Below are 120,119 nucleotides of genomic sequence, written 5' to 3' on the forward strand. Positions count from 1 at the left end.
AAAAAAAGAAAGAGAGGGCAAGAGATAAGGACAGAAGGGAAACACCTGGGAGCAGATGATGTCAGCAGAGTGAGCTGGAGGGGAAGAACTTAGGTTTCAAAATAACTTAGAAGAAAATATAGTAGAACCATAAAGGAACCAAGAACCGTAGAGGTTTGTCTAGGACATGGACGAGCCCATGAATCTATGGGTCTGAACCCTTAGGGCCACTCCTGCTTTTTCTGTGCCAGACCAAAATCTGGCCATTCTCAAGATGAGCAGGTGGGAGAAGATTGGTGGGCTGAGGGGCCCCGATAGTCAACACCAATCAACAGTCTGTACCGTTGCGGGTGCTGTCTTTGGAGTAGTGGGGAAGGTGGAGGGAGAAGATGCAATCCTTGAAATTCACCTAAGTAGCAGACAGAGACAGCCTTCATGGACAGGGTGTGATGGGCTGCAGGGAGGGACGCTTCTGTGCTGGGGACGGAGGGTGTGGGTGGGTGGGTGGTGGGCATTCCTTTAGGGGCCCCTAATAACGGCAGAGAAACAGACATCGACACTTACAGCCCTGTGCCAGGATCTTGGAATGCCAGTCAGAAGTCAGTTCTTGGTGGGGGAGGGCATAGCTCACTGGTAAAGTGCATGCACTAGGTCCTGGGTTCAATCCCAGTACTTTCATTAAAATAAATAAGTACATAAATGAAAAACCTAATTACCTCCCCTTCCAAACAGTAAAAATAAATTTAAAAAAAATTTTAAGTCAGTTCTTGGCCCCTTTATTACAAGTCTAGCAGCGATGGGAGTGGTGACTAGAATAGGGGCTGTAGGAGAGTTAACTGCTGCTCACTTGGTGCCATGACCTGCATCAAAGCTTTGTATAGTCTCTTAATCCTGCCCCAAGGCCTTGATTCTCGGTGGTCCCTCTGCCAGGAACACTTCTCCCTAGTTATTCACATGCCTGGCTTCCTCACTTCATACAGATGTCTCCTTAAGCATTTCCTCCTCCCAAAGGCTCACACAGACCACACCAAATAAAACAGCACTTCTGGCAGCTCTTTGCCCATTCTCTGTGTTTTTATTCATAAACACTAACTACCTCAAATATGGATGGATAGGTAGATATAAGTAATATATAAAATATATACATAGGATTCAGAGATATATATTATATATAGAGAGAAAAAGAGTTGTTTGTTTATATTCTTTTTTGTTTGCCCGACTTCTTCTCCAGAATAAGTTCCACATACACGGGAATTTTTTTCTTCACCACCTTTATTTAACACCTGAAACAAAGCCTGCCACGTATTAGGCGATTAATAAACATTATTTGGACGCCTGAAATAATCCTCTTAATCCAGTAAAATGGGAACTATTGTTATCTTTCATTTACAGATAAGAAGACCAGGGCTTGGAAAGGCTAAATTGTGTGTTTGGTTTCAAAGATTTACCATCAGAATCAGGATTCAAGGGGAGATCAGTCTGGCTTCGGGGCCAGCCCTCTCCATCACCTTTGCCATACTCTGCAGGCACAGTGAGGAGGCGGGGTGGGGGGAGCCTGATTAGGGCAATGGTTTAGCGACCTGGGGAGGCTGCTAACGGAGCCAGGAATTTGTGGACAATGAACATCTGAGCAGTAGGGTCTGGGCGGACCCAAGTGATTAGAAGCAGAAAAAAGGTAAGGCCATGATGATCTTATAGATGCGATGAGGGGTTAATATTCAACCACCTGCCAGAAGATCTTAGTGAAAAGGTGAGAGAAGCTCACTGTGGACTATAGTGTTAGGAGCTAAGCCAGCCTCTGACCCCAGGCAGATGTACTTTCCATGCCATTTCCTTTTTATCCACAGAATAGGAAATGTAATGATTCATTAGAGACACATAACAAGCTGAATATTCCTAATGCTAAGAATGCAGCACAAAATAGGAAAGCATGATTAGATCAATATTCAAGGAAGACATTTAAAACGAGTCTTTCAAAGACATCCTCAGCTCCAGTGAGTTCAGTGGAGAATGTTTTCCAAATACCTTGAAGAACATTGTTATATTATTTCAACTGGACTAGAACGTAGAAAAGAATTTCGTGTTGCCCAGCCTATTTTATGAGACAGATACAGTTGTGATAGAACTTAATAAAACAATGACAAATATATATGTGTGTACAGCAACTTGACTATCACCAAATAGTGGGATGCAAAGACAGTATATTATATGGAAAACTAATCACTAACATTTACGAGAAAAATGACTAAATAATTTCGGAAGATGTTAAGAAAGTTATCAGGAAAATTTAACATCTATTCTTGATTAAAATGTTGGAGGGAAAACCTTACAGGAAAGTGTAATCATGTTCAGAGAAGAGAGGAAGGGATGGACGAGTCTAGAAAATGATAATAACAGCAACTATAACAAAAGCAATAGCAACAACATTTGAAATCCTGCAGAAGGGGTTTGCATTTAAATCGTCTGAGTAGCGGGGGAGGGTATAGCTCAGTGGTAGCGTGTGTGCTTGGCATGCACGAGGTCCCAGGTTCAATCCCCAGTGCCTCCATTAAAAAGAAATAAATAAATAAGCCTAATTACCTCCCCTTCCAAAAAATAAACAAAGGAATTATTAAATAAATAAATGGTCTGAATAAAGAGACAAGCTGGAAGAAATAAAAACATTTTTTGGGGGTGAATGATGTGATTAAATAGCTGAAAAATCCAAAGAAGTCAACCAAAACAAAGCAACAGCAGCAGCAACAACAAAAATCCTAGCAGCAATGAGTTCAAAGTTACAAGGCACAGGATACCAATTTTTCAAAAAATTAAATGTATCCCTAAATATTAGTGAGATGGAAAAGACAAAGAGCGTCTATATACAACAGAACCCAAACGAATTACATTCAAGAGTTAGCATGTGAGGCATATGGTACTTATTAAAGGAAATTTAGAAGCACATGAGAGTAATAAAGAAAAATATGAATATATGGAGAGCTAAACTTGATTGCCGTTTGGGAAGACAGAATGCAGTAAAGATAAAAATATATTACTCTGAAGAGCCAATCCAGTATCAATGAAAATCCTTACTGTATTTTTGTAAAACATGACATTTTGGTTGTGACATTCACCTGCAGGAGTGATCAGGCAGGAATATCAGAATTTTTTTATAAGTAATTATGAAGCAAATGAGTAAGCAGCTGCGATGCTAGCATATTTACTCTGTCAGATTTTGGAACATAGCAGACCAAAGTGATGGGTATCAGAACCTTATAACATTAAGCTAAAACCTGAAGATTCATAGTTCAACTTATTTTGAAGAACTATTTGTGGACCAACCTCTTTGTGCTATTCCTGGGGCTGGGTATACAGCCGTGAATAGGCCAGGAAAGGTCTCACCGTCATGGAGAAACAGACAACTTAACGAGTCAACAGATGAATGGGCAGGATAATTCAGAGGGAAAAAGGGCAGTGAAGACCACAGTGATGGATAGAGGTCTGCGTGTGAGAGGCTATTTTGGGTTTGGCAGTTACAGAAGGCCCTTCTGAAGAGGTAGACTTTTGAGCTAAGGTCTGTGAAACAGAATGGGGTTTCCAAAAATAATTTCAATGGATTGTATGTCAATAAAATTGCCTTGAGGGACTTCCTCTGTGCAAGGCAGGGCTGAATGCTGTTGTCACATAGATGATGCATAGATGAACTTGGCAATTTTAACTTTAACCTTGCTCTTAGGGATTTTATGATTTACATTAAACACAAAGACTGGGAGAAAATATTTGTGATGTATATGATAGGGAGTTGGAGCCCCTTGGACCACATCAATAAGGAAAAGAAAACAATGGAAAACTGGGTAAATGATAAGAACAACAATTCACAAAAAGGAAAATGAAGCCCAGAAAGCCAATAAATATAAGGGAAAAAATGCTAACTAACCTAGACAATAAAGAAATGCAAATTAAAACTGTAAGATACTAAATTTCACCAATTATAATGATAAAAATGAAAACGATGATGGTCGTCCAGTGTAATCAAAGTTGTGATGCAAAAGTCCAAGATCTGACCTGTTCTGCCATTTGACCTCCAACGACCAAAAGCGCCAAGTCCGTGTTGGTGGGAAGTGCACCTTAGCAGAAGCCACTGGCACACAGAGGGCCCGCTTTGCTTTTTTGAGTCAGCCATCCAGGGTACCTCTGAGTCTTGGAAGTCAAGTCGGTGGACCAGGCTGGGGCTCTGTCCGGGTCTTGCCTCAGACTGCAATTCTCTCTGTGGCAAAACCTGCTCCAGTCGTCCTCAAACCCAGAGATGGAGGCTTCTGGATTCTTGGTTAGAACTTTCATGAGGCCTTTGTGACGACAGGCCTGGGCGTTGCCTTGGTGCCCATGGGGCCTGGGGCTGGGGGGCGCCCAGCACATCCTGAAGCCCAAGCGGGGCTCCTCACTCCGCCCTGTGCAGCCCACCTGCTCGGGGCCCTGTGACATCTGCATCACTTAGGCACATAGTATCCTTCACTCTTCCACTCCCTCTCCTTACCCTTCCTCCTTCCTGAAATTCAGGCCCCAAGCTCCTCTCAACCCTCCTCCATGAGACTCCCTCCTCCCACCTCTAGGGTTTCTCCGCTTCCCTCCCCTCAGCCTCCTTCTCTGCCTCGGTCCTCCCCTCCGTCAGCCATCCTTCCATCTGCCCCTCGCCCCTTCCTTCCTCCTGGTCCCCTCACTCTTTTTGCTTTCTTCCCACCAGCTGATCTGGGGCAGCCGTATCCGGAGATAACCATGGGGCTTGGAGGGAAGAAGAGGACCGTGACTCCTCACCAGCTGAATCCAAGCCCAAGAACTAAAAGGGATCCTAAACCAAGTGGAAGAAAGCTGAATAGGAAAAAAAAGAAGAAAGATATAGAGGAGCTGAAGAAAGAAGTAGTCATGGTGAGAACCCCCAAATGGGTACCAACAAATTGCCCTCCAAAAACACTTATCAACCCTCAGCCTTCTAACGTCTCACCTTGAGAATTAATCACACAGGCCAGAGCCACCCTTCTTTCCCCGAATGTTTTCCCTGGAAATGATGTGTCACTACCTGTTCCTCACTGACTCTCTTATCCCTTCAGGATGATCACAGATTAACCTTGGAGGAGCTGAGCGCCAAGTATTCCGTGGATCTGACAAAGGTGAGTGAAGGAACTCCCTGAGGGGCAGAGGGTCTCCATCCCCAGCCTTGAGGCCACAGGACAAAAGTGGAGCTGGAAACCTAGCCCACTAACTTCAAGATCCGTGTTCTTACCCTCAACCTGTGCCCAGCCAAGTTCCACAGGATGCACACTCGGGAGAAGGGGGTAACGGTGACCACCCCAGAGAGAGTCCAGGATTACAGGAGACAGTGAGACGGGGTGGGGGCAGCACTTCTCAAACCTTTGTCCTCGGGACCCATTTACACCCTTATAAATTCTCAAGGACTCCTAGGAGATTTTGCTTATGTGGGTTACATCTATCTATAGTTAACATACTAGAAATTAAAACTGAGAAAATTAAAAAGTATGCCCTAATTCATTTATATACAAGAGTAAAGCCATTATATAGTAGTAAAAATAATATAAATAATGTGTTTATGGCAAATAACTATGTGCTTCAAAACACAGATTTTAGTGGCAATTTACATTTTGCAAATCTCTTTTAATGTCTAGCTTTTTAATAGATGACAGCTGGATTCCTACGTATTTTCAGTAGTAAATCTATTGCGCTACCACATGCCCTGTAGCCTTTGGGAAATTCTACCATATATTCAAGAGAATGAGCATGAAAAAGACAATGATTTAGTATAATAAATGAACACTGTTTGACCTTGTGGCCCCCTGAAATGGCCTCAGGACCCCAAAGGTCCCCAGACCACACTTTGAAAGCTGCTGGTTGTACAGCGAAATCATGTACTACTGCTCTTATCTCCATTGCTGCTGCTGTTGCTGCTGCTATAACCACTCGTACAATAACCGCAAATAAACTTAAATCAAAGCCCTCAACTTGTTAAGTTCCTCTTAGCTCTAGAATTTCTTCATTGGAGGGGCTTGGGTAACCAGGAAGGAGCACAGGAGACTGGTCTTTTTTCTATTAAGACTGCATAGTGGGGAGGGTATAGCTCAAGTGGTAGAGAACACGCATAGCATTCACAAGGTTCTGGGTTCAATCCCCAGTACCTCCACTGAAAAACTAAATAAGTAAGGAAAAAAAGACTGCATGCTTTTCTGGGGTCGGTTGGGGAGTGGCTAGTGGGGATTAAGGAGAGACTGCTTTATGACCCTCTGGCAGGTTCTACATCATTTTCACTTAGAGGAAAAAGCCCTTAAGCTCCTGCACAAGATTAGCATGAGAATGTATATATTAATGTATTTAGGTGGGTTTTTTTTTTCCTTTTTTATTTTTTGAGGGGGAGGTAATTACGTTTACTTATTTATTTATATTTAGAGGAGGTGCTGGGGATTGAACCCAGGACGTCGTGTGTGCTTAGCATGCGCTCTACCACTTGAACTATACCCTCCACCCCTTTATCTCCTGTTTCTAAGTTAAAGAGCAAAAGTGTGAATGTCCACACTTCATCAACACTACGTCTGGCACGTCATCATTACGTCGGCCTTGCGCGCTGTATTATAAATTGTTTATATGTGTCTCCTCACTAGAGTTAAGAGCTGTGTACGGGTATGGACCATCCTCACTCATTTTGGTACCTACCACAGTACCAGGCCCAAAACAGGTGTTCAAAAGATTTGTGAATCAATCCATAAGCTAAAAATTCTTCCTATGTAAGCAGGCTGAATGATTTCCTTCTATGATGCAAATTTTGGAATCCCACTTACTTAGCAGGACCGTCCAGGCCGACCTTCAGAGAGCTTCAGCGATCCCTAGGCTTACCCAGGGGCTATAAATGGCAGACCTGGGTTTTGAAGCCAGGTTCCCTTTGCTACAGCTGCTTCTCTTTTCCTGGTTTTCCATTCATCCCTATTTCTTCTCCACACAGGGCCACAGCCCCGAAAAGGCACAGGAAATCCTGGCTCGAGATGGACCCAATATACTTACCCCGCCCCCCACCACTCCAGAATGGGTCAAATTCTGTAAACAACTGTTTGGCGGCTTCTCCATCTTACTGTGGATCGGCTCCATTCTCTGCTTCGTGGCCTACAGCATCCAGTTGTATTTCCATGAGGAGCCTACCAAAGACAACGTGAGTCTGTCCAATGACTGCTGCCCAGCCCCGGCTCTGCTCAGCCCCTGATACTGTTCTGCCCGGCAGCCCAGCACTCCTGAAGTCCTTGGGCCCAAATCCCTAACACCCCCAGGGCTTTCTAAGGGAGCTTTGGTCCCTCCTGGCTTCTCTATCTTTTTATCTAGAAAGCTCCTGATTCAGCTCCCTAAGATGCATAGTTTTCCCCTACAAGAAACTTGCTCTCCTTTGGTTATCTTCCCAGCTGGTCCTCGAAGCACTTTGCTGTCCATCCTCTTTCCCAGAATTTTAATCTCTTTCTTGCCACCTCCCTCACTGGCCACCCACCACCTCATGAATAGCCTTCCTGGAGAGGAAGACGTAAGCCTTCTCACACCCGAGATTTTGCTGGCCCCTCGTTGTAGCTCAGGGTCCTTCACCAGGAAGCTGAGTGAACCAGACTCCTTTCAGTCCCTGTGCACTCCCACTGAGTCCCGAGTCCCATAGTTTCTTCCATCTGGAGAAATGGCTATTACCCTTGTAAGCTGATTTTCTAAGGATGAAGAGAAAGAAAAGGCCCTACTGATGAGCCCTGTGGTTCTCTACCCGCAGCTGTACCTGGGCATTGTACTGGCTGTCGTGGTCGTGATCACTGGCTGCTTCTCTTATTACCAGGAGGCCAAGAGTTCCAAGATCATGGAGTCTTTTAAGAACCTGGTACCTCAGGTAGGATTGGTGTGGAAGGATCTACTGAGAGGATGTGTAGAATGTGGCCAAATCCACAATTTTTCTGTCCTCCGCTGGAGAATTGTATCCTATGGTGAGTGAAGGAGGGTGACGTTCACTTGGGTTGTACCCTGAGAAGTCACAGCATCACCTATGAAGTAATCTGGTCTGGAATGCATAATCTGACTCTAATGAGCAGAATCCGAAACCCCAGATCTATTGGGGTTCTATTCCAAAAAAGGGGGGATGGAGACAAAGGAGGTTAGGGAGACTGGATTCTTCAAATGTCTATGACCTTAAAGATAAAGAACAGCTGTGAAAGTGTCCCAGATTAAAGCAGGCGAAAGAGACATAACAGCTAAATGTAACATCTGACCCTAGACAAGATCCTGTGCTGGAGCAGAAAATAATACTGTGAAGGATGTATTGGGTCAATTAACAAAACCGGAATACAGGCAGCAGATTAAAGTATTGTGTCAATGTGAGATTTTCTGAATTTGATGACTGCATTAGGGTTTTTCCGTAACCTAATTCTTGGGAAATGCACGCTGAAGTATGTGTGATGAAAGATCATGATGTATGTAACTTGCTCTCAAATAGTGCAGCAGGAAAATATTCACATACACATATACGCAGAGACAGAGAACAAATGACAAGCAGATGGGGTGCAATGTTAACAGATGAATCTAGGTTACATAGGTGTTCTTGGTACAGTTTTTATTCTTGCAACTTTTCTGAAAATTTAGATTATTTTCAAGTAAAACTTTTATAAGTAACCCGGAAATAATACGACAGTAGAAGGAGGTTCCTAGCCACAGGGCTGGAAACTTGGAAAAGGACAGGCTCCCACTTTCCCAAAGACACAGCTATGCTCGAGCGCTGTAGCCCAGGCCCATTCTCTCCCTTTGGCGTCAACATGACTTAATGCCTTCCGTGGGTAAGACTTCAGGGGAAAATGTTTTGGTAGAATGATGTAGGAGTTTGGAGACTATCAGTTTTTGCTGCCTAGCAAGCCGCTCCCAAACTCAGAAGCTCAGAGCAACAAACAAAGCATTTCTCACAATTCTACGGCTGAGCTGTTCTGATCTGGGCTGACCTTAGCTTGTGCTGAATGGTCTTAAATGACCTCATTCACACGTCTGGGCCCTCAGTGGAGATGTTGTGGACAGCTGGTGCCTTTCTCCTTACGACCTCTCTTCCTCCAGGAGGCTAGCTTGGGCCCGTTCAATATGGTGGCAGAGGCCCAGCCCCGGTGTGCAAGCACTTTTTAAGCCTCTGCTTGCATGACATTTGCTAATGTCTTATGGGCCAAAGTCAGCCATGTAGCCCAGCCTAAGTGTAGGAATGGAGAGATAGACCCCATCTTTTAGTGAGAGGAGCATCAAAGGGCCCTGCCGACAACAATGATAAGAATTCACAACCTACCAAAGAGACCTTCAAGAATGATGTGTTGAGTGACAGTGTAAGAAAGTGGGGTGAGAGGGAAGGAGACCAAGAACTGGAAGGGGGAAGTAAAAAGCTTTGGAAATGACCCTAAATTATCTTTCCACAGCAAGCGCTGGTAATTCGAGGCGGAGAGAAGATGCAGATCCATGTACAAGATGTGGTGGTGGGAGATCTGGTAGAAGTGAAGGGTGGAGACCGCATCCCTGCTGACATCCGGCTTATCTCTTCACAAGGATGTAAGGTGAGGGGTTGGGAAACGCTATGGAAGGAACACCGAGCACTGTCTTCAGGTACTGTGGTAACCCGGGCTCAGTCGAAGAAAGTATGATCTTATCGTGCAGAACCTTGAGAAGCTACAAGCGCAGATTTGAGGTTAGAGATAATAAGGTGCTGGTGTGTAAGTTTATGTTTCTGTCAGCATGATCATATGATGTTGGTGGCAGGTAAAGGTGTGTCAACATTATAAATCTTTTTTCCATGCTCACTATATGACCCATCCTTCCTCCCCTCCCAGGTGGACAACTCATCCTTGACGGGAGAGTCAGAGCCCCAATCCCGCTCCCCTGATTTCACCAATGAGAACCCTCTGGAGACCCAAAATATCTGCTTCTTCTCCACCAACTGTGTGGAAGGTGAATATCGCATCATAAATAGCCTACATTCAAAAGCAAAGACTGAAACAAACATCCCTGGAACTCTCTATCTTTTAAAGGTGGCAGAAAAGGTAACCAGTGGTAAATAGTCTAAATTCTCCATCACTCATGAACTGTATGACCTTTGATGAAAGGTCAAAGCCATCATTTCCACACTTGTACCATGATGATACTAAAATTCACTATCCCGTAGATTTTTATGTGGGTTACAAGAGACAGTACATATAAAATGCTTAGTACAACACACTGTAAGTGCCCTATAATTGTAGCTATTTTAGAAATTCGAGTTATTAGAGGAGTCACTCACACCTTTGGCTTTGCTCCTAAAATCTAGGCCATCCTTGAACTGAGAGGGAGCTCTGGCCAAAGCGGTAGCAATGAGCTCAGTATCATTATGTCAACCTCTCCTTCATCCTTTCTGCTTAAGAAGGCCTGCAAGACTCTCTGGAACACACGTGAAAACCATTATTCATGCTTAAGAATAAATATTTGGGTATCTGGGAAATAGCTATTCTTTCATTGAATGCCTAGTGTGTGCCAAGCGCTAAGATATCACTGATTTTAATAACACTATGCAGCAGATATTATTCCTATTTTACACATGAAAGACTAAGATTCAAAGAAATTAAATGCAACACCCAAGAGCACAACTCAACAGAAAAGAGAAAGATCAAGGATTCCGACGCCGGTCTGTCTCCAAAGCCCATGCTCTTTCCACAGAATCTCCTCTGGACTAAAGCTTGCTCATGACCTCTCTGGTAATAAAATTACTTAATTTGGAAACAGCTTAAAGGAGAAGAGTACCATTAAGACTGAAGAAGGATCCAGCTAGAAAATAAAATGTATGTTAAAATAAATTTTTTAAAAACGTGATTGAACGGAAAGACGCAAGTTAGCAAGCTTCCTTGAAAACATTAGATTCCTATTGTTACGTTTTAGGAAGAAATCTGCTCAGATTTGTCCTTCCAAAGTAGGCTTTTCATCAGCAAATTATATGCTTCAGGTAAGAGGTGGCATTCCATGTGAGAAACAGGGATCTGGCTAGAATAGAGGAGGCTTTAATAGGAAACTGGAGGGATCCAAGATGTGGCTCAGAGGGTGAAGCTAGGTTGAAGGAGTGCTTGGCTGTTAAACTGAGGAATTGCTGAGCCACCTGCAAACAGGTAGCATCACTTTAACCTTTATCCTAGACCCTTGCCTCTCTGCTTTCATCACTGTGGACCTTGACAAGGCTGCTAGTACAAATATCTCTCCTTGGGTTCTCATGCATCTTCCTGGGGAGCAGGGAGGGATAGTAAGCTACTTCTCTGGCATCATATAGAAGGTGTAGAAAGGAGTCAGTGTGGCCTGGAATATGGGCGATTTGGTCTTCTTAACCTAACCCAAACTTGACATTAACTTACCCCATCTCTAGACACATTGAGATTAGTTATTAAATCCTGTCTCTCCAAGAATGAGGAAACCATAGCAGAAGGAACAAAAATGAAGAACTAGATTAAACCATGATACAAAATAAATATGTGACACCATACTCTCACCTTTCCCCCCAAAATAAACCCTCTCCACACCTCTCAATTATCTTAGCATCTTCCTTCCACAAGGTTCAGTGAATGCCCCCGAAAGCCATCCGCAGAGTGCCTCCTACTGTGAAGCTTTACAGAACCACTCTTCACATAGTGCTGACCTGACCCCTCTGCTGTTGGAGCAGGACCCTGCTCTCAGACTCATACAGCTGAAGGTGACCTTGAAAATGGACCCGCAGCTCCACAGAATGACGTTTGTGGGAGCTGCCAGATTAGAGCCACCCTACAAGGCACATGTGTGGTTTTATATCCATCCTCCTGGAGACCCAAAAGTCATCTAAGTGAAGAAAAGAAAGTGTGCCTACAATGGGCCCAACACTGTTCTAGGCTCCTTTAAAAACATTTAATCCTCATAGCTTTGTAGGTGCTTTCACCTACAAAGGAAGAAAAAAAAAGATGAGGAAACCTGATTCTCAGAGAGTTTAAGTAACTTGCCCCACAACGAACAGCTAGCACGCTGGAAAGTTGAACTTCCAGCTCCATGTCTTTCTGATTCTAAAATAAGTGCTATTTGTACCATATGTTGCTTTTCTGGGTGATTCTAACTGTAACTTTAATGGTAGGAATTTCAGCCATTATGGTAAAGCAGGAAGAATTATTTTGAGCAAAGAACCTCTTGGGGCCCCTCATTTCAAGCCATGTAAGCGAGTGTCCTGCATCCTGTGTGCATGAATTTCCCCTTCCAACTCAGGGGTGGTGCAGATGGCTAGTACAGAAGCCCAGCTGTTATGGCCCGTACTGCCCAGCAGGGGTCAGACTGGCTCCAGCCAGCACAGCCGGGAGGGGGCTCCTGTCAGAGCCCAGTTTCTCAACCTGGACATTACTGACATTTGGGCAGGGTTATTCCTCGTTGCAGGGGCAAAGGAGGGCTGTCCTGTGAGCTGCAGGACGTTTGGCAGCACCCCTGCTCTCTGCCTGCTAGATGCCAATAGCAACCCCCACCCCCACCTCAGTTGCAACAACCAAAAGTGCCCCCAGACATTGCCAAGTATCTCCTGGAGGGCAAACTGCACCCGATGGAGAACCATGGGGTTAGAGGATGAAGAGATGTTGGAACATAGGATTCTAGCAGGAGGGTAGCCACTGTTCTTGGGGATGGAGAAACTACGCAGCTGCTGAGGACAAAATAAGAAACATACGGGCAACAGGAGAGATTTAGATTAAGTGTAACAAAGACCTTCTTGACAGTGAAGGCAATTAGGAAATAAAATTGGGTATCTCTGGAGAACTGTGAAATCCCGTCAGAGATTTTTCACTTGTATAAACGAACTAAAGAGAATAGAACATAATAACCTCTCAGAAGACCTTGAGTCTCCACCTTGTTTTTGACCCTTGACAGTTTCCTCTTTGTAGGAACCAAACCCAACAACCTTCCGCACTGAGACTTCTCCCTTCATCCACAGGAACTGCCCGGGGCATTGTGATCGCCACAGGAGACTCCACCGTGATGGGCCGCATTGCCTCGCTGACATCAGGCTTGGCGGTGGGCCAGACCCCCATTGCTGTTGAGATTGAACACTTCATCCATCTGATCACAGCAGTGGCCATCTTCCTTGGTGTCATTTTCTTTGGGCTCTCGCTCATCTTGGGCTACACCTGGCTGGAGGCTGTTATTTTTCTTACTGGCATCATTGTGGCCAATGTGCCTGAGGGGCTGCTGGCCACAGTCACTGTGAGTAGCCGGGGTTCAGGGGGGCCCCAGGGAAGATAAACCACCGCAAGGAAATGAAATCACTAGTATCTCTTGCGGTTGAACCTCGCAAGTGCCGAGTACTCCCGATACGTATTCAGACCGCTCAGCTCGCAAATTACATTGACTTCTTCCACTCAGATCTGCTGGTGCCTCCCCTTCCTTCTCAGTGGGAAAGGAAGTGAGTTTCAACTCAGAAAACATTGGATTATAAATCAGCGAGAGGGAGTTCCAGTCCTGGCTGGTGAACTTGGCCAACTCGCTTTACTCCAGGCTCTAATTTATTCATCAGTTTATAGAGGAAGATTAATTTAGAATTATAAACTCTTATTGGAAAAGACTTCAAGGTCCATATAAATTCAACCTTTCAACCAGTGCCAAATATCCTGAATAAAATCCCTGGGAGGTGATGATGATGCCTAGCAACGGGAAGCCCACCTCTTTTTTTAACCTCACCTCATTGCGTTGTTGGATTTGCTCCAGTTAGATTTCACTGTGTTGAGCGAAATCTAATCTCAGTTTTCCCATCTGAAGATACACAAAATATGTCAGTTCTCTCTTCTACAAACTACCCTTTAGATTTTTTTTTAACAGTAGCCATCATGTCCCCTCAAACTTTTAATGTGGGAGGTCAAACAATCGCTTTGCCCTTAGCCCTTCTTCCTATGACATGGTCTTCAGACCCCTCGTCTTGTTGATCATCTGTTTGGGTTATGCTCTCCTTTATCGATATCCTTCTTAAAATGGAAATGAGAATGACACTCAGGGTGTGGCCAGACTAGAAAAAAACACCAGGACTCATTATGTAAATAAATAATAACCCCACAAATAGAATTCTATACATAACCTCAGCCTTCATTCAGTCACTTTTAAAACAACCTTGCCACACACCTGACTTTTACTGAATTTATGGCCAACAAAAATCTTCTGGTTTAAATGATTTCTCATATCCTTTTCAGTGCTGCAACAGCCCTTCTGAATTTCCTCATTCTCTCCTCTCCATTCTTTTTTAAAAGAACTTCGATGTGTTTATTTATTTTGATGATGGTACTGGGGATTGAACCCAGGACCTTGTGCATGCTAAACACACGCTCTACCACTGACCTGTACCCACACCCCTCTCCATTTCTTTTTAAAACTATTGGTACAACCCTCCACCACACACAGCATTTTATACCACAATAAAAGGTTAGCTATCAGTGTGGTCCATGGGAAGACTGGATCTGAGAAAAAGGTGTGGCCTGAACTTGAATGAAGAAGAGGCTGCTGAAAAGAAAAGAGGAAAAGATGACAGGAATGGAATATCCCAAGAGGGACCAGAGATCTGTCTCTAGGATACCCTGGTAAAGGAAGGCACTCTTTTCTTTTTTTTTTTTGAAACTCTGCCATAAAACACAAACCAAAATCATTTTCCTAATTTCCTCTGCTGTAGCCACAGATGCGATTTCTAAAGACTAGGTGGTAACAAAAGGGAAGTCAGTACCAACAATTAAAAGAGCAATCAAAATGATCAGATTTCCAAAACACAAAGGGCTGTGAGCAGCCAAGCTCTTCTCTCCATTCACTCTCTCCCTTCTTCACGGCCTCAGGTGTGTCTGACCCTGACAGCCAAGAGCATGGCTCGGAAGAACTGCCTGGTGAAGAACCTGGAGGCGGTGGAGACGCTGGGCTCCACCTCCACCATCTGCTCTGACAAGACGGGCACCCTCACCCAGAACCGCATGACCGTCGCCCACTTGTGGTTCGATAAGACCATATATGAGGCCGACACCAGCGAGGAACAGACTGGTGACTGGCGGTGTTGGTGGGCGGGGAGTGGGAGGATCTGAGGGAAGTGATGAGTGAGCTGAGAGGGCGCGGTGAGTCCAGAAGGCGAGAAGAGAGCTGGAAAGTGAGAGGAGAGCTGGGAGGCGTGGAGGAAAGGAAATGTCGTCTCTGTGAAGTATTTGGGTGCAGAACAGGCTGTGAAAAACACCCTGCTTTAAATGCTCCTCTCCCCTGCTCACAGTTCTCTTCTTTCTCCCTAGGGAATACATTTGGCAAGGACTCTGATACCTGGTTGATCCTGGCCCGAATCGCTGGCCTCTGCAACCGGGCTGAATTTAAGGCTTATCAGGAGACCCTTCCCATAGCTAAGGTCAGGCCTAAGAGAGTAAAGGGTACCTCCATGTCCAGGGTACAACCTACCCTCTCCCCTCAAAGTCTCTTTCCTGGCCTTCAGTGATGCCCCCCCCCCATTCTACCCCACTCCTGGTCACCATGGGAAGCTCAGGTTCCATGCCCTCGGGCTCCTGATACAACCCCCATTCTGGCAGCGGGCAACAGCAGGGGATGCTTCCGAGTCAGCCCTCCTCAAGTTCATCGAGCAGTCTTACAGCTCTGTGAAGGAGATGAGAAAGAAAAGCCCCAAGGTGGCAGAGATCCCCTTTAATTCTACCAACAAGTACCAGGTACCGAACCCACAAAGGTAGGAGAATAGCGGTGGGGGATGGGCTTGTCTTTTAGAGAAACGGGAGCTTTGCCTTTGCCTTGACATTGAACGTCTGAGCTGTAGAACAGGTAAGGGCAGATAACCAGCCCCAGTTAAGAGGAAGGCTCACTTCAAGGGAAAGTGCTGAATGGCTTGGTGGGGGCGGTCTAGGGGGGGAGACAGGTGTAGATGACAGAGTAAGAGGCATTGGGTCCTAAGCAGGCTACACCACAGGTGCAGAGAACAGTCATAAAGTGCCCTCTGAAAGGTCCACAGGCGGCAAAGGCTGGCTGGGGAAGGTCACGTCACAGTCTTGGGCAGCTGTTAGGAGGCTTCTCCGTGGCTCCTGTGAGATTTGCCACAGCAGAATATGTTGAATTGGCAAGTCACGTCCCAGAAGCGCCTTATCTCACTAGTCATCAATTATGTCTTTTCGCTCCATGCCTCCAACTGTGGCAGCTGCCATCAGGTAGGGGGTGGGGGTCTCCAGCTGTCTATGAAGTTGGTTTCCCAGGGGCAATTCGTCCATGATCCAGAGAGAAGTGACAAGGGAAGGAGGACTGCTGAGGGAGGGAAGTGGTGGCCCTAACCATAAAGTCCATGAGGGGACAGGAGACACGGTACTTCTCTCCCACGTGAGGATCCCGCGCTCCTGGAGGGAGGGTTCTGGTGGCGTTACCACAACTGGAGGAGTTCTACGGGACGATGGAGATTTGCCCAGGGGGATGGAATTCTCCACGTCCATGTGCTACTGACATTTCAGGTGTGGGCAACAGGGAAGAAATGAGACTCCCAAAAGTCAGTTTTGTTTTTGTGTCTTAAAAAACACATCCTAGTGCTCATTTTGGCAGCACATCTATTAAAACTGGAACAATACAGAGAAAAATAGCATGGCCCCCCGACTGACAGGCAAATTTGTGAAGTGGTCCATATTTTTTTATTTGTTAGTTGCTTCAGAGCATAGATCTTGAGGGGAGGGTATAGTGCAGCGGTAATGTGGTTAGTTAGCATCCACAAGGTCCTCAGTTCAATCCCCAGTACCTCCATTAAAAAAAAAAAAACTAGTAATAAATAAATAAATAGACCTAATTACCTCCCCCCAAACAAACTTAAAAAAAAAGAGAGACAGAATAGATCTTAAAAGTTTTCACCACAAGAAAACATTTTTTGTAACTAAAAACAACAACAATAATAAGATAACAAAAGCTATGTAGATTTTTTTAAACCAAATTACCTATGTTTTCACACTGAATACTGAACAAGAAAAAGCTAAAGAAACAGATCCATCAGTTTTTTGTCTCAACTGGCTTTTTGTCACTGTAATAAGATAGGTCCCCTCGGCCCAAACTGCAAACTGATTTCCACTTTTTTTCTGACGTTTAGTGGCCTCACTAACCAGACAGGAATTCTGTGCTTGGCAGGGCCCGATGAAAGCCTTCAACTGGAAAGAATTAGGTACTTCTCCCTCCACAAGATTCAAAATAAAAGCAAAACGTAGCCACAACATCTGTTGGGATGTCCAACAAAATAGCAACTTTCCCCCAAATGACTACCTTAGAGCCTGTTCTGAGCTATTGAATATCAAGTTCAAACAGCAAACAGCAAAGTCCTCCTCTACACCAAGTGTGCCGGGCCAGCCTGCAAGCCACCCGGCTCTTGGCGGGGCTTGCCTGGGGTGGAGCCAAGAAAACCCTTCTGCTCCTTTCACTCCTTACAGATGAACCACCTGCCTCAGTCCGCTTGCTCCTGGGGCCACAGGGGGTCTGATCTGCAAGGGACATGTTAGCCCACCAGGCCATTTGCAAGAAATATCTCTGTTCTGATATTTCCAGATTTCTCCCATCTTTGTTATCTATAATTTGTATCAAGATGTGATTTTCCTGTGACCAAGTTTTCGGCTTAAGCAGGTCTTGTGGTCATCTCCAATAATCTCCAATAAATAGTCAACAAATATGTTTTAAAAGCACTCAGAAAATTAAGCTTTTGAAACTTTTTCCAGCTTTCTGCTTAAATGAGTTAAGGTTTTCCACTGCTTAAGTGCATTAGGAATATAACAGTTTGGGGAAGGTTTCCAAAGGAGCAGTTTTTACCACATTTCACACCCAGGTTTCCCAGTTGGTTTCTTGGGCCAGTGCAGTCGGGCCTCCGGGCACCGCAGGCTCACTTCCTCTCAATGCTGATTCTGTGACTGACAGGCAGCGTAGCAGGAACTCCCTGACAGTCATAAGAGGAACCCCATAGGTAGTTCCTTTTCCCAGACCAGAGATCACAGGAGAATGGAAACCAAAATTGATCTTATTTCTTGGTCCTCAAGTTGTCTCATCCTGTTCCCTTCATGACTACCTACGCCCTGCCCTCCCCTCCCCGCGGAGCCACACGGATGCTGACCCCCAGCCCGTACTGTTCAGCCCCTCTCTGGCGACTTCTCTCTCTTCTAGGAGACAAGTCAGCAAGGGGACTAGAATGGCTAACCTATTTTTGCATCGTGCTTCTCGGTTTGCAATGCATTCTTTTTTTCCCCCCCTCCCCTTTACAAATACTCTCTCCCTTTTATAAAAACCCAATGAAGTGGGCAACACAGAACCTTTTACCTTTTATCGAAGGAACTAAGGATTTGGGAGGTTACGTGGACAGACCTGAGGTCATAAAGCTACTGAAGCACTCCTGCCGGCCCTAGAGCACAGGTGTTTGGCTCTACGCTTTCTCTCCTGTCCACTCTCTCCACCAGCCCCTCTACTGCTCTCCAGACTCCCAGGCAGAGAGGAAGCAGGGCGGGTGAGAGGGCCTGGCCTGCCCTCAGCTTCCAGCCTGGCTGAGAAGTAACAGAGATGCACGTGCAAATACTACCAGACTGAGGATTCCTGGAAAGGAAGAGGGGTGGGCTCCACCAACAGTCCCACTGGGCTGGGGAAAGGGGGCTGCGTTGGCTTAGGGACCGAGGAGATGGAGGTATACACAGCGTGCCTGTCAATTTTACCCTCAGAAACCTTTCCCTTGCTTTATTGCCCCAACCCTCGCTCTCTCCTCCTGTCCCATCGGAGCTTCCTCCCCTCTCTCTAGATGTCCATCCACCTTCAGGAGGACAACTCCCAGACCCACGTACTGATGATGAAGGGGGCTCCAGAGAGGATCTTGGAGCTTTGCTCTTCTTACCTTCTGAGGGGGCAGGAGTACCCAATGGACGATGAGATGAAGGAAGCCTTCCAAAATGCCTACCTGGACCTGGGAGGTCTGGGGGAACGCGTGCTAGGTGAGGGGCTGTGGGAGAAGCCTTGGAGGGAGGGGCATCAAAATAGTTACTACTTGTGGGGTGAAAACTCTAAGATGTGGGGCGTCCGGGTAGGGACATAGATGGTGGAATGAATACTGGTCCCTTCTTCTGTCCCTCTCCAGGGTTCTGCTTCTTGAATCTGCCTAACACTTACTCCAAGGGATTTAAGTTTAACACAAATGAGCTCAATTTTCCCATGGATAATCTTTGTTTTGTGGGGCTCATATCCATGATCGACCCTCCCCGAGCTGCAGTGCCTGACGCTGTGGGCAAGTGTCGGAGTGCCGGGATCAAGGTAAACCCTTAACCGTCCCAGCAGCACCCCCACCCATCAGAAACTGGAGCAACAGTAGAAAACCTGGGGCAGAGGAGGCTCTTGGTCTAATTGAACTGATTTCTGCTTCCTTGAGCTTATGATTTTTAGTCTTAAGAGATAACTTAATAGTAAGTTTCTGCTGCAGTTAGAATCCTATCTTGCATGGAACATAAGAATCACCAGGGAAGCTTTACAAATCTGATGTCTTGGTCTCACCCCAGATCCATTATATCAGAAATGCTTAGGGTGGGACCTAGGCATCTGTATTTTTTTAAACTTTCCTAGAGATTCCAATGTGCAGACAAGTTTGGGAACCAGTCCCCTCGCACAACGCTTCTCAAACATGTGAACCACCTGGAGGTTTTGTCAGAATGCAAGTCCTAACTCCGTAGGTCCAGGACATCTCGAGACTGCATTTCTGACCAGCTCCCTGGTGATGTCATTGCTGCTGGTCTGCCAGCCACACTGGGGGCAGTGACGTGCTGGAAGACGTCGTGTAAATGTACTGCTGGGTGGGTTGTGAGCAGAGGGAGGCCGAGTGGGCTGGGGCCTGGAACAGGTGGGGTGCTGGCCTTGAGGGACAACGCTGCGGATGTGGTCAAAACGCATGTTGTCTGGGAACTGATGGATCCCTCTAGCTAGAAGAAGAGAGTTACAATTGTGCCTACAGGCAGGGAGGCCCAGCCAGGAGAATAAGAGGTGATTTTAGTCAGGATGCCTGCCAGAGCAGGACTCAGTCACAGCCTGAGGCAGGGTGAGCTGTGACAGGTGACAATCAGAAGAGGACGTGGGCTGGCCTGCAGCTGCCCCAGAAGCAGGAGGCCTCAGTGCTTTCTGGGCCAGTCCTGGTTCTGGGCACAGGTTTAAATTTTTAAATTTCTTACCTATTCTGGACTCGAAGCTGACAGAAATTCAGCAGACTTGGTGAGAAATTTGAATCATCCCATGTTCCCTCTAGGGAGGTATAAGACGGACATGTGATGCCATCCCTCAAGGAGGACAAAATGTAATGGCTATGCAGGGGGTTGCCCCACAGGGCAGACCCTTCCAAGGTCAACTCCAAAATGGTGCTGATGCAGAGGTAATGGGTGTTACAAAGTTACTGAAAGAGGTCAGGTTAACAGCTGCACGGCTGCAAAGTTTTTACCGTTGATTGTGGGACTGGTATTTCTCAGACAGAGCCATGTGTTCAGGCCTTTGGAATAAATGCAATTTAAAAAAAAACTGAAATAAAATTACCCCATTATATCTGCCACCACCGGAGGCTCTTAGGAGTTGGAAGACAGTTGGCCCTTGCTATGGCCCTGGCTGCCTCTAAGAACTGCAGCCAAGCAGTGAGGGCCCACGGTAGCCCTGGAACCAGCGCTGGAACGGTTCTCTCAGATGGGTCTGATCTGGGGAAGACGGTCCAAGGGAACAGGAGGGCAGCTTGCAAGACGGTGTGGGAACACCAGAGGTCTAGTCAGCACCAAGAAGTTGGAAATGAAATTCCTTTAGTACTTAACAAGTTACAGAAACTACCAGATGTTCTTGACCTGAAGGGCATCTCTGGAGCCATTCACTGGACAACTGTACTTCTATTGTATGTGTGCGTCTCAGGCTGTGAAATTGTGTCCTAGGAACTCACTCTTGGGGTGTTTGACTTTGTTTTTAATTCCTCCAGCCTGGCATGGAGGTGGTACTTCTAGAAACTACTGTAGAACAGTCCATTTGAATGGGCAAGCTGGGCTAGGTACCACACCTGCCCTACAGGTCATTACTGGTGGGCCACTGGGAAACTTTCAGGGCACTGTAAGCCTGAAAGGCAGCACTGAGGGCTCAGTCTGAACCACATCTGGAATCTTCTAATCTTCCGTGCAGTTCCCTCCCAGATCCTCACCAGTTACCCTGTGCCCCACAGGCCAGGCTTGGTGAGGATCCAATGCCCCACAACTGAGCCAGGGTACTTGAAATGAGTGCTGTGGGTAACTGCTCACATTGCAACTTTCCTGAGTGTCTGGTAGCCACAGCTTAGTTAGCACGTCGCTGCCTTCTTCCAGTAAGCCTGGGGTGCCAGTGTGGAATGAGGAAGGCTCCTGGGAAAACTCCTTCCAGGCCTATTTCCATGCTCTGAAAGTACACAGACTGACCTTTCCCGGACCTCTGCTCTAGGTTCAGTCACAGACAGTTCCCTTCTTCCTCCCACCAGAGCTTGAGAAATTATGTGCTTGGGGGGCACTTGGGAACCATGGGCAGTGGTTCCCAGGAAGCAATCATTCCTTCATTCTATAATTGTTTGTTGATGGATTATAATGGCTAGGAATTATGCTAGGGCAGGAAACTTAACAAGGAATCACAGGCATGCCTCCACTCACAGACTTCCCAGTCCAAGACGGGAGAGAGACAGGCAATCCATCACACACAGAGATGTGAGGAGCGCTGAAGGAACAGAAGGCTAGAAAAGCTGGAGCACGGGCACCTGATCTTTGGTGAGGAATGGGACAGGACCAGGGCTGGCCCCAGGAATCCAGAAAAGGGCTGGAACCCAGGGGCATGAGGAGGCAGTGGGAAGAAGGGAGGTAGGACGAGGATTGGAACGCACTTGGGTCCAGATGAAGTTTTGCTAAGCAGATGGATTATTCCCGGCGTCCCTTCGTTACCACTGTTCTATGGGTAGGTGTTTCTGTCTTTGAGCTTAAAGAGGCAGAATAGCTTCTGAAGCAATTAAATGAAACTCTGAATATAGTAATACACCCCCATCCCTGATTAATTCCTGGGAAAATAGAACCCAAATTGTCCTATGTTTTATGGTATGATGGTCCTGACCCACTCCCAAGGGTTAAAACCACAGTAGCAAGACTTTTGATTGACAGCACAAGTTCTTGGGGATGAGCTGCTTAAACCCCTGTAGAATGAAAGCAGTAATCTGTCAGTTCTCAGAGAGAAAGGTGAAGGACCCAGGATCTCCCTGAAGATGATTCCACTCCTTTTCCCTCCCCTCCCAACACAGGTGATTATGGTAACAGGGGATCATCCCATTACAGCCAAGGCCATTGCCAAGGGTGTGGGCATCATCTCTGAAGGCACTGAGACGGCAGAGGACATTGCTGCCCGGCTCAAGATCCCTGTCAGCCAGGTCAATGCCGGGTGAGATTCCAAAAGAACTCAGATCTGTCATTTTCCCCCTTCATCCTCAGCCTGCCCCATCCGCTAAAGTTTTCGGAGATTCTTTCGGTAGGTAGGATGTGCAGAGTTTACTTTACTGCAAAGTAAAATATAACAGGAAAATGACCGAGCAAAATGTCAGTGGATTTTCAGAGGAAATGGGACAAAGAAAGAAGTACAGGAGAAGGGGGAGGGGGTGCAATGTGTCTATCTGGGGACAGTGTGTGGCTGGGGACAAGTGAGGAGATGGGGTTGAAAGGAGAAACCAGGAGGTGAGAGCAAAGATGGGTTAGAGGGCACCAGCCCCCCTGGTGAATTATCAACACTCTGAACCAGGCTTTTGAGATTCTTCTCCATCAGGGACGTCAAAGCCATTGTGGTGCATGGCTCAGAACTAAAGAATATGAACTCAGAACAGCTTGATGAGATCCTCCAAAACCACACGGAGATCGTGTTTGCTCGGACTTCACCCCAGCAGAAGCTCATCATTGTGGAGGGATGTCAGAGGCTGGTAAGGGAGGCAAAGTTGCCTTGGGGAATCTGGCGGGAACCACGTGGCATAGCCCAGCCCCAAACCAAGCACAGGAACGTGTGGGCTGGGCTGGAGGAGACTCCCGAAAGCATCCCATTGTGAACCTGGGAGATAGGCATCTGTTTGTTGAGTGTTTTGATATCTCAGGAGGAGGCAGAGCCGGAAGGGCAAGGACTACATGATTACATCAATAAACAAGGGCTGATGGAATCAAACCGATCTTTGGGACTGGTCCCGAATCTGACACAGTAACTGTTTCACTCCCTCTGTGCTTCACCCAGGGAGCCATCGTGGCGGTGACGGGTGACGGGGTGAACGACTCCCCTGCGCTGAAGAAGGCGGACATCGGCATTGCCATGGGCATCGCTGGCTCTGACGTCTCTAAGCAGGCAGCCGACATGATCCTGCTGGATGACAACTTTGCCTCCATCGTCACGGGCGTGGAGGAGGGTGAGGAAGCAAGGTGCCCAGGGTTGGGACTTGGCTCTTGGGCTCAGGTGAGAGTTGGTAACATTTTTCTCGCTCTCACTCCCTTTGCCCATCATCCAGCCTCCTAGACAGACTGGGAAAAATCACTGTAGGTCAAAATTTTGCAAATTAGATTCAGTTGGTACTCAGAGCATCAGTATGAGGAGCCCAGACTTTCTAGGAAGAGCAAGGTGCTGGTGTGGCATGGTATTGTTTTACTTCTCACACAGGGTTCAAGTGGGTCTACAGTAAGCCCCAGGATGTAGCCAAACCCATGAGACTGCTCCGTACTCCACAGTCTCTGGAGGACTGTCTAGCAGCCTATTGTCTGAATGATGCTGACGTATCAAGACCAGTTGGAGTTTGATCTATGAACTGAATGCATGAGCCAAATCAAGCGCCCCCATTCCCAGAAACTGTACCCATTGGTGAAGAGGAGAACCCCAGAAGCCTGCCTCCCAGGCTCCCTGATTTCTGCCTGGAGTGATATTAAAACCTATGACAGTCCACATAATAGCAATAGTTAACATTTTATTGAGATCCTAGTATGATCCTGACACTTTGCTCGGTATTTTACATCCACTCAATTCAGTAAACTTTTTGAGCATCAACTATGTATCAGGTACTATTCTAGATGTTGAGGATACAGCAATGGGGAATAAAACCACACATCCTTGCCCTCATGTAACTTAATTTCTAGTGGAGACAGACAGACAGTAAAGTAAACTGAACAGTGTAATAAAAGAAGACAAGTGCAATGGGAAAAAAATAAGTAAAGCAGGGAGTGCAGGGAGGGATGAGGTTTTAAAAGGGTTGTCAAGGGAGGACTCAAGGCATCTTCCAAGGCAGGAGGAATGAAGCTCAGAGAGGTGAGGGGTGCCCAAGATCAAGAGCTAGTTATGGAAGAAAATGGAATTGGAACCCAAGCCCAGGCTACTTCCACTTCAGCCTTAATCTTTTTTTTTTTATTGAAGTATAATTGATTTACAATATTATATTAGTTTCCGGTGTACAGCAAAGTGATTCAGTCATATATATATATATTTTTTCTTTTTTATATTCTTTTCCATTATAGTTATTACAAAACATTGAATATAGTCCCCTGTGCTCTGCAGTAGGACCTTGTTGTTTATTTTATATATAGTAGTGCATAGCTGCTAATCCCAAACTCCTAATTTATCCCTCCCTACTCCATTTCCCCTTTGGTAATCATAAGTTTGTTTTCTGTGTCTGTGAGTCTGCTTCTGTTTTGTAAATAAGTTCATTTGTATCAAATTTTAGATTCCACATATTAAGTGATATCACATGATATTTGCCTTTCTCTCTATGACTTACTTCACTTCGTATGATAATCTCTAGGTCTGCCCATGTTGCTGCAAGTCAGCCTTCATCTTCTAATGGTTTTTGTATTGGCCTTGTCAGACATCTTTAAGTATTAACCTGGCCGCACCCTGCTTAAATTTCAGAGGTCAGATGATAGTAGCCAAATTGAACCCAAGAACAAAGAGTGCACAGACATGGCATGCTAATAAATCATGGCTCTAATTAGTAGTCACACAATTTAGAAACAAAACTGGGGCAGCTGAGGTCTGGGACCTTCAGGTCCTTTCACGGACTGTGATATTGCTTTGTAGTGGTCTCTCGGTCCAGGAGCTGGTTTGTGGGAGGTGTGAATTCTCTGTGCTTCTCACAGAAGGTTGACCATCCTCCCCAGGCCGCCTGATCTTTGACAACCTGAAGAAATCCATCGCCTACACCCTGACCAGCAACATCCCCGAGATCACGCCCTTCCTGCTCTTCATCATCCTCGGCATCCCCCTGCCTCTGGGCACTATTACCATCCTCTGCATTGACCTGGGCACTGACATGGTGAGGACCAAGCTGGGACCTGGCTTGTGGAACTCTCGTGAAACAGACTGAGGAGTAGGAAACACCTGTGTCCAGGGAGAGGGACAGAGCTCAAGTTACCTCTGGGTTTCCTTCTGAACTTTGTGTCCCCTGTCACCTCCTCCCTCCCCCCTCCAGGTCCCTGCTATCTCCTTGGCTTATGAGTCAGCTGAAACCGACATCATGAAGAGGGCTCCACGGAGCCCAAAGACTGACAAGCTGGTGAACAGCCGTCTCATTGGCATGGCCTATGGACAGATTGGTGCGGCCAGAGGAATGAAGGGTGAAGGGAGTGGGGAGTGGCTGCACCTGCCTGGCCGCTGGACCAATCTCGGTTTGGAAGTCAGGGAGATATTTTCTTAACAACAGACTGTGCTAAGCCCTGGGACATAATGAGCCATTGATCTCTGATCTGCCCTTTAGAGTCCAGTCAAACTGGAGCAAACGTACATAAAACGATGGTGTTTTCACAAGTGCCAAATAATGAGTATAGATAGTACACACTACAGGAGTCCAAAGCAATCATGAGGACAGTCAGAGAGGGCCTTATGGAGGAAACAGAACTTAAACTTGGTGTTGGAAGATAGGGCTTAGACTAGTAAATGGATGGTCATGTGTGGGGGACCAGAGGAGACCTGGGTGTTGAAGAGTGAATAAACCAGTTTGGTAGAGCACTTATTCCTGATAAAGTAGTAGTGGAAAATGAGGCTGTAGACACAGGTAGCAATTTACACTGGAGCCAGCCTCTAAAGACATTTGCGAGCCATTAGAGGTCTTTGTTCTTGAGCTGCCAGGTACAGTGGGGGTACAGAAAAGAGACAGGGGCAGAGGAGACCATCCCAATATATAGAGATGGAGACACACAGAAGAAGCAGAGATTTAAGAGCCATACCTATGTTTGAATCCCAATTTCATGACTTACTACCTATATGACTCTGGAAAATGACTGAATCTTTCTTGTGCTTTAGTTTTTCCACTTATGAAATGTAAATGATTGTTCAGAATTGTTGTGAGAATCAGTGTCCATGAGGACCTAACAGTGCACAGCTCTGTAGCAGTTAGTAGGCAAACATTAACATCAGCAATGGCCATGGTCCAGGCATGGAGGATGGAGGTTCTGACCAAGGTAGAGGCAAGGGGCCAATGGGAGAGACTTGATGGGAGGAGAGGACTTGATAAGTGTCCTAGTTTCAGAGGAAATGGAGAGGGAGGAGTCCAGCACTCACTCAATGGAGAGAGGGAATAAATCTCCTCTAAGGTCCTTTCCAGTTTTAAAGTTATATGATTCAAAGATGACTCTGGCTTATAGCTTAGAAACACAAATGTCTGAGTTGGGAGGCAAGTCCTACAGAGATGGCGAGAGCAGACCATTCGTGGCATGAATCTTCAGCATTACAGCTCAGACACACATCAAACCTGCTAGAAGCAAGTCCCAGGCACCATCCCTTCCATGGTCTACCTTTTGAGATCCTTCTCTGAGCCAGGTTCCCCTGACCTATGACTCTATCCCTGTGACTCACAGGGATGATCCAGGCTCTGGCAGGATTCTTCACCTACTTTGTGATCCTGGCTGAGAATGGTTTTAAGCCTATTGATCTGCTGGGCATCCGCGTCAACTGGGAAAATCGACACCTTAATGACCTGGAGGACAGCTATGGACAGCAGTGGGTGAGTAGAAGAGGTAGTGCAGTAGTTACCAGTAAGAGTGAAGAAGTAACAAGGAAAAGTGGCTTTAGCAAATTTTTGAAGAGTAGGAGAATGGAGGAGCCAGGCAGACGGAGTTGATACCTCATATCCAGTCCTACAAGAACATTCTAACGTTTGTCCTCAACCTCCAGTCACATCAACAGACATTCTCTTTGTTTACAATGACTTCATTTCTGTTAATACCTACTGTCTATTGTTTGTCCTTATTTTCCTGGGTCTTTTTGGCTTTCTTGGACCTGGAAGCCTTCTTTGTCAATCAACTTCTTGGGGCTGATTTCTGTTTTTCCAGATTCTAATCATCATTGCCCCAGAAATGAGTGCTGGGTCCTCTCTTTCCTACTATGCTCCTTTTCCATGGGAGTTCAAAGAATATGATTTTAAATCTGAAAACCTATTTTCTTTGTGTATTTCTTCTCGTTGTTCTAAACTTTTTAAAGTTAGAGGATGCCTCTCTGTATTAGTCATTCCTAACACTCAAGATGAACAAGAACCAAACTGAAGCCCTCCAACCAACAATATGTATTAAGAATTTTAGTAAGTATACTTGTTTGTATCTATGAACACTCCAGTCCCGATTTCTAAGGCAGTAGGAGACGTGATGATTTTTGCTAGAATCATTGGACTGTAGAGTTCACATAGTCTATAGAGGACACATAGTCCATTATTATCATTGTACAAATGAAGAATCTGAGTCTGGAAAGATTTAGTGACTTGCTGAAAGTCCCACAGTGAATCCTTACAAGAGCTGGACTAGAATTCTGGACTTCCCGGCACTTTCCCACTTCACCATGGTGCCTCCAAACCAAGCTAATTGTAAGTTTCTCAAAAGTATGTCAAAATGAGGGTTGTTGGAAAGTTGCCCCTCATACACAGTAGGCTTCCACTATCTGAACCTCATAAGGCCAACAGATGTCAGTGTTCCCAGCTACCAACACTGCTCCAGGGGCCAAAGATGCCCAGAGTCCTCTTCGTTGTGTACCTTGTCAAAATTTCCTCAATCCTCAAGTCAGGCCTCATGTTAATTTTATATCTTGATACTATCTCCTTCCTACCAAGTTGAAGCTTAACATGTTTATTTATAATAAATTAAATATAATTAAAGTTAATTTGAATTAACATCAAATTGCATCAATGACATCTTGAGGTATTGCAAAACGGGTTGAGAACAATTGCCCTGAGAAATAAACACTATGAAGGCAGGGTCTGTGTCTCTTCCACTGCTGTAATCTTCAGATAAATGAGTATAGAGTTGCCTATCCAGGAAGTACCCTACAAAACTGCTAGATAGCTCCTCATCTTCTAAATTCCTCCAGCAGTAATTCCATTGATCACCATTCATTCATTCATTCATTCAGCTCAAATATTTGTCAAGCATCTTCTGTGCACCAGGTACTGTTTTTGCCTTGGGGATATGGTAGTGAACAAAAATGGCCAAGTTACTGCTCTCATGGAGCTTACATTCTAGTTAGGGGCACAGGGTGGGAGGCAAGAAAGATAATAGCCAAATACATAACATATTGGGTCAATGGATTATAAGTCTAAATGGATTCCAAGAGGTGTTGGAATTGGGGTACTAGAGCAGGTGAGACAGAAAGATAAAGATGGTGATCAGAGAGAAAAGACGTGCTTGAAATTAAAATTCAGACAAATTGTGACTACTGGAAAAGACAATGTCTGGAGTTTAACCATGGGAGCAAGCAGCCCGGGTTGGGAGAGGAGGACACCTCCCCCCACCCCACTGGAGGAGAAGGAGATCAAGATACTGTGAAACCAAGGCATGGAAAGGATAATCAACATGGATATTTAAATCTCCAAAAATGAGAACAGGAGCATTTAGAGTGACAGTGAGTCAGGAGCTAAAATTTTCAAGCGGTGATGGGAGAGACTTGGCATTGGTAGCTGGCTGCAGGGGAGGATAGTGGTGGTATGATCTGATGCACAGAAATGTGCTGATTTGTCTCATTCTAAGTCCAGCGCTTGGCTCATCAATTTCCAGCCTTTGTTCTTCTAATCACTTAGGGCTCTATATTTCCCTCCAAATACAACTTTGACCACATGCCATGAGGTTCTTTCTGTAGTATCTCATTATTGGTCAGTTCTACATGTTTTCAAATTCTTTATTCCATCAGTTATTTATAAACATGCTGTTCTATTTTTTTAAACATGGGCTTTTCCTCCAGTCTGACTTAGGCACACCGCTCTTGTGTTCCCATAGCCCCCGGTGATCTCTCTCTTATAACCTACCTACTGTCAATCAGCTTTTTGACAGCTACTTACTGTGCTGACATAATGAGCATATTTATCTTCCCCACTAGACTCTAAGTTCCTTTTGTGTAAAATGTGAATGAAAGAATGAATGAATGGATGAGAGAATGCCTCTCCTCTGGTACCACCCTTTGGGCATCCCTTTCTCCTCTACACGTGGATTTCCCTCTGGCCCCATCTTCCTTATCAGTTTACTCTGACCCCGCTTCCCTCTTGAAGTCCATCTTCTTTTATACCACCCTTCTTAATAAGTTAGTAAATATTTATTGAGCCCTACTACCTGCCAGTCACTGAACTAACCATGGGGAATGGGGCACAGAGATAAGTAAGACAAGGTCTCAGTCAGGTACGGAAAACATATAAACAGCTCATAATCCAACAGGAAACATGGTAAGATAGAGATGTGTGAAGGGCGGGAGAAATCTAAAGATGAGACGTAACTCAGCCATGGGGTCCGGGAGATGGAAGGCAGGAGAAGGAGGAAGCCTTGGAGGCATATCTGAATCCCTTCTGACACTGACGGCTCCCCTCTGCCTGTCCTCCCCGAGACCTATGAGCAGCGGAAGGTGGTGGAGTTCACGTGCCAGACGGCCTTCTTTGTGAGCATCGTGATCGTGCAGTGGGCTGACCTCATCATCTGCAAGACCTGCCGCAACTCAGTCTTCCAGCAGGGCATGAAGTGAGCGCCTGCCCGCCCGGCACACTCGCCTGCCCACGCTGCACGCCCACCTCTCCCTCCCGATTTCCAACACACCTTTAAACATTGCTTCCCAGAAACAAGATCCTAATATTTGGGCTCCTGGAGGAGACATTTCTGGCTGTTTTCCTGTCCTACACTCCAGGCATGGATGTGGCCCTGCGAATGTATCCACTCAAGTGAGTAAGGGAAGGGATGCAAGGTGGGACGTCCTTGGGCACCGGGAGAGTGCATGGGAGGAGGTGTGGGCAGGGACGTCAAGGAGGGGCGGGCTGCACTCATGTGAATGTAAAGAGAACCGCCTGTGCTCCCACAAATGCATCTTATTTGGGGAGGGACTAGGGACTGTGCCAAGTGATTGCAACACACCAGACATGCAAATTTAGGAGACTTACCAGTGCTTAACAGAGTGGCATCTTTTTTATGATAATGTGTGATATAGCTGTTGCGGTCTACATTGCTTGGAACTGATGCAGTCATAAAAATAGCCTAATCTATGCACGGCTAATTCTGCTGTACTTATGCAAATATGTTTTAACGTGCATATATGTGCGTGGGCATACTGAAATTCTTATTGTCTGGTACCTTGTTTGGTTCAAGTCCCACGGTTTTGCTTTTTTATTTGTTTGTTTTTTATATTAGTATATGCTTGTTAACTTTTTCTGTTTAACATTTTTAAAGAGAAAAAAGCAAAACTCCCATTTCACTCCCACCCCTCCCCCACCCCAGTTGGTAGCCTTTGTTAATGATTTAGTGTGTATTCTTCCAACTGGTTTTCTACATGTTTACACACTTCGCTCGCCTTTCTGTCTCTGGCAGTGGTTTACACAATGCTCTGTATTCTGTAGCTGCTCGATTAATGCTTAATAAAACACATTGGCACTGCTCTTAGATACTGACAATCCCAGGTTTGAATTTCAACTCTACTGTGTATTATTCTATGACCTTGGACAAGTCGGTAACCTTTCCAAGCCTCAGCTTCACCTACAGAGTCTCGGTGACACATACCTGGCATATTGTTCTGAGAATTACATGCAGAAATGCATATAAGCCACAGAGCACAGCACTTGGTCCTGGTGGGTGTTTGCTCATAGTGCAGTGTTGTTGCTGCTGTTAATGTCAACATATAAGTGATAGTAAATGTGGTTGAGCATTAACTGTGCTCCCAAGCACTCTGTAGTATATATATCTTGACCATAAAACTCATCACCTAATATTATAATTATTTATTTTGTGTGTTTATCTAGTAACCTGTTTTCCCTGATCACTTGAGCTCCTAAAGATCAAAGACTATCATGCCATCATTTTTATTTCCCCAGGACCTAACATAGACACAGAGTAGACATACGATCATCACTGCTGAATGAATGGGTGACTGCATGTATGTAACTGTTTATATTGGTTGAGGGCTGTGTGTGTATGTGTGTGTGTGGTGAACCATGGCCTGGGCCTGTGCTGTCCAATATGGTAGCCACCATCCTTATGCAATTAATGAGCTCTTGAAATATGGCTAGTGACACTGAGAGACTGAATTTATAATTTTTAGTTAACTGAAAGTTAAAAACTAAAACAGTGTCAAATATTTTTCTGTTAAATACAACTTCATTGTCTTGGTTGGACCACATTTTCTTTTAACCGTTGAACATTTAGTGTCTGACTTGAGATACAGTCAGTGTAAAATACTGACTGGATTTCCAGGACTCAGCATAAAAGGGTGTAAAATAACTATGTTTATCTTGATTGCATGTTGAAAGGGTAATATTTCAGATATTTGGGGTTAAATAAAATATACCATTAAAATTAATCGCACCTGTTTCTTTTTATTTCTCTTCGTGTGGCTACTAGAAAATATTAAATTTCACCGTTATATTTCTGTTGGACAGTGCTGGTCCAGGCCATCCCTCTACCATCCAAGGGACAGGTGTGGTCCTGATTCATCCCCTCCCCAGAGTCCATTTTCCCGATCTATAGACAAGGTTCAGGAAGAAAAAGATTTCCCCATCTTTGCCGTACAGAAGAGTATCTATATTCCCTGGCAAGATAACCCCACATGTCTAGTCTCAGACAGACCCATCCTGCTTGGACTTTGTGGGTGCAAGGCCCGGACGATCTGGAACGCAAAGGGAGTCACCCTCAGTGACTCCACAAAAGCCGGTAGATAGACTCCATGAACACTGCATGCACCTCTAATCTGGCATCTATCACGTTCTGTTCTCATTGGCTTTTTATGTTCCTGTCTTGGGCCCCTCTGCCCTCACTCCCCAGGCTCTGACCTCCTCAGACGGAGGGATCAACCTCCCACACAACAAAGGAAACAATCCCTGTGCGCTGTTCTCTCTGGCCTGCTGACCCGCCTTGCTCTGGCCCCTCTGTCTCCTCTCCCACTGACCGGCGTTTGCTCTCTCCAGGATAGCCTGGTGGCTCTGTGCTACTCCCTACAGCATCCTTATCTTCATCTATGATGAAGTCAGAAAATTCATCATTCGTCATCATCCTGGCGGTGAGGCTCCCCTGCACCCTGCTCTGAGAGGTCACCAGCCTCCTGACCAGCTCTCACATCCCACCTGGCTCCTCCAGGCCCATGGCCATTCTCCCCGGCTGGCTGCCTGGCTTGTGCTATGCCCGGACCCCACCCCCTAGTCTTTGAGCCCAGCATGGGGGCCCTGTGGTCCACCCTCAGGCCCCCCACCTCATCCTCGCTTACCCTTCTGCCTTCTCCCTTGATGCCTTCTCCAGTTCACTCTGGTCTCTTCTCTCCCACAGGCTGGCTGGAGAGGGAGACCTACTACTAAACTCAGCAGAGGAAGCGCTTCCCATGACACGGGGTGTCCTGAGGGCTGGGTGCTGGCGGGGGCTGGGGGTAATGAGTTTGGCAAAACATCAGGGAAAGCGTATTAGCTGAGGCAGAGAGATGCCAGGAGGAAGTGCCCTGGATGAGAGAGTGAGGCAATCCTAGGGCTGGACTGAAGGCACCACAGGTAGGAGAGGGGAAGCCCAGCCTGTGTCTGACTGGAGTCCAGTGGGGAGGTTCAGTACCCCGTCAAGACAGTAAATGTTTGCAACAGCCCTCAGCTGTCAGATGTGTCGCTTCTGATTTTTGGAAAACGGGGATCACTGGGACACCTCTCTTCTTAGATCTTCACGGTAGCCAGGCAGGAGAAGTCTTTCAGGGACCACAGTCGAGGCTGGGAGGGGAGCAGAATCAAGCATCTTTGCCCCTTGAAGGCTGTCCCTCAAAGTCACTGTCCAACCCACTAGAGAGCCAGGACAGGACAAGCCAAGCTGGGATCAGAGAAACCCAGGAGGTGAGAGAGGAGAGGGGAGCCAAACCTTACAGAGGGATCACAGAGCCCACTCAGTTCCTCAGATCAACTTACAGAATCAGAGAGTTTTCGTGCTAGGAGAGGCCTTATTTCATGGATAAAGAGCTTCAGGTCCAGAGTGGTTAATGACTTGGGAGGGGTCACGTGGTGGGTGGTGGATGTGGGGCTGCAGCCCCTCCTCTGCGGGAGGGAATGGTGCTCCCTGACCTCTCCTCCAAGTCATTAAGGCATCTCGATCACATCCCATCCCTGGGCTGTTTTCTCTGGTGTAGCCTTGAAATAGAGGCTGGTGGGGGAGTGGGGGCTGGAGTATCACTCAGTGGTAGAGTGCGTGCTAAGGATACGCGGGGTCCTGGGTTCTATCCCCAGTACTGACCACCATTGAAAAAAAAAGAAAGAAAGAAATAGAGGCTGAAACAATGCAGTCTGGATCCCTTTAGCCTTCACTTCGGGCAAAGCTCCCACCCCCTCGTGCCCCAGCTCCCCACGGGGTGACGGACGTGCCCAAAGCCTGGTCTCCGAGCCTGGGCCCAGCCCTGGCCGCGTCTCGGGGAGGCGAGCAGCCCCGGCAGCGCTTCTCTCCTGCCCGCTTTCGGCGGCAGCTCTCCCTTCCTCTTCTCCCACTCACTGGCTCTTGCTTCATGAGCTAGTCCGCTGTGCCCGGTGGCTCAGCTCACTGTCAGGCTTCCTCATGAGGAGAGGGTTGGCTGTGCTGAAAAGCATACAGAGTAAGAGGGGAAAGCCAAGAAAAGCTGGGGGAAACCGTAGACTGTCACCAGAAACAGAGCACATATGTCAAGCGACTGCACACCGCGTCTGGCGGTGGACAAAGGCCGTACACCATCCATGAGTCCATACAACCAATTCGTTCTGACCGCCCCACCCCGTTTCACAGATGAGGAAACCAAGCTGTCTGATTCCAGAACCTGCACCCTTAACTACTTTCCAGGCTAGTCTTACAGTGAGGGCTGGGCCAAAAATACACGGGCAGCAAAGAGAAGGCCTTCGTGAGGTAGACCAACCGCTACTCCCCTGCACCAGGCCCTCCTCAGAGGTCTGTGTCCCACCTGTTCCCCTCCCTTCTCCAACACGGGTCTCCTAGGGACAGGACTATATCAGTCTGGGGTCCTTCTCCGGCTGCTGACGCAGCTGAACCAGACCCTGGAAGATGGAGGGGCCAGGGTGTGTGTGAGTGAGGTGGGGAGGGGGAGCATGGAGGGGCCAGCTCCTCAGGTTTCAGTAGCAGGAGCTTCGGGTGTCTGGTGGGTTAAAAATACAGAGGCTCCAACTTAAGGTCATTTGATACCAGTAGCTGAGGCCCGTAAAGTCTGAGAGCCTGAAGGCAGGGGTCTAGAGGGAAGGGACTGAGTAGAAAGTAGGGAGCATCAGAGAGGTGCATAGGGAGGAGGGGAGGGGCTGCAGCTGCTGCAAGGGATGTGGGAGGCTCTGGAAAGCCAGGGGCAAGGAGAGGGAGCAAGACGGGATGAAGGGTCTGGTAGCTGCAGCAGAGGGGGAGGAAATGGAGCAGGACTGGGCCCCCATTTCATCCCATCTCACACCCTGGGGGGTACGAAAGGTCAGATTCACAATGGAATGAGTCCAATGCCCCGATGCCTCTGTCCCTGTGTTTCCCCTTCCCCAAAAGCGCAGCCAAAGTGAGAAGTCGGGGCTGGATGTCATCTGGGTCATGTACATCTGGGCGAGTCTGCCTGTCTCTCTTGCTGTCTTTGCTCTGGTCGTGGGGCTGTGGGCATGTTAGTCACTCTCCTGTGAGACCAGGAGATGGGCTGAGGTCTTCTCAGCTCCAACATGCCTCGCTTAGGCTAGCTCTGGCCTCTCCTGCTCCAGTGACAGCTGTCTCTCTTGGACCCACTCCTGCCACGTTCTTGAGATTTTCCCTGGCCTTCCTTGCCGAGCCGTGTAAGGTCTGCCCCCCTGGAGTGTGGACAAGTTATTCCTCTAACGTAACTTCATGGCACAAAATACACACTTGTCCCTTCGGCATCGGAGACACCTCAGGGTGAGGATGGGGGCTTCTGACTTTGATCTAGGTCTCCCTCGTGCCTGTGCTTATGGGTGCATGGTAGGAGCCCTGGAGGACCATGAAGAGGGTCCTTCCTTCAAGGTACCCAGAGCTGAACTCAAGCACTCCACCCTCAGCCCCAAGCTGGGATCCTGGAAGTTAGAACCCCCCCCCCCCCGCAACCTTGTATTGGTTCTCAGTGCACAGAATTAATCGACACCCTTGGCTCAGGGCACAGGGCCCACCTCTTCATGTTTTCCAAATGTTAATTTTTTTCCCCTACTGTTTATACCTGGTCCTTTTGGTCTTGTCGGAGATTCAGGAATGAATAGTCGTTCTTCGCTCTCCTTGGAGTCATTCAGTCTGAGGAATCCTCCCTTCCCACTGTGCCCTAGAGAACCAGCCCCGTGGGATCAGAGGAGAGAGGACAGCAGGACATGGTAGCCGAATAACTTTCTCCCTCCCGTCTGGGGCTTGTGGGCAGAGACGCCCCAGATCCGCATCTCTAAGGATGGATGTGGGCCAGCGCTCCACGCCCCACGCCCCGTCCTTCCCCTGCATTCTCCAGTTAGGAGTGTTAAGTGAAGCAAAGGAAACAGGCTGGAGCTGAGCCAGGGCACCAGTCCTGGACGCGGCTCCATCTTTTATTCAGAGAATGACCTCATCCTTGGTCCTGGTTCTTTAAAGCCAAGTGCAGGGGGTCTCCTTCCTGCAGCCTGGATTGCATTTGTACTGCCCCCCTTCCTCCCCAGGATCAAAGAAACAAACAGGCCTGACCCAGGGGAGAGTCCCAGGTTTTAGAACTTAGAGTCAGTACTGCATTTGTCCCCCTTTTGCCCTTTATTACGAATGTAACCCCTGACCCAGAATGCCTCCTCCTCTCCAGCCCCATTTCCCTCTTTCTGAGTACCATTGGCCCCCTTCAGCTATCCCCAATTACTCCAAACTTCCCCTCCCCCAGCCAGCTTCATTTACCTCCGACTCATCTGGTCTTATTTTTAGCTCCAGCTTTTTCCTTTCTTAATATGGCGATGAGCTCTTAGGCCGGCGTGGGGACAGGGGCTGAGGAGCCCTGGACATTGGGGAAGGGGGAGGGGAAGGAGGCTCTGGGAGCCTGGATGAGCGGTATTGGAGGTAGGAGGTCCCGGCCCTCATGGAGCCGGCCTGGCCTCAGAAGGTTATCCATCTCTCCTGCCAAACCCGGAGACATATTTAGACAGGACCAGGTGGGGGCAGAGGGGTGCCAACCTCAGGGGCAGCTCCGATTCCCTCCCCGCCCCCTGCTCCTATTCCTCCTCCTGACCCTTTTTCTCTTGGCTCTGTCGGCAGTTTCTCCAGGACCCAGCAGTGTCCTCTGTCCACTGCTCTGGGCCGTTCCCCACCCCACCCCCACTGTGAGCCCCTAACTCAGGACTCGGGACCCAGGGGCCCCTCCCTACCCCAGCTAACCTCTTCTGGACCAGGAGAGCCGACCCAGATCCCACTACCTCCACGCGCGCTGCAGACAGGATGGGGGCCAGAGCTGTGCCGGGCCTGCGGCTGGCACTGCTGTTACTGCTGGTGCTAGGGACCCCCAAGCCAGGGGTGCAGGGGGAGGAAGGGCTGGACTTCCCCGAGTATGATGGTGTGGACCGTGTGGTCAATGTCAACGCAAAGAACTACAAGAATGTGTTCAAGAAGTATGAGGTGCTGGCGCTGCTCTACCACGAGCCCCCCGAGGACGACAAGGCCTCGCAGAGACAATTTGAGTTGGAGGAGCTGATCCTGGAGGTGAGTGGTGGGGTCTGCAGGCCTGCAGAGCACACCAAGCCCCTCTCTGAGCCCCCCATCCCACAACTCCAAGTAGATCTTCGAGGGTGGGATCGGGGGGCGAGGGGCAGTGCAGCAGGACTCTGTCCTGACCAACAGGACGAAAGTGGCATGTGATCTTAGCCGAAAGAGAAACATAGATTCAGGAAACCAAAAGTACCACCTAAGTCAGGCAGTTTTAGGAGGGAAGGGGCACTGCAGGGGGAATTCTCCTCCGTGCTGTAGGAGCCTAGTCGTGTGAGGTTTGGCTAAGACCAGGGTGACCTTGGGAGGAGGGCAAAAAGCTTCGGGGGAAGGGGAAGACTGCAGTGCACCCTCAAATCTACTTTCCTAGCCAGAAAGTGCCATCTCGCTATACACCTCAGGGGCTCCCCAAAGAGATCCAAACAGTATAAATTTAAATGTTGCTGAAATTTTATTTGTGTGTCATTTATTTAACGGCTGAAGGTTTACTAGAGACCACCGTGCTACCCATTGGCTTCTCAGTCCCCTCTCTCCTCCCACTCACGTCCCCATTTGCCCCTATTGGATCAAGCTGGGGGCCCTGATTGGAAGATTCTTGTGTTTGGAGGAGGCTTCACAATGCTGTCCCTAACTTGTCTTTGTGGGAAGATTCTCCTCAGCCCCAAGCTGACCTCGGGTGCGGAGAAGAGAGAGCCTATTGTTACAAGAGAAAAAGCCTGTGTTTTGCGATGACTGGGAGACATGGCCACACACCCCTCCAGGAGCCGGGCTATGTTGGAGTTTCCTTATCCACGTTTCTGCAGCCCCTTCACTAGCTTGGCAGTACAGATAGGCCCCGGCTTGCCCAGAGCTTGGAATATTTCAGGGCAAGACACCAGGGCTGCAGGCTCTCGTTACTGTGTGCCCCTGTGGGTGCTGGAACCTGCCGTCTGATTAATGAGCTGAGTATTTTTATCCTGAGTGCTCAGCATCCCTGGCCATCCACCTGCCAACTGCCTCCCAGCCCTGTCCTCCTGAGAATCCGGGCACCCGAGTCTGTGTTTGGTGGGGTAAAGCTGCAGACGGTGCCCAAGGCAGAGTGCATCAGGGTGCAGAGCTCGGTGGATGGGGCAGGGATCTAGGGTGGGACTATCCATATTCTGAGGACAGGCTGAAGTAGACAGTACAAGGGACAGTCCTGCCTGATTGAGGAGAGCCCAGCCTATTTCACCTCTAGTCTCTCTTGTCAGTCTCTCTGCCTCTGAGAGTGACCAGTGGAGGCCATGGTGACCTCTACTTTCTGCTGTCTGGCTTTCCCCACACCTCAGCCACATGACCAGACCCCACCGCCACCCTCCTGCCCTGGCAAAATTCTTCGCACTAGGAGTCACTCAGAAGAATCTCAGGGTTGGCTAACATCACCCCCACACTGAGTGTGGTCTTTGATCAGCATAGACAACAGGGCTCAGCTCTGAAGGAGGGAAGGGCCGCAGTCATTCTGCAGCCAGATCCCACCACATCGCTAAGGAACTCTGAAGTACATACATGCCATCTTAAAGTTCAACATAATAAGCACACTGTAAATGAATTATACAGGTTCAGGGACTAAAACTGAACCAAAGACCAAAAGGGTGGGGTTGTAGGAAAAGTGGAGCTATCCTGGGTCCTAGCGCAGTGTCAATGTCAGCTCATATTCCCTGCATCCCAATGACCCAGCTGGAAAGCATGAGATGAGGAACAGTGGTTACTAAGAATTCCAGGGCCTGATTTTAACCCTAACTCTCCTTTCAGTTAGCAGCTCAAGTCCTAGAAGACAAAGGTGTTGGCTTCGGGATGGTGGACTCTGAGAAGGACGCGGCTGTAGCCAAGAAACTAGGTAAGGGAGGGGTGAGAGGAGCAGGGAGGTGAAGGTGGCTGGTGAGAAAACATTGACATTTGAAGGGTTATGACTGAACCCTATTGAAGGAAAGGGGTCCCAGCCTCTCCTTTTTCCTTATAGAGACCCACGCTCAAATCCAAGAAAGAGCTGGAGGTGGACTTCTTTATACCTGCCTACGAAACAGGGCTAGGTGCTGGAGGAAAGGGGGAATCAGGGAGCACAGGTGGGGCTGGAGAGGCCTCTGCAAACTCCTCTTCCAACCCCTCCCCCTCCAGAGCTGTGGCCAGGTGTTACAGCACTAGCCACCAGGGGGCAGCACAGACCTGAGACTGGACTCGGATGTGGGTGGGGGAGGGGTGGTCAGTAATGAAGTCATCTGGCCAGTAATAGCAGAAGGTTAGAGGGCTGGACTGGAAATCAGTAACTAGAGTCCTCAGAGGAAGTAATAGGGGTAGCGGTTTCTAGTTATGGCAGACAGAGAAAGGGAGAAAGCTTGCTAGTCTGTATCTCCCTATGTCCTCCCCTAGAACCCCACCCAATCTGAGCTTCTCCTTGGAGAGCTCCTGGCGCCAGCCACCTGGGCTAAATCCAGGGGTATAGATACCTGGGACATAGGGGCTAAGAGGCAGTGGAGGTGAGCAGGGCCGGGGCCAGGGAGGTGAAGGAGGTGGGGTCCAGTGGGATTATGGAATGGGCTGCCGCCCTGGATTTGGACCCTTGGATCTGTGGGGAGGTTGGAATCATGGCATGCCTTTGGCTCACTCCCTAGGACTAACTGAAGAGGACAGCATTTATGTATTCAAGGGAGATGAAGTCATTGAGTATGATGGCGAGTTTTCTGCTGACACCCTGGTGGAGTTTATGCTTGATGTGAGGATTCCCCTGGACCTAATGGCCTTGCTTTAAGACCTCATGTCCATCTGACCAACTCCAACCTCACACACATACACACACACAGGCAACAGAGAGTCCATCCCTCCCATTCCTCAGCCCTCTTCCCTGATCCCTCTCCCTGCCTCTACCACTGAGGACAGAAACTCACTCCCTTCCTTCAATGTCCTTGCTCTTCCAGGTCCTAGAGGACCCTGTGGAACTGATTGATGGGGAACGAGAGCTGCAGGCATTTGAGAATATCGAAGATGAGATCAAACTCATTGGCTACTTCAAGAGCAAAGACTCAGAGCGTGGGTGACCCCCAGACTCCACTCTTCCCCTCCCTGGGTCCCCCAGTCTACCTGTCTTCCTAGCTCCCCCCTTTGCCCACTGGCTCCGCACTCCTGCTCCACGACCCTCTTGCCATGGTCGCTCCATCAACTGCCCTGATCTCCCTGCACTCTGTGGGTTTCCCAGACAGGCACCTTCAGGATTCTCCCTTCCCCTCACCTTATTTAACCACACTCAGAGGACTAGAAGGGGTGGTCTTAGAGTGAACCCCACCTGCCAAAGAATTGGGGAGAGACTGTTGAGGAGCTGGTTCCCTGGCAGACCCTGCCTTCCCTGGAGACTGACTCTGCCTTCCCCCCTCAGATTACAAAGCCTACGAGGATGCAGCGGAGGAGTTTCATCCCTACATCCCCTTCTTCGCCACCTTCGACAGCAAGGTTCTCCTCCCTGCAGCTGTACTGGGTCTCCCTCACTCCCATCAGCTGCCCTACAAACCCCTCTCCCAGAATCGATGGGGAAACCCATCCCTCCCTACACACCAACACTCCCCACCCCTACCCCACCCCACAGATTTTAGATTATATAACTTACCCCTCGCATGTTCTACCAAAGCCCAGAGAAGTTAAGACACTTGTCCAGTGTCACAATGGCAGTGACAAGGACCCAGGCTGTCTAACTCCCTGCCTGATATCTGCTCCCCCATAATACTGCTTCTTGCCATGACCCCATGTCCCCTGCTCCACTTTGCCTCCCCAAAAAGGTGGCAAAGAAGCTGACCCTGAAGCTAAATGAGATCGATTTCTACGAGGCCTTCATGGAAGAGCCTGTGACCATCCCAGACAAGCCCAATAGCGAAGAGGAGATCGTCAACTTCGTGGAGGAGCACAGAAGGTGGGGAGCACGGGCAACGCTCTGAGCAGGGAAGGCTCCTCCCCAGGCCAGTACACACGTCTGTGAGATGAGCTGGGGGAACCTCAGCCAACTAGGAGGCTGGTCTCCCCTGGAGATGTATACACTTCTGGGTACCAGTGTGCACTGGTACACTGGCCATTTTGCACAACATTTTGCAACCCAGCCCTTAGCCGGGAGCTTTACACACAGAAGGTGCTCCATAAATGTGTAGTTTATTGTGATGTTGATTGGTTAGAGGGAGTGTTGCTGGTATTTAGTGGGTAGGGGCCAGGGATGCTGCTAAGTACCCCACAGGTCACAGGACAGCCCTCCCACAACAAAGAATTATCTGGCTCCAAATGTCCCCAGTGCTGAGGTTGAGAAACCCTGCCCTACCCGCACACGAAGTTCTCTTCCTTCCCAAGACTCTACAACTGGAAATACCCACTCATCAGTGTAAACACTACTTACTCCACTCTCTCCCATTAGATTATGGTTCCCTTCATCGGGGCAGGAACATGTTTGCCTTGTTCAACTCTGTCTACACAGCACCTGGCACAGTGTTTAGAACATCTCCGACACTCGATTTTATTGAATGAATGAGTGAATGAATGAATGAACACCCAGATGTCCAGTTCTTCCTCCCAAAAGTCTCTCTTCCAGTCCCCTTGCCCACCCTCCACTCTCCCACCTCCTTTAACCATGCAGTGAACTGGGCCTGGTGCCCAGAGCTTAGACTTTGCCAGATGGCTTTGTTCCAGGCTACAAGCTAGCTGTCTGTGCCCTAGGCGTGACCCTGTGGCAGCCTCTGCTGCGGGGACCCTTTGGAGGGAAGGGTGTCCTTCTCACCCACTGAGCAGTGACTTTCTGTCTCTTCTAGATCAACCCTGAGGAAACTGAAGCCTGAGAGTATGTATGAGACCTGGGTGAGTCCCCCTGGATGGAGCTGGGCCCTCAGGGGATCATGAGTGACTGAAGACACCAGCCCTAGAAACATCCAGCCCTGCTGCGCCTCGTGTCTAGCTTGTAGGAAAGGCAGTGCACCAGCAAAGGCTGAGGGTTTCTGTTCTGAAGAATGTGACAGGAGTTAGGAGACACATATGAGTTGATAAAGATGACAAGGGGGGGGCCTCAAGCTCTGGGGCTGAAGGGTTTGTCAAAGGAGGGGTGGGGGCCCTGGAGTGGAAGGGAACAGTGTACTTGGAAAAGGGTCACCACCACAAGAATATATCCGATCCAGAAGCTGGGTTTCCACAAAATCTAGGTCCAAGGAAGATGGGGGTGGGGTCCTGTTCTGGGCTCCCTAGCTTCAGGGAGTGTCGCTAAGGTCTCCCCTCCACCTCCCACCCCCTACAGGAGGACGATCTGGATGGAATCCATATTGTGGCCTTTGCAGAGGAAGCCGATCCTGGTGAGGGAGGAACACTGGATTGGACCTGGGGGGCGGGGGCATTGGAGAGACAGGGAGACAGGGTACTGGTCAGAGCGTGGGCTTTTAACACATGAAGTGTGTCTTTTAGAGCATAGTTTGCAAGCAGCCTGGGGAGAGGCCTGTGGAGTTGTGGGAGGCAGGGAAAGAGAACTGGACTCCTGTTTCCTGTATGCCCCATCTCACACTGATCACTTGTGTTCCCTCCGAGATGGCTATGAGTTCTTAGAGACCCTCAAGTCTGTGGCCCGAGATAACACTGATAACCCTGATCTTAGCATCATCTGGATTGACCCTGATGACTTCCCCCTGGTAAGAGACATCACTCAGGCACTGCTGTCCAAGCAGGGTCTCGGACTGTGGCACTTCCTGAGGGGAGCTTGTGTCTGAGTTCCTATCCCATCTCCAAGCAGGAAGACCCTGTTACATGCTCAAGAGCATGGTGGGGCATGGAGGGCGCCCTGAGAAAGGGGAAATGGGAGCGGGGAGTGTGGGAACGACACGATTCCCAGAGCAGAGGCTGGGCAGGCAGCTCATGTGCCTAGGGCTGGCTCCTTCTAAAGAAATCCAGAGTTTTGGGGAACAGAAGGGCACATTAACTCTGCACATGGGTGTACACAATCGCAGAATCAAAGCACAGAGATTCCACATCTCAGGGCATGGGTTTTGTTTCCCAGCTGAATCACCAACAACTAACACTGATGAAAGGGGAACTAGATGAACAAGCAGAAATTACAGAGATTGGAAATTACGGAGTATAACTATCTTAGTTAAGAGATGCAGAAACTGAGGGCCAGGGAGAAGTGACTTGCCCAAGGTCACAAGTTCAATCAGTAGTAGATCCAGGACCAGAACGGGGTTTGCTATGTAGCTTTCCTCAGAAAGGAGGGCCCAACACCCCCAGCTGACCCTCCTGAAACTTTTCTTTTGGGATATTTACCCTCTAATTACTTATTTCCACCCATCCCCTTCAGGCCCTACAGTTGGACCCATCTGCCACCCACCATGGGTTCCAAGGGTCCTCCCTGTATCCTCCACTAAGTTGCCATATGTGGTCTCTCTACAGCTGGTTCCATACTGGGAGAAGACGTTTGACATCGACCTGTCAGCCCCACAAATAGGGGTCGTCAATGTTACTGATGTGAGTTTCCTTCCCTCATCTCTGTTTGACCAGCAACTCTGCTTCCCAGCATAGCTAGCTCTCCTCTGCTCTAAGGAGGAATTGAGTCTGTCACACAGGAATCAGACACAGCCAGTCTAATGGCTGGGTAGAGGGAGAGATTCCTGCCCTGAACACACCCCTGTCTCTACTTGTTGCAATCAGCTGCTCATCCTTCAAGGCCCAGTTCAAATCTTCCCTTCTCCATGAAGTCTTTCCAGATCTCCCGTTTGGAATCATTCCCTCCTTGGTACTCCCAGAGCCCATTTGTCATTGAGAACATGACTTTTATATAGTTATTTATGTATCATGTCTGTCTCTTCCAGTAGACTTTGAACTTCTTGAGGGCAGAAATCTTCTCATTCACATGTAGCAGATGCTTCAGAAACATTTGCTGAGTTGAATTGAATAAGTCACAGTCTGCTTTCATATAACTCTCAGTCTAACTGGGGAGGTAGGCAGGTATTCTGTTAAGTACCAGGCCAGAGCTGATGAACTCTATAATAGAGATGCCAGTAAAATGCCGGGAAGGCACAGAAACCACAGTAATTTCTGCTTGAGAATCAGAGAGGGTTTAAAAGGTGTAACATTTAAAAAGTGGAGATTGTTGTAAATCAATTGGACCTCAAGGAAAGAAATAAATTTAAAAATTATTTAATCAAATAAAAAGATAAAGTGGAGATTGTCCTGTGTACAGGAGTTTTACAAGTGAAAATCATAAGAAGTTATTTCCAAACTGATGGAAAAGTTAGTACAAAAGGTCAAAAAGTAGGAAAATGAATATCAGGTTTGGGGAAAGGCAGGTAGTTTTTTATGGCTTAAGGGTCTAGAGATCTCTGAGGATGGTGCTGGAAAAGCAGGTTTTGTAAAGTCTTGAATGTTAAAGAGTTGCTGACTTCATTTTCTGGGCCATGAAGAGTTCCAGTGGTTTTGCATCAAGGGCGTGATTGGTCTGTTTTAGGAAGTTCAGCATGGCAAGGGCTTGTAATAACGAAAGGAAAGGAGAAAGTGTATTTGCTGATCCAGCCATTCTTTCTGACCATTGTCACTATTCTGAGCTAGACCTTTACCTGAACAGCTTCCCTTTCCACTGACAGATGAAGAGAAGGGACAGAAGAGGCAGGGAAGGATGTGCAGAGTCCAGTGAGTGGGAGGGCAGGTCTAAAGACCTGAATCAGGCTTAGCTCCGGTCCCCTCCCTGTGCCATGTCCTAGGCGGACAGCATATGGATGGAGATGGATGACGAAGAGGACCTGCCTTCTACCGAGGAGCTGGAGGACTGGCTGGAGGATGTGCTCGAGGGTGAAATCAACACAGAGGATGATGATGATGATGACGATGACGACTAGCTGCTGTGACAGCTATCTCCCAGCTCCAGCTGCTCTCGTCATGCTCCCTCCTGCCTTCCCTGTCCTTCCCTGAGCTCCTCCAGGGACACTAGGTCATTCTCTGCCATGGGGCCCACTGGGGTCTGCATGTTGGGTGCTGAGATCCTGATCCTCCTCACCTGATAAGGAAAGGAGCTGCTTTTCACACACCAGCCCAGCTATCTCATCTGACTTCTGTTTCCTCTCCCACAATGTCCCTGTATCTATTATTTGTTTCTTCCATCACTCCCTACACGCTTTCTTGTGACTTCCCTCTTGCCATATCTATGGGCCCCCATCTCTCTTCTGCTCCCTCCACCTGAACATACTCTTCCCTTACTCTCCCAAATCCTATATCCTTCTGACTTTCCTATCCCTGGCCAGGAGGACAGGAGGGTACTGTGTTTCGGGCTGTATCTCAGCCATCTCTTGTTAATGTATTTGGGTCAAATGAGAGACCTCAATAAAGGAACTGGGGCAGCATGAGCAAGTGTCTGCTGGTGAGGTCTCACCCCTATGGTAGGAGGGAGGCAGCCAGAGGATGGGGGATTTAGGTGTGGGTGCCTAGTTAGGGGCCTGTGATCAGAGGGGGATGGGGCTTCTCCCTCTGGGCAGTGATCCCAGAGAAGCTTGGGCTATTTATCTGCTGTAAGTCAACAAGCCTTTTCTGAACACATGGTGTTTGTCCAGCACTGCTGTTAGGCTCTGGGAGAACAGAGAGTGCCGGGCCTGTCCCTGCTCTGGAGCTGATTAGCCTTCCTGGGAAGTCAAGACAAGCACACGAAACAACTGAAGAAAAATATAAAGCAATATGTAATTAAGTGATTATGTGCTGCTTGATAGCACCCTCCCTGAAGCTCTTATGTGAATGTCAAGACTGAGCCCAAATAACACCTCCTCGGTGAGGCCTTGCCAGAGGTGGCCCCTCCTGCAGTTTCCTCCTCTGGGGTCCCACTGCACTCTCTCTGGGACGCCTCTATTCCAGCACTCGGTGCAGCCTAGCCTGGCTCTTCATTTGCATGTCTGTCTTGCCCAGTGAGTGAGCCCCTTGAAGGCAGAACCCCAGGCTTCTACAGGGCCTGGCACACAAAAAACAGTCCCTAATAAATGTTTGTTAATAGAAGGAACAAATAAATAGAATGGCCTCAAAAGAGAGAGATGAGGGTGGGCTCTGATGGTTTCATAAAGGAAGTGAGCATTTTCTACGCCTTACATGAAGAGTGGGATTTGACTGGGGCAAAGGAGTTGGGGAGGGGACATTTCAAGCGCTGAAAACATCAAAAGCGCTGGCAGAAAGTGTGTACCATGCTGGAGGCACGGAAGAGACCAAAGAGACAGAAGAAGTTCAAGTGGTGGCTGTAGGTTGGGTGGAGAATGGGGCTAGGTTGTAGAGCAGTTAGAAGTAAATCCTGTGAGCTGGGGAGGAAGGGAAAAACTGAATCTGGCAGTGATGAGCAGGATGGATAGAGGGAAAGAAGATGGTGGAGATAGCAGAGGTGGGAGTCCAACCCTTACAATCAGACTGTTACAATAATCGGGGTGGAGCTGGGAGAACATGGACCCGAGTGGTGGTCATGGGAACGCAGAGGAGACGCTGAATTTTGTACACTGGGGATCCCCTAGACCTGGGGCCCACTGGTGCTCCTGGCAGGACGGTCCACATTCTCTCCAGCACAGGCCCAGGATGGGCTAAGTGTGAAGGAATCAGGAGGTGGGGTGGGGGAACCAAGCAACTGCACTGGCCTATAACTAACTAACAGATGTTGGTTTTCATGAAACAGGTATATAGGTGTTGCTGGGTGACTCAGAGGATCTCTGAGTATGGAAGAATGGGACCTGAGGTGAGAGGAATTTTCATCCTTCACAGACACCTGGAGAATGTGGCAGGAGTGTAGAAAGGAAACCATGTATTCACCCCACCTGTACCCACTTAATAAATGTTTAACACATAGTATGGGCACTGGGCCAATACAGTCATGTTATGGAACGTACTCTCTAGCACAGGTCAGTGGAAGGCCCCAGATTAAATAATGGCTCCCATGTTTGAAGCACGCACCTGTGCCAGTCACTAGACCTAAAGTTTCTGAATCTCAGAAGAACCCTGTGAGACAGGCATCGGTGTCCCCATCTTACTGGTGAGGACACTGAGGCTCAGAGGCATAACCTGCCCAAGAAAGGAGCAGAGCCAGCATGAAGCACGAGTCCCTGTACCTGCTTGCCTCTGCAAGACTGGACCTTTCACTGACTGCAGGCAAGCCGTTTAGCTTCACTGAGTCTCAAGGATGGGTCAACACAATCAGTTTTGACCTTACAACACAGAACAAGTGAGATAATAATACGCAAAGGCAAATTATGAGGGTGTGTTGGTCTCAAAGGTACAGTGACAGGGCACACTGGAGGAGAGGGTGGCGAAGGCAAGGAGAAAGGCCGTGAATGCCACAGCAGCAGAACCTCTTTTAGGGACAGAACAGACTCAAGAAAGGAGGGCTCACCTGAGGCTTCCTGAGGGGTCTCTGCCAGGCTGGACCTGGGGGGAAGCCAGGCTACTCCCGGACGTGGCACAGACACTGATGGGGCTCAGCCCTCTCTCCCCAGGCCGGGCTTTGCCGGAGCTGAGGAGAGACCCCTTAGGCTGGAGAGAAAAGCAGATGTTTTCCGACCTCTTCCTTTCCTCTTTCAGTCTGGCGGAGAGTCTGGGGGAGGAAAGTCCCTGGGGTGGAGGGGAAGTGAGAGCTGCCATGCTGGGCCTGGCCAGAGGGGCAGAGCTAGGAGACAGAGCTGAGTGTGGCTTTGCAAGTTGTCTGTATTTGCATGCTGAGTTGCTACTGCTCTTTTTCTCCCCAGGAAATAAAATTACATCATGGTGGGGGGGAAGGCAGGAGGGGGTATATTTGGGAAAGGTGAGAGGAACACAAAGAGCCGGCTGGCATCACCCTGGAGAGAGAAGATCTGTGGTTCCAGGGCGGATGAAAGAAGCCCCCTTGTTGTTCCTTGCCCCCGCCCCTTCCTCCACTCCCACCTTTCAAGGTGGATAAATCTGAGCGGTCATTTACTACGGCTCCCCTGAGCCATAAGGAGAAGAAAAGGATTTTTCCAAATACCGAGTCTGGCAGCTAAGAGGATCCAGAGGCCAAAGGCCTTCCAAACCCCTAAGCCCTAACTACTCTTTGCCTCCCAGGGTCCCAGACACTGTGGTCATCAAAAGGGCATAAGAGGAGGTGGTGTCCCATTGGGAAGAATTAAATCTGAGAACTGGGTTTCGCTGTTTAGGGAAAGAGGCAGCATCGCTACTCCAGCCCTCCCCCACTTCTGCCCCCATCCCAGGAGTCTTCCAGAACCCCAGCCCCCTGCTGCTTCCCCTCCCCCCTTCCCGCCGCTCCCCGCCCCCCGCCCCTCCCCGGCTCTGACATCACGGGCCAGCCGGGTGGGGTGAGGCGGCGCTGGGCTCGGGCTCGGGCTCCGCGGGCGGAAGAGGCGGCGGCGGCAGCAGAAGCGGCGGCGGCGGCGGCGGCGGCGGGAGCCGAAGAGGAGGCTCCGGACGCTGCTCAGGAACCGGGGACGCCGGAGTGCCCGCTCCCCGAGCGCTCAGCCCCGGAGGCGGTGAGAGGGCCGAGAGGAGACGTGTCGCGGGGAGGGGCAGATTTGGGTCTGGGCTTGGAGGGACGTCGATCCGGGACGCCCGGGGCCAGATGCGGAGTGGGGGGCCTCGGACGGGTCCGCTTTGTGTCAGGCCCCAGGGGCTCCGTCTCTGTCGGCGCCCCGAGCGCCCAGTGTGTGCAGGAGGCGGCGTGCCTCTGGCCGCCCATTCCACGCTGACCGGCAGTTTGAGTCGGACCGGGGCCTGGAGATTAGGATGGAGCCTGCTTCCCGCCCAGCCGGCTCGGCCGGGCCAGCTCCCGCCCCTCCCTCCCCTTCTCTGGCTTCGGACTCGCCTCGGCTGGCGGTCTCCCGGCCCAGCCCTGCCTGTTCCGCGGGGCAGCCGCCCCTGCTCCGAGGGCTCAAACCCGGCCGCTGGCACCACGTGCCCTCACCCAGTCCTCTGTACCTGGGGAAGATGTGGGATTGTTCAAAGCTTGTCCAGAGGGAAGGAATCGGGAGCTGGGGGGTGCAGAGGAGTGAAGCAGCTAACGTAAAACCCCTAATTAATTTCGTATAATCCGTGTCAAAACTGACAGGGACACACACACCTACAAGAGACACGCCAGCACACTTGGTGACACACACCCATGTGACTCTTACACACATCGTCTGCACACAGCAAATCACAATGGCCCTGCACTACGCATCCAACCCCCCACCTCACCCCCACTGCTTTCCAAGTGCAGAAGAACATCAGTCTCACAGGACAGCCGAGTGGGGGCCACTGTCCCTAAGTCCACCCGAATTCTCTGGGCATCTTCTCCCAGCCCTGGACTGCAGATTGTCCCTCTTTAAAACAGTGAGAAATTATGGTAGAAAATCCTGGTCTCACTCCAGGACAGGGAGACAGGATCTTGATGGTGAGTGAGAAATAGGGAGGGTAGGAGCTGCTGGTAGCCTTTCTTGCTGGGTCCAGTTGGGGCTTAGAGTGCTGGGAGTGGCTGACTTCTGGGCATCTGAGTGGCCAAGGGATGGAGGAGGGGGTGGAAGAAAGGGAGAGGGAGAAAAAGAAAGAATGAGTATGAGTCAGCCAAGGATGGAGCCTAAGTCAGAGAGAGAGAATGAGGGGAATGTGTGTGAGGGAGACAGACATGAGAGAGGGACACAGAGGGACAGAGATATAGTCGGAACAGGGAGAGGAAGGAAATGAGAGACAGAGATGGTCAGAAGAGTGGGGAGAGTGCAGGGGAATGAACTACAGAGGCTCAGAAATTAGGGAGGATGAAAGTAGGATGGTGGTGAGACCAGTGGGAGTTAGAGGAAATATGCTGAATATGTATGTTTTGTTTCTCTACATGTCTGGCCTCAGGGCTGTCAGAGTGATTAGCTTTAATTGCTCTCCCCTTTGTGGTTAAACACTCCATTGGGGAAATTGCCAGAGATGCCCTAGGCAGCCCGCTGCCCTGGTTGCCTACTTCCTTACTTTCCTGACACCTGTGCCCATCATGTGTGCACTTAACTGTCATACATGAAGAAGAGGACAGTCTTACCCTGCCATGCCGTCCCCTCACTCTCTTACACAGACCCTTACCCATGAAACAATGGTGGACATCATCAACCTGTATGCAGCCAGCCAATCCATGCCTCTCCCCCACCAAACTTTATCTCTTTACAGCAGGGACACCACTCCTTCCTAATATAGCTAGTATAGGAACTCTGATTATTCAGATGGGGACACGGAACCCAGGAGAACCCAGGGGTCTATGTATTCTTGGCTGCCACCAGGTGGAATAGGATGAAAGCCCACTGAAAAGGAAGGGAGGAAAAGAGAGACTGAGAGACTAGGGAGAGAGGTAATAGATGAGGAAGAGAGAGAGAGATGGGAGAGAAACAGAAATAGAAGTAGGAAGAGAGACAACCAGATGAGTAAAGAGCAGCCCAGGCCCCACTCCCCCTCCTCTGCCCTGCCTGATCCAATGCCAGGTATCTCCTGCTGCTCTTGTCATGGGTCCTGTCTTTCTTCTGTTAGACTAAGGGCTAAAAGCTTAGCCCTGTCCCTGTTCCCAGTGGTAACCCATTTTGCTTCTTGGACTGAACATTCTGAGGTCCAGGTGTCCTGCCCCACACCTCATTCCCAGGCTGACTCTGGAGCCTTAGAACCTTATTCTTCCTACTTTACAGGAATAAAAGCATTCACCACCTCACCCCCCTAATCCCCCCCCCCCCCCCCCGCCAAAAGCTAAGTAGAAGCTAAGGGAAGAGATCAGTTGAGTATGATATTAAACAAATAATTAGGGATGAACTATAGGACTGCTTGAATCTGGGGCCCAGATAAAATTTAAAGTAGGAACCCCCCACTCTCCCTTCCCACCCCTCTGTTTCGCCTTGATTACAACCCTCCCACCCCTAGCTGCAAAGCAACAAGACTGACAGACTTGAATGTCTACAAGCACCCTCCTGCCCACTGCAGGGATCTCCAGGTCCTTGCAGCTCCCCTCAGCCTTGGGCAGCTACAGCCAATGTGAGGGAGGGAGGGGCAGCAGCTCCTAATTCTCAGGCGTTCTTCTTAAATTTACTGAGGATTTGGAACCAAATGCTTGGGAGAGGGAATAATCATGAACTAATGTCAAGATGCACAGAAATTCTTTCGGCGCTGCCACCTCCTGCACAGGTGGTTATCCCATTCTGCTAGGCTTCTTGACGTGCCCTGAAGGGCTTGCACCTTCTCCCAGTGCCCGTGGAGCACCCACCTGTCTTGCTCCCAACTGCTACCCTAAGAAGGTTAGAATATAATGATCCTTACCCTCCTGCCCCTCTTCCCCAGCATCCTCCATTGGTTTGACTTTTGTCAGGGCCCCACCTGGGGCCAGCTTGGAAGGAGAGGAAGGAAGGAAGGAAGGTGTGAGGAAGCCGTGAGCAGAGCACAGAATGATCTGGGACGGAAGGGGACTGACTTCCTGGCAGCCTCGGCTCCGGTTCCCGCCCTGGTATCCTGTCCCAAGAATGGCCTCCGCCCAGGCTGCCTGGTGTTCCCTGGGCAGCCCCTGCCCTGTTCCAGAGATCAGGAGGACTCTTCAGAGCTACAAGGGAGGGAAGCTTCTTCTTAGGCTCTATGGAATTCTGAATCTTGGGTGAGGAAAGTAACATGGAGGGTGAAGGGGCCAGGCTCCTGCCAAGCCCCACCATAGCCAGACTACCTGGGGACAATGGTTGACCAGTGAGGCCTGAGAGCCAAGTGAGGAGGTTCTGCCTCCTCACACTCCACAACTCCACCCCAAACTCCCTTGACCTTACCCCTGCTGCCACACCCAGGCCTGGGCAAATGGGATCTCTCCAGGGAGGGAGACAACCAAGCTGCCTCTCCCTGTTCCCTCAAGGGGCCTTTCCCCTATCCTTTCTGTCTCTTCTTACTCACCACTTCCCACATCCCTTCCATCCAGTGGTGTCATTGTCCTGATGATGGGGGGGGGGCACCCAGAACTCAGGCTGCCATGGTAACCACCGAGCTGAGGCTGCAGCCTTCGTGGACTCGGTTGTGCTCCCTGTCCCCCTCCCCCTAGGATTCCTCATTTGCAGCCCGAGTCTCTTTCCCTCTCCCAACACCAGCTCTCTTCCTCCATTCTGTAGGCTCCCCTTCCTCTTTTCTCTGGATGTGAGCTGTGGTTATTTACCTTCTTACACATACTCTCAGCTGGTCAGACACATTAGAAACAGACCACATACACTCAGAGCCACACATCCAGTGCTGGCACATACATATCCATTACCAGAACTACCAAACACACCCACAGATACCACCCACTGCCTCCTCCCCATACCTGTGCCCACACCCAGGGATCAGCACCCACACAGAGGACCCTGGCACACACTTTCCTCCTCTGCTGCTTCAACATTCCCACCCCCATTTCTCTTAGGGGCCTCCTTGTATCTGTTTCACTCTCTCTGAAACCCTCCTATCCACCACTCCCAGCCCTTGTGGGTGGGTGTCTAATACACATTAATCCCTTCCCTCCCACCTCCCCTGTAAGTCTGTGTTTTAGATTTGATCTAACACGTGTGTGTGCGGGCGCGCACGCACACACACACTCACTCTCTCTCTCCTCCCACAGGGTCTCTCTATTTACAAACTCTTCTTGCATGTGAAAGCAGGGCAGTATGACCCTAAATCCTGTCCCATTTTCCAGCTGAGGGCTTGGTCCCATCCTGGGGGCACAGTCTTCTTGAGGGCATCTTGCCTCCTAACCATGCTGCCCTTTCTTTTTCAGCTCTCCTCACAACCCCACTCCATTATTATCTCCATCTATGGACCCCCTCCCCTTCATTCCCCCTTGTCCACATCCCCCCTTTTCAGTCCTCGGATTATCAGTGGAGAGGGGTGGGGGCTGGGCTCCAAAGCCTGCTGCTGTGACCTAGATTTCAAGGCAGACGGTTCCTGGTGCTGACAGTCAGAGAGCATTGTTCCTGGCCCAGCCTGGCAGGGCCACCGCTGGGCCCTTCTGTCTGGTTGCACCTGGGTGAGCAAGTGAGCATGCCTGTAAGTGCCTGTTCCTTGTAGGGGTCCTGCTGGTCCTGCTGCCTGGCTCACTGTATGTTTGTTTCACAGTGCCTGCCACCAAAGGAGGCTTGTTTATTCTGGTCCAAGTAGGGGGCTGGGAATGAGGCCTTCTGGGTCCATGCCTTTCTATGTAGTGGCCGTGCCTCTCTGCCTCAGTTTCCCTGCATATAAGCCAGAAATAAGGAAAATGGAGCGTGTCAACTAGCCCCCTTCTACCTGCCACATTTCCAGCCCATTGTTGGGGTGAATGGTGGGCAGTCTCAGTCAAGTACAAGGTCATCTAGTTCCTTACCCCACCCCTTGGTCTAGCCACATGTTTATGACATAATTTACTTTTCAAAATGCTTCACTTTTCTAATTATAAAAGAAATACATACTCATTGTGGGGGAAAAAAATCCCCTTTTTGAAACTCAACTAGAGTTTCACATTTTATCAAATCCACAAAGTTCATCCTAAGCTCTGACCTTCCTTCTTTCTGTCTTAGCCACAGTCCCCATCTTAGTGGAAGGAGGCCTTGAATGTTCTCTACCTTTTCACCTAAAGCTCTTCATGAAAGAGGGATAGGGTGAAGGCCTAGATGAGACCTAGCCTTCCCGTCCCTCTCTGGGAGGTCACGCTGAAGGTAGTGCCAGCCAAATGTTGATGGAAGCAGGAGTGGCAGCCCCCTTCCTGCCAGACTCTCCCAAAGCTGCATCTGAACCCCTTCCCCCTGCCACCCAGCCAGCCTGGGAACTGGGCAGGGGGCCAGGGCCAGCCGCTTGGTATTCTTGGGCGCGGGGGCTGTAGGCATAACACAAAGGCTAGGAGAGAGGGCTGTGTGGAGGCCCGGCAGCAATCAAGGGAGAAAATGGGCTCCACAAAGGTAGGGGGTAGCCCATCGCGTCCCCCTCCCCGCCCCCATCCCCTGAAACGTAATGACTGAATACAGGGCTGAGCATGGAGGGTCCAGGGAACTATTAGACCAGGCAACTAGGCATCCATCCAAAATGAGTCATTAGTAGGGTGGTGGGGAGTTGAAGTGAAGGACCCCCTTTGCTTCTGGGAAAGAATGGAAGCTAGAACACGTGAGCTCCAATCAACCTCCTCCAGCCCCTTCTTTTTAGCTTCTCACTGCCACAGGAAGCCTCTCCCTGGTGGTGGTTGTTTTGGAGTGGATTTTTTTTTTGGGGGATAGGGGGAGGGGTTGCAAGTGGGTGGGGCGATTCTGGGGGAGGGGCTTGGAGACTGCTGGCAAGAAAGTCGGGAGCAGGTTGCCATGGTAACCGCCTCCTCAGTCGGGGAACTGTTGCCAGGGTTACTGTTAAGAGAGGGAAAAGGAAGAAAAAAGATGGGAGTGGGGGAAGGAGGTGTGACTTCACTCTAGACTCCAGCCTGGCCCCTGGCTTCCGAATTTCTTCCTATCTACTTACTCCTGCCTCCCTCAGGTCTCCATTTCTCCCTCCAGCCCTGGCCTCCCCACCTCCGTGTTCCAGGCACATGGCCTGGTAGGATGGAGGAGGTGTAGGTAGTGCTAGTGAGTAAACCACACCCTGCAGCTCAAGCTCAGCCTCCTCTCCCTTTGTTCTCCCCAACCGCAGTCATGGCCGAGTACGGGACCCTCCTCCAGGACCTGACCAACAACATCACCCTTGAAGATCTGGAACAGCTCAAGTCAGCCTGCAAGGAGGACATCCCCAGTGAGAAGAGTGAGGAGATCACTACTGGCAGTGCCTGGTTTAGCTTCCTGGAGAGCCACAACAAGCTGGACAAAGGTGGGAGAGGGGCACACAGGCAACCTGCCATCAGCCTTTCAGGCTCAGTTCATTCAGCATACAGACCTGAGCTGAGAGCTCCTATACACACAAAGTGCACTCCTCTCTGACAAGGCAGGGCAAGAGGGACACTCTAACAGAGCAGAGGGGCTCTAGGGCAGTGGTCTTTGCATTCTTTATGGTGCCCCTGTCAGTAAAAATGTTGTTCAGTAAAAAATGTTATTCAGATCCTGCTGTGCTATTATTACATATATAATAGAACATTAAAATAGAAGTTAAAAGTGATAAAACCACAAGTTCTAACATTTCCTTATCCACTTTTAGAGACTGCTGCTGTGGAAAGGGCACTAGTTCTTCCAACTAGTGTTTTAAGATGGCCCTGAAGGGCAAGTGGGATTTCAAAGGCAGGATCCAAAGGAGGACATACTAGGCAAAGGACCATAGTTGCAGAGGGAGGAGAACAGTGTTTGGAAAAGCAAGATGTCCTGCTTCGCTGCTTGGCTGGGGCAATAGGGTTTGTTGAGAAGTGACTGGAAAAGTAGGTTAAGGCTGTGCAGTGGAGGGCCTTGAGTGATTGGCGTTTGATAGGTGAGGTGAGTGACCTGAGGGTCCTTCAGAGATACTAACCTGTAGCATGGATAGCAGGGAGGGAGGCTCAAAGAAGACATGTTACAGACTACTGCAATAGTCAGAGGGGAGGAGCCAGGCAAGAAGGCATCTGCAGTCTCCTAGAACTGGAGATCATCCTTCTGGTCATCTCTATGCCTTCTCTCATTCAGAATTACCCTTCTCACTAGGCCCAGAATCTCTCCTGGGTTGTCTAGGTTCCACCCTTCCAGTCCCACATGTGCTGTTGGGAAATTCTGATGCTGTACTTGCAGGAAAAGCGGAAGAGGGACAAGGTGGATGGATGTTGGGTATTTGGAAGGCCACTTTATTTTTCTGTTCTCCCCTCCCTTTGGAACTTGGTGTTTAACCTAAATCCCTCTTTCTAAATCCATCATCTATAAATGATCTGCCCTTCCTGGAAACAGTTTTCTGTACTGTTTTTGGTGCTTTAGCTTTCTTTTCCTGGCTTAGTAGCCCTTCTTCCAGTGTTGCCTCCTCCAATAACCAATGTGAGCAATTCAGCCTTGATTCCAGAAGCCTAGTCTGGTAGTGTAGGGGAAGCTAATCTCTACAGCCTAGATCTGACCCTCAGTCTCCTGCCTTCCCCCAGACAACCTCTCTTATATCGAGCACATCTTTGAGATCTCCCGCCGTCCAGACCTACTCACTATGGTGGTTGACTATAGGACCCGTGTTCTGAAGATCTCTGAGGAAGATGAGCTGGACACCAAGCTAACCCGTATTCCCAGTGCCAAGAAGTACAAAGGTAAGAGGCCATGCCTTTAACGTGCACCTCTGCCCCCTCCCGTGGATCGTCCTTGGAGTACGTGAATTTTGGGAGAACAGAGGCTGATGCTCATTAGGCCTGCCTGGTGTCTCCCATGACTTCTGTCCCTGGACACATCCCTTTTTACACCTAGACATTATCCGGCAGCCCTCTGAGGAAGAGATCATCAAATTGGCTCCTCCACCGAAGAAAGCCTGAGCAGAGGGAGGAAGAAGAGGAAGGTTGAACCTTCATCGGACCACTCCCTTCCCCCATCCTCCAGGGGAGGGGGCAAGGGCATCCCCCCCACCACAAATCTACCCACTTACTAACCTGGTCCTAACCCCCTTACTGTGCGCGTGTGTGTGCGTGTGCGCACGCTCTGGCTGTCTGTCTATATGTCTAGCTCATCTAGTTCCTCCTCCTTGTGAGGGGCTGGGGGTCAGGGGCTGGGGGTGGGGAGCTTAGTTTCCCCACTCTAGGGGGAGTTGGGGGCTATTTCTATGCAAGTAGAAATGGGCACATTCCTCCTACTCCCCTTTCCTCCACTTTTCCCCCACATCACTGAAGTGTGGGAGCAGAAAGGACCTGTATTTTCCTACATTGAGCAGGCGAGGTAGGGGTGAGGCATGGGAGAGGTGAATGAATCTAATGAAAAGCAGTGGGAGGGAAGATGTAGAAGCTACCCAACCCCCACCTAGAAGGGGCAAAGAAAAGCCAGAGTTCATGTTTGTACCGCAACGCTGGACTGGCTGAGGAGTCCAGTTTCCAGCTGTTCCTCAGGTTGGAGGGCCTGGGCACCAGCAGGTCCCTTTTTGCTCCCCTCTCATGGGCCTAGAATGGGTATGAGCCAGGGGTCTAAACAGAGGGGATCACTGGATCCTTTCCTGGCCCCAAAGTTCACACCCCATAGAGCACCCAGCATTAGATACCCACCACCCACCTCTGCTCTGGAGAGACTGTGCTGGGAACATGCCCCACTGAGCCTGAGTGGGGATGAGGGCAGAAAGAGGAGTGCTCTTTTCCACTCCTTGATTCCTACTCAGACTGTTGCACATACTGACCTAGGGAGTTCCCTGAACCTATGGAGGTTGAGGAATTGAGATCCTTGGGTTTTAACTCCAATCTTGTTCCCACCTACAGAGTCCCAACATGGTTACCAGGCAACCTTCCTTATCGCCATGGTCTAGAATCCCCTCCCCAAAGCCAGAAAGAAGGGAAGAAGTTAACTACAGTGTTTTCCTTTGCACTGATCCCACTTCAATTCAGGAGGGGACCTGGTAACCTCTCCCCCTCAGTATCTTGGCATCTTGGGCTTGTGAACGCCTCCTAGCCAAATCATTAGAGTACAGCAACCCCAGCCTCCTGCCTGTCCCAAGATACCCCTCCCCACCCTGACCGTGCTAACTGTGTGTACATATATATTCTACATATATGTATATTAAACCCGCACTGCCATGTCTGCCCTTTTTTGTGCTGTCTAGCATTAACTTATTGTCTAGGCCAGGGCGGGGGTGGGAGGGGAATGCCACAGTGAAGGGAGTGGCAGAGTCAAATTGCTACATAGTCAAAACAGAAAAGAAAACTTTTTTTTTTTTAAACTTCAAATTCACTTGCAATCTTAAGAGACTAGAGAAAGTTTTAAGTTAGGAGCTTTTAGCATATGGGAGCAAGGTTTTAGTGGAGGGGGAGTGTTGGCTGTTAGAAAAGGGAAGCAGCCAGGCTGGTTGGAGAGCACGCTCTAATCCTAGCCCAGCCCAGCCTGCCTGTGCCCCCTTGGCCACTGCTGCAGACACCTGCCTTAACATATACACCTCGAATACTCCACAGTTTTGCCTTAAAGGACCTTCCTGAGTTCCCCCAGCCCTGTCTGGCTTCTCCCTCAAGGAGAGAGATACTTACAGAATTAAGAGGGGGAATGAACATGAACTGTCCTTCCATGCCAGGATATGTTATGTGAGAGTGAGTCTGAGAGAGAGACAAGAGAGATGGAGAGAGGGAGAGAGAGAGAGAGAGAGAATATAAAGAGCCTTCCTTTGAAGAGAGGAGAGGATGAGATGGGAGAAGGGAGATAGGGTCATTTTCAGCAGAGTCAAGTAATGATTCTCTGTAAGGCAAAATAATTTAAAAAGACTAACCTGCCCTCCCACCCCACGTACTGCTGTGAGATTGCCCCTATCCTGTGCTCCTCTGTCTGCAGTGTGCACGGCCTTGTTCTAACCCTGGAATAAAGGTGACTGATTGTACTGTACTTAACTGATTCTAGAATTTCTGTGAAATGGCCAGGATTTTAGAGCCTTTGGATGGCTGGGAAGGGAGGGAGAGCAATATTTACCCCCCAAATCCTTAACTGCAGCGTGGAACAGAGGTCGGGAAAATACCCCTAATAGTATCTTTTCCCTTCCCCATCTTCTAGGTATTACTGAATTATGGGGCCTATTCCACTTACACAGTCTCCAACTGGAGCCCAACCACTGGAAACATGCATATCCCACCCTGGACTTCCTAAAATTGTAGTAAATGCAGGGCTAGGCACCTGTATTGGAAGGGGCAAAAAATAGCCCATCACGAATGAACGGCCCACATATCACACACAGAGCAGCAATCAGAAAAAAAAAAAAAGCTTTACTGAGAGAAAACACACAACAAATTCCAGAGTGCATGGTTTTCAGCCCACTCCACCACCCCACCAGCAATAAGAACACAGACCACTCAGTCACCACACATTCCCTACCTCACGGAGGAAGTGCAACAGCTAACATCTGGTCTGAGCTGCTAGGAAAAGGGGCAGGAGGAAGGAGTGTCTGGGAATTCCATCCTTTCACTCTTCCCTTCCTTCCTGGCCTGTTCTAGTAGAATGTGACTGTCCCAGGATGCAGAATTCCTGGTTGGGGACAAAGAAATAGCAGCAAAAGCATTTAAGGGCAAGAATTCAACTGGGACTTTGATATTCAGTGACCAGTGATAAGACAGGTGTCTGAGCCCCAGCCACCTTAATCAATCCTTAGATTAATGACTTGTCCTTCAATCCCAAGATATCAAAAGGTGGACAAGGTAAAAAAAAAAATCAAACCCAGGAGGTTCTTCCCTATACTTTTCCATTAGGAAGGGAGCTGGTGTGGAGTTGGATGGCTTAAAGAATCAAGCAGCTAAAGGTAAGACTGAGTGTGTCTTCTGTCACACACAGTGCTAGGAGAGACCGTCTGCAGTGGCAGAACCCTTCCTGAAGTCATAGTTCAGTCAAGTTTTAAAGATGGGCCAGTCTCTGGTTAGAAAAGCCATCCTGGGAACCCCGACAAGTATTACGGAGAGGTAGGAGATCTGAGGCAAAGAGCTGAAAGGGGTTTCCCAACCCTGAAACCATGGTAGGAAAACAGGGAAGGGCAGAATTCAGGATCCTTCCATTCTTAAGCCACCTAAAACCTAAGGGGTAAGCCCCAATCTCCAATGGCCAAACACAGAAGGAAGGCTGATCCCAAGTGACATCTCCACATCATTACTCTCTCTCACTCTCTCCTGTAAGTCAAGTCCCTTTATTGCAGTCATAGAGAATATATAGGTATTTAAACTTTGACAATAATTTTAATGTGATACATCCAATTTTGACTTGCTTTTTAATATATTTATAGATATAAAATTAGGCCTCTAACAGTGATAGGGACAAGGAGATTGCTGCCACCAAACAACTTAAAAAACAAAACAAAACAGAAGAGGTAACATCTTTCCTATTCTTCTACTTCTGCCTCTCCTCCCACCACCCTCCAACCTCCCTCACCAGACCTACGAGGGGGTGATGGGATGAAGAGAGTGAAGGGTACATAATCAAGTGCAGAACACTGTGATAAGCACAGAGAATGAATGGAGTGGAAAGGGAAGTGAAGAGTGTGGGATAGTTAGGGGCTCTAAGGACTTCCCAGAAAAACAGGATCCTGGGATGAGGTTGCTCAGGGGAAAAGAAAAAACAATGCAACTGTCATAGACTTTTAAAAAATAAAGAAAATAAAGTCAAAAACCTAAACCAAAGAGAGAGTGGCACTTCTACCACCCCCAGTCTGGCCCCTTGGTACTGAACAGTCAGTTATCCCCCCACCCCCCACCCAAGAAACAAGAGAGATTAAAGAAAAGGAAACCCCATTGCCTACACCAAACCAGTTAACAAAATAGGCTCCCCCCTCCCAAAAAAAAGGCTTTGGGGAGAGGCCATTTCTGCTGAGTCCTATGCACCTCTCCATGGAACCCCACTCCAGGGCTCGACTCCCACTCCTAGGTACTCTCTGTAGGTTCACTCCCTTCTGGCTTGTCCTCCTGGGATGTCTTTTTTTTTTTTTTTTTTTTTTTTTAATATCTAAAGCAAAAAAGTCCAAAGTGCGTTTCTGCTGAATATAAGGACCTGGGACAGGAAAAGGGCTGCCCAGGCAGGATCAGGTTGGCAGCCCCAGCCTGCCCTTCCTGGGTACGAGGCCTCATGATGGCATGCACTGCACCCGGTCAGGGCCCTCCTCGTCCGATGTGTCTGAGGAGCTGGGAGACTCATCCGAGTCTGCATCTGTGGCCCCAACCCCAGGTTCTCGCCAGCGCTGTAGGATGGGAAAGGTTTATTAGTAACTTCCCTGGAATAAGGACAAGCCTGTTAGGTCTTAGCTATAATTCAGATGCTCCAGGCCAGGGGTCAGCAGAATTTTTCTTAAAGGGCCAGATGGTAAATATTTAAAAAATTTTAGACTCACGGGCTATATCTTGGCTGCAACTACTGCAGTGTGCTGTTGTGCTGTGAAAACAGCCACAGACAATTATAAATGAATGAGTGTGGCTATATTTCAATAAAACGTTATTTACAAAAAGCAGGCAGCATGCCAAAACTGCCATAGTTTGCTAACCCCTGCCCTAGGCCTCTTCTGGCACAAGATAAAAAATAGAAGGCACCCTGAGTCGTTTCTTCTCACCATCCCAACCCTCATGCCTTTGCCTTTATGAAGACAGCCCTGTGCATGCAGGGTGATGGGAGAATAAAAAGCAGATACCACTTATTTCTGCTAATAGCTCTTCCAAGACTACATCCAGGCTCTGATGGGGATGGGGGATAATGGATAGGAAACCCAATCAACTCCACCTGATTCCTCCTAAAGTAGTGAGGAAGTGTGCACTGGAACATTTTACCCTCTTGAAAGAGTCACTGCCCTTGGAAGCTCACTTCCCAATCCAGCTTACTCGGTGATGGCGTCTCTGTCTCAGGTGATGCATGAGGAACCACAGCATGTGACTATCAAATAGGTCAGTGTGGTGCAAGCTATCTTCATCCCGCTCCCGCTTGTTCTTCTTAATCACCTGGAACCGAAAAGGGTGGGGGGAGTGGGTAATGAATGGGAACACTGGACCTGATCAGCAAAGGCTGGTGCTATAACCCAATAAAATCTTCCCTTAGGAACTGTTAAGCTGGAGTATAGCTGTATTAGATTAGGAAAGGATGCCCCAGGCTTGTCGACTGAGAAGGCAGATGATTCTCCCTAAAGATGTCCCCTATCCCCACTCTACTATGAACTAGGGGCACTTCTGGACCCCTGGACTGGGACTGTTTCTAGAGAGGCAATGACAGGAATGTTGGAGAGGGTGTTAGAGCAGTGCATTTAAAGAACTGTTATTCCTTCCTATGACAATGAAAACTCCTAACGGTATGTGGATAAGTAGGAAGAAGAACTCTATGGTCAGAAACTTACATCCTTTAACCCTGTAAGCTCAGTGGAAGTTTCAGCTGTGGGTGCCCAGATCTTGACATCATGGTCTAGGCCACTGGTTGCCAGTACAGGCAGGTGAGGGTGGGGCTCAAGACAGTTTACCTGGTCGGGAGGAAAGGAAAACACAGGCTCAGGGGTATGTGAGAACAGGACTTAAAAACTACTCACCTTGAACCAAACAACTGTCCTTAATCAGGGCTGAGGCAGTTGCTGGGAAGGCAGGCTCACCCATCATAAGCTTAAGCCAAAGGGCCCTTGGGGTGAAAGAAACACTGGACACAGACTGGATGTAAGAGCAGGCCTTTCTCTCATTTCCTACATTTAGGTAGGGTGGCCTCATCCCCAGACATAGCTCTAGGGGTAGGCGGGTGACTGGCCAAGCATATTGCTGGCTTTACAAAAAGGCAATGAGCTCCAGATGACCTCATTCTCTCCAGATTCCACAGCTCCAACTTGCCCAAGGCTGGAAAAAAACATCCCAGTGACTTTCACCAAGTGGCAAATAAATTTTTTAAAATGAAGAAAGCAGCAGCTGCTGCTGAGCCCCCAGAGGAGAGTCAGAGAACAAGTACATTCACTTGGCATGGCTCACCAGCTCACCAGAACTGGAAGAAGGCACTGGTAGGGAGCAGAGACACATGTCTACTCAAGAACCCTGCATATCCCAGGGGGCAGCATCCTGCTGCCTGCCGTGAAAGCGTAACAGGCTCAGTACAGGACATCACAGCATAGCAGGGCAGTCTCCTGGGGTGCCTACTGCCTCAAGCTCAGCCACCCTCTGAGGCTACGCACTGAGCAGGAGAAATGAACTACAGTAGCTGGGGGAAGGCCTTCTGGCTTAGGCAGCTTCCCTCTGTCCAAAGGTACCCATGCCCCCTGCTGTCTAACTTGGAAACATCACCCTTCCTCGTACGGCAGGGCAGCTACCATCCCCACCAGAAGGGAAGAGCTGGTCCCAGATCCAGCTGCTAAAGCATTTCTGGGCTTTCAGTCAGATGAGGAATAGATAAGAAAAGCACCCATAAGGACAAAGGTGTGGCCCTAGCCACTCCTCATCTCACCTCACCCTACCCCATCTTGCAGCTGCCTTACAGTCCAAGAGAAGCCCTAGAAAAAAGCCTTTTTCAGTTCTCCCAGGACCAACCTTCTCTGCCTCGCCTGCGTATGTAGGGAGCAGCTGATGGAAAGCCAGGATCAGCATGAAAATTAAAAATGACATACAGACTTCCAATCTTCTTTGACTTCCATTTTACAAATAAATTCTCAGAAAACACTGAAGCTAAGTCTGAGTCTAAGAGTAAAGTAGAAACCACATTTCCCTTCTTTCTTCTTTCACTCCACACACCGGAAAAGTTTTTATTTGGGCTCTTTTAGGCAGTGTGGAAGAGGTTCCAAAATCTGGAGCACGAGGAGGCACTAGAAAGAAAAACTCCTCTGACAGGAAATATCAAAAGATACGTAACTACTCACAAATACAAACCTGAATTCATTCATCCATCTCCAGATAAGCCCCTGCTACTCTTCTACTCTGATCAAGCTGTGCTTGACATGTCAGTAAAATAAAAAGCACAGGAGAGAAACTCCTTGGAACTTAAGACTAAGGACAAAGCCAATGGCAAAAGAATAAGTTACACACAATACCTGAGCTGGAGCCTATAGGGGGACCCAATAGTGAACTTCTGTACTAGGCTACCTGGTCACTTCACCCAACCTGTCTGAATGCCAGGACTCATCCTGTCAATAATGCTTGAGCAGAGAAAAGAGCTCTGGCTTTAGATGACTGGGCTGGGGGATGCAGGTGATGGGATAAAGCAGTGAAGTGCTTTTAAGAGACTAAAGATCGCCCTTAGACATCATGCCCCACTTTGTCCTTGAACAGAGACAAAGAAAGGACTAGAGTTTGAGCCAAAAACAGAATCAAGACACCTGGGCAAGGCGGACAACAGTTTCAAAGATCCCTTCTGGGTCTAACGTTTACTTTACAATATAGAACTGCTATGAGACTGCACTGATGTTGGTGCCTGGTGACCCCACTGCTGGGAGGTTAGGACCAAAAAACTAGGAGCCAAGTGAGAACCACACAGATAATTCAGCTTACACAGAGGCAAGAGCATGCCAGGAGTCTTGCTGCAGGCTTCAGTCTTTATACCTCTTGTTCTAGTACCTCACTTTTATGACCACTAAAACTTAGGCCTAAGGCCCAACCATCCCAAGCAGATACCCTCCCCACCTCAGCACCTGGATTAACCATCAAATCCTGATACTGGCTGAGCTGAAAAGAGACTGGCCTGTAGAGTGATTTTGGAGAATGGACAAGTGCTGGCCTAGGGGAGGGCATTCGGCCATGCATCTCTCCGTAACAGAATGCAAGACAATAGTTTATGATCAAGAAAAAACTCACTGGCACCTTTTGACTTTCTTATGACTACATGCTTACTGCAGAATTCTCATTAAGACTCCAGTGTTTTGGATTTGTTCACTGCAGATGGATAGAAGGGGACCTATGAAGAGTAGGAAGCAAAGCAGGCAACAGTAAGACACACCTTCAAGTTCTATACTCTTCTCTACTTATATTCAAGCCATAGAAGCCTTGGATCTATACTGGTCTCATTTCCCCCAAATTTAGGGAAAACAAAATGAAAATCTGAAATAGCCTCATGCTAGGGCAAGAAACACACAAGAAATGGGATACTGATTGCAATGAACCGTTCTAAATTCTACCACCACTCTGGGTAAAACTCATCAAGAAATGGCTGAGTCCTTGGAGCTTCCCACAGCCTAGAGGAACGAAAAGGAAGAAAGACCAAGCATTTCAGCCATTCCTCAGAGGCTCTTAACCAGACTTTCTTGGGTAGTCAGTACAATGTAGTGGCCCAAACTGCCTCTTTCTTATCTTCTGCAGTCCAAAAACATTACAATAGTAAGCTACTGAATCCTTCCTGACTCTAGGTCTCAAAAAAGAAAAAAAAAGTATGGTTAGTTAGAGACATCTTGCTGACCACTCTTCACGCCTCAACTCAGAATCCTCAGGCTTCCTTTCTGCCCTATCTCTATGGAGGTTGTCTTTAGAACTTCAAGGACAGGCAGACTGTGATACGATCATGGGCTGTATTCCACATTTCTTTTAAAAAAAAAAGGGGGGGGGGAATATTTCCTCTCTCCAAATATATACATATATATTACGTATGTTTGTATCAACGTACAGACCATATTCTGATTTTCCCAATTGTCAAAAAAATACTCCTTCCAGCTTGTATTCACTGATCCAGGATCTAATCAACATCACTGCTTAGCTACTTACTACATTTGTGTAGGATGGTGTGCCTCCAATGCTTTTGTTTTGGAAAAGGTCCATGCCTAGAGATACCTCACTCAGGCCAGAGGTTCTTCCCTAAGATCCCTGTCTCTTAATAAACTGTGCCATAGAGGGGCAGAACACAGGAAAGAGAAGATAACATTCCATTAAAAGCTCAGCACACCAGACTATATACTGCCTTTTTATTTAGCTGGCTAGACCTCTAAGACATGGTATTATGCTGTCAGAGTGAGAATTCAGTGGCCTTGCTAAAACCTACCTTAAAGACTGGAGGGAGTGGGGAGTCAGTCAGCCCAGCACGCCATACTCACCACGCCTCCCTTGTCCCCCTCCATAAACTGAATGATCTGGCAGGATGATTTCTCCCAGAGGAAGATGTGCCCGCAGTCACTACCGCTCACCACAAATTCACTCTTGGGGCCATAGAAATTGACGCCTTTTACTGAAATGATAAATGAGGGAATAAACCACATGAGAGTTGGCATCAGGCCTATATATATATATTTACCTCACAGGAAATTCAGTTACTCACAAACTCTAAACCATCTAAGAGCCAAAGAATTCCTTTCACTTTCACAAAACAAATCAAGGGATTTATGCACGTATGACAGAACAAAAATCACACCGTCCCAGAGACTATTCATATTCTCCCAAAGAAAATGAGCTGAGCTGAACAGTTTGCAGTCCCTTAGCAACAGCCTCAGTCTCATTAGCCTAGGCCCTACGGAGCAACCACAGGCCTAAAGCCTTTCCTGTCCCAACCTGAGTGGCCCCAGCTCTGCCCACTCCTAGGCAGCACATGCCCTAGGACTGTCCTTGGTATCTGTGACTCGTTGGTATCTTGTCAGTGCTTCCTGGGCCATCTGGTGACCTGAGACTGATGGAGGTATACGCCACAATTGCCTACAGGAGGCATGTGAACTGTGCTTGCTACCCAACGCTCCGAACATCATCAGAGCCTCCAGCCTCTGAAATCAGTGAGAGAAGCCAGGAGTCCCAGCTACTATGTCCAGTTCCATACCAGTCATGAGACTGGAATGCTTTCTTCTCTATGCCCATGGACTAAGATCCAAGCACAGGTTTTCTCCCTCTCTTCTCACCAGCTCAAGGGAAAAAGGAAAACTAACTGCTCTCTCCCAGGCAACATCATGACACACAGCTGTTAGGAGTGGTAACGATAACAAAAAGTAGTGATTCCCCAACTTTTCTGTACATCAGAATCACATAAGAAGCTTTAAAAAAATCCTAATCAAGTTGTGACCCATACCAATTAAGTCAGAATGCATAGGTATGGAAGCCAGGCTTCAGCAGTTTTAAAAGACTGCCAAATGATTTCATCGTGCAGCAAAGTCTGGGAACTGCAGACAACAAAAAAAGCCAACCTTCATTGCAAACTTGGGCGAGGTGCTATCACCATTCCTCTGCCTCATTCAAAAGAATCATTTTTTGCTCCTCCCCTACAAGTACAAGCTCACCCTCTATTTTAGGCAATTCAGTACCACTAACTAAGGACGGCTTTCACAGACTCCCTAATAAATCTCTTAATCCTGAAGCTACCTGAAATCATAAAAATATAGTCAGTCTAATCTTCCTAAGCCCAAACCAAGTAACCTCAGTGTAGTGGTGAGAGATGCTCCTGAGCCCTCTCTCCACTAGCACAGGAAGGCCCATGAAAACTCCAGCCCAATGAAGGATACCCTCCTCGCTGCCCTTTGTGATAGGCAGCCTACTCCTTTAGGTAGTTCTTATTTATACAACCTGAATGACATACTCTGGTTCTCCAACAGACTTGGGCTACAGAAACCTAGAAAGACAGCCTCACCTGTGGCGTTATTTCTGTGGCCCTTGTATCTCTTAATATACTGGGCCCCATCACTGTGAGAGGAGTTGAAGAGGTAAATGTCTTCATCATTGTAACTGGCCAAGAGCTCTGCCAAGAACAAGCACACAGCAGTGAAGGCAAAGGCTGAAAAAGGCTAGGACCAGGAGTTGGGGGTTGGGGTGGGGCTTCTTGCCAGTAGTGCCCCCTCCTAACACCCAGGTAGAGCACCCATCTTACTCAGTTGGAACAGATGGCAATTCAGGTGTCTAGGGTAGACTAGGAACATGCTGCCAACCGAGGGGTAGCAGAATGCTCAGGAAGATCATACCCATTAATTCACAAATGAGTCACAGGCGTAAGAACCTGCTAAGGCAAGTAGCCCGGGCTTTTGGACAGGCCCTGCCAAATATCATCTGCAGCATTCTGCAGGTGCCTGGCATCTCCAAGGGTCATCTGCTGCATCCTCCCACTGTGCGCTCACCATCAGCAACTACTCCCCAGCTGCTCCACTTGGAGCCATAGCACAGTGGTGAGCACTGGAGGGCACATGCCTCACTGGCTCAGCAGCTCCCTAGACAGAGGGGGCATGCCAGCCTAGGAGCTGGGCCCTGCTCACGTACCTGTGCCGTCGTGGCTGTACACAAGACAGGTGATGTTTGCTTTGGACTCACTGTTCACCTGCAATAAGGAGCAGATACTGACTGATGCCCCACCCCCCCATTTGTTATACCACCTTCAGGAAATAGGTTTTCCTTCAAACTCCCCTATATCTTCTCCCAAAGATAGAGAGAGAGATTCAGGGACAGAGAAAGAGAGAGAGAGAGAAAGACACACACACACACAGAGACAGACAGGGACAGGAGTACAACTGATGAAACTTGACTACCTTGTGGGGAAGAGGGCTTTCTGTTGGTTGTCTTCTGTGTGCTAGCCATTTCACATACACATTATCGCATCAGGCCTTACCATCATGGTACAAGGCAGTCATTTGCTATTTTGTGGATTAAAAAACTGAGACTAACAGAGGTAAAGTGACTACCCAAGATCACAAAGCTGGTAAGCGACAGCCAGGATTCAAATCCAGGTGTCTGACTCCAAAGTCCAAGCTCTTCCCACCATACCAACAAGTTTGGGGCAGGCTTGGGGTTGGGTCAGGGAAGCCTGGAACCACTGGCCCTTCATGAATCTTACCAGGTGATGAGGACAGAATTTCTTGAGTACTCCATTGTTTTCATTCTCATCAATTTTCCTCTGGTCATAAATCCTACAGTGGAAGAAGCAATGAAAACATCAAAACTCACGAACATCCCTTGAAGAGTTACAGTTCGATGTAGTAGTAGCAACAGCAGTCAGCTGGATAACAAGACAGTTAAAGAACATTCCCCAACCAGGCTTCTGGTTCGTGTTCTTCCTTGAAAATCCTCTTCTTCCACTCCCTTTCCAAACCAAAACTTATCCAAGTACTTCCTATTTCAAGAAGTAATCCTAAATTTTATTAGTTTGAAGTGGCTTCTCTCTCTTCTCAGCTTTTATATCACTTAACTGCTTATTTGCACTGAAATAACATTATTTTAGAGCTTTTTGTGTATACACTGCCTCCCCAATAGGGCTTATTACTCATGGGCAGAGACATGCTTTGTGTAAGTCAGTGGGTCTTCAACACCTTCTCGAAATTTATTTGGCTAGTTCTCCCCACAAGAACTATTACAAACTACCACCTGTATCTCCACAAGATTCCCTCTCTCCTTCCTTCATGCCCATCAAGCATCAAACTACCTTCACCATCCCTCACCTCTCCAAGCCAAGTTTTAATCATTCATTCAACTAATTATGACACATATATTAGATGCTAAGTGCTATGTCAGGTGCTGGAAATACAGTGAGGAACAAGACAGTCCCAGTCCCTGTCCTTGCCCATCAGCCTCCTTCAGTCTCAGAGCTTCACCTCTCCACAGCTGCTCTTAATCTGATCCCTCCCTCCAAAGACCTTGTTTGATCGATAAGTTCATCATTTCTCAACCTCTTCCTCACCACTGTCTGCCCATTTTCTAAAAATCCTTCCAATGACCTCTCCTACGCCTGCTTTTTCTGTCCTTCTCCTTGCAGTCGAACTACTGAAAAGAGCAGTCTGTATTCAATACTTTCACTCCCTCATTTCCTATTCACTTCTTGATCCATTCCAATCCAGCTGTGGCCTTCAACCCACTACTGAAACTTCTTTGGCTAAAGTCATCAGTAACCTAACTGCCAATGACAACTAGATATTTTTTAGGCTTTTCTCTCATCCCAACATTGTTCATTACTCCTTCCCTGAAACACATTCTTTCCTTGATGTCCAAACAATCCTTAATGTTGTTCATGGGCTTGTCTTTCTTTGTCCATCCCTTAAATGCTGATGCTCCTTGAAGGTCTGGTTTGAAGTTCTCCTCTGATTCTATACAAGGAAATTTTAACTTCAAATATATGAGCACCCAGAAGCTGTGCTTATGTACATGTATTTTTCCAGGGAGAAGGGATCATAATTTCTCCCTATATTCTCAAAGAGGCCAGAGACTCAAAAGGGAGGAAAACTTCTGCTCTATACTTTCTTTCATGATCAAATTCCATTATCAACACTTTAACTACCACCTATATGCAGATATACAGCTCTAAAAAAAAAATCTGTGTCTCCAGCCCACACTCGTTCTTAGTTCCAGACTTATATCTACATGCCAACTGAATGTTGTAATGGAATGCTGCAAAGTAAAATCATTCTCCTTCTTCAACTAAAATCATCCTAAATCGACCTTTCCCCCCTAATCTCTGTAAATGGCACTATCCTAAATTCAAGTGGTAAAACCAGAAATCAGGTCCTCTCTCTCATGTACATCTAGTTTCTTTCCTGTCAATCTGACTCCCTGGGTGTATTTCTTGACTATATCTGCTTTCTCCACCCTTAGTCATTTTGTCATTTTTTGCCTAGATTATTTGTAGTAATCTTCTAACTGATTTCTTTGTTCATATTGTCATTAGAATTATGTCTAAAATGAAGAGTTCTATGTAAATTCCCTGCTTAAATCTCTTCAGTGATTTTGTACTTTCTACTAAATAAAGTCCACTTTTCTTTTTTTTTTTTTAACATTTTTTATTGATTTATAATCATTTTACAATGTTGTGTCAAATTCCAGTGTTCAGCACAATTTTTCAGTTATTCATGGACATATACACACTCATTGTCACATTTTTTTCTCTGTGAGTTATCATAACATTTTGTGTATATTTCCCTGTGCTATACAGTGTAGTCTATTCTACAATTTTGAAATCCCAGTCTATCCCTTCCCACCCTCCACCCCCGTTAACCACAAGTCTGTATTCTCTGCCTGTGAGTCTATTTCTGTCCTTTATTTACGCTTTGTTTTTGTTTGTTTGTTTTTGTTTTTTAGATTCCACATATGAGTGATCTCATATGGTATTTTTCTTTCTCTTTCTGGCTTACTTCACTTAGAATGACATTCTCCAGGAGCATCCATGTTGCTGCAAATGGCATTATGTTGTCGGTTTTTATGGCTGAGTAGTATTCCATTGTATAAATATACCACATCTACTAAATAAAGTCCACTTTTCAAATATCCTATACATTATACAAAAAACCAAAAACAAAACAAAAAGCTAAGCTGCCTTGAACATACCATGTCACATCTTGTTATTCTAAGTCTACACATACTCTACCTGAAATACTAACTTCCTATTTGTCTTTAATATTTCCTCTGTGAGAAAGAGTAGCATAGTGAAATGGTTTCCACCATATTTAAGCAGTCTGAACTGAGTTCAAATACTAACTCTGCTACTTACTAGATGAGTAATACTGGGTAAGTTACTTAATATTTTTAATTCTTATATATCTGTTACTCTAGAATGATCTCTGTAGGCAGAAAACTATGTCAAGTGTGTATCTAGCACATAGCAAGTGCTCAGTAAATGCTGAATGAATAAATGAATGAATCAATATATATGTCTGTATTCTCCATAATCCATTAATATCCTACATAACGAGAATATCCAGGAAATGTTCGTTAAATGAACCAATGAAAAAAGACTAGTTAAGAGACTGCTGCACTACCCATTACTACTCTTCGGCAAATACAGCATCTGACAATCAGATGTTTTCCTCCTAAGTCTAAATCAATAGCTCTCAAATTCACTAAGTCATCATTATCTTCGTAAGTCATCAAATTAGTAAAAAATATTTAAATATTCAGTATTTTGGTATATGGACCATTCTGTGTTCTGCAGTATCTAGTGCTCTTTGTCCCTCTTCTTTATGAAAAACTCCTTATCCACCTACCCCTTTCTTCCATAATTTTAAAACTGAAGTATAGTTGATTTACAATGTTGTGTTAATTTCTGGTGTATAGCATAGTGATTCACTTATATACATGTATTTCTTTTCATATTCTTTTTCATTATAGGCCATTACAAAGTATTGAATATAGTTCCTTGTACTATATGGTAAAACACTGTTGTTTACCTGTTCTATACACAGAAATCAGTATCTGCAAATTCTGAACTCCCAATTTATCCCTCCTCACCCACTTTCTCTGCTGGTAACCGTAAATTTGTCTTCCATTTCTGTGAGTCTGTTTTGTAAATAAGCTCATTTGTGTCTTTTTTTTTTTTTTTAAAGATCCCACATATAAGTGATACCATATGGTATTTTTCTTTCTCTTTCTGGCTTACTTCACTTAGTATGACGATCTCCAGGTCCATCCATGTTGCTGCAAATGGCATTATTTTATTCTTTTTTATGGCTGAGTAGTAATTCAGTGTGTGCATGTGCACTTGTGTGTGTGTATATATATATATAAACACATACATACATACATACCACATCTTCTTTATCCAGTCATTTCTTGATGGACATTTAAGTTGCTTCCATGTCTTGGCTATTGTAAACAGTGCTGCTTTGAACACTGGGGTGCATGCATCTTTTCAAATTAGTTTCCTCTAAATATAAGCCCATGAGTGGGATTGCTGAATCACCAAGTAAGTCTATTTTCATTTTTTTAAGGAATCTTCATACTGTTTTCCATAATGACTGCACCAAACTACATTCCCAACAGCAATGTAGGAAGGTTCCCTTTTCTCCACATCCTCTCCAGCCTTTATCATTTGTGGACTTTTTAATGATGGTCATTCTGATAGGTGTGAGGTGATACCTCGTTGTAGTTTTGATTTGTAGTTCTTTGATAATCAGCAATATTGAACATTTTTTTCATGTGCCTATTGGCCATTTACATGTCATCATTCCTTTCTTCCGTAAGTATTTATTAAGAACCTACTAAATTCTAGATATGATCCTTGAGACTAGGGGTTGGCAAACTTTTTCATAAATGGCAAGACAGTAAATACTTTAAGTTGGTAGGCCATCTAGTCTCTGTCACAATTTCTGAACTCTGCCCGAGGACCATGAAAGCAGCCATGGATATATGTAAACAAATGGCCATGGCTATGTTCCAATAAAACTTTATTCACAAAAACAGTGTAGACTGCCAACCCCTGTCCTAGAAAGTAGTGATACACAGATAAATACAGAAGATTTCCCCTATTTTCTGAGCATAGGACAGGACCCTGACATTAAAAAAAAAATTTTTTTTTTATTTTTAAGATTTCGTTTTTCAAAGCAGTTTTAGGTTTACAACAAAATTGAAAGGGCACTACAGAGGTTTTCCATATACCCCAACCCTACACATGCACAGCCTCCCCCATTATCAAAATCACTCATGAAAATGGTAGTTTTTTTTAAACCAAGGATGAACCTACAATGACATATAATCACCCAAAGTCTATAGTTTACCTGAAGGTTCACACTTGAACATTCTACGGGTTTGGAAAAATGTATGATAATACCCATCAATAATATCATAGAGTATTTTCACTGCCCTAAAAGCCTGTTCATCTCTCTTGCCCCATCACAACCCTAACTACCACTGGTTTTTTTTGTTTGTTTCCATAGTTTTGCCTTTTCTAGAATGTCATATTGTTGCAATCATACAGTATGTGGCCTTCTCAGATTGGCTTTTTTTCACTTAGTACTTTGCATTTAAAATCCCTTCATGTCTTTTCATGATTTGATAGCTCACCTCTTTTTAGTGCTGAATAATATTCCGTTGTCTGGATGTACTACAGTTTATTTATCCATCTACCTAATGAAGGACACCTTGATTGCTTCCAACTTTTGGAAATTATGAACAAAGCTGCTATAAACACCCATGTACAGGTTTCTGTGTGGAAATGAGTTTTCAACTCCTTTGGGTAAATCCCAAAGAGCCTGACTACTGGATCGTATGGTACCAGTATGTTTCGTTTTGGAGAAACTGCCAAACTGTTTTCTAAAATGGCTGCTTCATTTTGCATTCCCACTAGCAATGTATGAGCGTTCCTTCCTGTCGCTCCACAGTACTCACCAGCATCTGGTGTTGTCAGCATTAGGATTTCAGCCATTCTAATAGGTGTGCAGTAGTACCTCACTGGTGCTTTAATATGCACTTTCCTGATGACATATGATGTGGATCATCGTTTCATACACTTGCCATCTGTGTATCTTCTTCAGTGAGGTGTCTATTAATGTCTTTGGCCCATTTTTTAATTGGGTTGTTATCTTCTTGTTGAGTTTTAAGACTTCTTTATTTTGGATAATTGTCCTTCATCGGATGTGTCTTTTGCAAGTATTTTCTCCCAGTCTGTGGCTTGGCTTCTAATTCTCTTGAAAGATACTGTCTTTCACAGAGCCGAAGTTTTCAATTTTAAGGAAGTCTAAGTTAACAATTATTTCTTTCATGGATCATGTCTTTGATGTTTTATCTAGACAGGTGTCACCATACCCAAGGTCCTCTAGGTTTTCTCCAATGTTATCTTCCAGGAGCTTTATAGTTTTGGATTTTACTTTCAGGTCTATGATTTTTTTTAAATTTTTTTTAATGGAGGTACTGGGGTTTAAACCCAGGACCTTGTGCATATTAAGCATATACTCTACCACTGAGTGGTATACCTTCCCTGCTCCATAATCCACTTTGAGTGAATTTTTGTGAAGGGTATAAGGTCTATGTTCAGATTTCTTTTTTTTTACATGTGGATGTCTGGTTTCAGCAACATACACTGAAAGACTATCTTTTCTCCAAATTTTGCTTTTGCTTCCTTGTCAAAGATGACTGTATTTATGGGGGTCTATTTCTGAGCTCTCTAATCTGTTCCACTGATCTATTTGTCTATTTCATCAATACAATGCTGTCTGAATTATTGCAGCTTTATAGTAAGTCTTGAAGTTGGGTAGTGTCAATCCTCCAACTATGTTCTTCTCCTTCAGTAATGTGTGGCTATTCTGGATCTTTTGTCTCTCCACAGAAACTTTAGACTCAGTTTGTCAATATCCATAAAATAAAAAGAGCTGGGATTTTGTGACTGAAATCAAATTGGGATTTTGTTGGGACTGGAAATCAATAGATCAAGTTGGGAAGAACTGACAACTCCACAATACTGAGTCTTCCTATGCCCTTGATATTTTAAATCAAATAAAGAATAGTTTCAGCACTGTTTCAAGTGCTCACTAACTTGTTACCTTAAGCATCTCCTCTACTCACCTCCTCTTTGCCCCATCCTGCCCTTAATCTAGTGATTTCTCAGTGTTGCTGACAGAGATGGGGAGCAAAGGGACTATTTATTAACTGGTTTTTTTTAATTACTATTATTATTTTTATTAACTGTGTTTTATAAACCATTCATCCACCCTTTCTTTCTTTCTTTCTTTCTTTCTTTCTTTCTTTCTTTCTTTCTTTCTTTCTTTTTCTTTCTTTCTGTTTTGGAGGGATAGGTAATTAGGGTTATTTATTTTTTTAATGGAGGTACTGGGGATTGAACCCAGGATCTTGTACACGGTAAGCATGCACTCTGCCACTGAGCAATACCCTCCCCCCGACCCTCTTTTAGCAATAAATTTACATTTCAACCCATCACACTACCAAATCTATCACCACAGGATTCATTCATCTAATACATTCTCCTTTTCTTCACTCTTGTAAATTCTTAAACCAACTCAAGCAGGATTTCATATATCTACATCACTCTCCACTTGCCTACGTTTTTTCTTTCTCCCTGCCAACCCCTCCTTTTTTTGGTCATAGGCCAAAAAGCATGACTCTCTAAGGCTTCTTCACAGTCCTAAACTAAAATTCAGTATTTATGATGCAAAGGCCTTGGGGATGAGTAAGTTATTTCTCTGTATTCCCTTAAAGGAATTCTTTCAGACTAGGCATGAAAGCTAATGGTATTATAAAATATTCAGCAAAAATATTTTGCAATTTCTGGAAGGTGAGCCTACAGTTCTTTCAAAGAAAAAAATCAGAAAGTGGGAATTCCACAATATTCAACTGGCTAAACTGAAGAGATGAGAAACTGAGGATGATCAGAGAGGAGCTGGAGTGCTGGAAGGGCTACCTCCTCTTACGGGATCAGAATACTTCAAAATCTACACGTGCTCTTGTCAAGTAAATAGCCTATTATCTGCTGAGAATTTGGGGTGTACAAAAGGATAGAGGACATTGAGGCTTATAAGAGATAAACCTGAGTATTTCTCCTTTTGCTGAAATGCTGGAACTAATTTCTAGCCCCACGCTAACCCTAAGAAAGTATCAGCTTTGGATAAAGACATTATCAACTGCAGTTCTCAACTCAACACAGCCAATGTCTCCGTTCTCCTCCAAACATCAAGGTCCTAATGGTTGAATTATCTAGAAACACAGACTTTCCAATGAATCCAGAGTTCTAAGCAGGAAATCCAAATTAGAAATTTCAGTAAATGTTCTATTTGGAGGAAGTAGCACCAGAAAGTTCTGACGACAACCCTTTTTGATCAACAGCTTCTTATCTTAAAAAACAAAAAATCTACTGCTATATACATTTGCTATGGGTCAACAGAGGCAAGGAATTTAGAAGGCAAGAGAAACGGGAAGAAGAGAGTAACAAAGTTGCCTAATTCTCTTGTGGCAGGATTCTGCAACAACTTAAGGTCATCTCTCACATATTTCTAAAAATTTAGTCTGTCCCTGTGATTCTTACTATTTTTAATAGAATTAATTACAGAATACAATTATAAAAAATGTGCTCTCATTTAAAAAGGAAGATAATGCTTTTTATCCACCATCAGGAAAACATAGTTAATTCATTTTTCTACTGATCCTCCCCTCCCTCCTTTTTAAACTGAAAATCCTTTGGCAACCAAAGAAATACAGTTAAAATAGGCCAAATAGATATGAATGAATACAATTTGTGACAAAGGGCCAGAAGGAAACTAACTGGTACACATGGAAGCACGCCTCAATAGACAGTGTTCTAAGAAATGGTCATAGTAACGAAGATAGCACGAAGGATAAAGAAAAGTGGTTCAGCGTGGTAGAAGCCAAAAACTCTGCTTACACTGAGTACTCACAAGTCAAATCATTTCTGTATCTGAAACCAGCATTCAAAATTTCTAGTGCAGGTCAACTTATATATGAAAAGTGGTGGAAGACAGTTACTAACAGAGCACTTGCTAGTAAACCTGGGTTTATGCCTTAGCTGCTATGTGGAGACCTTGGTCAATTCATCAAACTTCTTTAAAATTTCATAACCTCTAAACATGTTAAGCCATCTCTCAAAGACTGTTACATTAGGAAACAGAACATCAGAAGAAGCTTAAACTCTTTGGAAGATGGTAAAAAATTCAACATAGTGGTTAATGGATTCTTAAGCAATTCATACCCTTTCCATATGGGACAGCTGATAGTACACAATGCATTACAGTCTCAAACTCTCAAAGACACAAAACCACCACAGACTCACCTTACAAACTGATCTCGTCCACCCACTGCAAACTGGTGGGTATTGGCAGGATTCACATAGATTGTATACAGCCCCACTTTCTTCTCCTTTTCTTTTGTCACCACCAGTTTCCTTCAAGAGTAGAAAAGTATAAAAGTTATATTCTCCATAAGATCCAGATGGTCACGGCAAGTGAGAACAGATAGTAATGCAGACACGGCTAATAAAAGACCATACAGATTCTTACTGGAAAGAAAAAGTGATTTTTGTTTGTACAGTCAAACAAGAAAACAAAACAAAACCCATCTCTATATATATTTACTAAATGCTACTTTGGCAGAAAAGTCATTTTCTGGTGTTCCTCAAGCAGTATAAGTTAAAGCTGTACAGAAGTATTGCTCCTCAGGTAGTCTCAGCTGAAGTCCAATATGATGATAACCAATCATTAAGAGGCAATTCTACCTACATCTCCCCATCCTTAACTTAAACATACATCTTCCCAGTCATCTGGGAGCAGGGAGTGAGGGGAGGACGAATCATAGAAACAGTGGACAAAAAAGACCTTTAGGTCAGTGTCTATGTCCCAGATTTAAGAAAGGTCACTTAAAACTCAACTATAAAAGTGCACCATGAGGGGGGAGGAAGGTATAGCTCAAGTGGTAGTGCACATGCTTAGCATGCATGAGGTCCTGGGTTCAATCCCCAGTACCTCCTCCAAAAATTAATTAAATAAGTAAACCTAACTACCACCCCCAATAAACAAACAAACAAAAAAATTTTTAAATGCACCATGAAAAATGACAAGCAACAATTAATCCAAAGGAAAACAGTATCAGTGTTCCTTTATCTGAAGCAAATTAAAAGCAGAGATTCTTATGATGACAGCTGTTCTTAAGACTGGAAAATCATTTCTAAATTATTCTGTTGTACCACAAAAAAAGGTCAATCTTCGGAGGGTATAATACCCCATGGAAACCCTATAAAATTTCAGAGTTTTAGCCAGAAGATTCTGGCCAAATAGCCATAATCTGTCCCACCTTAAGGGTGGCTCTAAGAATACCCTTTCCAGATCTAAGTATCTAACCAGTCAAATATGACATCATAAAGATTAGTAAGTTTATAGGAAAGGGAAGACAGGAAGGGAAGGGGCTGGGCTTTAGCTTTCATTTTTAATTCTAAGGCTTTTGCTCATTTCTTGTATTTTCAGAAAATGAAGGAAATATAACTATGACAACAAGTTTCTTTGTAAATGATGTCAGCATCCTCTCTGTATGGTCAAAGTCACTCCATCCTAGATTGCTCTATGCAAATAGGAGAAATTCTACTTAATTTTAAAATCTCTGTAGCCTTCCATTAAAAGAATAACGTACAGAGGTCATTAAAAATAAATGTCCTCAGGGAAAATGTATATACACATACCCAACCCTCAAAAACACTAGGCAGAAAACAAATCAAGAGTTTCAGGAACAAAACTAGCAATTGAGAAGAGGCAGCTCTAATCAGGTTTTAGATAGGGAAAGGAATAGGAGCAGATGCTGCTCCTTATCACAGAATCATCTCATTTCCTCCACAATTTGGATTTTCAGGAGAGGGTCAGACAAAACCTAAAGGTTACCATGCAGAAACAAAACGAAGAAAACTGAGGGCTAGATTATGAAGTACTGGATCCCACTGTATCTAATCCTGACCAAGAGCTCAATCTTCTATGCCTCAGTTTATTCACCTAAAACAAACAATTCTCTCTTCCAGTGGATAAACACAGAGTACCTTGAGCTCTCTGGGGAATATGCAGAAGTGCTATAAAAATGATTAACAATGGCAGTAGAGGAAAAAAAGTTTTCACACCAGAGAAAGGCAGCAGATAAAACCATATGAAACAAATTTACCAAATTTCAAAGTAGCTTCCACTGGTAAAAGGAATATCCCATTCATAGCTCTAAATCCAACTCTTTTCCTATGATGTTAGGCAACACCACCAGCTTCTAAAGACTCAGTTATTATATACACACAAAAGAAAAATTTCCCTATGTCAACTTCACACAAAACTGTGTCTGATATAAACAGATATTCAGGCACCAGCTTAACACATAAGGACAGCTTGGATTTTCTGGCCATGACCTTCTCAGTCCTTCCACCTCATTCCAGTCTTCTACTAATTCAACCTCTAAAGCAAAAATTTTTTGAAGGCTTTATTTCCCAGCCCAGAATTTGGGCCTCCTCCTACTCTAAGTTTCTCCTATGTTCCTTCCCCCTTTTAGCCTCTAGCCCATCTACTATTTGCATCTAGATTTTCTGCCTACGTGATTTCATTACACATTCAATACTCTACCAAAGTCATTTGCTCTATCCATTACTTGAACCAGATTCCCAATTTCTTGTGGCTTAACAGTAGTTTTCCTTTGAAATTGTTCCACAGGATAAGATCTCATTCTGCTTCACAACTCTCTACCAGAGCATACCAAACAAACTCCTAACACTTTTTCCATCTTTGCCTTTCCTTCCACTCCCCTCTGGAAAACTTGCTAAATGTTTCATTATCATCCCAGAAGCAAGGACTTTAGAATTGTAAATAACAAACATCATCCTGTTTAAGAGAGTAAATGATTTTCTCAAAGCTGGATAACTGGGGGCTAGTACTAGAAGGCAGATCCCTTGTCACCCAGGCCTGTTCCTTTTCCAGTAGAAATCCATGATCTCTCAACCTTCATCCTCTTGAAGGTTTATATAACCAGTTTATCCTTTCTGCAAGACTAAAACATTTCCATACTTTAACCAGTATTTTAAATTCTTCCACATTCTAGACAACTTTTTCTATACTTCTCTCTCTAAAAATAAAAGTCTAGTAATAATCAGCCTTAAGATTATAGTCCCTACTTTATTTGTATGCTGTGTAAATCAGTGGTACCCCTGCTCAATTTTGACATACAAGATTTGTTAAAGTAATTTTTAAGACTAACAATAAGTGATATAATAATATAATAATGATAATTCATCAACTAAGTAGTGGTTAAATACACTGTGGTACACCAGTGCTATGACATGTATGTCATGGTTAAAAATGAGGCAGGCCTTGGGGGACTTAGCATGTAGAAAGTCCTGGGTTCAATCCCCATTACCTCCTCTGAAAATAAACCTAATTACCTCCCCAACTCACCACCAAAATGAAATAATTAAATACAATAATAAAAAAAAAACTATTTACAAAAAAGTGAGGTAGGCCTCTTTGGTCTGACGTAGAAAGATCTCCAAAACATACTACAACATTAAAAAAAAGCAAATTGCAGAAATATACATATATGTACGTTTATATGCAGACAAATTATCCCATTTTGGGTGGAAAACTGTGTATATATATTAAGATACATAAATGTATACAAAAAGGATTGAAAAAATATTCAAGTCTTTTTTAACAGTGGTTACCAATAAATAGAAAACTGGCAGGCAGGGGAGGTGTACACGAGGGAGCATTTCCATTTTGTCCATATACTTTATTATTTGAATTTTTAAAACAAGACATTTGTTTTTTATAAGAGCAGTAAAAATGAAAAAAAGGAAACAAATAATTTGTAGCTACAATTCAATCAGTTCTTTCCATGGTGCCAGGCGCTATGCTGGGGTATCAAACACATTTATCAATAACCCTCACAGACACCAGAGAAAGAGAGAGAACAAGATTGATTATGCCATAGTGAGGCTGAAGAAACCGAGGTTCAGAAAGGTGACACAGGTCATAACTAGTAGTGCCTGAGTTGAGATTTGATCTAGGTCTTCCTGGAGCCAAAGATGCTTTGCTCTCTCCATACCACGCAGCTGTGAAAGTGGACGTATTTTACCTGAGTCTCAGATTCATGTGAAAATGAGCTGTGATATAACAGAGCTCTACTTAGCTACCAATATTTTTGTTCAAGATTTAACATTTAATTTTTACATTTCCACATGTAACTGAACTGAAAACTACACTGGAGCATATCTCTAAGTGGCTAGTAATGTGCTTCTTGAGGGGAAGCTGAGTGGCGCCCAAATGAATGGAGAGTGGAAGATCATCCAGTTATTTAAATTATACTAAGATAACTGAGCCTTGCTTTAGAAATGAAGATAGACTGAACTGTATTTTACTGTCGAGAAACAGACAACAACAAAGAAATAAGGAGTTCTCCTAAACCTTAATGTGCTTCTTATCATAAAAACAAAGAAACTATTCTCATGGACGAGAAAGCTGAGTTACCTAGGACACACAGAATATTTTCAAGGCCAAGAGATCCAATTCCATAAAAATACCATTGCTGTACTTACGAAGCTGGCCGGTCCTGTCTGAGGTCAATGGTGAAGACAACTGCGTCTTCACCTGCAGATAGGAACGTACAGGGAGAGTCTGGTTCCAGGGCCAACTGAAGGAGAAAAAAGGGCAATGATAAGGTTTCTAAAGGTTAAAATTAGAGGTTGTCTAACTCATTCCTCTATCTTTAGGAAGGGCTGCATTTAAAATGTCTCAGCAAAAGAAATGTCTACCTTTTTTTGTTGTAATCCCAGGAAATTTAATAAGCCCATCTCTCTTGTTCTGTGTGAATTATTTATAGTTTGTTTATTCTATGCAATTCAAAAGGACAAGTGATCTGCTATTTCAACTAAGTCCCCAAGGGACTTGAACAGTGATACCGAAGGAAAACACTGCCATTAGGGCTCATTCTCAAAATCAATTCCACACCCTCAGGTGGGGAGAGAAATGGCACCCAAGTTTCATTCCCTACAGCTTAGTTCTAAAAATCAATTATCTAGTGGGTTGAGGGTAGTCTTTTTTTTTTAACTTTTTTTTATTGAGTTATAGTCATTTTACAATGCTGTGTCAAGAGGGTAGTCTTAAGAACCAAAGAAATCGGTAATTTTTGTATTTCCTGAGCCATCTGTGCGAGAAAAGTACACTCCAGGTTTACCTACACGTTTCCTTAGGGTTTGTAAAAGGAGAGGACCAACCTACTTCTATGGCATGGAAGAACACAGTGCCTACTCTGATTGGCTCCTCACTGGCTGCCACCAAGATTATTTGGCCTATATTCCCAGCTCTAAATAGGGCTTACAGAAATAGTGCTGTGTATGTGCTCAGAGTTGTAAGCAGAAAGGTTGAAGCTCTCACATGAGAAGCCAACAGCCAGCACCTTGCAGCAGTTAAAATATTCTAAATGCATTCAGAGTAAAATGTAAAGGTCTAGAAGGCACAGGAGACCTCAAGGATCTCTAAACCAACCATGGCTCAGCTCAGGAGTTAGGTATTATCAGGTGAATGCTGCATGTGCATCTCAAGTACTTGAGAGAGATCTCTCAAATACCTGCCTTCTGAAGAAGTTTAGGGTGGCTGCTTTTTCTCCCATCCTATCTACAAATATTAGACTGAATAAAGTGAGGCAGGTGACCACAACAAAGGGGACACAATGGTCAGAGATAGTGGAGGGCCTCTGAGATCTACAGAGCTGAACTGCACAACCTTTGGGCCAAGGGCTTACTTACTTTGTGGGATGCTCCCTTGTGCTGAGCCACACGCTTTGTATTCTTGCAGCACTGCGTAGCAGACAACTCTGCTACCCGCACCTGCCCATCACGGGCACACATGGCCAGGGTGGAATCACCACTATTAGGAAGGAACTTGGCCTGGGATGTTAAGAATACAAAAAGGGACAAAAGAAATTGAAGAGGTGAATTTGAGGGGGAAAAATGTGATGACACCCCCAATTCACCCCCCTTTTGCTGCACAAGAGCTGGAAACTTAAGACTTCCTACTCTTATTAAATAGTTGGCTAAAGTCTAATTTCTTCCAAGAGATAAAGGACATGAAGAGGAAAAATCTGTGCTGTAAGAGAGCCTTTTAGTTGATTCTGGAAGGTTGAACCGGTATAGGGTAAGTGCTCAGGTGAACTAGGACTAGGAAAGAAAAACTAAAAAAAAGAGGAACATCTTCCTTGATTCAGGAAGTAAACGTAAATTTGCTACAAAGAAAAAGGAAACTAGAAGGGGTACTGGGAAAGGAAAGAGAATATGCTTAGGGATAAACGGCTAGTACTGTATGATGGATGGGGCTGGTGAGTAAAGCCTCCAGAGAATTAACAACAGTATTAATCAACATTTATCAAATGTTTATTAAGTACCAGGCATGGTTCTAACTGCTTAGCTTCTACTATTATTTAATTCTCACAACCTACTATGTTATTAGCTCTATATTATAGATAAATAAACTGAAGACAGAGGTTAAATAAACTTGCCCAAGGTCACACAGCTAGAAAGATGGGCCAGGATTTAAACTCAGTAGTCTAGCTCAAGAGACTCTGCTCTTTTTCTGACTGTTTGTTTTGTCTGGGGGGAAGGTAATTAGATTTATGTATGTATGTATTTTTTAAAGGAGGTACTGGGGATCGAACCCAGGACTTTATGTACACTAAGTGTGCACTCTATCACTGAACTATACTCTCCCCACAAAAGCCTCTGCTCTTATACTATATGCCTCCTACCAGGGCATTTACTGCCTTCCTGATGATTTCCAAGTACCCTCCCTATAATGAGGTTTCCAACAATCTATGTGTTCAAGGAAACAGAAGGTTGCCATGGATTTTTCAGAGTATTTAACTCCTCTAAGGCAATACGGGAGCGAAGACAGGACCAAGTTCGGACATCTAAATTCCCACTACAACTCACTATCCCTCCTACTCCAGGGAGCAGCTCGGGTCTGTCAAACCGATGCCTGATTTTCTCAATTGCCAACCTGCTCCTTTGCCTCACCTGGAAGACATTGCTTTTGTGGCCACTCTCAAAGTCCAATACCGGCTGCCGCCGCACCCAGTCCCAAATCACCACTTTCAGGTCATCGCTGCCACTGGCCAGCCAGGTGCCGCGCTGGTTAAAGTGCAGAGTATTAACACAACCAGTATGGCCTTCAAGCCCATGCTGCAGGCGGAAACGCTGCACAAAGACTCTTGCCCCACAAGCCTCATACACAAAGCGGGCACTTGAACCCAGCTCCCGCTCCCGCAGGGCAGGAAGGGCTTGCCAGCGAGGTCGAGGAAGGGCTGATGTCTCTGAGGACACCCAGTCCTCCAGGGCCCGCTCATCATCTGATGAGTCCTGGTCACGATTGGCCCGCTTGCGCCTTACACGGCGCCGAGGATGCTCTTCTTCCTCCTCTTCTTCTTCCTCCTCTTCCTCTAAGTGGTCATGGACTTGGTTTTCATCATTGATAGAGTAATGGCCAGTGTCCTCCATGCTGTCAGAGTCCTTGTCTTCACCTGAGCTCTCTGTATCTGTACCTCGACTTTCTGTGCTGGTGCGGGTAGGGCCACCATCATCCCCGGTCAAGCTCAAGCTCAGGTCTGAGGCCTCCACTTCAATGCCTGAGGATGTCTCCCTCCCCTCCTCAGCTCCAGACATCTCCTCTGGACTGCTGGACAGGCTTCCTGCATGTTAGTGAGGAATGGGTAGGTGAGGAGGAAAAATGAGGAAATAAGATAGTGATCAGAAGGATTTCCCTCCTTAATCTAAAAAATCATCACATCAAAAGACTCAGAAACCAACTTTGGTCAGAGTGTTTTTGTTACAAATGCTTATAAAGAGTACCTTCTTGGGGGAACCTTGAAAAGATTAACACCAAAGCCACAAATAAAGAAAGAAATGAAGGGCACATAAATGAGAACTGCAGAACAACCAAATATTATAATAAATTCTCAAAAAGCAAAACACTGGCAGATTTTATGAAAGTATGCCTGATACCACCACCTTAGGCTCTGTTTTGCTGAACGGGCATCCATTAGTTATAGCACATAATTAAACTGAATATAAGAAAAAAGAACAGCCATCCCCAGCAAGAGCTGGACTACTTCTCTCTTCAAGAAAGCACCACGGAGGGAGGGGGGTGGGAAGGGACAGACTGGGAGTTCGAGATTTATAGATACTGACAGGTATATATAAAATAGATAAACAAGTTCATACTGTATTGCACAGGGAAATATATTCAAGATCTTGTAGTAGTTCACGATGAAAAAATATGAAAATGAATATATGTATATTAACTTATGACTGAAAAATTGTGCACAACATTGTAAACTGACTATAACTCAATTAAAAAAAAAAAAAGCACCACTACTTCCCACCTCTTAAATCCTCAAGTTTCTTCCCCTAATGTTTTAAAATCCACTAAGAATTTAAAAGGAAGTAGAAGGGACAAGTGAACATTTTGACCATTTGAGTGGGTTCTTGCTCAGTTTTGCTAATAAATGTATTGTGACTTACCTCCATTAATGTAATAATTTTAATACTATTTTTAGATATAGGAATTTCATTTAGACATAGTTTTATCAGGAAGCATACACAGAACTGATAAAAAGCAAGCCTACTATAGTGGGACCTGAAAAGAAAAGCTCACTGTATCTGAGGTCACCCATGTTGGTAGTTATAAAATAACTGGGTCATTTTGAGTGATATAATCCCCAACAGTTAGATACCGCATTCTCCTATCAAACAGCCAAATCATATTTCAGTGAGCACTTTGGTAATGTTCTAGAGCCAAAAGGACCACAACTTACTAACTAAGGTCAGGACGTAAAGAAAGGAAGGGGAGAATAAGGATTTTAAACACAGCTTGTGACATCCTTTCCTCAGATGACTACAAATTTTATCTTGCCTGAAGTAAAGGCTACTAGGGAAGGCAAAACAGCTATGTGTGACGCTGATATAAGCTATTAATTCCAATACCACACTGATGCTTAAGGATTCAAAGCTGGAGTATCTTCTTGCTTAGTCATCCGGATTAGAACAGTCATTTCTGAAGATCTCTGAAGGAATGGAACCTCTTTTCAATGAACTCACGCAAAAATCAATACAGAAAACAGATAAACAACACCCATGCTTTGGTTCAAGTAGTGACAGAAGGTTGGGAAACACACAAATAGCTCTTTTCAAAAAGCACCTCAACTAAGAGCACAGAGTGAAAATAACTGGGCTAGGAACTGAAAGAAAAAGGGGAAAAGCACAGGAATTAGCTCCGAGGAAATATATTTGCTGAGACTGCTGTTTATGTTGAGAAAGATTAATAATTGTGCTTCTTGAAATGAAGCTGAGTTTGAGATTGGGCATGGTGAGAAGAGATAAAATCACACCTATCACTTCTGTGGAAAAGAAAAAACCAAAACATCAAAAACTCCTAGAATTTATTGTTAAAATTATGATTAACAAATTAAGATGACTTTGGGGGCCTTACCACATTAAGATAAGGGCCAGAGCAAATCACAAGCTCAGCAAGAGAACCCTAACAGTTAATGACCAAGATGTAGCTAGGGGTTGGCAAATTTTTTCTGTAAAGGGCCAGAAAGCAAAAATTTTAGGCTTCATGGCCCATATGGATATCTGGCACAACTACTCAACTCCACTGCTGTAGCACAAAAGCATCCATAAACACTATGTAAGTAAATGGGGCATGACTGTGTTCCAATAAACTTTACAAAAACAGAAGCCTGCAGGACTGTGGATTTGGCCTGCAGGCCATAGTTTGCCAATCCCTGATCTAGCCAATGGCCAAACTCCAAATCAACTGTATACCTCAAACCTGTCTAGAATCCTGTGCCTTTCAAGTAAACCCACTGAAAACTCTGAACCACTTTCCTTTACAGAAAATGAATGAACAGCAGTGGTAAGAAAAGAACAAAGGGGCAATAAAACAGCATACTGAAAACCTCCCTTTCCCTTACTCAACTTCATTGCTCTACCAATCACATTACCTAGAATTTAGCCTATAATCCTGACCTACAGGGTGCTGAGGAATGCTGGACTCTGTGCTGCCCAACTATATCCATTGGAAGAACTCTCTCTAGTTTAGAAGCTGGCTTGGAATAACTCAAGCAGTAGCTATACTCTATCAGAATCTTGATACTCTGCCTTCAAATATGCCCTGAATCCAATGATTTAAAACTTGGCAGGGAGGGAGGGAAGGAAGGAAGGAAAGAAAAGAAAGAAACAGATAAAACGAATGAACACACGTCCCAATTCCAGTTGGTTATAACTTCACCTCTTTTCTAATATCTTTATCAAACTGTGATATACCATGAAGAGAGACCCCTTATAACTGGGGAGCTGCCTTCCCAACAGCTCCCTTGGTCCCACCAACTGGATCTTCTTCTCCTTTATTAACAGCTTCTCCTAGGTTTTGTCCACCCTTACCACCTTTCAGAATTACAAACCACTTGACCTCTGAGAGGCACAACCCTATTATTGATCTTCTGAAAACAATCAGATAAAAGTTGAAGGAGAAAAAGTACCAGACAGTCCAAGGTGTTTCCTGTGTAGTTTCCTATACTCAAAACAACACAGGAAGGGCTCACTCTTAGGAAAGATTTCCTTCACTCCACTAAAATACAGGTCTCCACTCTCTCTGGGGAAGGAGGAGGAGAACCTCAGCCAATAGCAAAAATAGCTTCATCTTCATTTTGGCCCCTTACCATTAGCTAAGTCTGTTTTGCCATCTGTGCTGCTCCCTTTGCTGGACATCTTGAATGATGTTTACTGAAGCCAGCCTGGATTTAAGAGAGGAAGAAAATGAAACAATTAAGAAACAATCTGGGAAAGATGATAAAGGGCACAAGGAGATTTAACAATGTACATACAGCCTTTGTCATTTTATTATTTGTGTCTGTGCTCAACAGGGCTTCTCAGTTGCTGAAAATTACACCAGATATTTTACCTCCATGTCTAAATTCCATAAAGGGACATATCTTTGGGAGGCCAGCTGCCATCTCTTTACCTTATTCACTGAGTAACTGGCAGTGATTTTTCAGATGGGAAGGGGGAACTGAAATAAATCCTGGAACAGGAGGCATGTATCAAGTGACAGGTACTGCAAGCAAGCAGAGAACCTTAATTCAATACAAAAAGCTAGCTTCAGCACTGCCCTCTAGACGAAAATCTTCTGTTGTATCAGTCATATGTATCCATAAACTATGAAACACTTGTCTTTCAATATGAAGAAGAGGGTCTGACTATCACTGTACACACAAAACAACAGAGACAAAAGAAACTGAGCTCTTGGGGTAAAAAGCTTGAGCTTTATATTCACTGAGATGCCTAGTTTCAAACTTACAAGCATAGATGTTAACTAAGGATTACAAGAAGCAGAGTCGAATTAGAACTCAGGAGCACCCTACCCCTAAGAGAGAACCTAAAAAGTTTTTTTCTTCCCTTTTACAACTAGTTAAGTCAGTCACCAAGTGCAAAGTTGGAGAAGAAAAGGGCAAAATTTCCATTAAATTATCTCAGTCTATTTCATAAAATGGCAACATTACTTCACCTAGTTCCACCAACTTTCGCCAGGTCTGTCTTTTTGGCAAAGCTCTAACTAGGAATTAGGGTACCTAACTTTATTAGCTTTATTACTTTCGTACCACTATAATACACTCATTATTTTTTCAGGGCCTCAGTCCCACCTCGAGCAAATTCCAAAGAGCAAAGAATAATATTATTCAGACCAGAATTTTGTTAAGCCCTTTCAGTGCCTTGGACAAAAGACACTGGTAAAAGACAAAGTATGATTATGACTCCAGTCCTTGTACCCAGGCACACTGGCCTCTAATCTTTCAACAGCTCTTTCATTCCCATAACAATCATCCCAGAAGCAGCCCCATCCTTATCCTTACCCACTACTCTCCTCTACAGAAATCCAAGTTGCTTCAAAAAAAAAAGTGTCTCCTCTGCCAAGACACAGCTGCCCAAAGCTTGCTAATAGTAGGCCAGGGCAGGGGAGCAGAAATAATGCAAGAGCAGGACGAGGCTGAATGTGAGGGAGGGACACCTGGAAGGGTGATGATGAAAGACAATGCCAACAAAAAAACCAGATTTGTGAAGCCACATAAAGAAAAACAGCTGTTTGCAGAGCAGACTGTTTTCCTCCTCCTACTTCAATGATGTATTTTTGTACAGCATTCCTCACACACTTGTTTTTTCCTCTCAGCAGTCCCTGTTTATATTCTTTTAGCAACTCAGCAATATCTTCTTCCACATCTAGGGTTTAAATTAATTATACTAATTGCAAAAGTTCTATGAAAATAGTTGCACTACTTGGTTAAGATTAAAAACTAAGGCAACAGACATACCTTATGGTCACTTGAGAACAGAGCTTATGTTTTCTCATCTCCAGAATCAAAACTGTCAACCCTACCATACTTCCCGTCCACTATTACCCACTCCTAGAGAAGTAGTATTAAGCGGCCTGAGATCCTTTCTCAAAAATGAATCTCACTGACTTCTACAGAAGCTCAGACTGCCTGAACATTAGACTCACAGTAACTCTAGAAAACACACTTACTCTCCCAGCCTCCATGATCAGGAGGAGCCAATGCCTAATGCCTACCGAGCTCTGAGAAGTGGGAAAAGGAGAGCCACGAAGTTCAACCCATCCTAGAGGTTGCAGAGCTCATCTCTTGGGGAAATTGGTTTAAGGTTCCTGTAAGGAGGGATCTTTTGAGGAAAAAAGTTGACAGAATTTATTGCTGAATTCAGAAACAGAGCAAAACCTATGAATGCTTATGTCAACTCTGTTTAATCACTGAGTGGATAGACAGATAGCTTCTAAAGGTCAGATTTTAGGAAACACAGTTTAGCGAAAGTAGTCCGAGGCTGAAAATTAGAAGTCCAGGTTTCTATTACCAGCTAAGTTATGAGCATACTTTGTGATGTGACCTTGGATGTACTGTTTAATCTTCTCTGAACTTCATTTTCTTCTTTTGTAAAATAGTATTAGTAATCTTAGAGATGGTATAGGTAAGTAGAATTATATGTTAAAACTTCTGAAGAAGGATGCTGTTAGGGCAGTGATCTCAAAACTGATTATGAACCTCTAATCAGTGAAAACTTTGAGCATGAACCCTCATTATGTGTGTATGTACACACATATTTAATCAATTCACATTAAATATTAAGCTTAGTTTTTCTAGAAAAAAATAAGAAATTTCAACATTCTTTTCCTACATACCATTGGATCATCTTCCATACCCCTTAGGGTACATACATTCCATTTGGGGGGACCATTTCCCTAGGAAGCTAAGAAATAATGACAATAAAATTATACTTCAGGGATTAGTTGTTATTCTTATTGTAAAAATTTCTGTCAAAGTGAAGAAACTTAAAACCATCTCAACTCTAGGGCAGAAATTAAAGTGCCCAAATTAAAGCAGGCTAAGGTGCTATGACTGAGCCCTAGGTCTTAAGTATAGGAGTCGTTCTAAATCTCTTCCATCATCAAAGAACACAACCTTATTTTATAATCTGAGGTTGGGGATCATACCTGACCCAAACTTAAATTACCTTCTTCATTCTTTAATGCACTCCATTCCCAACAAATCCACTGTTTTCACCTTGATCAATTTCCATGTAAAATCCACTCCAGAGCAAACCAATCTGAGCTTGGAAGAGATGATGAGCTCACTGCCCCAGGTAGCTGGAGGAGTTTAATTAGATTAGCTCCACTGCCTGCACTCTAAAAATAACCATAACCCCTGCCAAACTGAAGGTTAAAGAGTAAACTACTGGGGGATGGGGAAAAAAGATGCAGGTGTCATTTTAATTTCTATCTAAGAAATTTCAGTGACCTAGACTTTTCCTGTCTTAATAAAAGAAGGGCCTTAAATTTTTAACCAAATACATGATAAAATATTAACTAAAAACCAAGCAGAGGGGGAATTAACATGGGGTATAAGAATACTTTGTGGAAGAGGTACCAAATGTCTCTTGTTTAAAACCACTGAGGCTGCTTTCTTTTCCTAGTATTGATGAAAGATTTATACAAGAGACCATGTATAGTAGAATAACAGGACATCCAAATGCAAAAAAAAATTTTTTTAAACTTGACTTGTACATTGTACAATATACACAAACTAACTCAAAATGGATCATAGACCTAAATGTAAAAGCTAAAACAATAAAAATGAGATAATCTTTCTGACATTGGGTTAAGCAAATACGTCTTGAGAGAATGCAAAAAGCAAAAACCATAAAAGAAAAAATTAACCAGATATATCAAAATTAAAAATCAACTCTTCAAGAGACACTGTTAAGAAAGTGAAAAGACATATTTAAGGATAGCAATTGGAATATATTCAAAATCTCTCACAACTAAATAACAATCACTTGAAAAGATGATCAACATTATTAGTCATTAAGAAAATACAAATAAAACCACAATGAGAACCCTCTACACACCTACTAGGAGTTAAAAATTAAAAACTTTTAAATAATAATAATGAAAGTTACTTTGTCAAGTGCTAACAAGGAGTAAGGCAACTAAACTCTCAGACACCGCCCACAGAAATGTAAAACGGCAGTCACTTTGGAAAATAATTTGGCAGTTTTTAAAAATAAAGTTAAAGATACACTTACCATACAACCCAGGAATCCTACCCAGGTACGTACTCAAGAAAAATAAAACAATACCCTCCTAAAATACCTAAGCGTGAATGTTTTAGTGGCTTTACTCAGATTCATCAAAAACTAGAAACAATCAAATGTTTTTCAACTGGGTCATGGATAAACAAATTGTGGTCCATCACACAATAGAATACTACTGAGCAATAAAAGGAATGAACTACTGATACACATAGCAACAAATGGATCTCAAATGTGTTACAGCTAGGCGAAAGAAGCAAGACTCAAACAGCTACGTAACTTGATTCCATTTATAGGACATTCTGGAAAAGATAAACTAGAGAGACAGAGAGCAGATCAGTTGTTACTGGGATTTGGGAAAGGGAACTAACTATAAACAGCCATAAGAAAACTTTTTGGAATAATGAAAATGTTCCATGCCTCCACTATGGTGGTGTTACATGACTACATATTTGTCAAATTCCACAGAATGGGCCACAGAAGTAAAGGGTAAATTTTACTGTATGTAAATTATCCATCCATCAATCAGGCAATAAATAAAAGCAGCCAGGAAAGAGAATGAGGAGGGTGGGAGTAGGGGGGAGTAATCATGCAAAGTGTTCATAGACAGATAAAGCCCAACAATTAAATATACTAAATGTTCAAACCTGTGACTATTAATAGAAGTTAGCTCTCAAGGCTGTGGTTATTAATATAAGTTAGTTAATAGTGATCAATAAGCCATAATAAATGAGAGCAAAATGTCAGATCTTCTTGAAAATTAAAATGTGGAAGAATTTTGCTGCAACCACATTAAAAGATGAATCCTGAACCATAAAGTCTCCAAACCTACTGTCTAAGTGACAACTAAGACTATCAGAAGCTTATGTCATTCAAAGTAGTTCCAGTGGTTGCACTATTAATTTTTACACATATGCTTTTTATTTTTAAAATATCTCCCAAGTTTACTTTAACTCCTTTGAAGTCTAGGGTCTATGGAAACTGGTCTGATAAACTCTACCTTACCTCCTCAGGTTCAATGGAAACATCAATTTCTAAATAATATTACTGTCCTTGATCCCTTTACTAAGACCTGAACTCATACTCAGTGAGTTCCCATGAGTTACATAATCCCAGTATTCTCTCAGGTCAGTCCAGTAGTCTTGTTTGGCATCTCTCATTGTGCAACTCAAGTGCCCACATTTTCCTACATAGACACTCATGTTTAAAAGAGACAAAGTCTCAGAATTTCCTCTGAAACTGAAAGGTTATGGTTGAAACTACTTTAATTATTACTAAGACATATCTGAGAGCCACACAGTCCCTGGTTCCTCTCGGGAGGACAGATGTCCCATACCACTCATAACTGAACAGCTGTTCAGGGCTGATTTCCATCCAAAGTACAAATTTGCTTTTCAGTCTCTGGTCCCACAGTCCATCTGGAATCAACCAGTCCTACTTTATCCATCCCCAATTTTTGTTTTTAAGCTAAAATGGCTCATTTTAAATTACTTCTCCCTACCTGACTATTTTTCTACTTTGTAATAAGCCCTTCTCCAAGCCAACTTTCCCAATTCCTGCTGTGAACTCCACTCTAATAGTATACTGTTTACTAATCAGAGAACCTCAGGCACTGAAATTCAAAGGATGACCCCAAGGAAGCTGAAATTCATACCATATAAAACGTTTATAGGAGTCAGGGCTTTACTTCTGGGCTACTTTCTATTAAGTACTTGGAGGAATTAAGTATACCACACTCTCTCCTCTGGTAAACTGGACAAATGAGCAGAAACTATGAATGTTTTTGGATCAGTAAAATTAATCTCTGTTCCTATTGTGCAGATGATTTGACAGCACTGGGCAACCCAACTGTACAACAGCTCTAGCTTCCCTTTATCCAAATTACAGTCCTCTGGCACCACCCAGTGGCCCCTCTGTACAGAGACATGCTAGTAATGCAACGTTATACAAGGCGATACAGGAGCTACTAATATAAACAAGGCAGTTACAATCTCTTTTGCAGCTAATAACCAATTAGGAAAAATAAGTATACAACTAAGTATGATACAAGAGATATAATTACCAGTATTATTTAAAAAGAAAAAAAGACAGAATGTTGTTGCAGTTCAACAGAGAAAAGGATTATACTTAGTTTCAAGGAGAAAGGGAAAGCTTCCATGGAGAACTTAGCCCTCAAACTGGACTCTGAAGGATAGGATGGGTAGTACAGAGAAAGATACTCCATCAGGACCAGAATGAGAAGACATGGAAGATGAAAAACCTGATATGTTCAAGAAAATAAATGGGTATTCTGGCTTGACTAGGCTAGATACTAGGGTATAATTCATTACCTAAGAAGTACAGTAGAAGGGGTGTGTGTGTCAGGCATCATGAAGATTTTGTCAAGGATAGTAAGATGGACTGAAATGGACAGAAATGAAAGGAGAAAGAAGTTTAAAAGCCATCACAGTTGCTGAAATAAGAAGCAGTGAGACCCTATCAAAGGCTGATCTAGCAGAGGAAATTAAAAGGGGATCAACGTGAGAAACATTGTGGAAGTAGAATTAATAGTATCTGGCTCAATGAACAGTAACAAGGCCCCAAAAATTAAAAAAACAAGTTTAAGTCTGGGCGCCCAGAGGAAAACAAGTGCCATATATGAGAGGCTGGCACATTGGGGAAGAGAGGAATTTTATTTTGATGATGTTTAAAATCCAAGTTGACATGTTATGAAAGTAGTGGAAAATCAATGTAGGTTTGAAACTTGAGAAATAAATTAGAGCCAGAGATACAGGCCTGAGAATTATTTGGACAGAGAAGCTTTAAAATCAAATACCTTGTAAATTACACCTCACTAAAAAAACAAAACAAAACAAAGGACTGACGAAAGTTCTGACAGTCCAAGGGAAAAAACTCTTAGGGAATATTTACCCTTTGGAAAAAGAAAGAAGAGGGAAACAGAGAAATGCTTAAGGAAGTATAAGGAATAATAAAGTTTTTAATGTCCTGGAAGTCAACAGACGAAAAGGTTTCAAGAAAGTGGGATGGTTCATATTTCAAATGCTACAGAGAAGTACATAGATGTATATAGAGAAAAGGCTGTAAGAGTCAGAATGGCTTTTCCATGGAATTACCTCAGGAACTGAGTGAGAAAATGCTGGTTTTCTCCCTATTCAAGGATCAAAAGGGGATAGCTCAAGTGGTAGAGTGAATGCTTAGCATGCAAGAGGTCCTGGGTTCAAACTCCAGTACCTCCTCTAAAAATAAATAAATAAATAAATAAACAAATAAATAAATAAATAAATAAATAAATAAATAAAACAAACAAACAGACCTAATTACAGCTCCCCCCATGAAATTAAAAAAGAAACATTTTTAAAAAAGGATCATAAAGTAAAAGGATTCAGCTACCTCTTAAGTCCATCAAAATTATTTCCTTAAAAATCTTATTAGTCTATCAATTACTCATAACCTGAGACCAATGTTAAAACAAAAAATGTTTTCATTTACACTGTCATTTGGATAGATCTTTCACACTTTAAATATACTTTTATAAGAAGTACTGAATTTTACCCTTCAGCTCAATTTGCTTCATCACTTGGCATAAAAGAGCCCTGTTTTTTAAAGCCAGCATATGGTATAACCGAAAGAAAATGGCTGTAGTGTCAGTCATACCTGGGTCTGAATTCTATTTCTACTACCTCCTTTTGAGTTTGTTTCTTCTTTTGTAAGATGGGATAATACCATTACCCTACAGGAGTTGGTTTAGAGGATTAAACACAATGCTTGCACAGAAGCTGTCTTGTACGTGGTAGGCATTTATATTTTTCTAGCTTCTCATCTCTGGTTCCAGACTGCACATGCTAGAGAAGCCTGGGCTTCTAGGCCACTCAATAATGATCCTCCAAACACTGTACACAAATTAGGACACAGTTCCATGGCTATGAAATCTGCTTACCTGCTCTCACTGGCCTTTCAAAGAATTCAGAGAGCTCTGTTATATTTTCTATTGAGTACATTTGTGTTCTATGAACTGGGGTAAAGCAATATACCCAGAAGACCACAACATAAGCCTCCCTCCCTCTCTAAGTTCTTCTCCCTCTTAAAGGTTCAGAGATAGCCAAGATGAGAATTTCAAAGCAATTACCATAGATGATGACGAGGACGGTAAGAACTCCTACATCAACTATACTAGGAATAAGGAACTTTATTCTTCCTTTGGATGAATGCCTTCTCTACTTGGTAATACCAAATGCCCTGTGTTTATAATTTATTGGCTTTAATTCTACTAACAGTATTTCAGAGTATGTTAGGAATGCACTCTAACCCTTAAGTGCTGTCTCCAGAAGCAGAGCTAAGGAACTTTTTATAATAACATTTAAGCCTACTCAACTCAATTTAAATGATTTTAAGGAAAACCCATTTCTAAGAAAATTCCACTGTTTTTCCACTGTGAAATAATTTATTTTTACATCAGAATCCAGTCATTACCAGTTTTGCCATTTAAATTTCAAATTTTTTTCCTGAAATCATTGGTAAGGACACTAGGGATGAAAGAGTGATGCTCCAAAGGTACAACTTACAATAAAACAATAAAAAAAGAGAGGCTAGAAACATCAAGAAGGACCTTCCTATCTACACTAGATTAGAGGACAGAGTCTAATATGGGTCCTAAGTAAGGTTAAAAACATACTTGATAATGTGACAATGCTTAAAGTACACCGCAGGAATACGGCCTCTCGGCTACCACTAAGGTAAATCCTGTGGTAGCTTTCCAGATGGCTAAGAAAAACCAAAAACAAAAAAATGCCATGTGAGGCAAGCATGGATGCTTCACATTAGAACTTGGCCAGACCTTCTTAAATAGTATCCTTGGATAAAAGCAAGTATCTAACTTCTCAGATACAATGATGAAAATTTCTGCAATAACCCAATCCATTAGACACACTGTATTTTATTAATAAGATGCCATCTTTGTCAAATTAATCACTCAACATGCCCTATTCTCAAACTCAGGGCAGCCTTAGTTCATCAGTTTATCTTTGGCATATACATTCCTGGGGTTAAGGCGGTACTTGACAAATTGGGCTTCTGGCCCAGAAACTATGTCCTGTAGAGGCAGAGATAAAAGACTGCTACAAAGAAGTAACCAATTCATAAAATTAATCACACTGTAATTTTTTAGAGACCTTTCAAGGACTTTCTTCTCACTCCAAGAATAACTGAATCAGTAAACAAGAACAGGTAGCACCTTTTTCGTCGAATTTTAAGTGATGAAGTTTCTTGGGTAAATTCACGAAAATGAAAGGTGAAAAGTTTTCAATACTGTAAAACTAATTTAAAGTAACTGGCATTTGGCTCTGAAACTAAGATATACATAGTAATACTTCTATGACTGTTGCTGATTCAATACTTTCAGTTGCTTGGATTCCAAATGGATGAGGGTAAATAACAGACTATATTGGCTCACTGATAATCTGCTTTAAAAAAAAAAAAAGCTAATTCAATCTTAAAAACTAACTCTAACAAGAGTGTTATGCAATAAAAAGCTGTTTGGATAACTCTGTCTTTTATAATCTGGACATTTCCTAGACATGTTTAGAATAACTTTTCTACAGTAGAAATAATCCAGAAATAAATCTATCTACTGAAAACAGAGTTCAACCTGTCACTTCATAACTTTAAAAGCCTGTAACTCACCTGACAGAATACAGGACCTAGAGCACAAAACTCTGAAGATCTCAGTCTCCCACAACAGGGCACACTTCTATAGAATGTCTTCTAGTAGGTTTGTTTGCTTTTGCAATGCCAGTATTGTTTTAAACTGGCAACAAAAAGACAGTTTCTTTTAGCTCTCTCTGCAGACAAGCTTCTGTCTTAGCTTGATCCTAGTCAACACTAAGGATCAAAGCACCGAAACTGATTCTTACACATTTAATAGACTGCTGAATAAAATGCCATGTTAGGTTGGTTGGGACCTAAGTCACAAGCATACCTCACCTCCCACTGCAGCCACAGTTGGAAATACTTCCTAGTAAGATGAAACAATTCTTATGCAACATCCTGAAATATAAAATATCTTCAGGAATATAAGGATTTTATAGTTGTGATACACAGGCTAAAAATACTGATTCACTGTATACACAGGTGTCACCTGGAGCATAAAATGTGAAACCCTTCCTGGTGGTCGTGGTGGTGGGAGGGGTTTTTTTACCTAGCACATACAGTAATGAGGAACAGTCAAAGTTATGCTTCTTTCAACATATTTCCTTTTCTCCTCCCATCCTTTCCCCACCTCCACCCCATCCCTCCTGCTCAACACAGAACTCTAGATCTCATTAAAAAAACAAAAATAATAAAAATGCACCTTGCTACCCTCCACCCCAAGAGTCTTTACTTTCAATAGAGAATTTAGACACTAGATGGTGGTCATGAAAGTAGGTCAACTCTAAGTCGATCACTGGCCTGAACAAATAAGTTGCTTTACGTCGCAATGTTATCAACACCTTCTTAGTTTTCAGGTGCCCTTACCTACTCCAAAAAGATGCGAAAGAAAAGCTAACAAGAGAAGGTTAAAAACTTTTCATCTGTGCTGTCATATTAAGATGGTCCAGCTGGGGAGATGAAATAAAAAAACTCTGCATTCCTAACGCCTTAACCCAGATTCACCGTAGAAAGAAAGAACTTTTCATGGTCTAGTTCTTTGATAAGCCATTGGTGAGGTTCACTGCAGAGCCCAACAGCTTGGAAAAAATGTATTCCCTCTGTGGCAAAAAGGAAAAGGCATAAGAGGTAGCTGGAGCTGAGGTGGCGAACAACACTGAAGCAGGAAGGGAAGGAATTACAATACTTATGTCAACTCTGATTAGGTGTGATAAAAGAGAGACCAAGAGCCAGGAGCAAAGAACAAAGGAAATGTGATGTTTAGTTTAAGAATGCATTTAGAAATAAACATACATCAACATCTCATATTCCTCCTGTCCGCTGGTCTTGAACTCCCACCAGACTGACCAGAATCATGTTCAGAAGACAACTCTTGGTGGACACCTACAAAAAACACATCTAAGCGGACCAATTAAAAATCTGAATCTGAAAAAGTAACTAGGAAAACATTCAAAAGCAAAATGCAAAGAACTGTAAACTAATGTAAAACTTATTCAAAGCTATATCAATGATGTACAAAGAAAACAGAGAATTTTTTTTATTCTCTATCTTGTGCTAGACATAATTGAAGACCTTTATGTAAGTGGCCTCATACAATACTGACAGTGACCCTAGGAGGTAGGTGGTATTACCCCACTTTTAGAGATGTAGAAATTAAGGCTCAGAAAAGTTTAATTAACTTGCCCAAGGTCATATGGCTAATAAGTCATAGTACAGTATTTAAACATAGATCTGTCCAGCTCTGAAGACTGTATTTTTCCTTTTTTATCTGATACATATACATATTGCCAATAATCCAGTTCACAACGAGCAATTTCTAACCTGGACACCATGTAAAATAAAACTCAACAGTGTTACACTCAATCTCTTCCTACTACAAATCCTAAAGGTATTAAGAATCAGCCAGGACTACTTTCCAGAACCACTCAGCTCTTCTGTTACATCTCATGAACCTCAATCATAGCACTATTCTCTGTTACCCGAAATCCAAGACCCTTACAAAAATTACATTTACCAGTATGTCCTGGCTCCCTTTGTGGCACTGGCCCATGCTGCTGAATGCACATGATGATGTGCTCTGCTCACCAGGAATTCTCCAGACCAGCTATAAAAGAGCACCACTATTTTTTTTTACCCCCAATTTATCACTATGTTCTGAAAAGTTGGAATTCTGAGGTAGATTGAACTTAGACACCAACTAAAGGCAGCATCACTCATCACTCCCTAGCTTTCAGTGACAAAGATCTAAAAATTCTCTCAATAGCAAAAAATGACAACACAAAGCCCTGAGAGGGAAAGAGACTTGATTTGATAAAACGCTAAACAGAGCTCTGCCAAACTAATTTCCAGTTTTTAACAGTGTAGGAAACATGATCCGCACAAAGCAAGACACAAGGCAAATGAATAAAGAAAGGGGAAGACACATTCACTTCTAGGCTTAACTGGAGTCACTTGAAGATATACAGCAATAGTTTAGGACAGAAAGTCAAGGGGCCCAGAGCCAATTAAACTTGAAAAAGTAATTTAACCAGACCTGGAACAAAGCCAAGAACAATACCCCAGCTCTTTGGGAAATTGTGGTAGGAATTTTATGACTTTAGTGGTCAGCACTTAAGCATCAGGGTAGGGTCTGTCTTGGACTCAGGAATTTAAATGCCTTCAACTCCTACTCACCTTTCCTCCTTTATCACTGAAGTAGGGCCAGGCTGAGCTCCTGAGAAAATAGGTCTGTAGATTCACTGAAGGACTGAGAAAAGTTAAAGTTTAAGTGGCAAAGGTGTCTCTTCTATTAAACATAATAAAAAATATTTATGAATACATTTTAGTACTTTTAGATCTCCTCAGAACTATTTCAAACAACAGTCATTTATCTAATTCTGACTACTGAACAAAAAACTTAGTTACATAAATTAAATAAACCAGGCAAGTCATCTCCCAACTCCACTAAAACGTAAGTCATTTAAAAGGAAAACCTGAATCTTTTCAACGCTACCCCATAATAAAACCTTTGAAAAAGAAGCCACAGAGCAGGGGGAAATCCCGGAGAGAACGTGATAGCGCTGGTGCCGGTTTGTTTACAGAGACTCCAGCAACAATCATATGAGTCAGAAATTCAAGCCACCAGATGCTTTCCAACTAACAGGGACCAAACGGGACCGTTCCAGTGTCCTGAAAGATTCGGGGGTGAGGGGAGGTAGACTAAGAGAATTACATTACAAAGCGTTCAGGAACAGACGGCAACAACTGATTCTGGGGTTCTTGGACCTCGGCCTTCCGTACAAGGTGCTGGGCCCGAGAACTCGGAATGGGGGAGGGGGCACACTGCGCGTTGGCCCCAAGGCGCCGGGGAAACGAGGGGCGAGCCGCGTCCCCCAGTCTAAGAGGGGGAAAAGCGCACACAAATGGGTCACCTGACGAGGCAAGACGTCCCTGTAGATTGCAGGGCAGGCTCCTGGGGGCGACCCCGGGGCTGACCTGAGGAAAGGGCAGCCAGTGCGCCCGGCAGTGGCCCGGGTCAGGGGAATGAGAAGACCTGAGCCCTGGGAGCTTGGGAAAGGAGTCAAATCTGTCCTGGAGGAGGGCAGGCCAGGGAAGAGGGGGGCAGGCCAAGCCGGAACGAGACACGGACCCGGTAGGTCAAGGGGGGAGGGGGTGTCCGGCTGGGGCAGTTACAAGCACGGGAACCGGCGAGACTCAGGAGCCCGCTTCCCGTGTTGAGTCATCCTTCTGCCAGCGGCTGCTCCTTCTGTTCCAGGCCCAGCCGCCCCGTCCACTGCCGCCACCAACGCCGCCGCCATCTTACACTGGCCAGCGGCCGCCACCACCACCGCCTCCGCTCTCTGCGCTTGCGCCTGCGCTGCCACGCTTTCCGGCCCGTTTGCGACGATGTGCTGGAGAAGACTGACGGACGAGTGGTCGCGCGAGCTCTCCGCTCCCAACCCTCCTCGAAGGACGCGTAAGGGGCGGGGCTTAAGGCCAACGGAAAACGGAGCGAGGGGCGCGTGCGCATTACTGCGGAGGCAAAGTTGTTTTTGTAGTGTTTCAAGGGGCTTGTGGTGCTCGTGATATTCAGAAGAAACAAGAGTTAGAGGCCTCCTGGAATTGTGGTGGAAATCAGCTTCATTTTTAACGAGCTGCCCGGTCACCTGGGCGGCTTCCGTTTTTGCCCTTTTTTTTTGACTATTGGAAACAAGCAGTTCTCTCCAGAAGATTTCTTCTGAAAACCCCATTTCCTTTGAGGATGTTATTAAGTGGTTTCTATACCCCTGAGACCCATTTACCCTTGAGAGCCTTCACTTACCCACTTTTTAAGAAGGGATTCAGAAGCTTGAGGTGCAGCTAAGCTATTCAAGAGGCTCTTTCTCTGAAAGGAGGTAGTGTGTTGAAGGTCCCCAAGAATAGGACCGGTGATGTACACTCTGCCTCGTTCTGACACTGAAGGAAGCGTGCAGAAGACCCCTGAAAAGGTTACTCCCAGCTGCCAGGCCAGGAGGGTTTTGACCAGAAGGCCAGGGTGCAAGGCCCCTTGTCACCTCCTCTACTGCTAGTATCCTGAGACATTATATATTACAGACTGTTGCAGTAGACACCTAACTGGTTTGTCCACTTCCATTATTGCTCTGCCAGTTAAATATAAGGCAATCAGTGTGACCTTTTAAAATGTAAGCCAGGTTATATTCTTACCCTGCTGAAAGCCTCCAAAAGCTTCCCATCACACAATGAAAAACAAAATGGCCAAGGAAGGCCCTACATGATATGGCACCTACTTCTCTGATTTCATCTCCTCCTATACTACCTAACTCTGCTCTGGCCTTAACTGGCCTTCTTGTTGTCACTCCAACTAAAGCATGGTGCAGCCCCAGGGCTTTTTCACTTGTTACCTCTTCTTGGAATGTTCATCTACCAGACCTTACCAGACTTGTTCTGTCCACTTAATCAGATCTCTTCTCAAATGCTACTTCCGCAGAGAGAGAGCTCTTCTTGACTATTCCAACTAAAATGGTGTTCTGGACTACTATCCTCCTCTGTCCTCTCACTCTGCATTTTTTCGTAACATTTCCTTACCTATAACATCTAACCTATAATTATGGATTTGTAATCTAACTATACTATTAGAATATAAACTCTATGAGGCCAGAGACTATATCTTTTTCATCTTTGTAACCCCAAAAGCTAGAAGAGGGCCAAAACACAAAGTAGCTATCTAATGCCTGACCGTTCTATTCATTCTTTCATTACTTCATCAACAACTATTGAATTCCTGTTACGTGCAACACCCTGTTCTAGGTATTGGGACTGTAGAGGGAATGAAACAAACCAAAATTCTTGCATTCATGGAACTTATTTATTAGTGCAGGGGTTGAGAGTGTAGGGGGAGGAGAAGAAAACACAGACAATACTAAGTTATGAAGAGTACTGTAAAGGAAAATAAAGCAGGGTAAAAGTGGGTAGGTGTGCTCATTTACATACAGGGTTCAGGGAAGGACCCCCTCTTCTGAGGTGACATTTAAATAGAGACTGAAGTAAGAGAGTAAGTCATACACACTGGGGGAAGAATCTTCTAGATAGAGGAAACAGCAAGGTAAAAGCACTTGAAGTTTGAATGTGCTTGGTGTATTCAAAGAACAGCAAGGAAATTAGTGTGGCAAAAGAGCAGGTAGGAAACTAGTTTGGAGAAAGACATCAGGAGCCAGATCACTTACAGATTTATAGACCAAGGATGGGAGCTTGGAATACAAGGAAGCCATGGAGGGTTTTGAGTAAGAGTGACATGATCCAATTTATAAATGAAGAGATCCACTCTGGTTGATTCACTGAGAGCTACCCACATGAAGGCAAAATACAAGCTGAAAAACCAGTTAGGAAGCTATTGCAGATTACCTGCAACACTACTGTTGCAGTGGAAATAATTGGAAGTGGTTGGATTCAGGATGTACTTTGAAGGTGAGAGAGGTAATTTGCTAATAGATTGAATATGGAGTGCAAGATAAAGAGTCAAAATCTCTCAGGTTTTTGTTTTTTTTTTAATTGAGCAGAAGGACGACAAACAGTAGTGCCATTTACTGAGATAAAACCCTGGGGAGGTGGTGGGCAGAAGATTGGGGGGGGGGGAATATCCTGTTCTATTTTAAACCTGTTAAACTGTAGATGCTTAGTAGATTTCCAAATGGAGCTACCAAGTAAACAATGGAAATATGAATCTGAAGCTCATAGGAGAAGCGACAATTGGATATAAATGGCATAGATAGCCACTGGATGGGAAGCATTCACTTAGTTAATGTGGAAGAAAAGAAAGTCTATAGAGCAAGCCCTATATATGTATATATGTATACATATATATATGTATATATACATATATGTATATATGTATATATATGAGGCAATCCAACTAGTAGAGGTCAGAAAGAAAGAAAACCCAGCAAAATTTATTTAAAAGGAGCAACAAGGAAATAGAATTTAAAAACCAAGAGAACAAGGAATCTAGGAAAACAAAATTTTTTAATGTCTCAAGAAAGGTACTGTAAACTGTCCCCATTCCTGTTTAAGAGTTTGAGGTTAAGATGATTGAAAATTGACCACTGGATTTGGAAACATGGAGGTTATTTAAGACCTTGACAAGAGTGACTTGAGTGGAGCTATGGAGATTATGTCTCCTCCTCTGTGGTCTGGTTTCTGTGCTCACTGTTTTGATAGACACCACTGCTATTACCACCAAATCAACTGCTATTACCAAAACTTCTTTTTCTTATTTAGGGCTTTCCTATTTCATTTGAGGTTGTGATAATCATTACCCCTTCTAGATATTCAACTGCACTGATTTCTCTGACACTATGTTCCATAGTTCTATTTATATCTCTCTGATCATTTATTTCATGAGCTTCTCTTCCTCTTCATTCTACATATTCTTCCAAAGTGATCTTATCCATTCTCCCAGTCTAAACTACTATCCACATAATGATGACTCCCAAGTCTTTATTTCCAACCCAGTCTTCTCCTTCAAGCTTTAGACTGACATACCTGATAACCAATGGCACTTGTTAAAAAACAGCTTTATTGAGATGAAATTCATATACCATACAATTTACCCATTTAAAGTGTACAACTGAATGGCTCTTGGTACAACCATCACCACAGTCAATTTTCAACCATTTTCATCACCTCAAAAAGCAACCCAGTTCCCATTAGCTATCACCACTCCCATCTTCCCATCCCTCTCCAGCTCTAAGAAACTACTAATCTACTTTGTCTCTATAGATTTCCCCATTCTGGACTTTAATATGAATGGAATCATACAGTACATGGCCTTTTGTCTCTGGCTTATTTCACTTAGCATGTTTTCAAGGTTCATCCATGTGGTAGCATGCATCAGTATTTCATTCTCTTTTTCACAGCCAAATATTATTCCATGGATATACAACTGTGCTTGTCCACTCATCTATTGATTGATGTTAGGGTTGCTTCTACCTTTTGGCTGTTATGAATAATGCTGCTATAAACATTTCTGTACAAGTTTCTGTGTGGACATATGTTTCATTTCATTTCTCTTGGGTATGTACCTAGGAATGAAATTGCTGAGTCATATGGTTAACCCTATGTTAATCATTTGAGGAACTGACAGACTGCTTTTCACAGCAGTTGTACCATTTTCATTCACACCAGCAGTGTATAAAGGTTCCAGTTTCTCCCCATGTTTGCCAATGCTTGATATCTAACTTTTTTTTAAACTTTTTTTTATTGAGTTATAGTCATTTTACAATGTTGTGTCAAATTCCAGTGTAGAGCACAATTTTTCAGTTATACATAAACATACATACATACATACATTCATTGTCACATTCTCTTTAGCTGTGAGCCACCACAAGATCTTGTATATATTTCCCAGTACAATCTTGTTTATCTATTCTACATTTTGAAATCCCAGTCTGTCCCTTCCCACCCCCCCGTCTCCCTGGCAACCACAAGTTTGTATTCTATGTCTGTGAGTCTGTTTCTGTTTTGTATTTATTTTTTGTTTTGTTTTGTTTTTTGTTGTTGTTGTTGTTGTTTTTAGATTCCACATATGAGCGATCTCATATGGTATTTTTCTTTCTCTTTCTGACTTACTTCACTTAGAGTGACATTCTCCAGTAACATCCATGTTGCTGCAAATGGCGTTATGTTGTCAGTTTTTATGGCTATACAGTATTCCATTCTATAAATATATCACATCTTCTTTATCCAGTCAATTGTTGATGGACATTTAGGCTGTTTCCATGTCTTGGCTATTGTAAATAGTGCTGATATGAACATTGGGGTGCAGGTGTCATTTTGAAGTAGGGTTCCTTCTGGATATATGCCCAGGAGCGGGATTCCTGGGTCATATGGTAAGTCTATTCCTAGTCTTTTGAGGAATCTCCATACTGTTTTCCACAGTGGCTGCACCATAACTTTTTTTTTTTTTTTAATTCCAGAGTTATTTCTTTTTTAGTTGAAGTGATATCTAACTTTTTGATTCTAGATATCCTGATGGGTGTGAAGTGATATCTCACTGTGGTTTTAATTTGAACTTCCCTGCTGACTAACAATGTCAAGCATCTTTTCATACGCTTATTGGACTTTTTGTCTTCTTTGGAGAAATGTCTATTCAAATCCTTTGCCCATTTTTAAATTGGGTTACTTGTCTTATTATGGAATTATAAGAGTATTTATTCTAGATACGAGTCCTTTATGATTTGCAAATATTTTCTCCCATTTTGTGGGTTGTCTTTGAGCTTTTTTGATAGTGTGCTTTGAAGCACAAACTTTTAATTTTGATGAGATCCAGTTTATCTATGTTTTTCTTTTGTTGCTCATGCTTTTGGTGTCATATTTAATAATCCTTAGCCATTAAAAGTTATTAAGGTTTTACCCCATGTATTATTCTAAGAGCTTTATGGTTTTAGTTATTACTTTTAGGTCTTTGGTCTATTTTAAGTTAATTTTTGTATATGGCATGAGGTTAAGGATTGAACTCATTCTTTTGCACATGGCTATCTAGTTGTCCCAGGACAATGGTTGAAAAGACTATTCTTTCCCCATTGGATGATTTTGGCACCCTCATAAAAAAGTCAGTTGACTATAGAGTTTTTAGTTTATTTCTGGACTCTTAATTCTACTCCACTGGTATCTATGTCTATTCTTGTGCCAATACCACCTTGTTTTGATTACCATTGCTTTGTAGTTAAGTTTTAAAATTGGAAATGCGAGTCCTCCTTTATTCTTCTTTTTCAGGATTATTTTCTTGTTCTGAGTCCACTGTGATTCCATATGAATTTTAGAATTAGCTAGTCAATTTCCACAAAGTCAGATGAGATTCTGAAAGAGAGTGCATTGAATCTGGAGATTCAGGAGTACAGAGAGTCCTCAACTGACAATGGATTTTAGGATTTTTTTTGACTTTATGGTGGTGTGTAAGTGATAAGCATTCAGTAGAAACTGTACTTTGATTTTTGAATTCTGATCTTTTCCTGGGCCATGCAGTATGATACTCTTGCATGATACTGGGCAGCAGCAGTGATCTGAGGCACCCAGTCAGCCACGTGATCACAAGGGTAAACAATCAATATACTTACAACCATTCTTTTTCACTTTCAGTACAATATTCAATAAATTATGAGATATTCAGTACTTTATTATAAAATAGGCTTTGTGTTAGATGATTTTGCCCAACTGTAGGCTGATATAAGTGTTCTGAGTATGTTGGAAGTAGGCTAGGCTAAGCTATGATGTTTGGTATATTAGGTGTACTAAATGCATTCACAAGGTATTTTCAACTTATGATGGGTTTATCAGGATGTAATTCCACCATAAATCAAGGAAGATCTGTATTGCCATTTTAACAATATTAAGTCTTGTGCTCCATGAACATGGGGTGTTTTTCCATTTATTTAGATCTTCCTTCTTTCAACAATATTTTGTAGTTTTAACAGTACAGTTTTGCATTTCTTTTGTTAAATTTGTTCCTAAATACTCATTTTTCCTCCTAAGTATTCTTTTTGATGCTTTTGTGAATGGGATTGTTTTCTTAGTCTTATTTTTGAAATGTTCATTCAAATGCATAGGAATATAACTGATTTTTGTAAATTGATCTTAAGTCCTATTAGTTCTAGTAGTTTTTTTAGTGGATTCCTTAGGATTTCCTATACCATGCCATCTACAAATATAGTTTTATTTCTTTCTTTCCATCTAAGTGTCTTTTCTTTTTCTTGCCTAATTGCCCTGGCTAGGACCTCTGACACAATGTTGACTAGAAGTGGTGAGAGCTGATGTCCTTGTATTGTTCCTGATCTTTAAGTATGATGTTAGCTGTAGATTTTTCACAGCTGCATTTTACCAGGTTGAGGATGTTCCCTTCTGTTCCAGCCAACGGCATGTTAACGTTCCCAGATGGAACTCACTTTGGTTCTTTCCTCCACCTTTTGTCAAACTCAAATCTCTTACTTGACACCACCATTCTCCTGTCTTAGGCTGGATTCCCTAGAAGCAGAGTCCAAGAAAAGGATTCTGTGCAAGTGGTTTATTGAGGGAGTGCCCTCAAGTAAAAGCTGTAATGGAGTGAGGGAAGCAGGATGAGGGAAAAGTTAGGCAAAGATATGGGTTCAGCTGATAAGTTTAGCTTCCACTGGGAACTCTTGGCACACAAATGGCATATTTGTCCTACCTCAAAGCAGGAAGGAATGTTGTACCCTAGTGTCATTTGCTGATAACACAATTACTGGTTGCATATCATCACTGATAGTGCAATCCCTATCAGAATCCCAGATGACGTCATTGCAGGAATTGACATCATTCCATTGGCTGTGGTGCTGTCACCACCCACAGGTTGTGGCACAACTTTCTAGGGGTTTCCAGAAGTGGCTCCTATTGGCATAGAGCGCAATTCTCAAGAGAATGCAGCTGTGAACTATCAGCAGCCAACACTCACTTCCTGGTAAAGGGGATCTGGACAGGGTACAAACAATGCCTACTATGGTCTACCTCTAGCATTGCACAGATCCATTTGCTTTGCACATTAAGTTCACTCTGTTCAGGCAGTTTCTCCAGCAGTCAGGTTAGTCATAATTTTTGGAAACACAAGAGTTGCTGCAGTTGGTCCAGAAGCTGCAAATGATATTCATCATCTTCTTTCTAAACCACCTATTTTATATTCATCTCCTCCTTGACTATAATTTGTTAGTCTAGATGATTTTCCTAGTGGGGTGATCTAGGCCTTCATCTCTGAAGGTTCTGAGCCCCTGGAGATCATGCCCTATCAGGCTGCACCTGTTTACTTATTCACAATTAAAAGTGAGTATAGGAGGACCAAGAGATAACCCAGGGATCGTATGTGCATCAAACACTTTACTCTTTGCTCATAATGTAGTAGTAATCCTACCTCCTCATAACAAACAGTTTACTATACCAGACACTATGGTAACTTCTTTTGCCTGATAGTTTATCAGCATTAGGAACCCAAAGTGACCAGATGACAGCCATATCTTTAAGTTTATTGAGATTTTTGCTGTGCCTGGTAGAAGCATCTCCACTCTGGGAAACAAGGCCTCTAGACCTACATAATTTAAAGTTGAAGGATGGGACGCACAAATTCCTTAAGTGGATCACTGGAAGTGATGTTGAATAGGGTCACTCTTATTTCTATCTCTGGGCTCCAGAGCCCATGAATTCTACCTACTGGGGATAAATCACCTATTAAAGTCATGGAGATTGATACTGTATCATGAAGGACAGCACTCCATCCTTGCTGGTATCACAAATGAACTTCAAAAGGCCATCCTACCGCTCTAACAGGTCAGAAGATTCTGGATGAAAAGGTATTTGGTAAGAACAGTGGATCTCACTGTCATGTGCGCATTGCTATACCTGCTTTGCCATTAAGTGGGTCCTTTGTTCCAAGGCATTATTGTGTAGGACCCCATGCCAGTAGATCAAATCTCTGAGTCCTTGGATGGTAGTACTGGCTCAGGCACTTTAGACAGGATAGGCCAAGCAAAATATTTATCAGCCCTGATCAGAATAAATTGTTTTCCTTTTCCAAAATGGAAAAGGTTCAATGTAATCAATTTGCCACCAAATGGCTGGCTGTTCTCCTTGAACAATGGTACTGAACTAGGGGATCAGCACTGCTCTTTGATGCTGACAAGATGGACATTGGACATAGCAGTAGCTAGGTCAGCCTTGGGTGAGAGAGGAGTCCATATTAACAGGCCAATAAAACAGCCTCCATCTCTGCCACTACGGTGAATCTATTTATAAACACACTGTACAAGAACTGGGATAGCTGAGATCGTCCCAACTAAATTATCCTCTCCATGTGGATATTATTTAGCACTCTTCTGGTGAATGCTTTCAAGTCCCACTCATAGATCCACCCAAAGGCTCTGCACCAGACCTAGTTCCCCCCATTTTCCTACCTTGTTCCTTCTGGGCCCCCAACGACCAGCCACTGACTGTGAGTTCATGTATATCCTTGCTTCAGGCCACTTCTCTCTCCAAAGTGGATGGTCAGGTAAATTGCCTGAAGCCCTGCTCATTGAGAGAATTTCCCCTCATCACTGTCTTTCAGGACCACTTTGGAAAAGGTTGTTGAGAAGCTGCAGTCCATATTTGGCTTGCCTAACCCATCCACAAACTAGACCTGAATTTTTTTCCTCCCTCAAATGGTTGCCATGGGTACGAGCTAAGAGAAAAGTATTAGTGCAACAGATGTTGGTAATGTGGCGGTCCAGGGCCCTTTGCTCAATTTTACTTACCTGTGCCCACCAAGTTTATTTGGGCTTCTTCCAAAATGAACGATTTCCATTGTAATATATATTGCTATTGTATCCATCCAATGTTGGGACTTGGCAGGCCTGACAATAACAGGCTGGTTGTATGGGCTACTCAGCAACAGTCACTTGTTTGCTTGGTATTTTGTGGTCAGACACTGAATCTCTATCAGGACCTAATAATATGCCAGGAGATGCTTTGAAATGGAGAAACTTTCTCTACTGCAGGTAACATCACCTTACTCCAGAACCCTAGAGGTCTGTGCTGAAACTCCTCTACTGTGGATTGCCAGAGAATCCACACACATCTTTTCCTACCAGATACCGCTAGTACCATGGAATTTTCCAGGGCATATGGCCCAAGCAGTACCATAGCCTGGACCTGCCAGAGAGGCCTTTCTTGCTTTCCCAAGTTCAGAATATGCTGCCTCCAAAATTGGAAGAGGCCTACCAACGCATTGTGCTTCTTTCTTGGAGTAAAAGATGCAAGATTCAATAACTTATCTCTACTTTAGACAGGATGTCCCAGAATGCTCCAGATCCTAAAAACTTAACCAATGTGGCAGGGCCCTGTATCTTTTGAAGAATTTATCTCCCACCCTCTGGAGTATTATGTGTCTCACCAGGGAATACAGAATACTTGATACTGCTTGTACAGATCAGATACAGATCTCATTAGCATATCCTTAATACCTCAGCAGCATACACTTAAGAAAGCAAACAAATGTGATATTTTACAGAATATCCAGGTCCTTTTGGACTATACTGTGACAGAGATGGGGAGAATTAACATATTTCTAGATCAAGACTGTGAACATATACTGTTGCCCATTACTTGCAACTGCAAACTGCTTCGGATACTTCTTCCTGATTGGTATTTAAAGAACATACTCACTAGGTCAGGGATCAGCAAACTTTCTGTAAAAAAGGCCAGACAGTATATATCGATAGCCACATACCTATACTAAAGGCTGTGTACTCCCTCCAGTAAAAAAAATACATCCAACATAGGACAATTGGGACTACTACTTGCTTAAGTTTGCAGCAGTCCACTGTAATCCACCAGAGTCCTTCCAGTTTTTACAAAGGCCAGACAGGTGAAACTAAATGAGGTTAAGATGGGGATCAACACCCCTGCATCCTTTTAAGTTCTTAAGAGTGTAATTAAGTGCTGCCATTTCCCCCAGGGGCTTCTACTTGCCTTTCTGTCCAACTATGGACAGAAATATGCCAAATATGTCCATTCTGATTATACATTTAGAAACTATAAAAATGGCCATAAAGTGGGTTTTTGGACTCACTGTAAGACAGACTTGGGTAAGCACTTCTTTATTATCTGATCCCCTATTTCCCCACTGTAACGGGGGTGGGGGGGTCCAGGGAGGAGAGGTGCTGTGGTGGTGCTTTGGGTCCCTGGGTATCCGTGTCACCTCAGACCCTGTATTCCAACTCAAAAAAACCCTGGGTAGTTTTCTTTCCCTAGTGTATGGTTAACTAAGTAAATGGTGCTTTCAATTGATAGGTTGATCAGAGAACTGTCTCAGGCCTAGAAACTGGGCAAGAAATTGTGACTTTTCACTGAAGTTACTGATCTCATCCTTCTGTTCAACCATCCCTGATCGTTCTTAATTACATGTAAATCAATACCCTCCTTGGCTGTCCATCTATATGGTTCCTAGGACCACCCATATTCCGTAAGCCATCTCCACTTGGACCATCCTGCCCTTATAGAAATTCACCCACCCTGCTTCTGAGAGTTCAGTGTTGCCATTTGGCTTCTGCTATGCCAGGATCCTATCATCCCCACTATTTCCAAGGGAAACAGTTCTTAAATATCCCCTTGCATCAGTCTCCACCCACAGAGACAGCTACTTCTAAACTTCTCCAAGATGCTGTGACCCCTTCATTAGTGCCTTTCCTTTACAAAAAAAAATTTTTCCCAAGGCCTTCCTAAGAAACATAGTCAACTGGGTGGTTTTGCAGTGTAATATGCATTCATTCTTGCATGCCCACATCCTCTAAGCCTTCTCATCATTCCTCATATAGCCTGTCATCTCAACTCCCATTTACTGTGGGCCATCGTTTTTCCTAAGCTCCCCAAAAGCCATCTAAACAGCGTATTACAAGCCCCTTATGGGGCCCTTGCCAGAACATTCTGGAATCACAGGAAAATGACCCCATTATCACAAATTCTGTGTAACTTGATTCTTAATTCATGAAAGCATTCGAACAACCACAAACTTGTTTTTTAACATACAGAATTTTGGAATAAAGGGGCACCTCCTTTAAAGTTTCAGAGCAGCATAACACTTCACATACAGCTTAAATGTAAGCTTTGTCATAGTTATTTTTAAGTAACAGAAAAGGAAGGCTAGAAAAATAGTAGAGAATGTCCTTATAGTGATACATTCTTGCTGAAGAAAAAGTTCACCAGAAGCAAACCTCACGTGGAAAAACACATATAGAAATGTATCCGGTCTGGCTGACGCAGCTGTGGCGAGACTGAGGAGAGCCCCAGAGCGGCCCTACTCAGGTGGCTGTAATACTTGTACTGGTCTGTGAACAGTTTTTTTTTTACCAGTCTGCGACAAGGTAAGTTAGAAACTGAGAGTTTTCAGACACATTTTAGCATTTTGACATTGCTGTGATATCCAAATGCATAACCAGTGGCCTTATCCTGCAAAAGGGGTCTGGCCGCTTCGGTGCTGTCAGACTTGTGTAGTGGGTAGCCCAACGTGTGAACTGCACACAGAACGCGTTCTAGTATATAAAGGACTGGATACTTATGAAACAGAAAACCTGACCCTTTACCACAGACAGTTTGAGAAGGACTATTCTATCTTTCCACGAGTCCTAGAATAATTCAAATAGTATTTTTGGGTCAGAGAGTAACCTGAGATCAATTTGATCATGTTCAATCAAAATCAAAATGAAAATGAATGCCTTGGGAACAAAACTAAAGCGGCATCTGTTTAGATTCTCCAAGCAGAGTGAGAATGTGTAAAAGAAAAGTGGCAGCAGGACCAACAGCACACGGTTCAGAGGCGGGGCCCTTTTGTTCTTCGCTCCTCCTCTCTGTCCTCATGCAGTGTTTGGAGGGAGCTATAAGGAGAGAATTTTGGCAATTCAGGTCCTGACCATCATCACAAGTCTGCTTGTACTTCCCCATCTCTTGCAGAGTAGAGGAATCTCAGATTCAGACCTGGGCTCTTCCATACTCTAAGGTACAGTAGCTGGACCTTCCCAAACAGCCTGATGCCTTAAGAGCATTTCCTTCCTTGCCAATACCACAGAATGTGTGGGATTCTAAGGGGTGAAAAGTCTTAACCCAAGGGAAAGTGACATGTCAGGAGCTCAAAGCGACACAGATGATGAGTGCAAAATTGTTCTGGTAGTTATTTTCTGAGTGCTGAACCAGGACAGCCAGCTGGTCTGACCAGGGTATCCACCAACATGTGGCAGCCAAGGTCCACAGGTCCCCTGGCTCTCACAGAGAAGGGCAAGGTCAGCTCACAGAAAAATAACTTAGAAAACACATTAACAATATATTACTAACATTAATAATAATAATGTGAAATGTTAAAATACAATACCAATTGAAGGGCTTCCCAAATTGAAATACTCAGAGAAAATGAGGAAAGATGGCCATTCAGTCTCCTTTGCCAATTGAGGTGCAGACTGAGCTGGGGAAGGGAGGTGGTGGTGGAACCCAGCACTATAAAGCTATGCAGAACTAGTCTGCTAACATTCCTCATACTGCAGCTTCGAGAAGCTGAGAAAGACCAGGAGAAGATTTGGATGAAAAACAGGCTACAATCCTCACTCAGAATATTTATTAGTCAGGAAAAAAGACCCAGGCTGCACCCCACCCCCTTTTCCCAAGCCACCTTCCTGAATCAATGGACAGGATTTAAAGGAATCAGATGTCTCAGATAAGCCAGAAAGTATCTGGGGAAGAGCAGTCATTCATTTCCTAGACCTGACAGTATAATCATATACGTTTGCCAGGGAGAGGGCGGGGGGGGGGGGCAGTAAGAATGGTGGATGAACTAGATGAGAGGAAACAGGATGGGCCCTTTTTTGTCACAGCCTAGGTTCACAGAAGGGTTGGAATAAAGAGGTATTTAAAATAGAGAGGAGAGGAAAAGAGAGGTAGAGGGTAAAGGTCAAGGGCCGGGTTCACCCATATCACATAGCATTATAGAAAGAACTAGGGCAGCAACTTGAGTTCTCAGGCTGAACAGAGAGTCAAGGGCTCTGTACCTGGAGAGAGGAGAATCCCAGGGCTTCTCTTTCAGTCTACTGTGATTAGATGCCCCCACTATTTTCCCCTCAGAGAATTCAGAACAGTCTGAAAGCAAGAGGGTCTGGTGATAGACCTACATCCCCAACTCAGGCTGTTTCTCCCCATTTGTTCCCAAAGGCCCTGCCCTAGATAACTATAAAAATACAGGAGACTGTCCCTGCTCCCCAGGTCCAAGAGACGGAGCAGAGACAAGGCACGAAGACCCTGGGTACAAAAATGAACATTAGTGTGGCCCTGTGTATATTATTTTGGGAGAGGGAAGAAGGTGCATGCCCCAAAAGGGATGCCCTCCTTCACCTGGTACATAGCTGGGCCTTTGCCAGCAGCAGAAACCACAATGGAAAGGGCCCCCAGAAATGATCTACAGAACAGGCCTTATTCCTAGAAAGACAGAGAAAAGCCTCAGCTGGTATGGCACAATCTTGGGTGGGATGACAGATGGCAGTGGGCAGGCCACTCCTGTAGACGACACTCCTGCCTCAGCTCCCAGTGGTTCTGCTGACTCCAGACATTCCCCATGGCTGGGAATCAGGGAGGAAAGCGTGTTGTGTTTCACATGATCAGACACTGTTCGCCATTGGCACCTGGTGGGCCCGACAGATTGAGGGCATCCAGGTCAAAGTTGAGGCCAGGAGGCTGGAGAAGAGATGAAGGGACTCAGATAATGGCTCCTATTTCAGGTTAGAGCTTTGAAGTTCCATCCCCAGTGGCCGTAATTACCACCATAGGTGGAATCACTAAAGGTACAGAATTTTGGAAACTTGGGCTCAGGTTAAAGTACATAAGATGATACACTCACCATCTCCCCAGCCAGCTCTTTTGGAGGGTGGCCCAAATCCTGTAGCTGGAAAAGAAGGAAAGAAGAATATGACAAAATCCCAGAAGATAGGATAGCAGCCCAAAGGAAGAATCTGAGCTATAGTCTCTGTGCTTTCTCCTGAGGACCATACTAAGTGGCCTCTCTTGTGCTCCCTCCTCCATCTGGGTTTGGACTGCGGCATCCTTCCAGGGTAACTCTTCCACCAAACACCCAAGTAGACACCACCAGTGGGCAGATGGCAAAAGGCGGCCTTACCTGCTGCATAAGATCCAGCACCACCTCAAAACGAGCCTTCTGAGTGGCCTCACTGTCTGTGGCAGTCTCTGCCTCAAACTGCTCACATATCTTGCCCATAACAATGTGTTGTTCCTGGTATTTTTCAAACTGCTCAGGAGGTAGAGATTCTTGGTGAGCCTGCAACCATTCTGGATACTAAGGAAAGAGAAAATGGGTTGGGAAGACGAAAGTGAATAATGGATAAGGGCAACAAAATATGAAGAAAGTAAAATACAAAGGGGACTGGGACACAGAAGGAAAACCTAAATCAGCGAGTTCAGCGTAAGAAGTAACACCGACTTCAACCAGATCACCTGGCATTTATGGTCACCAGAGGCTAGAAACTTTTCTGTGAAGGGCCAGATAGTAAATATTTGAGGCTTTAAGGGCCACATATGGTTTCTGTCATATACTCTTTATTTTGCTTTTACAACCTTCAAAACAACTTTTAAAAATCTCCTCAGTAACACTATATGATGGCAGAGACCATCATTTAAACTAGTCTTGACATTGTTCATAGCTCAAAGCTAGTAAATGCTCAGTGAAACCTTGTTGGAGAAATGAATGAAGCTGAACACGCAAGAAGGGGTTGATCAGACAACAGTCTTAGACTAGTTTACAGAAAACTATAGAGTTGAAGGATTTCCCCTTCTACCTTAAATATCCTCTGTATGGTAGCTTTATTCTTCAAATAAATAAACAAAGGAGAAAGAAAATAATAGATGAACTTGTGCACTCTACTCTATCGCTGCAGCCTCTAAACAGTCAAAGTCGCCCGTGGGAATTGATACAATGCAGAATGAAAAGGAAAAGCATAAACAGAAGTTCACAAACCTTCTCCATGATCTCCTTCAGTGACGGGTACAGCACATCCTTGGACAGCAGGTTCTGCATGATACTCTGCATGATGGGGAGGATGTTCCCTTCCCCATCCCCTTCGTCCATGCCTAGCCCTTCCATGGCCTTGGTCAGCTCCTCTTCTGACATGCCAGAGTTCTAGAAAGGATGGAAGAGAGGTCAGCAACATACTGCCTTCTTGGGATGCTTATCAACCTTTCAGGAAAGAACTATTTAAACTTGCCTGTAGCAAAATAGTGAGGCAGGGACAGACTTGAGATGATACCCAAGGGAGTCTGTCTTTTGAGACTCTGCTGGTGAAGAGTCTGGGAGTGGGCCCCTTGTGGTTCCCTATCTCTTCCCCCTCACCTGAAGGTCAGTGGCATTCTTGGCTAGTCCACTTAATGTCTCCTTCAGGCAAGAAGTGAATTCTTGTTGGGAAGTCGCATCACTGCCTACGAGAGATGAAAAGAGCCAAAGTCATTTAGGATTTTAACTGCTTGCTTGACCTAGACTGACCTGGTTACCAGCTTGGACATGGAGCATTTATTAGTGAACAACCAGCACTCCAAATCTTTGAATACTCTATGGTTACCTTCATAGTTATTTTCATAAATCTACATGTGCTACGTGTCACTTTGTTCTCCATGATGACACCTACAATAACACTGTGACATTTAAAATGGTCAGTTTTCAATGATCTTTTCTGTTATTTTCCAACCTACCTCACCCCTTTCATTAAACAGGGTCTCATCCCTCCTCCCATCCCCTTCCCCAATCCCGTGGCAGTAGTATCATAACTCCTATCAACTTTATGAAAAATGGTAGTGTCCTTGAGCAACATGATCTAAGAGGCTTGTTCAGACATTTCCAGTTGTCTGGGGCCCCCTCCTCACCCACTCTCCCAGCAGCCTCAGAGAGCTTTTGGAACTGCTCCACCAAGTGGGGCTCTTCCTCAGCCAGCTCCTTCATTGCCTTCTCAAACTCTGCAGTGGCTTGGGAAGCCAGCTCACTGTCGAATAGTTCCTGAAAAAACTTCTCTTGGGAGGCGAAGAGGGCATCCTGCAGGGGAGAGGTAGACAAAACGCATCTCTTACTTGGCACCCCACTGCACATGACCTCTGACAGAAGTCACAGGCAGTGGCTCCAGGAAATGCAGTGCTTCCCTCCTACCCACCTCCATTGGACATTCTGACTACCTCTATTAATGAGGACAGCAGAAAGGCATCTGGCCACTGAGGGAAAGGTATGGAGTGGTGTTCCCAATTCAACTATTTAAATCCGCTCTTTTCTTAAGGAACATCCTTAAAGGGAACCTACTCAATCTCAAGTCCCTGTTTCACAAGGACTGAGGCCTGCAAGAGCACTCAGCAATGTGAGGCCAAGCCACCCTCCCTTAAATCCCCTCTGGCCCACAGGGGCCTGCCCCACCTCTTCTTAGAGCTGCATGCCCAACCCCTCCCCACCCCTTAAGCAGGTAGAATTTATACTTTGGCAGTGTCTCCTGGTGATCTCTTCTGGGGCCCTGATGCATCAGGAGCCGTGGTGGTAGGAGGGGGTGCTGAGGAGGGTTTGGCCTTATCGAAATCATCAAGAGCACCTTCAGAGACAAGAGACATGGTGTGTGTATTGGGGATGGATGATGATGCAAGGCTCGGGGATGGGGGTTCTGGGCAAAGCATTAAGAGAACAATCTTTCAAACCAGCAACTTTCTGAAAATTTTCTCCTTTTTTTTGAATCTTCCCCTCTGGCCCACCCCTCAAGCTTCCCACTTCCCTCTCCATTATCTAATTTACTGTGATCAAAGGGGAAGAAAACTCTTAAGGTGGAATAAGCCTCTCTCTCAGAGCTAGGAGAAGAGAGTTAAAAGAAGTTCTGCAGAGACATCTCCATCTACACAGAGCCTTCCCTGCCATACTTTAATGGTTCCTTAGAAATCCCATACAAATACCCAAGGGGAGGAGAGAACACAGATGTCCTTAACCCCTTGAACTCACTCTAGAGCTCTAAAAGGAATAATCTTTGGCAAGAGAGCAAAAGTCACAAGATGTTTCACCCAGCTTCCCGTGGGTCCTGGTACTAGTACAAACTGAGGGACCCCATATTACACTCCATGGGAGGGCATTAAACTCTCTTCTCTTATCCTACAATTTTTAGCCCTCCCACCCTAAAGCTCCTACAGCTCCCTCTGGCCTTATCTCTGCAGAGCCCTGTGCCAATTCACACAGTCACTTAGCACTTCTCACTATTTTTGTTCATATTTCTGCCTACCAATATCTCTATGACTGAGCAACAGACAAAATATTCACCTCTTCCCTGAAAAGCCTGTGCCCTCACTGCCACTGTGCCTGCCAAGCCTAGGGTGAGGGCATTGGCCCCACGCTGGGCAAGAAACCAAAAGAGGAGTGGAGGACAGGGCTAAGGAAGAAAAGAACAGCCACTCTCTCTTCAAGAGGGTGAACGGCCTACCCCTAAGGCCGTCTCACCCTGTTTTTCAAAATGATGGGAAGGGATTTAGGTTTGAGCTCTGACATGTTGAAAGAACTGGAAAGGGGCCTAGTGAGAGAAAGGTGAAAGGACTAGGAGAAGAAAAGGCGTATCTTTTGTGTTAAGGGGAACAGGGCAGTGCACAGAAGGACACGTTTCGGGCTTGCTAAGAGCTAATGGAAGCAATCCGTGGGTGTCCGGCACGCTGCCCACCGAGGACCAAGTGCTGCTGCTGGCGGGAAGAAACTTAGACTTCAAGCACTTACCAATCTAAAGTACGGGGAGTTTGGAGCGGGATTGTGGAACAACGTTCTCTGGGTTAGTTTCCCCTCCTGCAGGGAGATCAACGTTCTGGGCCGCTCAAGGACCCAAAGTGAGCTCCTCAGCTCCCGCAGCGGAGAAAGGAGAAGGTGACCCAGGGATTTTCTTGGGGGTCGCAGTCAGACCCTCCGCCCCCTCCAACCTTTGGAGAGCCTCTCTCACCGAGCCCCAAATATCTCGGGCCACTTAACCCCCTGTACGGGTTCTCACACCCGCCCCCTTCGGACTTTTCCCATTAACGGCTCTTACTTTCCAGAAGCTCTTCCAATTCCCGGTCCGCTTCAGCCCCGACACCACTATCTCCCTCAGCGGCGGCCATCTTGCCACCTCCGACTTGCCGTAGGAGGCGGGACTCAGCGGCGCCGCGCGCCCCGCCCCTCCGTCCCGGCCCCTTCTACCTCCTGCAACCAATGGTATTGTGGCCCGTGCGGAGCCGCCATTTTTAAAGGGACAGGAAGCTTTGTTGTCGTTTTCGTCTTTCCCTGGGAACGTTGAACTAACAGAGGGGAGCTTACTGTTATCTTCTGCCAGGTTTCTTACTGGCCTGGCCTCGTTCCTTTCAACTGCCTACATTACCTAGGAAAGTGGGTCTTTCATTATTTCTTCCTGAGCTGTGGGTGCAAATTGGGACAAACTGCCTGCAAACAACAGAACCTATGCTTGTGTAATCAGTAAGACAGTTATAGCACACTCAAGCCCTCTAACACGCATACATATACATTTCCTAACCACTTTCCTTCTCCATTTTTCTCAGCACTTAACACTGACATACTATATATTTTGCTTATCTTTACCGTCTCCCTCCAATTTAAGCACCATGAGGGCAAGGGCTTTCCTCTGTTGCCTCATAGGCTAGGGCCTAAAACTTAGTAGGCACTCATTGGCTGCTCTTTGCTCTCCCAGTCCCTAATGAGGTATGCTCCTCTGCAGAATCTAATGGATATCTCTCATTTCCTATTCCTCATTAGAACAGTCAGACTAAGGGACATTATGCCAATAACTCAGTTAAAACTCAATGTTAGTTAAATCAGGCAGAAAAAGTGACTCTTGGACCTTGGACTAAGCAAGAGAGCAATTGGAATGTAGTAGTAATAGATTTGCTTCCTCTGGTCTCCTTTTCTCTCTACAGAACTCAATCGAGTGAAGTTGGGGGGGAGTCTCAAATAAAAACAACTCCAGACGTCCCTTCCCTCCTCTGGAATTGTTCTCCTATTCAGATCTGTCAGAATGCATCAACTGCCTCAGACACACAAACCTACCTTAGCATTTAGAAGGCATCTACTGTTGTCTAAGATCCT

The 120,119-nt window shown here is 45.0% G+C and overlaps 5 protein-coding genes and 1 non-coding gene across 17 annotated transcripts; 4 read left to right on the plus strand and 2 right to left on the minus strand.

Annotated features, from left to right (window-relative positions):
- Positions 1–4,691: 4,691 nt before the first annotated feature.
- On the plus strand, positions 4,692–33,107 carry LOC116147050 (sodium/potassium-transporting ATPase subunit alpha-4). The gene is made up of 22 exons (XM_010993105.3): positions 4,692–4,878; positions 5,061–5,120; positions 6,959–7,162; positions 7,754–7,867; positions 9,420–9,554; positions 9,828–9,945; positions 12,953–13,221; positions 14,829–15,027; positions 15,267–15,376; positions 15,555–15,689; positions 18,770–18,959; positions 19,103–19,275; positions 22,286–22,422; positions 22,801–22,951; positions 23,254–23,422; positions 25,155–25,309; positions 25,466–25,589; positions 26,850–26,995; positions 29,848–29,978; positions 30,074–30,175; positions 32,405–32,496; positions 32,760–33,107. The coding sequence occupies exons 1-22, from the start codon at positions 4,729–4,731 to the stop codon at positions 32,786–32,788; spliced, it is 3,093 nt and encodes a 1,030-aa protein (XP_010991407.3). The 5' UTR covers positions 4,692–4,728; the 3' UTR covers positions 32,789–33,107.
- Positions 16,545–16,646, plus strand: LOC116148245 (U6 spliceosomal RNA). The gene has a single exon (XR_004131764.1). It is a non-coding gene; the product is annotated as a U6 spliceosomal RNA (small nuclear RNA).
- Positions 33,108–36,598: 3,491 nt separating the features above from the next.
- On the plus strand, positions 36,599–45,469 carry CASQ1 (calsequestrin 1). The gene is made up of 11 exons (XM_010993104.3): positions 36,599–37,112; positions 38,886–38,970; positions 39,743–39,843; positions 40,046–40,157; positions 40,501–40,574; positions 40,898–41,028; positions 41,909–41,954; positions 42,385–42,439; positions 42,669–42,769; positions 43,524–43,598; positions 44,831–45,469. Exons 1-11 carry the CDS (start codon positions 36,852–36,854, stop codon positions 44,963–44,965), a joined length of 1,176 nt encoding a protein of 391 aa, XP_010991406.3. The 5' UTR covers positions 36,599–36,851; the 3' UTR covers positions 44,966–45,469.
- Positions 45,470–48,426: 2,957 nt separating this feature from the next.
- On the plus strand, positions 48,427–58,495 carry PEA15 (proliferation and apoptosis adaptor protein 15). The gene is made up of 4 exons (XM_031435979.2): positions 48,427–48,583; positions 54,696–54,869; positions 56,089–56,244; positions 56,399–58,495. Exons 2-4 carry the CDS (start codon positions 54,698–54,700, stop codon positions 56,461–56,463), a joined length of 393 nt encoding a protein of 130 aa, XP_031291839.1. The 5' UTR covers positions 48,427–48,583; positions 54,696–54,697; the 3' UTR covers positions 56,464–58,495.
- A 2,064-nt stretch (positions 58,496–60,559) lies between these two features.
- Positions 60,560–100,946, minus strand: DCAF8 (DDB1 and CUL4 associated factor 8). Of its 11 annotated transcripts, none has more exons than XM_031435973.2 (15): positions 100,794–100,928; positions 99,665–99,737; positions 89,940–90,007; positions 87,415–87,489; positions 83,711–84,381; positions 82,448–82,588; positions 81,239–81,333; positions 76,967–77,077; positions 68,306–68,378; positions 67,735–67,792; positions 67,115–67,222; positions 65,604–65,734; positions 61,959–62,078; positions 61,453–61,569; positions 60,560–60,821 (listed from the first exon to the last, which is right to left on the minus strand). In XM_031435973.2, the coding sequence occupies exons 4-15, from the start codon at positions 87,461–87,463 to the stop codon at positions 60,708–60,710; spliced, it is 1,788 nt and encodes a 595-aa protein (XP_031291833.1). In that variant the 5' UTR covers positions 87,464–87,489; positions 89,940–90,007; positions 99,665–99,737; positions 100,794–100,928; the 3' UTR covers positions 60,560–60,707. The 11 variants fall into 11 exon arrangements, with proteins under 11 accessions (XP_031291833.1, XP_031291831.1, XP_031291830.1 ...); XM_031435971.2 differs by lacking the exon at positions 100,794–100,928 and adding an exon at positions 100,620–100,787; XM_031435970.2 differs by lacking the exon at positions 100,794–100,928 and adding an exon at positions 100,402–100,787.
- Positions 100,947–104,025: 3,079 nt separating this feature from the next.
- On the minus strand, positions 104,026–119,184 carry PEX19 (peroxisomal biogenesis factor 19). Of its 2 annotated transcripts, none has more exons than XM_031435978.2 (8): positions 119,071–119,184; positions 117,503–117,612; positions 116,909–117,074; positions 116,382–116,467; positions 116,010–116,171; positions 115,155–115,331; positions 114,879–114,923; positions 104,026–112,875 (listed from the first exon to the last, which is right to left on the minus strand). In XM_031435978.2, the coding sequence occupies exons 1-8, from the start codon at positions 119,138–119,140 to the stop codon at positions 112,855–112,857; spliced, it is 837 nt and encodes a 278-aa protein (XP_031291838.2). In that variant the 5' UTR covers positions 119,141–119,184; the 3' UTR covers positions 104,026–112,854. The 2 variants fall into 2 exon arrangements, with proteins under 2 accessions (XP_031291838.2, XP_010991402.3); XM_010993100.3 differs by lacking the exon at positions 104,026–112,875 and adding an exon at positions 113,592–114,715 and having other exon boundaries at positions 119,071–119,183.
- Between the last annotated feature and the right edge of the window lie 935 nt (positions 119,185–120,119).

This window comes from Camelus dromedarius, chromosome 23, assembly GCF_036321535.1.
Source record: "Camelus dromedarius isolate mCamDro1 chromosome 23, mCamDro1.pat, whole genome shotgun sequence".
Lineage (NCBI taxonomy): Eukaryota > Metazoa > Chordata > Mammalia > Artiodactyla > Camelidae > Camelus > Camelus dromedarius.

Excerpts from the sequence above, each read along its gene's own strand:
- LOC116147050 (XM_010993105.3), top strand. The coding sequence starts at position 4,729 with ATGGGGCTTGGAGGGAAGAAGAGGACCGTGACTCCTCACCAGCTGAAT. Across the intron at positions 15,028-15,266 it reads CACCAGCGAGGAACAGACTG|GGAATACATTTGGCAAGGAC; the intron begins GTGACTGGCGGT and ends CTTTCTCCCTAG. Across the intron at positions 22,423-22,800 it reads GTCAGCCAGGTCAATGCCGG|GGACGTCAAAGCCATTGTGG; the intron begins GTGAGATTCCAA and ends CTTCTCCATCAG.
- CASQ1 (XM_010993104.3), top strand. The coding sequence starts at position 36,852 with ATGGGGGCCAGAGCTGTGCCGGGCCTGCGGCTGGCACTGCTGTTACTG. Across the intron at positions 37,113-38,885 it reads TGGAGGAGCTGATCCTGGAG|TTAGCAGCTCAAGTCCTAGA; the intron begins GTGAGTGGTGGG and ends CTCTCCTTTCAG. Across the intron at positions 42,770-43,523 it reads ACCCTGATGACTTCCCCCTG|CTGGTTCCATACTGGGAGAA; the intron begins GTAAGAGACATC and ends GTCTCTCTACAG.
- PEA15 (XM_031435979.2), top strand. The coding sequence starts at position 54,698 with ATGGCCGAGTACGGGACCCTCCTCCAGGACCTGACCAACAACATCACC. Across the intron at positions 54,870-56,088 it reads CCACAACAAGCTGGACAAAG|ACAACCTCTCTTATATCGAG; the intron begins GTGGGAGAGGGG and ends GCCTTCCCCCAG. Across the intron at positions 56,245-56,398 it reads CAGTGCCAAGAAGTACAAAG|ACATTATCCGGCAGCCCTCT; the intron begins GTAAGAGGCCAT and ends TTTTACACCTAG.
- DCAF8 (XM_031435968.2), bottom strand. The coding sequence starts at position 87,463 with ATGTCCAGCAAAGGGAGCAGCACAGATGGCAAAACAGACTTAGCTAAT. Across the intron at positions 62,079-65,603 it reads AGGGGGACAAGGGAGGCGTG|GTAAACTGTCTTGAGCCCCA; the intron begins GTGAGTATGGCG and ends CCTCCCGACCAG. Across the intron at positions 60,822-61,452 it reads GACAGAGACGCCATCACCGA|CGCTGGCGAGAACCTGGGGT; the intron begins GTAAGCTGGATT and ends CCCATCCTACAG.
- PEX19 (XM_010993100.3), bottom strand. The coding sequence starts at position 119,140 with ATGGCCGCCGCTGAGGGAGATAGTGGTGTCGGGGCTGAAGCGGACCGG. Across the intron at positions 116,468-116,908 it reads TGAGGCTGCTGGGAGAGTGG|GCAGTGATGCGACTTCCCAA; the intron begins GTGAGGAGGGGG and ends CATCTCTCGTAG. Across the intron at positions 116,172-116,381 it reads AGAATGCCACTGACCTTCAG|AACTCTGGCATGTCAGAAGA; the intron begins GTGAGGGGGAAG and ends CATCCTTTCTAG.